The sequence below is a fragment of the Lepidochelys kempii genome, chromosome 1 (genome assembly GCF_965140285.1).
Source record: "Lepidochelys kempii isolate rLepKem1 chromosome 1, rLepKem1.hap1, whole genome shotgun sequence".
NCBI lineage: Eukaryota > Metazoa > Chordata > Testudines > Cheloniidae > Lepidochelys > Lepidochelys kempii.
The window spans coordinates 186139384-186246260 of record NC_136380.1 but is presented as its reverse complement, the minus strand read 5'-3'; the positions used below and the strand labels follow the sequence as shown (position 1 = coordinate 186246260).

The 106877-nt window shown below is 45.4% G+C and overlaps 4 protein-coding genes and 1 non-coding gene across 11 annotated transcripts; 1 reads left to right on the top strand and 4 right to left on the bottom strand.

Moving 5' to 3' along the window:
- The first annotated feature begins 1774 nt into the window (after nt 1-1774).
- Nucleotides 1775-29506, top strand: CD80 (CD80 molecule). 4 transcript variants are annotated; one of them, XM_073304479.1, is made up of 7 exons: nt 1775-1889; nt 2862-2968; nt 16655-16987; nt 19793-20071; nt 22043-22168; nt 24265-24409; nt 26792-26871. In XM_073304479.1, exons 2-6 carry the CDS (start codon nt 2872-2874, stop codon nt 24390-24392), a joined length of 963 nt encoding a protein of 320 aa, XP_073160580.1. In that variant the 5' UTR covers nt 1775-1889; nt 2862-2871; the 3' UTR covers nt 24393-24409; nt 26792-26871. The 4 variants fall into 4 exon arrangements, with proteins under 4 accessions (XP_073160580.1, XP_073160559.1, XP_073160570.1 ...); XM_073304458.1 differs by having other exon boundaries at nt 16640-16987; XM_073304469.1 differs by having other exon boundaries at nt 2859-2968; nt 16640-16987.
- Nucleotides 29507-34648: 5142 nt separating this feature from the next.
- On the bottom strand, nt 34649-54810 carry TIMMDC1 (translocase of inner mitochondrial membrane domain containing 1). 2 transcript variants are annotated; one of them, XM_073304513.2, is made up of 7 exons: nt 53485-54810; nt 47411-47576; nt 45360-45448; nt 43484-43618; nt 41610-41688; nt 40599-40709; nt 34649-35410 (listed from the first exon to the last, which is right to left on the bottom strand). In XM_073304513.2, exons 2-7 carry the CDS (start codon nt 47497-47499, stop codon nt 35266-35268), a joined length of 648 nt encoding a protein of 215 aa, XP_073160614.1. In that variant the 5' UTR covers nt 47500-47576; nt 53485-54810; the 3' UTR covers nt 34649-35265. The 2 variants fall into 2 exon arrangements, with proteins under 2 accessions (XP_073160614.1, XP_073160603.1); XM_073304502.1 differs by lacking the exon at nt 53485-54810 and adding an exon at nt 49833-50038 and having other exon boundaries at nt 43484-43551.
- POGLUT1 (protein O-glucosyltransferase 1) lies at nt 52767-72250 on the bottom strand. Of its 3 annotated transcripts, none has more exons than XM_073304438.1 (11): nt 71997-72250; nt 69158-69248; nt 68274-68417; nt 65890-66025; nt 63728-63849; nt 61244-61303; nt 59462-59561; nt 57307-57365; nt 56422-56589; nt 55616-55672; nt 52767-54994 (listed from the first exon to the last, which is right to left on the bottom strand). In XM_073304438.1, exons 1-11 carry the CDS (start codon nt 72073-72075, stop codon nt 54838-54840), a joined length of 1173 nt encoding a protein of 390 aa, XP_073160539.1. In that variant the 5' UTR covers nt 72076-72250; the 3' UTR covers nt 52767-54837. The 3 variants fall into 3 exon arrangements, 2 of the variants coding, with proteins under 2 accessions (XP_073160539.1, XP_078704098.1); XM_078847972.1 differs by having other exon boundaries at nt 52767-53614; XR_013634413.1 differs by having other exon boundaries at nt 54979-54994; nt 56409-56589.
- A 3419-nt stretch (nt 72251-75669) lies between these two features.
- Nucleotides 75670-77880, bottom strand: LOC140905422 (uncharacterized). The gene is made up of 2 exons (XM_073328751.2): nt 76962-77880; nt 75670-76374 (listed from the first exon to the last, which is right to left on the bottom strand). The coding sequence occupies exons 1-2, from the start codon at nt 77542-77544 to the stop codon at nt 75833-75835; spliced, it is 1125 nt and encodes a 374-aa protein (XP_073184852.2). The 5' UTR covers nt 77545-77880; the 3' UTR covers nt 75670-75832.
- Nucleotides 77881-81436: 3556 nt separating this feature from the next.
- Nucleotides 81437-81530, bottom strand: TRNAI-UAU (transfer RNA isoleucine (anticodon UAU)). Its single transcript has 2 exons — nt 81493-81530; nt 81437-81472 (listed from the first exon to the last, which is right to left on the bottom strand). It is a non-coding gene; the product is annotated as a tRNA-Ile (tRNA).
- Nucleotides 81531-106877: the final 25347 nt, after the last annotated feature.

Genomic DNA, 106877 nt, shown 5'->3' with positions numbered 1-106877 from the left:
ATGAATGAATTTCTGTTCTTTAAATCTACTGTAACTAGTAGTCTCTATATTTATGTACCATGCTGATGATCCATAGATCCATAGAATGTAAATTTACAGGGAGAAAAAAGAAAAGGAAATTAATCGATGAAACACATGTGCTAGAAATCCACCAACAGCCAGATAAATAGTCCTAATTAATTCTTAGTTTGTGGTTGGTTGCTCTGATGCCAAGCTCCTCCATACCATTTCAGCTACTTGAATCCTTAACAGAATAGTTGTATGTTGTGCCCAGTCAATGTCTGACTTCCTTATAGAGCTAGCATGTGGCCAGCTTTGAACTATCAAAATAGAACTTTGATTTGTTCACAGTACAGTGGGTCCAGTTCACCGCATCTTACTCCAGTTCTATGGTGCTGTAAGCCCACTGACATCAAAGTATTACACAGAGTTAAAACTGGAGCAACACAGTGGTGAATCAGGCCTGATGTTCATACTTAATTCATTTGTGTTATAACTATTGTTATTGCGGGTTAATGGATAGGGCATTATTTCCACTGGGATGTAAAGATACAGGCCACTTAACAAAACAAATAAGAAGGGAAGATCCGTGCCTTGCAGAAGATCTGATCCTGTGAGGCGCTGAGCATCTCTGCGTGGTGCCCTGAGCTGTCACTGGAGCCAACGGCTGTTGTCTAGAGCTAGGTGAAAAAATAATGTTGTGGTTTGCTGACAATTCTGGAAAATGAAAAAACAAAATCAGAGTCCAGTCAAAACAAAAACAATATTTTTCAAAAATTTTGGCACATTGAAAAGTAAAAAAATAATCATTTGGGGTTGAGTGTTTCATTCTGACCAGATCAGAATGTTTTGTTTCAATTTTGACCATTACATTTTTTTAATAAATGGAAAGGAAATTTTGAAATGAAAACTCATTTTCAACCAAAAAAATTAAAACATTTTATTAAAAAAAAAAAGTCAAAACAAAACTTTTTTCTGACTTTGCCCCCGCCCCACCCCCGGCTGAAACAATTTGGCAAAATCAACAGGCATTTGCTAAACAGTTCGATGTCACTGAATTTGGGCTTTTTTGCTGAAAAAAGGTTCATACAAAAATCTGCCCAGCCCTAGAGTTGTGTGCTCAGGCCCTCTCAGAAGGTGCTCAGCACTTCGCAGGATGGGTCTCTAAAATAGGCAAAATGAAGGGGCAGTGTTTCAGGCACAGGAGGCACAGACAGCTCATTGACGGGAGACCAGTGTACCAAGCATTCATGGCATGGCGTTGGGAGAGGCAGTGAGAGAATGTTCCAAAAGCAGGAGGAAGCAAAATGTCTGCTGCAAAGCGGAGGGGCAGATAAAAAGGAAGGGAACAGTAGAGTGGGAGGTCTGGGTGGTGCCAGTGGTGGGAGACGGAAGAGGGGTTGGTATTGGAGGTGGTGGGATGAGATTAAGCAGGGCCACTGATTACAAGGCAGCGTGAGCATTAACAATGTTTTGGTCCAATTGTAGACTATTATGAAATGATGTTTCCTCTCCTTTGTGGCTGCAGAGAAACGGCCCCATGTGGCTGTATCGGGCTGCCGCTCTGTTGGAATCCTCAACGCAGCCTGTCGAGTTGGTCCCTGGGCCTCTGTAACAACCGTTTCCAAGCAGCGTGGGGACGTCAGAATGGGGCGGGATGGAGCACACAGGGTCAGAAAGGTTTTGATTCTTAATCAGTGCAAAAGGGGAAGTTGTGGGGGTGGCAACCCTTTTTGCTCATATAAAGTTAAGCTCCACACACTCTGCTCTTTTGTTGTGCACGGGTGACTGAGAATGAGGTGCTTTGAGCTCTCTTACACAGAGGACGTGGCCAGCTAAGGACTACCCATACCCCACGGCAAGAGGGAGAAGGAGCCCCTGGAATACAAGTGAGTGCTCTCGGTTTTTGTCTTGCTGCGGGTGACTCTGGGGGCCTCTATTGGAGTGGTTTGGCCCTTTGCTTTCCTCTGCTAGCAGTTCACTACTGTCTGGCTGAATGGCATGTTTCTGGTAATGTTGGGCTCTGTGGGGTGCTGACAAGCAAGAATGTGTCATCTTTAAATTGGTCAGAAATCTGCCGGGCTGGAAAGCAAACCTCTGAATACCTTGAGCGGATGATTTTAAAAAGGAGGCTCTTATGAGTTGAGGCAGAATGGGAGGACGCAGGCTTTGAGGACACTGACTCCCTCTTGCTGGGGCCATGCCTCTTTAATAAACAGCTTTCTCCTGAGCTGTAAATCCAGCAGCTCTCCAGCACTGAATTCACTTCCCAAATGCTGAAAGGCCAAAGCAGCTGGGTGCAGTTTGAGGAAGTCCTGAGGCTATTCTAGGCTCCTGGCCAACTCCAGAATAATAGGGGGAGGCACAAAGGTCGTGTAAAGCCAGCCTCCTGATTTTACACCAACCAGAGCCTTGGTGCACTGAGAATGGGGCTCAGTGTGTTTTGTGTATAGAGCAGAGGATTTAGGAATTGGGGCTCCTGGGCTGTATTGCCAAATCTGCCACTGGTGAGTGGCAAGGACCTTGGGAAAGTCACCTAACCGCACCTTCAGAATAACCCCCATAGCACCCAGAACTAACCCTTGAAAAGGCCATTAGACTTTCCCAAGCAAAGCAGATCACCCAGTCCACAATGAAACTCATGGAGGGTGAACAGCACGCTGACACTCAGGCTTAATTAACCAATGTTTGTAAAGTGCTATGGGATCCTGCTGGATGATCAACACTATAGACGTGCTACATGGTGTATCACTCGTCCAAAGAGTTAAGATTTCTGGTCAATGCAAGGGTTCAGTTACTAACTCATCAATTCCTTCTTGTTTCACTCCTTTTCTTTTCTCTGCCTTTTTTTATCCGAGGAGTTCTGAGAAAATGGTGTGTGCGGCTGGGGCTGAACTGATGTGGTCTGGACTGGCGCTAAAGAATTGGTTCTGGCAGGGCCTCTTTGTGCTTCACTTCACTAGTCTAGGTAAGTGGACAAGTTCATTTCCATTTTTGTATCTCAGGAGCTTTGTCTCCCTCGTTCCCCACACTAGGCCGGTGAGGAGCATTGGGGCAGAAACTTGGGGGGCTGGAGCTGCTGCTGCTGCATGTTGTGGGGACAGAGAGAAGACTGCAGCTTCCAAGGTAGTGCCTTTCACTCTTTCTAAAATTTAGTAGAAATATCAGGGTGCTGGGGAGAGCCCTGATGGCCTGTGGGGGTTAATACTCTACGCAAGAACTGGATTTCTGATCCTGGTCCCACTCCTCTGAACAGACCCAACCATAAGCGTGTGTGACCTATGTGCCTATGTTGGGCCCTGCACTCCCCACACCCATGAGGTGCTGTCTAGAAGGGCATCCTCAATTCCATAGCCGCGGCCCCATCGGAGCAGTGCCTGCAGGCCACAGCAGAGAGAGAATTCCCAAGACACCCTTGTCCGCTCTCTGTTTGGAAAGTGGCAGTTCTCCTCCATCTTGGCTTCCTAGGCCAAGTGGGTCACTAAAGACTGCTGAGTCTCAATAGTGTGAGGGGTGAGGGTTCCCCACGGGCAGGGTGAGCACCAGAGGCAGGCAGGAAGGGATGTGGGAAAGTGCCTGGTCTGAGTCTGGGGGGGTCCATGCAAGTGCTACTTTTCATAGGGCCACACAAAGCTAAGAGCCAGCTGTGCTGCCAAGGATAGGCAGGGTGTTAATGGGTGGGTGTTCTCTCATTGCTCAGCGGTACCCTTTCCAGTCACTGAAGCCCTGCCCTGTCCAGTCTTCCCTTGACTGGAAGGATAGGGGCTGATTCAGAGCTTCTGGGACAGAAGTGCTTCTAAGCTCCCAGGAGATGCAGAAATGGAAAGAGATCATTTCTCCTCTGGGAAATGTACAATAAACTGGTCATTGCAAAATCACACAATCAACAATTCCCCTAATGCAGGCTTAGATTACTGGTCTTGGGACTGAGTCATATATCCTGTCCCCTCGCCCTCTCCAAGAGTCTGCTGCTAGGCCCATTGAATTCAATAGGCTTTTGAGATCAGTCCTCACAGCTGTGTGAAATGTTAACACCGGAACCGCAAAGCACATACAGTTCTCCTGAGCTTGGATCCCTTACAGATTTGAAGCATTAGGCTTAATGACAGTTTCCGTGTAGTTCATGACACTTTAGAGCAAACTGTGCTGAACTGTGGCTTTGCATAAAAGTTGTTCAAAATTCTGAGTTTTTCATGGTAGTATTATGAAATGGGGGAAAACTTTGTCATTTCCACAGAGTTTCACTTTAAGATTGAGTTTGTTCAAACCTGAAACTCAAAGCAAAACTTGGGGAATTTCACATGGAATTAAACATGCAGTCCCCTGTAAAGCAAACCACCACGTTTTCAAGGGCTCTTTTCTCTCTCCCAATCTCCTAACCACACATATAAATATGTGTCATAAACATAATACATGTATTTGTGAGTAATGCATCCATCCACACTCATGCTGTAATGCTATGCCGCACTAAACCATCGTGTGTATGTGTATAAGTGTGTGTGTGTACGAGAAGGCCACATTACTGATGAGTAATGTGACATTTTTCCCCAAAATTATACTAAGCCCAGGATAGACAATACGCAGGCCTTCACCACTGACAGTTTTAAGGTCTAATCAATAGAAACAGGAGCTTTATCCCGTTAGAAAGCCAGGAACTGTCCTTTCCAAAGGAACAGTCCTTCTGTTTCTAATCCTGGTAGACTGCAAGATGCTTGATTTGAACACTATGGCATTAACAAGCAGAGAAAAGCTTTGGAGATTTCTAAAATGTACTGGTTATAATTTTTTCTCCACTCTGAGCCGGGGGACTCAGATAGTATCAAGGCATCTTGAAGTGCCTCAAGTTGGGTACCCAAAATCAGTGACTATTTTTGAGCCTTAAATGCTTTTGCAAAATAGAAGCTTTGATACATACCCTACTTTGTGATGTATGGATTAAGGGCTAAATGACAGCAGGTAGATACCATGGTGATGGGCACTCTAGAAGAACCTACGGTAGTCATTATTTTACTATGACATGGAACAAAATTGTTCTAAGCCTGTGATATAAAATTCAGGACCCTTTTAGAGGTTAACTAAAGCTGCACCATGTTTAGGAAACAGAACATTGTATAATAAAATCTAAACCAGCATCACCCCCTGAATACATATGTTTATTGCCCCTTGAGGCGAATAAAATGACCTTCAGTGGGCAATAATTCCTGAAGCTATTTTCTTCAACCTGTGGCACAATATTTACTGTATCAACTATAGCCCTTAGCTTGTGTGTGTGTGTGTATCATATATATACACACACACACACAAGAGCTATAGTGGATACAGTGTGTATATATAGATGCACACACACAGACAGTCACTGTTAGTGATTGCTATAGATAGTGTAACCTCAGGGCTTTCGTTCTAACTCTATCTTTCCAAATGCTCATAACTTTCTGAACATTTCTCCTTTGTGGCTGGTGTTTTTCATGCGTGGGTCCCCGTTCTCAGGTTCCAATACGCTGCACTCAGCACAGGACCTGGGATAGGGCAGGGAAGGGTTGCAAAGGTGGCTTCAAGCCATCTTTGTGCTTCCCCAATTCCCCAGGGCTTCCTGAGATCACTTCAAGTCCTAGCGTAACTTAGAGTAGCCTTAGAGCTATTCTAAGTTATGCTGGCTCGTAACAGCCCCTTAGGGTGGGTCTACACTGCAGCTGGGCTCTAGCCACCCAAGCCTCCACTGGTGCAGCAACATCCACACTGCTATTTTTAGCACACTAACTAGAGCCAAGGTAGCCTGAGTCTGTCAGTTCAGGCTGGGAGGCTCGCTCTGTGCTGCAGTGTGGACGTACCCTTAGAAACTCTTATACTGGCCAACGGTTGCTGGATCTCAGTGTGCTCCTGGCCTACCCCCGGTGTTGGTGAAGACCAGAAGGAGGTGACGTAGAGCCAATGGAGCCATCCTTAGCCATCCATTCTCATTTGCTGGGAGAAGCTCCTACTACCCCTTTAATACGGTTATGCAGCCTCTTTGCCTGCCCGGAGTGGTGCCAAGGGTCAGGATCTGGTTCCTGGGCTCTGGCCAGCGGTGAATTTTTTTGGAAAGTTTTGAGGAAAATCCCTGCAACATTTTTGAGTTATTGGAAGGTGGGGAAATACACTTCCTTCAGCAATGAAAGAAAATGTTTCCTCACCAACAACTCAAAAGAGCTGGGAATCCCCTCTCTAATGCATGTGACAATAGCCAGCTCAGGGAGGAGATGGTTTCTATTGGGCGTGGTGGGAGAGACTAAAAATCAAAAAGGGTAGCATGCTCAATGGGCATCGGCAAAGTTTTCATCAGCTACTAATGACTCTCTGTCCATTTGTGGCCAGTTTCTGTGCAATTCCCATTAGGACTAGGGGCTGTACCGGGGCCAGACTGCAATGAGGAAATTGCAAATGTTTCACTGACGCAGCCACAGCCCAAGCGGTCAAGCCATGCAAATTCAGTTTCTGCCTTTTTGCTACTGCTGCCCCTGTCTCTTTTGCCTTTTTGGATGAGCTGCTGCCTCCTCAGAACCCAAAGATGCAGAAACAATTTATTCAGCCAAAAATATCGGCAGCAAAAGTTAGAATTGACTCCTTCCAACCTTCCACCCCAAGCTGCCCAGAAATATAAAGAGCGAGCTAGAAAGTCTAGTCGGGATCATAGTTTATGGATGCTTTCTTTCCTTTCCCCTCTCTTTGTTCTATTTTCTTTACATAAAAGTAAAAACCCCCAAAGAAATGTACTACATTTAAACTTTGTATTAAGTTGCATATTCAAATGTTCACATCAGGCGCTGTCAGAGTTACTCTGAAGACCTTAGCTCACCTACATTTATCCAGTTAGACTCTTCTATATAAATCCAAACAAATCCAGTGTGCACATGTGTGAGTTCATATTACTCTGAGGCCATTAACTTTTGCTGACTCCTCAGCATTTACATTTGTTGTTTCAGAGTAACAGCCGTGTTAGTCTGTATTCGCAAAAAGAAAAGGAGTACTTGTGGCACGTTAGAGACTAACCAATTTATTTGAGCATAAGCTTTCATGAGCTACAGCTCACTTCATCGGATGCATACTGTGGAAAGTGTAGAAGATCTTTTTATATACACACAAAGCATGAAAAAATACCTCCTCCCACCCCACTCTCCTGCTGGTAATAGCTTATCTAAAGTGATCACTCTCCTTACAATGTGTATGATAATCAAGTTGGGCCATTTCCAGCACAAATCCAGGTTTTACCCCCCCACACACACACACACACAAACCCACTCTCCTGCTGGTAATAGCTTATCTAAAGTGACCACTCTCCTTACAATGTGTATGATAATCACATAATAACAAACATTTGTTGTGTTATTGTTGTATTGAATTTATGTAGAGGTGTTTTGCATTTAATGACGTGAGGTCTTTGTCTGAGCTGTGCGTTCAGTAGATGTATTTTTACATGTGCTGTGCCTTTAGCCAGGTGAGCGACATTGGTAAATGCCCTCAGGAAGGCTGAAGGCTCTAAAATTCAGCGTTGTGCGAAAGAGGCCAGTTGCTGTTTTTAAATGGATCAGAGCTCAAATCTAGTTGTAACAACTCGATTCCCTCCAAGGAACATCACTGGTAGATTCAGAAGGTCATTCGAGAATATGCAAATGGTTCCAAATGCGGAACTGCCACGGACTGTGCTTCTGCTTTTCTCTCTTACCTTTTCAAATATCACTTCAGTTCATTGGTCCCAGGGGACTCCCTGACTGAAAATGAAAGTGCTGACTGACTGCTGGCTGGGCAGTGACTAATGATGACGTCTTCCTACATACAGGACACAGTACATTTCACTTTCCTCTGATTCTGCAGTATAACAACATTGGATAATAAAAATTAAAGGTGGGAAAGATAATCTAGTCAAACCCTGCCACTGCAACTTGCAAACTTGTTCTATGTAGAGCATGTGACCGCCTGTCTACCTTTGACTGTTCTAAGACGTGTTCATCACTTCCTTTGGGAAACTATTTCAGTCTAAAGAGATCTTGCTGTTAGAAAGTGCTTGCAATTCAACATAGATGGTCCTCTCATGGACTCATACTTTTAGCTTTTTTCCCCTTGGGACTGCCCTCTACAATTTCTCTCCATCCTTGGTCTTTATACCTTTCAGATAGTTATAGTCAAATAGTTGTAGAATGCAATTTTATTCTCCTTTAATGATCACTTAGCCGGTTAGATTAAATACATATATATATATAAAATATTTCCTCAACCTCACATTTTGGATTATTGCCAAGATTCCCACCTCAGTGCGCTAGTGGATACATGCCCATTAGAGCAGAGGGCTTGGAGTAAGGACTCTGGGTTTCTATTCCCTGCCCTATCACTAACTTGTGCATTTTCAGGGAAGTCACTTAAACCAAAAGTGTTCACTAATTTGGGGTACCCAATCTGAGGCATGTAGGGCTTGATTTTCACAGGTGTTGGGCACTTACAGCATCTATTCACATAAGGTGTGGGATGGGTATCTGAAAACTTGAGGCACCCAAAATTAGTAGACACTTGAAAATTTGGGCCTTAACCTTTGTGCCTCAGTTTTTCTTGTTATAAAAAGAAAAGGAGTACTTGTGGCACCTTAGAGACTAACCAATTTATTTGAGCATAAGCTTACGTGAGCTACAGCTCACTTCATCAGATGCATACTGTGAAAAATACAGAAGATGTTTTTATACACACAAACCATGAAAAAATGGGTGTTTATCACTACAAAATGTTTTCTCTCCTCCCACCCCACTCTCCTGCTGGTAATAGCTTAATAGCTGGTAAGCTATTACCAGCAGGAGAGTGGGGTGAGGGGAGAGAAAACCTTTTGTAGTGATAAACACCCATTTTTTCATGGTTTGTGTGTATAAAAAGATCTTCTGTACTTTCCACAGTATGCATCCGATGAAGTGAGCTGTAGCTCACGAAAGCTTATGCTCAAATAAATTGGTTAGTCTCTAAGGTGCCACAAGTACGCCTTTTCTTTTTGCGAATACAGACTAACACGGCTGTTGCTCTGAAATCTCTCGTTATAAAGTGGGGATAATACTCAGGCGGGGGTTTTGTGACGGACGTGCTTTGAGAACTGCCTCAGTAGGAAGGTGCTACAGAACGGCAAAGTATTCTACTAGAAAGTACTATTCAGGACTGGGTTCCAACCAGGGACAGATGAATCTTGAAAAAACTTAACAAATTCATCCCAATCTCTGTGCTCTACACATCCCCCTAGAATGGTCTTGCACAACTTCTACTTCTGGTCATGCCCCAAACCAGCAAGCGCAAGAATGCTGAGGAAATGTCGGGGTGGGGGGGGGAGGGAGTTGTTTTAAAGGAACCATCATTTTTCTAACCTCAGAGAAGATCCAGGTTTGGATTTGAATTCTGAGTGAATGTTCAACTCAGTCCTTTCTTATCCTAACTTGGTTTGTCTGCTCCTAGTGCTGGAAGAGGGTTTCAGTGGGTCTTTCACTCCCTCTCCCCTCTCTTCCCACAACAAAAACCGCTCCCCTTCCATCCTATACCCCAGCTCTGCTGATATGCATTAAAGAAAACCACCCTCCCCCCTGCCCAGCACGCATATTCCATTTGTCTCAGAATAACCCGAGTGGGAGGGGCACAATAAAAGTCAAGGCAAATAGACCTTTAAAAAAGTCATTCATCCAGTCTGAATGTCTTCACTTGGATCCAAGCAGCTAAGAAAGCGGAATCCATCAGGGTTTTGTCCCTCACAGCTCCTTGTTTGGATGTAACATATTGGCTAGTGGCAATACAGTCTTGCTACCATGAGTTGTGATCTTTCTTATCTTGTAAACTAGGTAGAGTTGGGACTTGAAGTACCCCAGTGGGTGGCTTGCACAGGGAAGTGGAGTTCAGAGGGCAGTGTTCATGTGCCCCCATTATGGTGACGCTGATGTGGGGCATGTCACTGTGTTGCTAGAGATGGTGCCAAGGTGACACCCTCTTGACTACATGGTTATTAAAGCTTCCCTGGCATGTCTTAGGAGTTACTAATTAAAGATCAAGGCACTTCTAATGCTGAATTGTTTTTCTTATCAGCAAAGTTATTGTCACATCAGTGACTCAGTAAAAATGCCCCCGTCTTACTCAGTGTATCTGCTCCCTGGCTGCAAGTCTTTGGGCTGTGGTCTGCTCACTGTAGTGACACAAACAAGTTTAGGCAAAGTGGGGATGACTGTAGTCCAATTCTTGCTGAGTAAGAATTACAACAATGGACAGCATGCTGATTAGCACCCCATGTGCTCTGCTTTGAACTGCCTGTGACAGGCTTGGGTTAAATTGGGTGGGAGGGAAGTCGTGGTGCTGGACATGCTTTGATCTTCAGTAACATAGTAAACAATGTTGTTATTGAGGTTGATATTACCATCATTAGGCTTCAGAGCTAACTTGCCACTGAGATGAATAGGGGTAACACACTTCCCAGATCTACGAGTTCATGCTGTTTTGCAGGCTCAGCATCAGTGCATCGCTTTCACATGGTTCATGTTTTCCAGGCTTTCTTCATAATCATAAGGGCTAGAGACCTCTTTTAAACCAAAAAAAATAAAATAAAAATAAAAATGTTAAAATGGTGTTAAGATTGAAAGTATGTATCAGTACCTTAAGGATAAAAGAAATTGTAGAGAAGTTGTAATTGTCTTCAAACCAAGCCTTTTAAATCCAGGAAATTGAGGGTTAAGGTTATGCTTAAAAGAAATACAAACATAAGGCAATAACGCACAGTTTGCGGCTTCTAACCCACCTTAACTTTGCCTTATAGAGATGACATGACACAGCTATGTGATTACGTTAAAGGCATTAAGGAGATGGTAAAGTATTTTAGGGACAAAAAGAATCCTAACAATGATATAGTCCTTTACTAGATGGAAGTGGTAGAATTGTCAATGACAATTCAGAAAAGGCAGAAATGTTCAATGAAAAAGCTAGACAATGTAGTGATGTGGTGGTGGTGTTGATGATGAAATATTTTCCATTCCACTAGTATCTCTGGAGATGTTAGACAGCAGCTACTAAAGTTAGACATTTTAAAATCAGCAGGTCCAAATACTTTCATTCGAGAGTTTTAAAAGAGTTGCAGAGGAGCAGTCTAGACCGTTATTGCTGATTGTCAATAAGTCTTGGAACAGTGGTGAACTTCTAGAGGATTTAAAGAAAGCTAATTAGTGCCACTATTTAAAAAGAATAAATGGGATGGTCTGGGTAATCACAGGCCTGTCAGCCTGACATCAGTCCTGGGAAAAATAGTGGAATGTCTGATATGGGACGTGATTAGTAAAGAATTAAAGTAGGGTAATATAATTAATGCCAATCAACGTAGTTTTTGGAAAATAGATCTTGTCAAACTAAATGGATAATTTTTTTAATGAGCCTAGAAGTTTGGTTGATAAAGGTAATAGTGTTGATGTACTATACTTACAGTTCTTGTAAGGTATTTGTCTTGGTACTACGTGGCATTAAGAAACTAGAACCAAATAAAATCAACATTGGAATGCTTTAAATGGATTAAAACTGACTAACCAATTGATCTAAAAATGTAAATGTACTTAGGGAATCATTATCAATGGATGAGTTTTTAGTGGGGTTCCAGAGGCATCTGTTCTTGTCCCTGTACTATTTAACATTTTTATCAATGACCTGGAAGAAAGCATAAAACATCAGTGATAAAATTTGCAGATGACACAAGGATTGTGGGAGTGGTAAATAATGAAGAAGACAGGTTACTGATACAGATTGGTCTGGGTCACTTGGTAAACTGGGTACAAGTAAACTATGTGTTTTAATACGGTCAAGTGTACAGTTATACCTCTAGGAACAAAGAATGTAGGCCATACTTACAGGCTGGGGCCCCCTATTCTGGGAAGCAGTGACTCTGAAAAGGACTTGGGGGTCATGGTGGATAATCAGCTGAACATGAGCTACCAGTGCAATGCTGTGGCCAAAAGGGCTAATGAAATCCTTAGAATTCCAGGGGAATACTGAGAAGGAGTAGAGAGGTTATTTTACCTCTGTATTGGGAATTGGTGAGACTGCTACTCGAATACCGCATCCAGTTCTGGTGCCCACAATTCAGGAAGGATGTTGATGATCAATTGGAGAAGGTTCGAAGATGAGCCCCGAGGATGATTAGATTGGAAAACATGTCCTACAGTGATATTCAGTTACCTCAATCTGTTTATCTTAACAAAGAGACAGTTAAGGTGACTTGATCATAGTCTACAAACATCTGTGTCCAGTATGGAAATTTGATAATAAAGGACACTTCTAGTAGACAAAAGTTATAACAAGATTCAGTGGCTGGAAGTAGACAAATTCAGACTAGAAACAAAGCGTGCTCTTTTTTTTTTTTTTTTTTTTTGTAACTGTGAGAGTAATTAACCATTGGAACAATTTACCAAGGGTCAAGGTGGATTCTCCACCATCAGCAATTTTTAAATCAAGATTGTATATTTTTCTAAAGATGTGCTTTCATTCAAACAGGAATTAAATCAGGGAAGTTCTGTGGCCTGTGGTATACAAGAGGTCAGACTAGATGATCATGGTCCCTTCTGGCCTTAGAATCCATTAATTTGCATGTACGGTCCCAGTCTAGAGGAAATTCAGTTTTAAAAACAAATTCGATTTCTTTCATACCTTTCCCTCCTCCTCATAGAATCAGTACAGAGTAGAATTAAGGTTGCTTTGGGCACAGTTGACACACACTGAAAACCTATAAGGAAATGGGACTGAATACAACTCCTGGTGACATAAAAACCTATCTATTTTTTAAAGAGCTGCTCTATTTCCATCTTCCTTCTCCGCACTACATCTGTGGTGCTTCTGGAAGAAGAGCTTCTGGCCCACCAAGGAGTACCTGGTCACTAAGAGCTGGATTTACAGCTGCTTTGCATTGTCAGAGCGTGCAGCACAAAGCTGCTGAAGCATATTGGTGAACCGGACCCTTAATTTGCAATTGACTTATTGGTGTGCAGGGCTCTCTTACTGATTCCAGCACTTGGGAAGGGGTTCAGGGAGAACCCATTGTTGAGTCCAGTATCTCTGTGCTCCTGCCTCATTTTCCCAGTACAGTGCTGCCTCTGTGCACAGTAGAACCGAAATAGAAGTGCCATAGGAATCCTGTCAAATACTCATGCCCAAGCTAATGTGCAGCCACCTACTATACAGCTACATAATCTTTAAAGCGTACTACCAGTTGGGCCAAATCTACCGAAGACTGCTCTCAGCACATGTGCCCTGTCTTCCTCATACCACTGAGGCATTACAACCAATAGAATTGTTGCATGCAAATTAGCTTCAGAGGAAGGGTGATGATTTGTTGAGTTACCTCCGATGTCACACCAGCCCCACTTATGAGTTACCTGAGCTGTTGACAGGAGCCTGTCCATAGCAAATATACTCATAACAATTAGAGACAACAGTAATTCATCTTAAATACAACCACATTGCCTGAGATATAGCCTATGCCCAATATGAACTATATGGAAATTTTAAAATATCTGTTATCCCATTGCTAAGATCATTTGGGACAGGAAAATAATGAAGCAGGTGCAAATTTATTTAAAGACCTACTTAATTAATTTTAATTGATAACCTAATTATTGAATTTATTTGTAAATTCTTGGAAAAATCACTTTATGGATATATGTATTGTATATTTTGATAGCTGATGTTGACAGTTTGTGTTTTAATGGTTATAAAGCTTTAATTTTTTGAACCTCAGTATCTTCTGTCATTAAATAATTTCCTGACCCCGCAACTGTTAAAAAAAAAAAAGATAAAAAATAAAAAATAAATGCTTAAAACCCATAATTTTGCACAATGGAGAAACTTTAAATTGAAAAAAATTAAAATACTTAAAAATAACCATTGATATTATCCACTGAAATTATGTATATAAATTCTGCCAACCTTACTGCTAACGCTTCCTTATTGCCTTGTTATGCTCAGAGCACCTCTCCTGATCAGCACTCTACTCCTTCTGCCTGACCCATGCAGAGATCTAATCATAGCACTGTCTCTGATCAAGTAGGTAGTAAAGTGGGAATCACCAAGCAAATGGAGTTGGAGTTCCTGTGTCCTTTGTAGGAAGCAACTAAGGAAATCCCTGCATCTTGCTCTCTTCTGTGGGAGGAGTGAGAGAACTGAAATTCCTTCCTCTATCCCTGACTCCTTCATCCGTGGGGTCACAATGAAATATCCATTCTGGGAACAGAGAGCAAGGACCAAGAGGATTTCATAGGCGGGTTGGGAAGAGGGGGGAATTTTTGTCTAGATGATTCATTAAAATGTTTTTTCCATAGTGGATGCCTTCTACAGAGTATGGTTATGGGGAACATTAGGTACGTAAATCTGGACTGGCTTCAGTTTTCATGTTTGCTTTGCAATTCACCTTTAAAGTAAACTCATATGAACTGGGGACTTTTGTGGAGCTGCATGACTCTCCCTGGACTGTGGTTGCTTCAGGCTTAAAGTGTTCGGGTTGCAGTTTCATGGGTGCAGTGCCTTTTAAGGGCAGGTGTGACATCAGCAGGAGTTTCCAGCCTCTGCATATGTACTGCCGAGGAGGTTTTTGTTCTCCTTTTGGTTGCAGAGGAGACTCTTGGTGGCAAAGTGTGGAGAACCTCATGCAACTCATGATGCGATGTCTCATTGACATTTACAGCTACGCCCACTCTTCTCTATAATAAAAAAAAGCAAAAAACCCAGCTCCATTGGGTGGTGATATCAGGCCAAAATCCCAAAGTTTCAGTTGCTGTTATCGGAAGTCTAGCAATGATAGTAACTGAGCTGGAAGGAGACACAAGCAGGAAGAAGACAGACACACTCAAAGAGGAGGAGCAGCAAGACATGCAGCTTAAGGTGGGCTGCGTTACACAGAGTAGCACACCTGATTGATAAAAAAGAGCTCTCCTTGGGATCTGTCACTAGCGAGGGGGCAATGAAGTGCCTGAGTCAAAGAAGAGCTCCCCAATTAAATGGAAAACACAATTTTGTATTTGCTGGACCTGGCATTTTTCTAAATGTTTCCTACTGATTTGCCATAAGGCAGGTGGGTGGAGCAGGGGCATGTGCTCTGGCAATGGATTCCCTGTGTATTTCATGCTGGAATCATGAAATCTCATGCTTTCGATTTGGTTTGGTGTCTGAATTGTGAACTCTGGTTAATTGCAGGCACGCCTCCTGCAAATCAGGGAGCACCGGGGCAGGCTAAGATTTTTTTCCTTCTCTAGCACCTTCCAGGGAGGATCTCAGAGAGCTTTACAAGCAATGAGTTAAGCCTTAGGAGACCCTTTAGGGTTGGTAAGTATCGTTATCCCCACTTTGGGAAACTTGGCCACAGAGAGGTTAAGTGACTGGCCCAAAGCTACTCAGCAACTTATGGCAGAGGTCCCAATAGAACTGCCCACATTTTGCTTGAACCACAAGATCATTCTTTCTCTCCAGACACTGCTCTGTCACCACTCTGGGCCAATCAATCCTCAGCTAGCCTCTGCTCTGCTATCACGGGTCCTCTCCAGCCTTCCAGCTTGCCATCACCTCTGATGTCCTACCTCCACTGTGTGGCCAGATGGAGTGGGGGGAAGCTACTGTAGTGCTGCATTGCAGGACTAAGCATGGGAGCAGAGTGCAAAGGGGATACTGCAAAGCAGGGGAACCACTGCAGGACAGGGCTGGGTTGATCTTTTCTTTTTTTCCCCTTCATAAGTGTGCTGGCCTATTGTCACAAGGATGCTCATGAGCACCAAGCTGTGACATTGGTTTGTTAGCATAGGGGATGCTCATGAGCAGCGAGCTGCTAGTTTGGGTTTAGTGAGGCTCCTCATAAGCACCAGGGTATGTATCCAGATTTACTGTGGGGATGCTCATGAACTGTAGGCTATGTGTCTTGGTTTGTTCTTGTAGAGATGCTTGTGAATGTCGGACTATGATGCTGGCTTGTTGTTGTAGGGTTGCTCATGAGTGCTGGTGTGTTGGCTTGGTTCTCCCTCCCTTCCCTTTACAAGAAAGATGCATTGCTGTATTTGCTTGGGGTTGGGGAAACACACAGGAAAACGACAGGGATTTTGCAAACAAACAGCTCTAGGAAGAGAGAGAAGAGATGTTTTGGTCCCTAACAGCTTTGACAACATACATCACCCCTTTAATGACAATAGTGATGATTACTTACTCTGAGTTTTGAAAGTTGTGACCTATTCTGCTTTCCATGCAGATGCTGCTGCTCTATTCATTTTTGCTAATCCACAGGTTTAGCAACCATTTTTTATTACTTAGATCTAGGGTGACCAGATATCAACTGTGAAAAAATGGGACGGGGTGGGGGGTAATAGGCATCTATATAAGAAAAAGGCCCAAAAAACGGGACTGTCCCTTTAAAAACGGGACATCTGGTCACCCTACTTAAATCCATACGTGAGACTGGAGCATCACAAGAACACATCACCGAGACAGGTCCCTTCCAGGAGAATATTTCAGTGTAAACTGGACAATGGAAAGCTCGGGCACGTCAGTGGGAGTAGACTGAGTTGTGATCAAGGGTGATGGAGTTGTAGGCAGAATGGGCATTACGGGTATATGACTGTCTCATGACATATGTTGTTATTTCCAGTTTGTTTCCCTGCAGTCTTTGCACAGGAAATGATGCTCAAAGCCAAAGTGGGAGACAGCGTCCTCCTGCCCTGCTGCTATAAACTACCCAGCCTATACGCCCTGTTTAAATATCGTGTTTACTGGCAAACAAAAAATTCGGAAGTAGCGATTGCTTACTCAAAAGGTGTGCAGCTCAAGACCGATGCAAAGTATGAGAACCGGACCACGATGGACCTACAGAACCTCACAATGTCGATCTTCCCAGTGAAACTATCAGACAACGACATATATAAATGCATAGTTCAAGAGCTAGAGGATGGAGCTTACAAGCGCGCATGTGACGTGACTGTGGTTTTGGCAGTTGTAGGTAAGTGGTGTGACCCAAATCATCAGAAGCCTTTAATTAATACACAAAGACCCAGGGGTTAAGATGGATGACTAGATGCATCATTGACTATGGCAACAGAACAGATAGGCCATAGCATCCTTGAGGAAGCGTAAGCATGGCTAGACTCAGCATTAGGATTCTATTTCCAATAGGATTACCTGCCATCCCCCTTCTTTAGCTCTGTCCTCCTACATGGCAGTCCACACTCAGGGCCAGATTTACACTTTACACACCCCTAGGCACAACATCTTCAGCGCCCCCCCACTTACTGACTCCCCACTGCCCAGCGCCCCCTGCACACACCCCCTCCACAACTGCCCAGTGCCCCACATAACCTCCCCCCACTACCCAGCGCCCCAACACACACAGACTTCCCACACCCGCCATGACCTAGCACTCCTCACCTCCTCACCGCCCAGAGCCCCCCCATAAGTCCCCCTACAGATCCACTCTCCTGTGCCCTGGCCACACTCACCGGTCCCGCTGGGAGGTGACTACGTCCACCGGGCTGAGCCGGCAGCACAACCAGGGCCAGTCAGGGATTGCTCTGGCCCCTCAGGAGAGCCGTGATCAGCCAGGCTGGAGCAGAAGTGGGGCCTGCCCACTTGCCCAGCAGGGCCCTCTGCATTGCATTGCTGAAGCCCCCCCGCCGCCAGGACTGGAGTGGCAAACTGAATTTTTTTTGGCACACAACTGGGCCATCCGCAGATGTGTGCTAATTGGGCTGTATGCAGCCCGCGGGCCGCAGGTTGAGAATCACTGGTGAACGTTTTAATTTTTAACTCATTTTTAACTTTTAGGTACTCCTAGAACGCCGATGTCCCTAGGCATGTGCCTACTGTGCCTAATTGGAAATCTGTTCCTGCCCACACTACTTCAAGCATTGAAAGCGGGTCTCCCCGCCCTCCCTGCCTTCCCTTGCCTGCTAGTAGTCTCTTTGGCATGGAGTTTATTCTGGGAGCCGCTCCAGAAAGTGCCATCACTGGTCTGTGCTTTGAGCTATTTGGCCCCTTGCTGCTTTCTAGGGTGAGGCACAGAGAAGTTGGGTCTCTCTCGTAGGGCAGGAGGAAGCGTTCCCTGCAAGGGAAGGTATGGTATGGTGGGAACACTGCTTTCTGGCCAGGCCCCACCTCTCAGCAGCCATAGACCCTTCCTGGTTTTGCCCCATCACTCTTGGAGAGCCCCACAACATTCTAGGGGACTGGCCAGTGCTGTAGGGATGAGACACTTCCATGCCCTAAGGGTTAAATAAGCCTGAGCTCAGATCTGTGCTTAAATGGCACCTGGTTGAAAGGGGTTCCAGACCCAGCCAATAAAAGTTGTACTATTCAAGCTGTCATTGAGGAGTGCACATGTCAGCCCCACATGGGGGGAAACCCCCTCTGGTTGGCTACTTTGCCACCTGCTGGGGTGTAAGCAGCCAATCAGAGCTAATGCAGGGACCGGCAAAGCTCTTCCTCTGCCCTGCCTTCCCCCACTCCCCAGGAGCCTATTCTTCCAGGAGAGGAGTGGTGAGCAGGAAGAGCCCAGCAGCTCAGGATGGCCCTGCTCCTTCTCCCCACCCCTCCTGTGAGCAATGGGGACAGGCTGGTGCCTGTGGTCTCTCCTTTGCCAGCAACACCAGCATGGGAAGGGGGACAGGGGATGCCACTGCAGCCACTCTTGGCCTGGGAAGTGACAAGGGGAGTGAAGAACCCCAGGAGCTGCAGGAAGAGCAGACATGAAGCTGGGAAAGGGCAGAATTGATGAGGAGCCAGGGGGGTAGAACAGATGTGGGAGCAGAATTAATGGGGCGGGTAGGGGAGACAGGCAGATGTTGATGATGTCACTTTCATTTCTATAGAAAATGATCTTTCCTCCCATGCACACTTTTTCAGACCAATGTAAGCACTGCCCCCAATAAATGGTTTAGTGGAGGAACAGGAGTGCTGTTGCTCAAAACGAATCTGAACCTTTCGTGGAAATTAGAAGAAATTCTATTCGCATCATCATTTTCCATTTGCACGGCTGCCTCTGTGGTAGCTGGTTTCAACTGAGAATAGAGACATTGATTTCTTTTTGACCCATATGACAGCAGAAAGTCCCAGAGATCTCGCAGGGAAGCCTCTATCTAGGTCCATGAATAAGCACTGGAATCTTCCACACCTTGAATGTGCATCTCTCCTGAGGTTTTCCCATCACTAGACCTCAGCCTGCCTTGCAGCAGCATGTATATAACACCCCCTGGTGTGCAGGGAACCCTGAAGGAACTGTCTCCCTATCAGCGAGTGAGAACTGAGGTGAAAAAAGAGACTTGTCCAGTTTCTTGCCTCCTATATTTCCAGAACACTCCACTCCCCCTCTTGTGGGGTGCATCTCCTGTGGAGAGGAATATTCCTAGTGTTGACAAATTACTAGGACAACAGTGACTGAAAGTTGTTACCATGTGATGACTGTTCAATGCTCCTGTGTGAAATGAGCTAGTGGTTTCAGTCCAGTTTCTGGTTTAGCATTTTTGGTTAAGAAGGACACCTTACAAATGACCGTATGTCTAGAGAGACCGCACGCCACCACTGAATGTGGCAGCTGCTGAAACAGTGCACTGCAATACTGGAAAATAGTTTAGGACAGGAAGTGAAGGTGAATACCAGAATTCCCTATCCACCTGTAACTTTAGAAGGAATTTGGCGGCATTAGAATGCAAAGTGCTGTGGGCTCTTTAATGACAAGGCGTCAGGAAGCCTGCAATTTTGTGCTTCATCTGACAAAATGGTAATTAAATCTCTCTCACTACCTTTGCTCCAGCTGACTTCAGCAAGCCGGTCATATCAGCGGATGTACCCAAAGATGCTTGTGGCTCAACTGAGGTGATGGTGAACTGTTCTTCTCATGGGGGCTTTCCAAAGCCCAGAGTCTCCGGGATCCTCAATAATATGTCTGTGGATTGGCAAACCAAGCCAGCTGCCTCAGAAAACAGTCTCTATAATGTCACCGCCAAATTGCAGCTCAATCTGACTGAAGACATTGTCCTCACATGTACCATTGAGTATGATGACTTCAAAGTGTCCTCTAACTACTCTCTGAGTAAGTTTCTGCCAATTGTACGCAGTGTGTAATGAACTTGTGGAACTCGCTGAGGTACATAGCTCAGAAAGAAGGGTGCATTTACTCATGTCAGAATCGTGTCCACAGTTACACTAACATAAAACTTGCAAGCCCTCTCATTCCTGGCTCAAGGTCTGTTACTGGCTGCAATAATCAGGAAGAAATTCCATCTTCCCACACTCAGTAGTATTCCTAACATATGTATGTAGTAATGTACCATGATTGTATACAGTGCAGTGCAAAATAGAGGATCATACAATAAATAGGCCTGTGCCTGGAAAGGGGCAAGTGATAACAGACAGGGAGGGTGATGAAAGGCAGTACACGGAATGTGAGGTAGTCGTTACAGTCTAAATGCTTCACAGTGCAAAGGAGCTTGCAAGAAGATGCTTAAAGCCAGAGATTTAAAATAACATTTTTTATTAAAAACAACATTTAAAACATGTTTCTATGCCCAATGTTCTGACTGTATGGATCCAGGCATTTCCAAGGGAAGCTAAGGAGAGATGCTGCTGCCCTTACCCATGGTAAATAGTGCCTTATTCATCATAGTCCTGCTGAACTCAATGGGACCTCTGAAGGTACCATTCAGCTTGAGCAAGGAGCTCAGAACCTGGCCCTCAGAGAATATTGCTAATAGCTGGACATAATGTCTAAATTCCCAGGAGGAAACAAGTATGAAGAAAAGGGCTCAACAGTATACTGCGTGGAATAGAAGAGAAGGAAGAAAAATCCCAGCAAACTAATCATAAAAAAACAATAGCCTGAGGTGATGACTGATTCTTTGAAGGCAGGGAGGGGAAACAACAGTGACAACAACAAAAAACACCTTTTGATTTTTAAAGTCGGTGGCCACTTTCACTTCAGTTTGTTGGGAACAGTCCTTAAAGCAACAAATGCTTGGGAGTCCCAGCTCCGGGCTAGCAGGGCTCACACGTGCAGCTGACAAGATTATGGGGAAAATAAAGCCAATGTCCAGGAAACTGAATGCTGCTAAATTTAGCCCAATCTTAGAATCATAGTCATTAGCAAGAGAAAAGCCCTATGAGATGAAGCATACATTTAGGCCATCTTCCTGCCAATGCAGGAGAGCTCCTTACTATAGAAGTGGTAATATGTGTCTAGTCTTTTAAATGTTCTAAGTGACAGGTGTTCCACCATCTGATGAGAATGGCAAGAGCATCTGAATCCATTGAAATAAAATTCCAGGCCTTCACTCTTTTTGCCCCCTACTCAGAGAACGATAGCTCAAATATGCCTTTTGCATTCATAGGTCTCTTTTATGTATCAGCCTGGAGGTATACATACTGCCCTGGCTTAGGTGTAAATGTACCTGAAACAAGAGAACCTGAGTAGTGCCTCTATGACTGGAAGTTTAATGCAGACTGTTCCTTAAAGGAAAAGAGTTTTGTTACTTCCCCACATAAACACCCATGGCCAACAGAGGCTTCTCAGGGCAGGCAGTGTCTGCTCTGTTAATCAGATAGGTTATGATCCTTAGTTCCTACTGTGTATTACCTCTGAGTGCACCTTTTTATGTCAAATTTGCCTATCTGCTTTTAGATATTCCCAGCCTTGCAGAACTCATGTAAAACACAGTTCATCCATGCCCAGTTCTGGAAGAAAATCCAGCACTTAAAACTACACAGATGTCATAAAAACCTTAAACCCAGAAAAATACTCTTGGGGAATGGGAGGCTTCCTCACAGCTTGAGTTCTAGCTTTGTCACTTTTGTGTACCAGGGAGCATACCCTGCCTGGAACTCCATATAGTTCAGCGACTATAAGGAGTGGCTGGATAATGTATTGCAAATAAGCATGTTACTGGCAAAAATAGCATTACTTGGCATTAGAATTTGGACAGAACAGGATTCTCAGACCCACTCTTGTGTGAAAGTGGCACTATGGTGAAGGGCCCTTCAGTTATATTTATCAATCCTTTCTTCTCAGAAAAACTAAAGGAATGTTCTTCTCCAAGACTTCTGCCCCAGGGGGCCATTATTGCCTCGAGTTTGGTTCTCATCTGCATCTTCCTTGTGGCCATTGCCTTGCTTTTAAAATATTTCTGGTGTCATGGTAAGTACAGTTCCTTTAATGAGAGTCACATTCATGGGCTGTTTTCTGTTGCCTCATAGAAAACTTGATAAAATGTACTATTTGGAAACGTTTCTGTTGATAGACTGGGGAAGGAAATGCAGAATATCCAATGCTCTGTTTGTATTAATTGTAACTGTCAATGTCACGGAGTATAGATTCATTACAGGGCTTTCCTAAAGGTTGGCAGCTATGTAGGTCCAGGGTTTTGGTTTGTTCCATTATAGGCAGGGAGCAACTGAGCCATTTGGGTCAGCATCAGAAACTGTGCAAAGTTGAATGATGTTTAGATCTAGGCCAATTTGGTTCAGACCTGTCTTTATGTACTGAAGCATATAAAGGAGCCCTTTGCCAGGGCTGTCACTGCTGTATAATCATCAAAAATATAGTGGAGTTTTTACCATTTAAAAAGACTTTGCCACCTATCCTCAAGCCCTCCACTACCAAGCTCCTATTTGCACCATCCCCTTGCTTCCCCCAGAATAACTTGGGGCCAGACTTACACAGCTATTTGGGCACCTGAAGATGCAGAGAGGCACCTAGTGGAATTTACAAAAGCAGAGTAGGCATCTCACTCCCACTGAAAGTCAACAGGAGTTAAGCACCTAACTCCCTTGGGCACTTTTGAAAATCCACCCAGAAACCTCTCTTCATCTCTAGGAATCTAAATACCTTCGTAAATCAGGCCCAAGAAAAATACATGAGCCTTACAGTGTGTCCTAAGGGTCACACAATCTAGGCTTTGGTCACAGGGGAAGTGAGCTTCAGAGTCCAGAATCATCCCTGCAGTGAAGATGCACTCTCAGTAGCCACTATCCTATTTATCATAGAATGTCAGGGTTGGAAGGGACCTCAGGAGGTCATCCAGTCCAACCCCCTGCTCAAAGCAGGCCCAATCCCCAATTTTTGCCCCAGATTCCTAAATGGCCCCCTCAAGGATTGAACTCACAACCCTGGGTTTAGCAGGCCAATGCTCAAACCACTGAGTTATCCCTCCCTCCTAAAGCAAGCACTGTTGGCCTGCATGTTTGAGCTGATCATAGTTGCAGTGCTGCCCCTCACTGGGAGAGGTTATTTCTAGTGTAGCTGGGACCCAAACCGCTGAAGGGCATTTATTTTCCTTGGGTGCACCACTGCTTCTGCAGCTAATTTCCAACGTGCTGTCTACAAGTGAGGAGTTGGGGTTTTGGTTTCTATCCGCTCACCCTACAAAATCAGCCTAGGCTCTGAGAGTCAAGCAACACTGTTTCCTCCTAATGCACCATCAGAGGCAGATTAAGCTTTTCTGGGGCCCTGGGCCACAGCAAGAGGGGGGTCCCTCCCTACCTCTTCCGCCTGCAGCCTTGCCCCTTCCGCCTGTGACCCCACCCACAGCCCCACCCCTTTCTGCCCCTTCCCCAGGGGTGGGGCCCAAGGGCCCACCCGTGTTCCACCCAGGGTACCCCCCATTTTGTCCCCCCACTGCAGCCCTGCAACTCCTTTTGCTCCTTTCTCTCCCCTGCTCCCCACAGCCCCAAGACCGGAGAAGCTCTGTCCCCGTGCCATGGCCCTGGGGCACAGCAGGAAGTGAGAGCTCCTACAGTCCCAGGCCACCAGGGGTGGGGTGGAGGGAGGGTTTTGCCCGGGGACAGGGGTGGGGGCCGCTGCGGGGGAGGGAGGGCTGGCTTTGGAACAGGGTCAGGGGCTGTTGGGGGGGCTTTCCACATCCTGTGGCTTCAGTGGCAGAATTTTTCCAGTGCCCCCCAGTCGGTGGGGTCCGCTGGGCACAGGCCCCATGTCCTGAAGTCCTAGTTCTGCACCAGCGGGATTTGGTGTATATCTGCGACACCACCCAAAAGGCCCAAACCAGCCAATGAGAATATGGTTATAGACAATCGCTCGAACATGCTGAAGGGAACAATCCTGCCAAGTGAGTGATGGCACTAGAACGAAGAGCTCGTCTCCATCTGGTTTCCTTGATTATACTCTGATATTCCACTTGAAGGGATCAAAATGTGGCTGAAGGAAGCATTTGGATCCAGTACTGTTGAGTGCACTGGAATTCTGAGCACTTAAGAGGGTTTGTCTTCTTTCCATAGGCTGCGAACAACTGCGGTGCTCTCACTCCCCTGTCCCCCAAGATCCAGTAGTGGGAACTGAAATAAAAGAGGGTGTAAGAGTTGTCATTCACTCCCCTGAAGTAACGTTGGAAGCAGAATCTTTCTGATTAGACCGTATTTGCAGGTAACTTTCTCCCCCGTTTGTTGAGGGCAAAATAGATGCTCCTATGCTATGCAGTGGGTAACGTTAGCACACAAATTGTTCTGTTGTTTTCTGGGGTCAAGGCTGTAGGGCTTTGTGGCCACTCACATTTGGACAGATGACATGATCTTCTGGAGTGAAGGTGTCTCCCAGCTGGATAACTGCAGAGATTTTGTTTATATTTAAAGTGAACGTAGTAATGGTGAAAGATGCCAGTGGTCTTCAGTTTCTTCAAGTCTCTTGATCCTTTTCGCAATATAATGGGTACTGCATTAGTGTAAGTTCCCTTCCTGCCACCCCTCCAATTTGCCCCAGCTCCAGAGTTCACACCAGCAGGGGAGAAAGAGGAGCTCTTGATAAATCGAGCTCTTGGTTGCTCTGCGGAGACTGCAGACCAGGAGGCTGGTTATTGCCTTAGAGGTGGGTTTGTTCATTTCACAAACAAGCCAACAAACAACTCTCAAGGCCAATGTCTTTCAGTCGCTACTAAATTGAATCCGATTTGACCTGTTCACCAGCTATCAACCTCTTACCAGTCTGATGTGCTATCCTGGCCCCCTGGCAACTATTTCTGGTGAACTGCACATAGACCATGTGCCTCTCCTGCTACATATAATGGCCACAGTGGCCAGAGGTGTTGAGAGTGGGCACAACTGTGAGTGAACAACTCAATTTTTCATAATCGGCTCCTAAGGTCTATCTACGCAGCTGCCAGCAGTGAGCTTCCCAGCCCAGGTCAACAGACTCAGGCTCAGGGGGCTCACACAACCACGCTGGAACTAGCTGTGCGGACTGCCCACCCTCCCACCCCAGACTTCAGACCCCGAGCTGCAACATCTACCTGGCTATTTTTAGCATGGTAGCGTGAACCCTGCAAGCCTGAGTCTGTTGACCTAAATGCTCATCCATCTCTGAGGCACTTCCCTCCAAACCCTCCTCTTCAGTAGCTTGAGGAGAGTTTTCTCCCTCTCAGGATTCCCAATGTGAGCAGTGAGGTGGGCGACAGGGTGTGAGGTATCCAATAGCTTCATTGGAGCCCCAGAAGGAGGAGATGGCTTGAAAATGCTGTTTATTTTTGATAGATCAAGTGAAAGATGTTGGGGAGGTTTCTGGGGAATGGTCAACATGGAAATGGGGGTGTTAGAAAATGGAAGCACAAGTGGGTCACTGTCCTATAATTACAGAGTGAGGAAAAACTCTGGTTACACCTCTACAATGACTTTGGGCACGGGGGAGCCCCTCTCCTTACTCCTGATACCTGACTTGATTTACAGCTGACTCTTCCTCTTGAGGACCCAGATTGACAAATAAGAATCAAAGCAAAGGAAAAAATAAATGCTATTGAGTAAGGCTCAGAATTACAGATCTTTGAGATGCTGTTTCCAAATGCCTGGGGGTTGGGGATGGAATTGGAACTGCTCAACTGTGTCTTAAACCCTGTTCTCCTAACAAAGGTTTTCCTATAGGTGAGGGGAAGGAACGGGGGGAGAGTGGATCTGAGCAATAAGAGCTAATAATTATTAATAAATAATTATTTTGGGGGAAATGTCCTGGGTTCTCTCTCTGCTGTCCCAGTGGCCAGTGTGTGCAGCATGGTGACAGGTGTGAAGTCCTAGGGCGTCACGCTTGTTTGTTTTTCTGTTCTGAGAATGGATCGGCTCACAACTTGACAGGCTGTGAGAATGAAGGAAGGGGAAATCATCATAGTTAGTGTTTCTCATTTCCAAACCCAGCCACCCACTCTCACTGTCCTATGGGGAAGGCCCCATCTGGAACAGATACTAAATCTTGGTTAGCAAGTAGTCCGAGGGGGTTTATCAGCACAGATTCTATGGTAGGAGTTTCCCTACTGAATAAATTCATTCCACTGCATTCCTCTTTCTCAAAATCCTCCTGGCTATTCTGTAAATATTTGGTTGTTCCCAGTCCTGATGCTTGAAATAGCTGCTGTCTAGTGGGCAGACCTGTAGATCAGGTGTCAGAACTACTGAGATCTGTTGCTGATCTTGGGACAGTCTCTTACACTAAAATGCAGAGTTTATCTAAGTACCAACCACAGCCCGTTGTAAGTCAGATAGGCTGGTTTGCTGCTGATTCATTCTTACTGCCCAAAGTAAACCCTATCCCCAGACAACCTGCAGGCTTTCACAAGGACCAAAGACTGGCCCAGATTCCAACCCAAAGTGTGGCGCCCTAGTGGTGTGTGGCTTGCTGTGCCTGCCCTCACCCAGGCAAAGCACCCCGTCTGCTACTGCTTTTTAGATTAGATGCCGTCATGAAGTCTGCAGATGGTTCTGTTATCTCTGACAGTCATTTTCATGGATGTTTTAGGAGTAAAAAAATCTAACCTTTGTGTCCCCTCAGATCTTGTACCCCGTGTGCCCTGCACTGCAGTCCCCATTGTCCTCTGTGGCCAAGGCTTCTTCCATAGACTGTTTGGCTCTTCCAGAAGAGGATGACGGAGCAGGCAGGAAATCTGCTCAAGAGGACTGGGAAAATGGTGTTTTGTGAATAAACACCACCACCACAGAAGCGTTCGGACAGTAACGCACCAGAGCCCTGTGTCTGCAATGCCACCTCAAAGGAAGCTCCATTTTCCTGATTAGCTGCAAGAAGAAATATTGCCAGCATCCTGATGCTCCAGGACACCACCTGCCTCCTCAGAGTTTGGGATGTTTGGCTTTGACACTGCCACTAAGGCGAGGGTGGCCTGTGGTGCTTTACCAGGTAGCCCATCTTTAGTAAGGAGGGGCTGGCCCTTGGGAGATGACAGGTCCCAATGTACAATCTTGAGCCAAGCACAGACTGCACCTCTTTGTTAGAGCTGAGGGCAGCTGTAATCTGTTCCATTCTATGCATGGTCCTTGGGCTTGGACATGTTGCCAGTAGAGTTCTTGGAGTAGAGTTTGGATTAAGAATGTATTGAGGACCTGACAATCACAGATGTCTCCTGTCTTGGGCCCCTTCTCCAGTAAGGATGCAAGGTTCAGCCACTCCTTAAGGAAGAACTGAACAGAGACAGGGAAATACGTCTTATGCTTATTTCACCAGCCATAACATTTAGTGTAGTCTGGAGTGACATTAATATACTGACACCCTGCCCATTTGCTAACTAACGTGCGTACAGCTATCTGCCTCATTTGCAGCGCAATGCTAGTACTCGTGACCTGTTGTCCCAAAAACCTCTCCAGCTAGTGAATCAAAGATACAGCTCTGCTAGTTCACCCCAAAGAGGAAGCTGATGTGCCAAAAGCTCATCTGCACATTCCAGCCAACTAACAGCATGCAGACACACCCAACTGGTACTTTTTATATGTATTTCCCCTGGTCAACACTCATATGTGGTCAGATTGCTCAGCAGCTAACTTACATGAATGTAACATGAAATAGAAAATTTCTGTCTAGTACCAAAAACACAGGTCTGCTCCTCTTAAGGGTGTGTGGGGATGTGTGAATACAACACCCTTGTTACCACTGCTTCTCCACAAGGCTTGAGGTGGGCTGAGTCTTTAGTTTCTTGCAGGAAACTTGGTAGTATGGGACTACCCTGGCCAAGGATGCTGCTGTTCAGTCTATGGCTGCTGTTCTCAGAGTCTGTCCCCTGTATCCATTCAGAAGCTGAAGCATGGAAGAGCCCGACTTGGGCTCTAGCATTGGATAGGACCTATCCAGATCTCGCCTGAATGGTTTTATTGCCTACTGTGTAGGAAAGAGCGATTTCTCATTTTGAGGGGAAAACCAAAACCCAACAGGCTGCTTGCACAATGGGATTTACTAACATAACTCCGCCCCAGTTTGCTTATCATATTCTATTCTACCCCTTCTGCTTTGTCTTTAAAGCTAACTGGTTATAGGCTCTGTGAGTTACAGCTTCATTCAGCCTGTTCTGCAGCCATTGTTCGGGGGGGGAACCAGTAACCGCATGGCAGTAGTGCAGAGTGGATACTAACTGTGGAGACTGGTTGCGCATCACAGAGTTCTCATTGGTCACTTTTTTGACGTTGCTGCAACCAATGAGTGCACAGCTGGGAGGCAGCACTGGGACACCCTAATCCTACACTCCTCTTTCTGGTAAATAGGTGTGTATGAGAGAAATTACTGGCGGGAAACCAAGCCAATAAAGGCAGCTTAAGGAAGCTCAAGCTCTGGGTGAGACACCTGTGCAAGTTAGGATGGTGGTGGGAATGGTGTCACATTTTTCTTTTCTTCCCATTCCTACTACCCACCAACCAGTCTGTACTCTTGCTACTGACAGCTTTAACTACTGCATTCTCCTACTGGGCCACGGTCTACTATGCCACTCTGTACTTACTTGCCCACTCTCAGCTTTGTGCCTTCTTTCATGCTGCTCTGTAACTTCCCCCTCTCCTCCTAGAAATGCATCTGTACCACAATGGCTTTCCTGTTTAAAATAAAAACAAAACCAAAAAGCACCAGGCGTACTCCCAACCCTCTTCCTCCAGCTGTTCCATACTTAATATGCGATCCTAACTGAAGCCTGTAAGCTCTCTGGGGCAGGGTTTTTCTGTTGAGCATATGCTTTTGTAAATCACCAGATACCCTTCGACATTGTAAATAATTCCTTCTAGCTGAGCTAAGGGATTTCACACTGACAGAAATACAGGAAATGTAGGGTTTGATTTTTCCCACACCATAAAACATGTTTTATGTTTTCTACTGTCTCACAGTGTTTTCAGTGAAATGCACATGGTTTCCATGAGACCTTTCAGCTTATTTAATGTCTGAACCAATGTAACAGGTGAACTGCTTTCAGTTTAACATCTTCATTTTGGCTAAGATATTCTATGGGGTTTTTTTCCCCCTTAATTGTATTAAAAGGTAAACTCTGCATTTGGTTTCCTTTTCTTAATAATAAACATATCCACTCTATGTGCTGAGAAATTACAGGAGCTCATTAGCTTCTACACTGGCTAAAAGCTATATAGTCACAGAGTAAGCAGCAGGATGTAGATCTACAATGGGGAATCAGGGTCAATCGTGCACCACCTAACATTTAAAGAACAGGAGTACTTGTGGCACCTTAGAGTCTAACAAATTTATTAGCGCTTAAGCTTTCGTGGGCTACAGCCCACTTCATCAGATGCATAGAATGGAACATATAGTAAGATAGATATATACACACACACACACACAGCTACGTTGGAAGTTACCATACAAACTGTGAGAGGCTAATTAGTTAAGATGAGCTATTATCAGTAGGAGAAAAAAACTTCTGTACTGATAATCAAGATGGCCCATTTAGACAGTTGACAAGAAGGTGTGAGGATACTTAACTGGGGAAATAGATTCAATATGTTTAATGACCCAGCCACTCCCAGTCTCTATTCAAACCCAAGTTAATGGTATCTAGTTCGCATATTAATTCAAGCTCAGCAGTTTCTCGCTGGAGTCTGTTTTTGAAGCTTTTCTGTTGCAAAATTGCCACCCTTAAATCTTTTACTGGAGTGGCCAGAGAGGTTGAAGTGTTCTCCTACCAGTTTTTGAATGTTATGATTCCTGATGTCAGATTTGTGTCCATTTATTCTTTTGCGTAGAGACTGTCTGGTTTGGCCAATGTACATGGCAGAGAGGCATTGCTGGGACATGATGGCATATATCACATTGGTAGATGTGCAGGTGAACGAGCCCCTGATGGCGTGGCTAATGTGATTAGGTCCTATGATGGTGGCACTTGAATCAATATGTGAACAGAGTTGGCATCCGGCTTTGTTGCAAGGATAGGTTCCTAAGTTAGCGTTTTTGTTGTGTGGTGTGTGGTTGTTGGTGAGTATTTGCTTCAGGTTGGGGGGCTGTCTGTAAGCGAGGACTGGTCTGTCTCCCAAGATCTGTGAGAGTGAGGGATCATTTTTCAGGATAGGTTGTAAATCTTTGATGATGCACTGGAGAGGTTTTAGTTGGGGGCTGAAGGTGACAGCTAGTGGCGTTCTGTTATTTTTTTTGTTGAGCCTGTCCTGTAGTAGGTGACTTCTGGGTACTCTTCTGGCTCTGTCAATCTGTTTTTTCACTTCAGCAGGTGGGTATTGTAGTTTTAAGAATGCTTGATAGAGATCTTGTAGGTGTTTGTCTCTGTCTGAGGGATTGGAGCAAATGCAGTTGTATCTTAGAGCTTGACTGTAGACGATGGATCATGTGGTGTGTCCTGGATGGAAGCTGGAAGCATGTAGGTAAATATAGCGGTCAGTAGGTTTCCAGTATAGGGTGGTGTTTATGTGACCATCGCTTATTAGCACCGTAGTGTCCAGGAAATGGCCCACTTATGTGGACTGGTCTAGGCTGAGGTTGATGGATGGAAATTGTTGAAATCATGGTGGAATTCCTCAAGGGCTTCTTTTCCATGGGTCCAGATGCTGAAGATGTCATCAATGTAGCGCAAGTAGAGTAGGGGTGTTGGGGGATGAGAGCTAAGGAAGCGTTGTTCTAAGTCAGCCATAAAAATGTTGGCATACTGTGGAGCCACCCGGGTACCCCTAGCAGTGCCACTGACTTGAAGGTATATATGGTCCCCAAATGTGAAATAGTTATGGGTGAGGACAAAGTCACAAAGTTCAGCCGCCAGGTTTGCCATGACATTATTGGGGATATTGTTCCTGATAGCTTGTAGTCCATCTTTGTGTGGAATGTTGGTGTGAGGGCTTCTACATCCATAGTGGCCAGGAGGGTGTTTTCTGGAAGATCACTGATGGATTGTAGTTTCCTCAGGAAGTCAGTGGTGTCTCGAAGATAGCTGGGATTCCTGGTTGTGTAGGACCTGAGGAGAGAGTCCACATAGCCAGACAATCCTGCTGTCAGGGTGCCAATGCCTGAGATGATGGGGCGTCCAGGATTTCCAGGTTTATGGCTCTTGGGAAGCAGATAGAATACCCCTGGTCGGGGTTCTAGGCATGTGTCTGCACAGATCTGTTCCTGTGCTTTTTCAGGGAGTTTCTTGAGCAGATGATATAGTTTCTTTTGGTAATCCTCAGTGGGATCAGAGGATATACATATTGAATCTATTTCCTTAAGTTAAGTATCCTCACACCTTCTTGTCAACTATCTAAATGGGCCATCTTGATTATCACAAGTTTTTTTCTCCTGCTGATAATAGCTCATCTTAACTAATTAGCCTCTCACAGTTTGTATGGTAACTTCCAACTTATCTGTATGTATATATCTCATACTTATGTTCCATTCTATGCACCTGATGAAGTGGGCGGTAGCCCATGAAAGCTTATGCTCAAATAAATGTGTTAGTCTCTAAGGTGCCACCAGTACTCCTGTTCTTTTTGCGGATACAGACTAACACGGCTGTTACTCTGAAATCTAACATTTAGGTGCCTTGCTGCCTAGTAAAATCCACAGCCCTGTGTTAGGTGCCCAGGCTCCCTATACATGCATGGGGAAAGTTAAACACCTAAGAATGGGCTCCACAAAATCCAGCCTGCTGAGCAGATGAAGCTATTTATGCTAGTAAATAAGAAGTAATTGCAAGAGGTGAGGCCTGAGCCACCTGGGTGAGAGGGAGGTGCTGCTGCCTTACACCTGGGATTCACAGCTGTGAACAGTGTCCCAAACCTAGAGTTAGGCAATTATACCAGGTTAAACCTTTCCTGCAAAACATGGTTGTGGTGGCGCCATTACGCCTGCCCTCCTCCCCCTGTTATTCCCACTAGCCCGGTGGTTAGAGCTAGTGTGAGGAGCTTGCCAGGGCTTAGGCACCAAGCCATGTGGAGGCATCAGGATGTTACTGGCAGAAACATTGGTGCCCATGAAATTTAGGCACCAAGTGAAGTGGCAGCTGAGTGAGCTTTCTGAGGCTCTAACAGTTGGACTTGGTTTAAAGTGGCAGCTAGTTGCTGTAGTCTTCCGTGGTGCTAGCCCAGGGGTGACCAACCTGAGCCTGAGAAGGAGCCAGAATTTACCAATGTACATTGCCAAAGAACCACAGTAATAGTCAGCAGCCCCACCCCCAGCAGCCCTGCTGATCAGCAACTCTCCCTCCCTCCCCCTGCCTGCCATGTTCAGCTGTTTCACAGTGTACAAGAGGCTCTGAGATGGAGGGGGGAGGAGCAAGGGAGCTGCAGGCTCAGGAAGGGGTGGGGATTTGGGGGTAAGAGTGGAGTGGGGGCAGGGCCTGGGGCTGAGTCAGCACCTACGCAAGGAGCCCCATATTAACTTCTGAAGAGCCACATGCGGCTCTGGAGCCACAGGTTGGCCACCCCCGCTCTAGCCAGTTGGCTGCCACAGTACAAAGTATGTGCAAGGTTGGCGAGTTAGCCCAATGCAATCCTCAACCAAAGGGACCTGAGGTGGAAAGGGGGCCTGCACCTTAAAGTCCAGTCCTGCAAGGTGTGTGCAGTGCTAATGCCAGTGAGAGCCCAGGGTACTTGGCACGTGCCAGGTCAGCACCAACTGTCACCGGGCAAGAGCCAGCGTGCATGTGTTAACCCCCATTTTGTCAGTATTCCAGGCAGTAAAGGAGCAGGTGGGTCATGCTGGTACGCACAGACTCCATCAGCAGTAACTGATGCCTCTTTGCACAGTCTCAGCAGCAGCCTGAAGGGCTTGTTCCTAATCCCCCTTCAACTCCGAGCCCATGAACCCTCCACTATAGCATTGACACAGCACAGGTATGCTCAGCACACACACCTCCACCATGAACTTATCTCATAGCTAAAGGCTTGCAGTCTTTGTGCAACATGCCACTTCTTACCACTAGTAAAAATGCTTTTTTAAAAGACACAGTTCAGAACCAACGCCTCATTCCCCATTCTGAGCTGTGACTGAAGCAGTGGCTGGGATTATACAAAATAAGGAAGTACACAGAAATACAGACTGGGCAGGAAATGCATCAAGGAGAGTGTTTCAATTCTGACTTTTGAAAGAGCAAGTGAATCAACTTCTAATACTAAAGCACAGCATTTGACCCTCACTGAGTGAAAAAGCTCTATGAAACTAGCTTTGCTCTGATGTTTTTTCTAGCATGCATTCCACTGTGCACACGTTAATCATCGCTCCCAGAACAGCCATTAAAAGAGGCAGAGAGAGCAATGAGCCATATCAGCATATAGCTCATAACTGAAGTTGTGAAAGTGTGGGGTGCTTACGAGGAATAGGGAAGCAAGAAAGTATGTGAGCATGAAAGAATTAGGCAGTCAAGGCTGAAAAGCAATGCAGCATAACTAGAGTGGCAAAAACATGTGTTTGTTGAGGGTCGTGGCAGCATTGTTGATGACATGTACATAGGTGTGGAGGAAAGGTGAGACCAACAATGAAGCAGAGCCATGGCTGTACACATTCCTCCCCTTGAAGGAGCAAGACAAGCCCACCCCAAAAATGCATTTTTTTTCCTTCTATGGAAAAACTAGAGAATAGCTGATAGAGAATATGCTCATTTCTGAAAACCAGTGCCTTATTTAAACAAGTTGTGTGAGGAACTGCGTTTGGGTGGGTGGGACATGCTCTGCTGACTGAGCTGTGCAGATGTTAACAGCAACCTGGAAGTGGAGGAATAACACATTTAGGCAGAATTTAATTACATGGACCTGGCTGAACCCTGAGGAGGGAAGCTACATACCTAGTCCCTGATCCTGTTATGGCTTGTCAACAGGTTCCTGTCTTTAACTTGTTGGAACTTTCTTCCATTACACGGAGCAGGGACGTGCAGCTACGACCTCACAGTTACAGGGATTAACTACTAGCATTTCTAAAAACTGGCTTCAGCCGAGCATGAAGTGGTGAAGGGACACAGAGCCATTTCAACCACAGGCTGTTATAATTCAAAGCCAGCCCTAAATTTTCATGACAAAGCTGTTTGCTCTTGCTATGAGAACTGCAGTTGTCAGTCTCAAGAGCCTGAATGGGGCTACGAGACTTAACTCACCTCATCCCTGGCAGTAGTCTTGCTGGTGAGCTCAATTACAATACTGTATGACCAGAGTAAGAAGAGCTTCTAGCAGACAAAACAGTCTAGACACCGTGAGTGGTTATGTCTGTTAAATAGCATTTCCAATAGTTTTCCTCCAAGAGGATCCTGTGATTTGTAACTTAACACAATCACATTTTTTTGTTAAAATGTGTCCGTAATGCTAAGCTCTCCTGCCAACGCGCAGTCATCCTTGTTGTAGCCCCCTTCCCCGTCAAGGGAGGGCACCCTGCTTTAGAGGAACCCCAGGTATGTCCATGTCAGGCACTTTCTTTGTGATCTTGACACTATCGCAAGCCTCATTTGTAAAACTGAGAACCATTTATTTCCGCAAAAACGCCTAAAGCCTGAGTAGGCCACAGTCACCAAACTCTTCCAACCCGGAGCACCGTTCCTACCGGAGCACCGTTGAGGTACGCTGAAGAAATAGAGTGGAGGGAACTAGCATTGGCATTGCCCGTGCTGCACCTGGGCAGTGGATAGGCAGGACTGCAGCAATGTCAGTGCAGCCAGTTTCACCAAAACTGAATTGTTTTCAAATAAGGACAAAAATATTATTACAGGCTTCTTTGGGAGATTGGCAGCTCCTAGACTCAGCTATCATGCCACTCACTACAGTGGCATAAGGATATGCACTCTTGCAGCACTAATGAACCCCCCTTTCTCTGTGTATATTGCATTAAGATGTGGCCCTGGGGCATTCAAGTGTGAAGCAGCCACTAAGAGTACTGTTGCTGCCCTCACACAAAACACAGCTCACCGGTCATTACTCCAGTTGAAGATCTCAAACCCTCCCTCTGTCATGATGCATATCCACAACAACATTGTCCTCAAACTGCTGCTGCCAAAAACAATGGATACAGAAACAGATTCATGCCAGTCTTCCAAGATGCCTTGACTGAAGTCAGAGCTCAGACTAGTTCCTATCTTCCGATGGCAGAGGGTTCTTGGGAAGATTTAACAACTCTTGGATCTTCTCGATGTCTCTCTCCATGGTTCCTTCCTGAGTATTACTGACAATTTCTTCCAAGTCAGCCTCAGTAACATTAAGCCTAGCTTTCCTAAAAGGGGAGAGGGAAGATAAAGTAATTTCAGTTTCTGTATTCTAAGTGTATTATTTGCAGCCCTGGAGTCTAGTTATCTCCTCCTGCTCATTGGTAAAACAAACACCAGCAACCTGAAAGCCCAAATCTTTAGGCTCTGTCTAGTTTGTCACTATTTGTAAGTTTTTATGAGTCATACAAACAGTGTCATTGACAAGAACCAGGCTTATCCCTTTGAACACACTTGTTTCCCAAGCTGCCAGTCAAATGAATGCTCAAACTGAAAATGAACAAAGAATGGTTACTTACCTTACAGTAACCATCATTCTTTGAGATGTTCCACACACGTGGATCCCACTGATGGTGTCCATTGGGCCCCAGCACTGGAGCGTGGAATATTTTCCCTACCAGGGTCACACATGCGCCATGCATGGCCTCAATCCCCCATCCTCCCCAAAGCAGACAAAGGGCAGAGTGACCTCAACTACCACCAACTTCCTTTGCAGCCCAGAATCCTTATTTATAAGCTTCTGAGCTGCAGGAACAGGTCATGGGGTCCAGATGTGCAGAACATCTCAACGAACCATAGTTTCTTAAAAGGTAAATAACCATCTTTCTTCGTTGCGTTACTGCACATGTTGATCCCGCTTGTGGTGATCAGCTGGCAGTCATCTTTCTAGATGGTGAGCTCTAGGAGTTATCTGAAAAGAGATTGCAAAACTGCTCCTCCAAAGTTGGCATCAGATCTTGAAGCAATGAGTAATGAATAATGTTTTGTAAGTGTATGAGCTGAAGACAGAGTAGGAGCTCTACATATGTCCAGTGTGGGAACCTGACTTGGGCATGCTATTGATGCAACTTGTGGTTGTGTGAAGTGAGTTCTGATTTTGATAGAGGGCTCCTCTTATTAATATCATAAACAGTTCTAATACAATCCTATACACATTTTGAAAGTCTTTGTGATAAAATAGCCATCCCTTTTGGTTTGTTACCATAAGCAATAACAAGTCTTGAAGTTTTATGAAAAGAGTTAGTTCTTTCTATGTAAAGTAACAGCAATAGTCTCACGTCTAAATGAAGTAATTTAGATCTAGCAGGTGAAGAGTGAGGTTTTGGACAAATGGTAAGTGAATGAATTGATAGATATGAAAATCTGATAGTACTTTTGGAATAAAAGATGGACATGGTCTCAATTACGCTATCCATGTGAAAAACTGTGTATGGAGGATTTATCGTTGGGGCTTGTAATCTGCTTGTTCTACAAACTGATGTTTTAGTGATAGACTCCAGCAGCTCAATCTACTTATTTTAACAACGAAAATGTTAAGAGGTGACTTGATTACAGGCTATAAGTACCTATATGGCAATCAAATATTTAATGATGGGCTCTTCAATCTAGCAGAGAAAGATATAACATTATCCAATCGCTGGAAGTTGAAGCTAGACAAATTCAGACTAGAAATAAGGTGTACATTTTTAATGGTTAGAGTAATTAAAAATTGGAACAATTTACCAAGGGTTGCGATGGATTGTCCATCTCTGATCGTTTTTACATCAAGATTGAATATTTTTCTAAAAGCTCTAGGAATTATTTTGGGGCAGCCTGGGCTATACAGGCGGTCCGATCAGATGATCACAATGTCCCATCTGGCTTTAGAATCTATGAATTTATTAACTGTATCAAAATTTCAGACACAATTTAGAAGTGCAAATGGAATTCCCACACATACATTTCCATCTATCATCCTCCATTACATCAAGGATAAAATCTGATCTGGAATCAGCACCTTCAGTGACATATTGTGGATTGCTGATCTGTAAACGGACTTAATCCATGCTTCAAATGGTCTGAAATGTAATCTGGCAAATGGGGTTACAAATGACCATGAAGCCATATAGCCTAGACATTTGAGGCACATTCTTATTGTTGTTCGAGGGTAAGGCTGGAAGTGGATAATCAGATTTATTATCTGAAATCTGTCCAATGAGAGGAATGCTCTTGTTGTTATTGAGTCTAAGAGAACTCTGTAGACTGGGACACAATCAGAGTTGACTTTTTCAAGTTGATCCTCAAACTCAGAGATGAAAATAAATGAATCCGTTTCTTTTCTGCCACTATGACCAGTACTTATGACATCCCCCTACAAGCCAGTCATCTATGTAAGGGTAAATGTGCAATCCTTGTTTGCACAGATGGGCTGCTATTATTGAGAGGCACTTTGTAAACACCCTTATGGCTGCTGAAATTCTGAAAGAGAGTACTCTGAATTAGTAATGACTCTTTGGACCCATAAAGGTATAGGGCAGTAATATTCAATTGCATTTTCTGGTGGACTGGATAATCCAATGTCCAAAACTTGGCAGGCCAAAAGGTGCCACTACTTCACCTGGACAGCAGGGATTGGCAACCTATGGCATCTGTGCCAAAGATGGCACACTGGCTGATTCTGAATGGCATGCAGGCTGCTAGTCCAAACAGGGGCACATTCTGGGATGCACATTAGTTTATCTTCCCCACTGTTTACTATTATGCCATGTACAGGTGAAGTCTGTTTAGCCAAATTTGAACTCACCAAAAATCCTGAATGTCCAAATGAGCAATGCGTCTGACAAGCTCATTTTGGGTAATCCTTGCAGATTAGTCCAAGATCCTTGACCATCGCATCAAATCTGATGTCTCTGTGCCTGACCCACTGATTAATTATAGAAGATGATAGTGGAACTGACTCTTTTTTCTGATATCTGAATCTCTTTCTGAATGGTTTGGAAGGCCTCAGGTACTGAGAATATGGCGACAACGACTAGGTGTTTCTGTATCTAAAGAATGATGAGTGGTGGTGAAACTGTTGTTTTTTAAACACTTGAGTATATAAACACAATGAACTGAGCATGGAACTCAAATCTTTTAATGTATACAGAGACTCATCAATCTTAGTACTAAATAGAGTCTTGCCCTCAAATGGTAAATCTTCAACTGTTGCTTGTACCTCTCTTGGTAAACCTGAAGATAACCAAGAGGAATGCCCCATCACAATACCTGTAGTCAACAAACATCAAATCAGCAGCATGTAATGCATCTTGAAGAGAGGTTTTAGCAAGCAGTTGACCCTTTTCATAAATAGCCTTGAATTAGTATCTAAACTCTGTCCTTAAAATCTGGCCATCTAGCCCATTACAGGTAACCATATTTGGATAGCATGGCTTGACAATTTGCTATCCTGACCTGTACGGAGGCTGAAGAGTAGACTTTCTTCCCAAAGAGATCCAGTCTCTTTCTCCTCAGGAGTAATCTTTCCTGATTGTTAAATCCCTTACTGGCAGCAGCAATAACCAATGTGATTGAGTTGGATGAATATAAGCATACCCAAAACCCTTGGATGGTACCTAGTATCTAAGACCAGTGCATTCTGAAGTAGCTGAAATTGAAGCAGGGGTAGCATAAAGGTCTTTTGCCACATCCAGTATCTTTTCAGGGGATAGGGAGACAGGGCTCAGTGGCAAGAAACTAATTTACAGTCAGAGCCACTCAGCCCTCAAGACAGGAGGATCCCCAACTGCTCCAGTAGATAATTTCTCAGTTCCTTTTGTCTTCTTAACTGTTCCTGTATTAGGTGTTGTATCTCTGGTGACAGGAGCACTGGAGGGATGAGTTATGCAAGAAGCCGCCTCTGTACCAGATCCGTGATTGAGTCCAACATGGTTCTCATGGACTTTTCCATAAGAAAAAGCTTCTATCTGCCTTGCCTCTCCTGTGTTTGTTTCTTGAAGAACTTGCAAACTGCACACTTAGCGAGGGTATGTTCCTCGCAGTGAAAGGGTCTGTTGTGGGTGTCAGTCAGAGGAATAATCCCTCACAGGAGGGCATAGCTTGAAACGAGGAGATCTGGGCTCTGCCATAAACTACGGTGTTTGCTCTCTTTTTTTCCCCCTCTCCTAATCTAAGCTAAATGAAACAGTAACGAGAACACTAACTACTAACTATAAACAAATTAACTATCTGCTTAATTACAAAGTAACAGGAGCACTACAGAGGGACACTATATTGTTCTGACTCACTACCTGAGGCAGTTGGAAAGAGCTGAGTGGCAGTTGAGGTCACTCTGCCCTTTACGCCCTCTGGAATGCAGAGGGGAGGGCAGCGCGGGCATGCGAGACTCCTGCGGGACACTGCAAGGGACAACATTCCAAACTCCTGTGCTGAGGCACAATGGGACACCGTAAGTGGGTTTTGCATGTGCAGTGATTCTGAGAAGAAAGGACAATTTAGGAAATAGAGTGAGACAGACGGTTTTCCAGCTACTCGAGGAATGGAGTGGTGAAAGCACATCGGCTTCAAGCATTTAAAATGGATCAGGACAAAGCAGTGGAAAATGTATTATAGGGAACAATCCTGCACAAGTTACTGGAGGCAGATGGAATAGAAGACCTAATAAGCTCTCTTCCATCTTTAGGGGTATTTTTTAATATAATAAATATATACACTGTTCAGTTTTCAAGAGTTTTAGGGGAGGCCTTCCTTCCCAAAGACTTCTGGCATCCCTTTTCCAATAAAGAGAAATGTAAAGCTACATGAGAATAATTTTGACCCTGTTTGACTCCCCTCGACCCCAGCCGGCAAATTGTAATAAAAGACTCAGTAAAGTCCAAACATTCTTTAAAATACATTAAAATCTGCTGTTTACTTTTCCAGCCACATGAGATAGGCGGAGGGATAGCTCAGTGGTTTGAGCACTGGCCTGCTAAACCCAGGGTTGTGAGTTCAATCCTTGAGGGGGCCATTTGAGATCTGGGACAAAAATTGGGGATTGGCCCTGCTTTGAGCAGGGGGTTGGACTAGATGACCTTCTGAGGTCCCTTCCAACCCTGATATTCTATGATCTATGTTGGTAGAGTTTTGAGGGGAGGCAAGCTACAAATTCAAACTACTGTATTACAAAATAAGCAAATTGCAGCATTGACTGGAATGACTTCCACTGGACGATAAATGGTGCAATCTGAGGCTCGGAAGACCAGATCAGTGGTTCTTAGACTGATCCCTAAAACAACCTGAGAATCAAACAGTGAGGAACTGGGGCTGGAAGCAGAAATGGACCATCCAATGATCTCTTTTACAAATTGGTTTGCCAAATGAAAAAGTTGAAACTACAGCCATCTCTGATCAATGATACAGATTCACTAATTTAGATAGTGCAACACTGTTTCTTACCACTCTGCTAACTTCTGTTCATGCAGCAATCTTCTCTCACGTGTTCTTTTCTCCTGTATGGTCTCACCAGCGAGCTTCTGCACTGCCAACAACAGCCCTCCTGCAGGGATGCTGAGATGTGGAGGAGAAAGTTACAGATAAGCCACTAGAAGACACAAATAGTGATAAATTACTGGCAATAAGGAAGGAGTATGTGGGAAGGAGGGCAACCACGTGGTCAGTGATGCATAACCTCCTTCAATATTCAGACCTGCCTTTTCACTAAGCTGGGACAACCACTGCATGAAGCTCAACACCTCACACAGCTATTAAGAAAACACAATACCCCTGCTACAACTGTCTGATGTGCTTTGTAAGCACTCATTAAGCCTCTTATCAGACAAGGTAGGTCAGTAATATTAAAATTTTACAGCTGGGAAAACAGGCACAGAGAAGCTAAGTGATTTGCACAAGGGCATACAGGAAGTCAGTGGTGAAGCTGGGAAGGAAATCCAGGTGTCCTTGCTCCTAGTCTCCTGCTCTCACCAGTATACAACACAGCTCCTCAAGAGAATGCTTCATCCTCTTTACTTTTGACTAATTGTTCTGAGAAGCCAACTGAATAGCTGGTTAGTGCATACATTAAACATGGGGAGAAGAGGCAGGAGAAGAGAGGATCATAACCCTATTGTTACTTTTCTGTTTTAATGCTAATCAGCATCTTCAATGGCCATATAAGGAGCAGGCACTGATCAACCCTAAGGAGAGAGGGAAATCTCCATGTATCCAGCCATCACTGGAAGAAAAAATGAAGTGCAAAGTACAGAAAAATTGGATGGGGACTTTTGGAGACAGAAATCATCATGGTCCACAAAGGGATGCAGAAAATCCAGCAGGGTGCTGAGGGTATGGGAAGTCTGCTGTAGCCCCTCCTCAGATCAAGGCTTGACTTGGGAGGTCATCATCCAACATACATTAGCTAAAGACTGTAATTCTGACCCTGGTCATTGATTTGGTATGTGTGCAGCTTACCCGAATGCTGCTCCAAAGACACTGCCAGCTGCCATTCTGCTCAGGCCCAAATGCACTCTGAACAGGCCCCCTGTAAAGGCTAAAACACAAGCCACAGACATGAGCCTCTAAGGCAGAGGTGGGCAAACTATGGCCCACGGGACCGTCTTGCCCAGCCCCTGAGCTCCTGGCTGGGGAGGCTAGCCCCCGGCCCCTCCCCCGCATCCTCAGCACGCTGCCAGCGCTCTGGCCCATCGCTCCAGCCCATTGCTCCTGCCGGGCAGCGTGGATGGCTCTGACTAGGTGGTGGGGCTGCGAGCTCCTGCCGCTCTGAGCAGCATGTTAAGTGGGCGAGGAGCGGGGGGATTGGATAATGGGCAGGAGGTTCCAGGGGTCAGTCAGGAACGGGGGGGGTTGGATAGGCATGGGAGTCCCAGGGGGCGGGGGTGTAGATAGGGGTTGGGGCAGTCAGGGGACAGGGAGCAAGGGGGGTTGGATAGGGGGCGGAGGTTCTGGGGGGGGAGGGTCAGGGGACGGGGAGGGTTGGATAGGCATGGGAGTCCTGGGGCGGGTCTGTCTGGGGGCAGGGGTGTGGATAGGGGTCAGGGCAGTCAGGGGACAGGGAGCAAGGGGGGTTGGATAGTAGATGGGGTTCTAGGGGGGCAGTCAGGGGATAAGGAGTGGGGGGGTTGGATGGGTTGGGGATTCTGAGGGGGGAAGAAGTGGGAGGGGGCAGATAGAGGGCGGGGGGACAGGCCATTTGGGGAGGCACAGCCTTCCCTACCCTGCCCTCCATAGAGTTTCACAACCCCGATGTGGCCCTTGGGCCAAAAACTTTGCCTACCCCTGCTCTAAGGAGTCCTAGCACCACACACAGACTGAGGGAACTGCTCTGTCACTTCCACCTCCGACCCCCTGAATGACAAAAGCCAGTCTCAAGAGAGCAGAAACCAAATACTGAGCCAGCAGTGGCTCAGCCAATCTCTGAGAGGCCTGAACATGTGTGACAGTCTGTACTCTATTACATACAATGCTCTATGTTCACCACTTTTAGGACAATGTCACAATATGGAGTCACGTGACTCAGTAAAGCTGCTTCACTCCCAACAGTCACATTTTGGCCCCAGTTGCCATATTTCCAATTCAGATTGGAAGGGAAGATGGGAGTGGCAACCTAATAGGTCTTTTTTTTAATCTGTATCTTCTCTGACACGAAACACAGCACAAAATTTCTTCCAAAAGATTCCCAAAGAGCTGTAAGGACTAAATGTTTGGGGAGCACTACCAGCCCACCCACTACTGAAATGGAGCTACCTCTGACGGAGCAAAGCAGTTGTTCAGCAACAACCAGTAATACTACCTAACAGTTTAAAACAGGAAGTGAGGGAAAATATATCCAATTGGAACCGCACTATATGCCTGTATAAAAATAACGGAGAAAAGACCCTGTTTTGTATCTAGAGCAAACTCAAAAATGATCTTTCCCATGGACACATTTGTAAGCACCAGCATTAAGCGGTTATGAAGAGAAGGAAGAAATATGCATACCCCCTCATTGATGGATTCCTAATGCTCATTTCTCATTTTTTGAGAATGAGATGGTATACGCTGTTCTGCTGCACTTATACCACCCAAGTACCTTTCACTCAAAAAGGCCAACAAACTTTCAAACATTAAGGAAGCCTTGCAACTCTCTGGTGTGTTAGGAAAGTTTTATTACCCCTGTATTAGGAATGGGAAACAGGCACAGATGGCTAAATAATTAACCAAGGTCATAAAGAGAGTCAGTGGCAGCAGAGGAAAGACAAGCCAGGAGTCCTGACTCCCACTGACTCAAATCAAAGATAGTATCTCCTCATTCAAATAGAGCAGAATATAAAATAAAGTAGTCTCACCTCCTGCGGCAGCAAAGTGACTGAAGGCGGTTTTATTGCGGTACACGGACAGACCAGTGCTCACTGTGCTGCAAGCGTGGGGCACAGAGAGAGTCAGAAGGCAGACATGAACAAAGAGCACACTTGACAATACAGCTGTATGGAACCCAAATCAGAGAAGATTTCACTAAAGAATGGGGAGCTAAGCAGTCAGCCCACACCATCCTCCCTACAGCCCATCTGTCTGGGACACACACAGCAGCCACTAATGCGTTGACTTCGATCATCTTATCTCATGCTGCAGTGCAGCAGGATGTGGAGGAGCAAGAACTCCAAGGTTTTTTATGTAATTTTTTTAAAGCAACATTTCCAAGCATAAATTAAAACCCTATGAAGTCTGCAAGCAGGTTAGACCCAAAAGTGAACCTACCAATCATGACAGCATACCATGAACATTTTGTGGGAGCCACAAGTGTGGCTGGTCAACTCCTAAAGCACAGCCTATGTCTCAAACTATTGAGTGAGGATAAATCCATCAACTGTGGGTTATTGAGTTATTCTTGTTTGTTTGGGTTTTTTTTTGGGGGGGTGGGGAGGTTAGGGAATTACTGGTCAAGCTTATGATTAGTGGGAAGGAGGAATGCAGCAGAAATTCTGTATTTGGCTTTTAGGAAGGCATTTCATTATCTCAAAAACTTACTCCCAAAATGACTATAAAATGGTTTGCACATAGACACTGCCATTCATGTAGGTTGAATACTGGCTATAGAATAAAAATCCAAGAGGGCAATGAAAAAGAGCAATGTCTCAAGCTGTGAGGAAGATGTCTGGAGACAGCTGTGGGGAAACCATGAGGACGTGTGCTAGGTCCAGTATTTAAAGTTCCAGAAGAAGGCGTAAACAGCACACCAATTAAATCTGAAAAGGGTACTGAACTGTGAGGAACTGCAAACACCAGTGAGGTGGGTCCTTCAATCTTTCCTGATGAAACTGTTCCACTTTGCATAAAATAATTAAATACTCACTGGACTGAAGAATGACTCTATAGGCCACTGGTTAGGGCACTCACCTGGGATGGGGGAGAGTCAAGTTCCTGCTCCGATGAATATTTCAGTATTTCATGCTAAATGGAACAGCTTCATCAGAAACAAGGTTCAAATCCCCCCTCTGCCTGCGAGGAGCAGGAACTTACTGCAGATCTCCCACCTCCTAGGTGAGTGACCTAAGCATGAGGCTTCAGGGCTAAAAGGGATGACAACACCACCAACACCACCACCTCCTCCATTTTTGAGAGAAAGCATTGACCTGGCTGAAGCACCTAAATCCAGGAAACTGGATTTCCTGTGAATTTAGGATTTAGCTGTGAACCCCGAGTGGAGAAAGACCTCTTCCTCCAGTCCAAAGTCAGGTGCTTCAGCCCCTGAGAGGGGTGGGACTTAGGCCACACCTCTCTCCTCAGCATTTCCTATTGGCTAGCTTAGGCAACAATCCATTCAGCTTGTTGGCTTTTGTAGATATCTTTTTTAGGCACCTAACTCTCCCCATGCACTGGGCAAAGAGCTTGGGGGCCTAACTTGCAGTTGTGCATTCCACTAGGGGGCAGAACATCTAAATTTAGGCACTGCAATCCTGAGCCCACGTCTCCTTTGTGGATTTAGCCCCAAAAGAGAAACCAACCACTCTGTTTTTATCTTCCACGCTCAGTGAAAAGTCAAAAGAAAACTAAGAGTATTAATGGTGAAAAATAAATTACATTTGTTTTAAAAAGCTTTTTTAAAATATGCTTTTTAACCTGACAAAGACCTTTTAATACTTATAGCTGTTATTTTCACCTAAACAAATCTCTGCAGGTTCTTATCCTGATGTTTCCCCATAAACACAGGTATGAAAAACTTACTTGAATATTGCCACAAAAGTAGCAATTCTCCAGCTCCAGCGCCAGCCGTAACGGATGAATCCCCTGACTGCAGCACGATGTGCAGATTGCTATGGGGAGAATGAGAGATGGTTACAGGTCTTAAACTCACTGTCATTTCACTGCCCACCTGCGGTACTTTCAGACGATGATACTTGAGACGCTGGCTAGTCCATTAAGATTACCCATCTTGATAGTACTCAAACTGATGGAATTGATATATTGGCTCCATCTTAAGGGGAAACAGCCCCCATTTATCTCAGCCATTCAACAGGAAAACTGAGAATGAATGTAAATGTGTAATTCCAATTGGTATTTCCAATCCTAGAGCTGAAGGCAGCCATCTTTCAGAAAAGTAATGTCTTTTATGACACTGGCAGTGCAGAAACCTATTGGGACAGAAACTTTAAACTATTTACCCATAGTTAAAATCAGTTAGAAACTAGTCTTTAAATAACTGAATGATAACCATTTGGCTTAAACATTAAGAAGGACCCTCAAGCACTGTAGTTTAGGCCTAACATTTAAGCTTTGAAAATAAATAAGGTTTTACAAGATGTAATATTAATAGAAATCTCATGAAATTTTAAAACATTTCAATTAAGATTGCTTAAATCCAACACCTTCTTTTGAGTGCTTCCAACCCAAATGCTGTAGCACTGGTGCAAACATATAACAGCCTGAAACAGACTAGAAACAGAGAGAGAAACTGGCTGCTCTAGTTTTTTTGTGGAAGCTCATCAAAACGCCAAAACTAAATAAATACTATAAATGATTAAAAGTATTTTTAAAGTCATTTCTATTTTAATATCCAAGTTACTAACATAGGTAAGATTTTAAAAAAGAGTCCTTTTAAAGACATGATCCAGTGAAATAGAAAATATTCTTTTTTGCAGCTGGATGTAATAACAGAATAAAATTACAATTATTCAAGTTTTAAATAAAACAAAAAATGCTGACAAGCAAAGAAGCAGCTACCAATCTGACAGCCTCATGATGCAGATTAGAAGAGAACATGGTTGCCATTAAAACACACTGGAAATTAGAGACTCAACATTTTTGAAAGCCATTTTTTGAAATAATAGAATTTGCCTAATTTAATAGCTTAAATATAACTTTGAGTACATAAGTATGCAGAATGTGAGCATAACTCAACACTTAATTGTGGTACATAATTACCACAGATGGTTACACAAATTATATATTTATGAATATAAATCAAAGAGTTTGGTAGTTTTCGAATGCAATCACAGTAACTGTGCATGAAAATTACGTAGGTAATTACACTCACATTTTGCGCACTTACCTGTAATAAAAATATCTTGCCCTTTAAATTTGACTGCCAATGGGAACTGAATTCTCTGTTGTACACTAGACCTCCAAATGAGAAGTACCGTACAATGCTATAACTCTACAATGGCAGCAGCCAGTAAGTGACACAGCAGCCCAATTTGTTAAATTTGCAACCACAAGTAGTGCCAATCTAAAAATTCTTATTTAAGTACGGATGTTTTTCTTTCAAGTTTTAACATTTTGGTCTAGCACAACAGGTCAATCTGTCTCCTAAAATAGTTGGCCTGATTAACAGCCAGCATCTACAGCAGGGATGGGCAAACTACGGCCCACGGGCCAGATCTAACCCCTCAGGGCTTTGGATCCGGCCCACGGGATTGCCACTCCCGTGGTGCCGCTGGGCTAAGGCAGGCTCCCTGCCTACCCTGCCTCCGTGCCACTCCCGGAAGCGGCTGGCACCACGTCCTTGCGGCCCAGAGGAGTGGGGTGGGCAGAGGGCTCCGTGCGCTGCCCTCGCCTGCAGGCACTGACCCTGCAGCTCCCATGTTTAAAGTAAGTCTCAACCAGCCCCACCTTAAAGTTCATTAACCTTAGGTGTGAGTTCTGCACATAAGCCTCTCCTGACCCAACCATTGGCCAGATATGGGAGATGCAGTTCATTACAGGCTCTTTGCTGCAGAAAACAGGCTCTACAAAAAAGGAGCAGTTTTGGTGCCAATATGCATGATTTTGGTCCATACCACAGCATCCAGACGGTTCTGAAAAATCTCCGCTTGGCTCCGCTCAATATATTGTGTCTTCGCATGGTAAAAAGCTGGCAAACCTCCATACGCCCAGCCAATGACAGCCCCTGAAAACGTAGCTTTGATAATGTTGAGAGTTTCTTCTGGGTACTGCTGTAGTTCACTAGCACAAAGAAACAATGTTACTGGGAGATTTAGCATTTGGGAGCACTGCTATCCTAACAAGAGTCATTCCTGCTAAAACGTATCATTTGTAGCATTATTTCAGACACTACTCTTCAAATTATTGCATTTAGAGATTAAACTCATAATCTGCCATCAATATTAAGCAAACAGGTAACATTATATTTTTTTAAATCCTTCTTGGACAGGACCGGACAGCTAAAGTGAATGGGACACTGAGTCTTTCACCTTTTGTTCACAGGTTCTGATGTAGTCAAGATCAGTAGTGTCCAAAAATGGCTGTTTGGAGGTCTATGTGAAATGAATTGGTGGGTCTCAGGGTATTTAAAAAACCCACACCCCTAACAAACGTCTCTCAAGGGAAGTCTCAGCAAAAAGGCCAAGGACTGAGTGAAACCCAGAGACTGTGCTTTCTCACACCTAGAAGTGACCTCTCCTAGGCAGGGTTTAGACATTTTGGCAGGACTGAGTGGAATGAATTTATATTTGTCATTTTTCAGTTGGGGGAGCAAAAAAATAAATAAATCTGACATTTAAAAAAAATTACTCCCCAATATTCTTGCATGCTCAACCAAACAATAACCAAAGAAACTTTGCTTAAACTTAAGAAAGCCCCAAACCCAAATCTTTGGGCTGAGACCAAGACTGGATAGATTTATCCTAAATGAAAATGTGTTACATTATGTGAATCTGAAAACATGGTATCACCTTTACAACCATTTTGCAGCCTTCTCTCTGGTGGCCACCTATATGAATTCTTCCATAATACATTAATTCATTAAATTTTGGGAAATGTTTTGAGATAGCTGAGTGAAATGTATTATAAACTACAATTATATTATAATCACAAACGAAGGTCTCAGTTCTGTAAACTGCTCCATGTGGGCAAATCCGTGCACTTGCCTAGAACTCCACTGAAACGAACAAGACTTGGGGTAGGGTCTTGCCTGCACAGACCTATTTGCAGGACAAACAAAATGGCAATACAGAATATCACAAAGGTAGTAGTTGCCAGCTATCATGATTTTATTGTGAGTCTTGTGATATTGGGTGTTATTCTTAAAGCCCCAGTTCCTGGAGTCAGGTGATCACAGGAGAATCTCAGTTTTTGTTTTTAAAAGGTATGTTTCTAACCCTCCAGGTTGTGGAGACAAGGTCAAAAACATGACTCAAATGCTCCCCAAGAGCTCAGAATCCAGAGCAAATTAAATGGTGTTTAAATCAATCTCATGATTTTCCAGTGCTTGCGGTTGGCATAGCAGTATAGGCCATGCTCACCCGAGAGGAACATGATCAGTACTCGCAGGTTGCTAATGTTGTTTCCCGGCCTGATGGAAACAGTGCTATTTTCCCTTATAACTGTGTTACGTTATGTACTAGGTGTGAATTTCTGTGTGTGCAGGTCAGCCTAGGTGTACATCCACTTGGCTGTGAATGATTCACCAATGGGTGTTGCACCAGGAAAAGGTGTGAATGGAGGTGTGAATGGCTGTGCAGGATAAGTGCTGGAATGAGGAGGCCACATAACCACAGAAGCATGTGATGGATAGATAGATAATCACAGCAGAATGCATGTGTGTGGGGGGTGGGGGGGAATAAAGAGAGAGAACAGACAGATGAATAGAATGGATAATCTAACGGGACTGTGTGTGTGTCAAGGGGGGGAATGGACAGACAAGACAATCACAGCAGAGTGTGTGTGTGTAGGATGGATAGATGGGAGGGGCGCATGTATGAATACACAGATGTGTGTGTGGTGGGGGACGGATGGAATAAATGGAAAACCATAGCTGAGGGGGGGCATGTATGGATGGATGGATAGATAGATGGATGTGTGTGGGAGATGGATGGATAGGAGGGAATGGGTGGACGAATGGACAGATAAGCGCAGCAGTGTGCGCATGCGTGTGGGAGGGATGGACAGACAGACACAGACAATCACAGCAAGGTGTGTGGGGGGGTGTCTGTGTTAGAGGGACACAGATAACCACAGTGGGGGGAGAGGGGACAGGACAACCACAGCAGTGTGTGGGTGCAAAGAGACAAGAGGAGGGGACAGATAACCACCGCAGAGCGTGTGCATGTGTCGGGCGGGGGGAACACACACACACACACACACACACACACACAAGCACAGCAATGTGGGGGTGGGGGGGGAGGAAGGGGCGCACACGCACGGGGAGGAGGGCGGGCTGCCCTGGCCGTGTCCTTGCAGGCCCAGCCCGGCGTTACTCACTCGCGGTGCCAGAGCTCCCGCAGCCGCTCCCAGCCCGTGCCCGGGGGCTGCGCGGTGCCCAAGAGCTGGGGCGCCGAGCCCAGCGCCCGGCCGCTCTCGGGGGCTGCCATGCCCGGCTGCTGCCGCGGGAACCGCGGGCGGGCTCCAGCCTCCGGTGCCGGACGCCTGGCTTCCCCCGCCTCACCCGGCGGCAAGAGCGGCCCCGGCTCGGCCTCGCCCCGCCCCGCCCCCTGCCGCCCAGGAGGGGCAGCGCAAGCAGCGGCCCTCAGCGGCCCCGCCGGGGACAGCCCGGCCCCGCACCTCACCGGCCCAGGGGCCGGGCGGCACCGCTGCGGCCCCCCGCGCCGCCCTGTCTGCCCGCTCATGGGGCGGGAGCCGGGCCCTGCCGCCAAGGCGCCGCACCAGAGCCCCCCTAGGGGCTTTCCAAAGTCACGGACCACGCCCTAGACAGTAGCGGGGCAATCTACTCCTGGGCAATGATTTGATGAATTTTAATTTTTGTTGGTTTTCAGACGATCCCAAAACAGATTTCTACTGATCTGTTCATGATTGAAAAGTACTGAACACGTTATGCCGCTGTATGTCCACCTAGAGGCTAATGGTGAACTGCTCACTTCTGCAGTTTATGGTGTCTGAGTGCTCATCTAACTTGTACAGTCTTGTTTCAGCTTTTTGATTGCCTGACTTGTGAATTTTATAGGGGAGGAAGAAAAACAAAAATATTTCATGGAAAGACAGTAGGGTGACTATATAGCAAGTGTGAAAAATCCGGACGGGGTGGGGGCTAATAGGCACTTATGTAAGGAAAATCCCCAAACCTTGGGATTGTCCCTATAAAATCAGGACATCTGGTCACCCTAAAACACATGTACAAGTTTTCCTAGGACTTACACTTTCTGCCAACATTCATGTACAGATATTTGTGGAAAACTAATAAAAAGGGTCACCAAGAAGATTGTTCAAATAAAAGCTACAACTTTGCTCCAAACATTTGTGAAGAAATTTTGGCAATACTGGCCCACTTCTATTACATATGTAGCACCACTGAAATACAAGCACCTCCAAAGTGGAACATGGCAACCAGCACCCAGTACAACAGCCCAGAAATGGGATATTCCAACCCTCACTTAATGAAAAATTACTAGGGAATCTTTAACGTCCACACAAAGTACAAAAAGGATCTTGGTTTGTAAGATTTAATTGACCTCCCTTCCCCAATAAAGGGCAAGGAGCTTCATTTATCTACTTCCAAAAGAGATAGGACAGGTTTAGCCCTATTGTGATTTGAATGTATGGTTGGAGGAAGTTGTGTTTCACTCCTATTGCTTAGTGCCTCTGCTTATGGTCCCTTACATTAGTTTTCTGTATGGTTCAGTAGGATAAAAAGATATTTAAAAAAATACAAGAAATGAAACCAAAGCTATATTCCTTTTTGAAAATGCAAAAAGTATAGTCCAGGGAAACCTTAACCATACTGTACCCAGAAGTGAAGAAATACAAGAGGGAGTAGTACTTCCCCTCATACCTCACGATCTACAATCCTGAGCTGGTCCTTGTGTACTTTAGAGTTCATACTTTTTTTCGTCTTTTTAAATTCTGACTGGAAAATTAGTGCTGATGCTCTAGAGACAGAAGTCTTGCTGCTTATACCCATTCAAAATGCAACTGGAAAAGAGAATTTGCCTGGCTCATTGCTTTGACTACATCATCCTTTTCTGTCCCTCCATTGACTCACCCTTCTCCAGCTCATGGAGCACAAACTACATACCTTCACTTTCAGAGCCCTTCCCAGCCTATCCTCACCCTACCTATGATATACGCTGTTGAGTTGGCTCCTGCCTCTGCATTGCTAATGATGCCAGCCTTCATCACCCACTTGTTGGTTTTAAAAAAAATGCACCTTCATGTTCTCTCCCATGCTGTCCCTCAAGCTTGGGAGGAGCTCCCCTTAAACACCTGTAAAGATAACTCCTTGTTCTCCTTCAAATCCCTCCTTAAAGCTCCCCTTTGCCATGATGCCCACAACCAACTTGACAAGTTAGCCAGCTGGTGTGCTGAGACCTCTGCTTATCATACTTACCAGTATTGGCTCACTGTTTCCTTGGGCTCCCCCATCTGTCTTATTCACCGGTTGTCTCTTGTCTTAGATTGTAAGCTCTCTCAGGCAGACACTGTCTTTTTATTGCATTTGTACACTGCCTATCACAATAAGATCCTGGTCCTTAACTAGGGCTCCTAAACTACAGCTGCATTACAAATGATATACTCACAGAATAGGGCAGTTTTAACACACTGCCCCAAGAATGTGTTACAAATGTTACTCTGGAGGGAGAAACCACCCCTAGGGTGGAGATGGGACTCCAGTCTCCTGCCAACGCAATCTTTGGCTTTTCTACTGAGATGGGCAGCAAGGGGGCCAATTAGTCACACCTGGTTTAGTGATATGTCTGCCTGCCTACAAGGAAATGAACTCAGTTCCCTAAATTATTTCACATGGGCCACTGAACAGCTATCGGATGGTAACAATTCTTACCAAATCTCTACCAATTTTGGACAAGATTTGAACTAGTGACGTAAGGTACATCCACACTTATGGTGATGTGTAGAGTACAGACACTGTACGCCCAGCTAACATGGGTATAAATAGCAGTGCAGACGGTGAGACATGGCTTACGTGAGCAGAGTGCCCTCCATGCCTGAACTCCCAGGGTATATACACTACACGGTTCTCTACACACCCAAACAGTGCCTTCCATGTTCACACTATTTTTACCAGTGTAATGCCCTGCTGCCTTCCTGCTCTCTGAGCCTTTCCAGTCACGGGTAGCTACACACCACAATGACAAAAGGTGGACACAGCCTGACTTTCACTGTAGCATTCAGCAACCCGTGTAGTGCGTGTACTCTACATGCTCCCTTAAGTATAGATATAGCTTTAGATGTGAAAGGCTCCACTTATCAATCCCATTCCCATGAGCTATGCAATTCCTCTAAATAGTCTCCCTAAAGAGAACAAATGGTAAGGAATGTATTATTGCTACATCCTGTTGGGTAGAACAGCTGTTGACTGTCCAGTTCCTTTATTATGAGAGAATCATTCTTTTGATTGAGAAATAATTCAGCCAGTAAAAAGGGTTGTTGATTTTTTGTTTTTAATCCAAAAGCACTTCATTAAAAACAAAAAGGGTTTAAAGATACAGTAGATAAATCTGTTGTATCATTTCAGATAATTCCATCACCTCATTAAAACCTGTCATTCAAGCTTTTATTAAAAAGTCTTCCAATATTACACAGTTCTGACTCCAAGTTATTCATTTTCTAATTTAACTCTTTTACATGCTGGGTCGGGTCAGCCCAGCCAGTGGTCCTGTAATTGGTGCTCTGCACTAGAAATTGATGTTTGCCTGTCATGTCTAGTCCTCCTTGCTCTGTACTGGGGCCTGATGTTGGGGTGTGTTTGTGTGTGAGAACTCTGCAGCACCCCAATCTGCCAGAAGTCAGAAAAATCAGGTCATGGCTTTTTCTATTCCTCTGATTCAGTTGACAAAGGAGGAGTAGGGGGTAAGTAGTTGCCTCCATCTCCCCTCTGTTCCCTCTCCCCACCCCACCAGTTATCTACGTAGAACATGGCCAGCCGAGTTGCAGTACTTACATAAGATGCAAAAACCTCAAAAGAGTGAGACTCCAAGCAGATGCTTACGCTGTTGTGCTTTCAGACAGTCTTAGCACTTTACTTCATTCTGCAGTGAGCCCACCACACAACTAAGGAGCCATGTTGAAAGCTGCAAAAAGAAGTGTTCCAGTGACATCCGACCTTTCATATTCAAAGCCAATGTGCTGAAAATCAGGCAAGCTGGTACTGTTAACACAGCCACATGGTCTAGAAGACAGAGTCTCAACTCACAGAGACGGACAGTTCACAGCTTACATGGAGAAGATACCCAATTTTTAAAACGTAAGGTAAAAGCATCCAAAAGAATGCACAGACTAAAACCTACATCCAGCTATCCTTGGTCAAAAGACAGGTGGTTATGCAAGGCCTTGAGATTATTTAGAGCAAATGCAAGGGACAGGAGGCATGCCCCTTTGGGTTGCACAGGCAGAGAACACTGTACATTATGATTGCACCTCTCATCTCAGGATCACAGAGCACTTTAAAAACATTCATTCATCATCAAAACCCCTCTGTGAAGTAGGTAGCTTTGCTGTCCAAAGGTATTTTTTAGTGTCCAACATGGTGTTAACATCTGAGTGCTTTACAGACTTAAAAAAAACAACAACCCTAAGCTACCCATAAAGGTAACCTAAAACCCCAACCACGGCTGCTGACAGGAAACACCTATACCCAAACTGCCATCACACAATCACAATAACATTGCCAATTTGCCCCCAGTAGGAGTATACCTACATGGAGGGAGGCAAAGAGGATTTAAATAGGTCACGTAGTGGGCTTTGGATCATGCCCCAGGCCCTGACGACTCCCAATTACCACAATGGACTTTGGATCAGGCTCATAGTGAGTTAGAGATTGGGGTGGTAACAGAACCCAGGAGTCTTGATTGACAGTTCCCTGCTCTAAGCACTAGACTCAACTGCCTCATTGATTATATATGTTCTCCAAAAGTTTTGGGTCTAGCTAGTGTGATTCAGTCTCATTGCTCAGGAACTGTTTTAAAGTAACAATAATGCTGCTTGCTGTAGCTTTACAGCAGTGGTTTCCAACCTTTTTTCATTCGCAGATCCCTTTGAAAATTTCAAATGGAGGCATGGACCCCCTTGGAAATGTATTGTCTGTACATATAGTTGAATTCTGTTCAGTCAGTTTTCAGTCTAAGTCTTTCACGGACCCTTTAGACATAGTCCGCAGACCCCGGTTGAGAACCACTGCTTTAGAGTATGAGATAATAAATCTAAGGGACAAAGAGTAACAGAAGATACACCAGTCTTTCAATTTTCAGTGACCACCAGTCCCAAGCCTTGAACTGGAAAGAGAACCACACTGGTTTTAAAGTTCTGTTTTCAAGTGTTTGGAGACCATCTCATCATAGTTTTTCCTCCTCTTAACTTTGTAAGTCAGGGCTTTAGAGTATTCAGTCAGCAAAGTCTCCCAGTAACAAGAGACATCCTTCATCTGCAAGTGGTCCATGATGAACTGGTGCCCCCTGGAGGCAAACAAAAATAAAGTGACAGCCCAAAGTCAAACTTTGTTCTTGTAAAATGAAAATCCTTGGATTTAGCTTTTTTATATCAATTTTCCCAGATTTTTTTTTAAATGGGGAAATATGAGAATTTGGATGTACAGTGAAATATACTGTTTATTATTAATGTTAATGTGACACCTTTCATTACCACTAGCAGCTCTGATAACTAATTATTCACAAGACAGGTACAGCCTAGGGAGTGGCACTGCAAGCTTCCCCTACATTGCCCCACCAATCAGCCCTGTTTGACATTTACTCCCAGTGGTGGTGGCAGCATTTCTGTGAAATGGACATTTGTTCACTGGGGCTAACTTATTTCGTACCATGAACAAAAGTTAGTACCTCTTTGAGGGACTACTGACATGGATCAGATTTGAACAAGAGGCCTAAAGGTGAAGAGTTCTGTTGTCCTGGTATAAGTACCCTGAGCTCGCCACTCTCCCTGCTTTAACTGCTGAAGATAGATACATTGTGCGCTGTTATCACCAGGCTGTCCTTGACAGGTCTCTCTTTTGAATGTTGTACGGTACAAAGAGTATTGGAGGACAGGTGTTTGACAGTCAGAAAGAATACACAATTTACCTCTCTGAAATTTCTTGTGCTACATCATCATTTTCCTTCACAAACTGCAACAGCTCCCTAAAAGGAAAAAGAAAAATTGCAACTAAGTATTGGCTCAGTGCAGAATACCACACACCCAGCTAGTGTGTTGTGGTAGAACTAGATTTGGGGATTCTAAAGCCAAACGTGATTGGTGCTGCTACTTTCATACCAGTCTTGGGGGGGAAGTCCTGAATTCTGGCAGCTGACGAATATTTGGAACCATTAACGACTAAGATGACTGCTCTCCTTTTTACTTTGTAAGTCAGAAATGCTGAGGGTTTGTCTCAATTTTCACTTCTAACCTTTTGGTTCAAGGTGTGCTGAACATCGGACACACCAGATCTGGCCCAGATCTCAGAATAGATATTACTACTAAAAAGGTAAGGCATAATCAAAAATACCTTCAATAATCAAACTTACATTAGAATAATGTCAACATTTATTGTGTCTCTCTAATGAGCCTAATATATTCTCCCTCTACATGTCTATGGCTCTAAACTATTTCCTGTATGACTAATATGCACTGAGAATTTTGTTTCTTTTACAAAGAAAGGAGAATGACATGTATACATCCCCCTCTCTCTACAGGATCAGCAAATGTCACATGATGTTCTTTCTACCTTTGGTGCACTGAATACGAGACAGAGCGTTGGTATTTGTCAGTATAACCCAAGCCTGATCATACATTGCGTAGCATGGGTAGCATACAGCCTACTGCATGAAATAATCTGTATAACACACTTGGGATCATTGAGTCATTCCAAAAAATCACCTGTAGTTCCTACCTGACATCAGAGAGGTCTGGTTTGACTGGGATGTAATGTACCCAAGGCTTCAGCTGTGGGTAGAAGAACTCCAGCCACTCTTCCCCTACATGAAAGACTAATGAGCCACACAAGAAGAGGTGTTTGAAGCGGAAACTGGCTGCTACCCCCCGGAAATTAAACAGGTATCTGTAAAAAGAGAAGCAAAGACATTTGATTTTGTATTGGTATTCCCCATCCACTAACTCAGGATTTTTTTAAATCACTTTTTTGAAACTTTGACTGCTTTTTAAAATCTGAAATGCTAAGTGCCCTCACCTCAAATGAAAAATGTGTGTGGAGAGACTAGGCTCTGGCTAACAAGTCTGCATATTCTGTCCCCCCTGCCTCTGATGTAAGAACTAGTGAGAAAGTGAGAACAGAGACACTTCACCTGCCAAGGTCAGATTTCAGGTTCCTTATTTCCCTGTTTACATTTTATAGCATCACTGAGTCCCATACCAGACCAAGAGCTGCATTTCTTATGCCATGGTAGTTAGCGATATAAACAACTGTAGAGAACCCTGAACTCAAGGTTTGGTAGGGAAGTAAAAAGGACACGCTTAATTTTAAACATTTTGGTTTAAGGGAGGCTTTTGTAGTTAGTTTCCACAGAGCCCTTCAGTTCTCTTTACATTCCAGACTTGGTAGTCTCCTGACACTGGCATTTAAAGAGGCCAAACTAAGCTCTCCCAAACCTTCAACTGACTCCATGTAGGTGCAGAGATCTGACTGCCTCCATGGATTCAGTTCCAGGATTGGGGCCTTAAAAAGAAAATAATGCATTAAAACAAACAAGCCTAGCAACACTAACAATCAGACAAGATTTCAGCAGCTCCTGAACATATTTACTGAACAAAACCTCACTTGTATTTGCAGTGATCGACCAGAGGAATTTCCTTCGCAGGTGGTTTCCCGAGAGTGTCCTTCAAGAAAAAGACACTTAAAAAAATTAATTCAATACAGTTTATTTTCTGATCACATTTTGTATGAGGCTTCTTTTTCAACAAACCATAAATAAGGCTGAAGTTTCAAAAGTCTCCCTGCTCATGGGAAAACCCACCCAATCTGGCTTCTAACTGCATTAGCATCTTTGGGGGACTCTCTCGTCTTTACCTAAGATATAGTCTCTGTACGTTAAAAAACATTCTAAGAACAAGTCTCTTACTTAATGACTATAAAGAGGGTTAGGCTTTAGCAATTCATCTTCCTCATCTCTGTGTGCACTGGAACTTTTAACTTAGTAGCGCTGGGGGAAAGTGTTGTTGGTTAATGCAAGGAACTGTCAAAAAACCTGCAACTTGTCCACAGAAGAGTTAACAGTCGGCCGCAGTGAGAGCTTCCCCCATCACAGAGGAAGGGTTGCAACCTCCTGAGCAGATGCAGATAGCACAAAGCTATGTTGGTCACTGACACCCAGACCCTCATCCTCAGCAGACTGGCAGCAGACACAAACCCTCCATCATGGAGGCCAAAATAATCTTTGCTACTGTCTCTGGTTGCTTCTCCCACAGGTCTAAAACCTCAGTGAACAACAATGGCTTAAACTGTCCCCTAAAGAGCCTGCTCTGCTACCACAATCTGAATCTAAGTGACTGTCTTTGCAAACTGACAAGAATTTTCCTCACTGATAATGAAATACCTCAGTCCAGCTTCCTAGAAGCTGCAGGGGCAAAATGCCCTTAGCGGGTCAGATTTTTCTTCTCAGAACCACAGAAGGTTGTTATGGGCAACAGTTCCTCCACAGCCCTCATGTGTGGAGTCCCACGAGGCTCTATCCCCCCTCCCCCCCCAACTATTGTTCAGCACATATATGAAGCCTTTGGGGGAGCAGGTCAGGCAACCCGGGCTGAAGTGCCAGCCATTTCCAGATGACAGCACCCAACTCTATATCAAACGTGAGCAGCACAGTCTCCCAGATTTCTCAATGCCTAGCCAAAAGCAGCACCTGGAAAAAGGACAGTTGGCTAAAGCCAAACCCGGGGAAGAATGAGCTAATGCTAGTAGAAGAGGGAAGCACTTCAAAGAACTTGCTTCCCCCATTATTGAGGGCATCTGCCCTCAATTTGTTCAGTCAGTCTCTAGCTTTGGGGTTCATTTGGACAGGTTAAGGCTACTAGATGCTCAAATAACCACAAGGGCAAAAGATAAAAAGAAGAGTGTGCGCTAGTCCATGAAACACAGACTGGGCTACAGCAATCCATGAATTCATAACCTCCTGGCTTGGTTATTGCAACTCTAGGACTGAAGCCACCCACCCTGAGAAAGCTCTAACTGGGATAAAACACCAGTAGCATCACAGGTCACCCTGACCACATCCCTCCAGTGCTCCACTCTCTATATTCAGTACGGAGTGCATGCAGAATTCACTTCAAGGTCCTTTCCCTGCTATTTAAAGCCCTCTGTTGGATTGACCATTACTACCTGTGAGAGCCTCTCTCCCTCTTTGACTCTGAGCTCCCACAACAACTTCGATCCACCACAACAATGAAACTATCGACCACCAGGGGAAGGTTCATAAATGCTGGAAACAGAACTTCATAGGACTTGTGTTACGCTATGGGAGTCACACCTGAAAGAGATAGGAATGACCCTGGCTCTCACAGCATTCAGCTCTACATGGAAAACTCATCTCTGTGATGCCACTTTCCCTTAAGAACCTCTTTTCTCTCTCTCTCACTCACACACACACAAAAAGAAACTCCTCGAGTTACTTATCCTGGGGGGAGGGAGGGGAAGGAGGGGCTTGCTACTTATTTTTAAATACTTGTGAGCTCCTCAGAGACTGCAGTGATGGGGCCATGCAAGTGCCGGTACCTACATTAGATAGATACAGTTATCAGATGGCAATAATTTGAATGCCTGACTTAGAAATGGCTTAACTAGTGACACAGCCTCCCCCACCCCCACCAGTATTATCACCAGTCTCGTAAGAAGCAACATTTACATAAAACACTTGAAATTGCCCTTTTTAAACTATTGCTTCCTAAGCTGCTTATGCGGTTGGCTCGTTAGTGGTTACTTTTTCAGATTTCCAGGCCTGGTTTTTAGTGTACTCAGCATCGACGAGTTCTGGGTTCTCTCGAGACAGAACAATGAGGGGATCCCTCTCAGGACTTGTTCTGCAACAGAAACAACATTCAAATCAGTCAATGCCATTCTGCAGGTCTCCTAAGCTGCATGTCTGCATGACAGCCAACAAACAATGGGATTCAAGACAGAAATACCTCCTGGTCTCTAACAGACTGGTTCTTGTGTGGCCTGAAGGCAATATTGCTAAATGCTGCTCACAATATCTGTAGGAGGACATAATGGGGGAAAGGGGTTCATGCAATGGAATAACTAAGTGATATTCCCGTATCCCATTTAGTTTTAAGTGGTATATTCTTCAGACATTATTCAGAACAAACCACCAAAAGAGCTATATTCTCTTCGCGCCTGATCCTGAGAGGTGCTGATTACTCTCAATTTATATCTAAATCATGAAGTTAAGAGATGATTAGCATCTTTTAGGATTAGGCCCTTTGTTAGGAGAAAAATTTACATGGGTGTGACCTGAATGAAATCTTCAGTCTCTTTGTCTCCTGAATACACTATTGATAGTCGCACATTTTAAAAGTCTGTTTCCTTAAATGCACAACCTATAAATAGGAAAAAATAGTCTTCTTCCTTACTCCCCCGCATCCAGGTATCATTGCTGTAAGGATACCTGATGATTCCCTGAAGTGCACTGCTGCAGAGAATTACAAAATAAAGCATACAGATGCCCAAAAAGGAGCTATGAGGATACCAGACAAACCTCCCAATGCATATCAAAGTAGCTGAAGTTCCCATTGCAAGGGAAGCGAAATACAGAACAAAGAGTCCCTATTTAAATCATTTATTAAGAACTAAAACAGCTGAACTCTTCATAGCACACCCATCACCGCTATTGTTATATGTATGTCTTATTACACTAAATTAGTTGCAAATGACAGCTAATGCTTAGCACATGAGCTGAGAGGATATTGTACAAGGGGGTGCACCCTATTTGCTTTTTAGAAACATATTTTGGTTACATTTTTTGGTTAGTACTTAGAGAGAGAAAATTTCCCAAGTCCAGACAGCTGACACCGTAAGGCACTGCAGCTGGGAGCAAGCCTCCCAGCCCAGGTCGACGGATGCAGGCTAGCGGGGTTTGTGCCAGCACACTAATAAGTAGCTGTGTGGATGCTGCGGCAATGGTTGAGGCTCACACTCGCCACCTGAGCTTATATCCAGGGAGTAGAGTGGGTCTGAGCTTGGGTGGCTAGCCCAAGCCTCCACTAGTGCCACAATGTCCACCACTGCTATTTTTTAGCATGCTAGGGCAAGTCGCTTCCAGCTGCAGTGCTGACCTACCCCTAAATGCACCCCCATGCAGCTCCACTACTGCTCCTCAAGCCAAACTTATTGTGCTTTGTTGCTGACTGAAACAGAAACTAGTGATTGGACCAAACTCTGTCAGGTACTTTTCTTCATGAAGTGGACAGAAATAGCCAAGGCTACGTGGTGGGGTGAGGGTGGAACAAAGCATTAGTGCTGCACAGCAAATGTTTCCCTTTGGCATGGTCTTTGCAATATCGCCTACACTTAGCACAGGAAATGTCACGGCACTGCACATACTGCTTTTTAAATGGCAACTGCTGTGTCAAGTAGTACTTAAAGATCCCCAGAAATAAAAAACTAGTGCATATTTTCCTCAGCCTTATTTTGTACTTCATTAAACTGGCACCTGTTAGCAGCCTATATTGCCAGAATACCTGGAGTTGGAAAATACACTCACCTGGATCCTCGAAAATATCCTTTGGAGATTTTTTTCTTCCACGGCCATTTTTCTGCAGATCTAAAAACATTTTTTACTATGTGGTAATAAATAATTTAACACAAGCAGGAAAAAGTGTCATCAGTTTCTGCAGTATAGTCACATTTCATTATTCTTGAGGTTTGATGGGAACCAATTCTTTCATTAGAGCAGAAAAACATCTCAGCTAAGTCCAACAAAATAGGCCTTTACCACAGATGGTAGCTCTCTAGCCAAGATGTTATAGGGACACTGTCAAGATATCAATCTATACACACAAAAACAAACTCTTTCCTGTGTTATCAGTAACACTGTGAATTATTGAAACTTAAATCATTTTAAAACTCCAGTTCACATTTCACTACTTATGCTGCTGCTTTTCTTTTTTTGCATTTCACTGAGCACAGATCATGCATATCAAATGGGCAGTTTCCAGGCATTGTCACTTTCTACTTCTCTTGTACATGCAAAACACTGTTAAGTGCCTAACTTTGCAGGCTAATGTTTGCACAAACAACTTTCACTTTAAATTTAAACAAATAATTGAACCATTAGAAAAACAAAATAAAAAGAAAGTTTAAATATCATGTGTCTCTCAAGTGTACATTCACACATCCACCAAAACACGTGCATGTCAGAATTGTTATCCCACAGGATTAGTTTTTGTAACCCTTGTCCTTTCTTCCCCAATCCTTTCCCCACTGTTTGTTGCTCTCACTTGTGTCTTGTCTAAAACATAGGTCCCACTCCTGCAATCAGCTCTGTGCAGGTAGACCTTTGCACGTGCATGGAGGCCCAGTGAAGTCACTGGAGCTCCATATGGGTCGGAGGATCTGTGTGCATGGATCGGATTGTACATTTTTTAAGGTGGAGAGTTATTTTTAAGAAATCTTACCATTAGGTGCCTGGTGTAGTTCTGTGCTCGAGAAAGAATGATTTTTTTTTTTTAATGCTCCTCCACAATTTTTTTTAAACCTGTATTTTGGGCCTCAATTATTGCCTTAGGAATTCAAGCAGGAAAACATTTAACTTTGGGGTCTGTTGCTAGCAGATCTTTGCTTCAAAATGCTTTGCTTCCCATAGCATTCCTATATTTGCTCACTTTCCCCTATATTTGCTTCACCTACACTACAAAATTAAATTGATCAAGGTTATGTCTACATACAGCCACTGCAGCAATTGAATCACTTTTGCAGATCCACATTGCGCTCCTTGTGTCAGTGGTACGTGTCCTCACCAGGAGTGCTTACACCAATTTAACTGCCAGTGTGGGGCATTGTGGGATAGCTTCTGAAAGGCAGCAACAGTTGATGTAAGCAACACAGTGTCTACACTGAGTCAACCTGACTACATCGACCTAAGCATTACACATCTTGCAGAGGTGCAGTTAAGTCGGTGTAGTGGACGAGTTACATCGGTGGGACTGACATTTTAGTATGGATGCTTACAGAGTTAAGTCGATGTAAGCTGCCTTACGTTGACCTAACTCTGTAGTGTAGACCAGACCTAACAGCTGCTCTCTGAGGGAGACCAACCCTTAGACTGACAAAAGAATATTATGGCCACATGAAAAATACTCTCTCACAAACTTCTCCTGTCTTACTAGTCAGTGACTCTGGTCCCCTACGGTATGTCTACACTACAATCACACACCCACGGCTGGCCCATGCCAGCTGATTCAGGCCCCTGGGGCTGGCGCTGTGGGGCTGTTTAACTGCGGTGTACACATTCTGGCTCAGGCTGCAGCCCGAGTGCTGGGAAGCTCACAGGGATGTCTACATTGCAATTAAACTGCAAGCCTGGATGTCTACACTACAATTAAACAGCCCTACAACCCGAGTCCCACAAGCCCGAGTCAGCTAGCACAGGCCAGCCATGGGTTTTTAATTGCAGTTCAGACATACCCTTAGGTCAGTGGTTCTCAACTAGGGGTACACGTACCCCTGGGGGTATACAGAGGTCTTTCGGGGGTACATCAACTCATCTAGATATTTTCCTAGTTTTACAACAGGCTACATAAAAAGCATTAGCAAAGTCAGTGCAAACTAAAATTTCATACAGATGATTTGTTTATACTGCTCTATATATTGTACACTGAAATGTAAGTACAATATTTATATTTAATTGATTTATTTTATAATTATATTGTAAAAATGAGAAATTAAACAATTTGCAAGCAAACCATTTTTAAGTGAGGAGAAGCTTGGGGGTACTCAAGACAAATCAGACTTCTGAAGAGGTACAGTAATCTGGAAAGGTTGAGAGCTACTGCCTTAGAGAAGTCCTGTCTCTTCTCCTGTGTAAAAACAGCCCTCTGAGCACAAGGTGATTTGGCTTCAGGAAAATAGACCTAAGAGGCTTAGAAGTTATTGTCACCATGTTGCATCAATGCTAGGAGGTTCTCTTGCGTAGTTATGCTGAGCTGTTTCTTTTCTATGTAAAAAACTCCTCTCTCCTGAAACATACCTTCGGAGGTCCTCTCTCATTAAGTCCCAGCGCCCAAGACCTGTGGGGTAAATTGGCCAAACAGCTGGTCCCCCTTCCCAAAACGTCCAGGCAGGATACATGATATCATGGTACTCGGAAGTCTTAAAAACAAGAAAATCAGCAGGTACACATGTGGCCATGCATTTAACCAAGTTTCACGCTCACTGTTAAGAAGAGGAGCAGCTGAGTTTTGTTTAAGAAAACAAAATAAACACACAAAGGTATTTAGCCAGTACACATGACAAGGATGATTCCTTGTGACTAGCCTGAACATAAGCTTCCTGCCCAGCTGGTGTTAAACAAGCCATTCTTGTGACTTGTCTGAACTTCTTCTGGTTTCCAACAATCTGTAACATTTTACTTTGGGGAAATGTTTCAGTCAAATGCCCTCACAGATGCGGAGCATGGATTGCAGGTTTATCCAGGGGAGCAGAACCAAGCTTAGATTCTGTTTCTCAGTGTATTGCCCTCACCTACCGCCCATCCTACTGGCAACGTAGCAATGCTGTCCTTGTAGTACTGGGAGGCCACATGCCCAACAAATAAAGAGGCTGGTTTTGTGTGTGTATATGTATGTGAAGGGGAAAGAGGTGCTATGTGATTTGCTGAACAATCAAACCCGGTATCCTGCCTCTGGCCATGTCTAATACCCGATGCTACAGAGGAAGGGGAAGAAAAACCCATAATGCACCAGATTAGTTGTGCAATGCTCTACATGGAGAAAAAATATTCTTTCTGACTACTAGCATGATCAGTGAATACCCTGAAGCATGGCTTTGATTACCTTTTTAAAAAGATATGTATTATGTATAGCTACAAATGTTATTATTGTTCATAAAATAGGCAGGACTGTTATGATCATTTCCTGCAACACTTTGCCATCTAGGCTGCTCATGGCTTCTCTTTAATTCACTTCAGACTTCCTAGGGATCATCCTACGCATAGACACCAATTCCGTGGGTGCTCCGGGGCTAGAGCACCCAGGGAGAAAAATTGGTGGGTGCTCTGCACCCATTGGCAGCTCCCTGCCCCGCCCCCTCACCCCAACTCACCTCTGACTCCTCTCCTGAGCGCACCGCCACGTCCTGCTTCTCCTCCCTCCCACCACTTGCGCCGCATAACAGCTGTTTCGCGCAGCAAGCGCTGGGAGGGAGGGGGGAGGAGGAGGAAAACGGCGCACTCGGGGAAGAGGCGGGGCCAGGGATTTGGGGAGGAGTCCAATAGGGACAGGGAAGGGGCGGAGTCGGGATGGGGCCAGGGCACAAGCACCCACTGGCGCCAAGGAAAGTTGGTGCCTGTGCCTACAAGTCACCATAAGGACATAATCCCTTAAGTGATACCACTTAACTTCACTGGTCAAATGGCCCTTATCAGAATTGAGCATCCAACAGCCTATCAGCACTTCCCCAATGGCTCTGTAGACGCATTTGTACTGCACCCCCAACTGGTATCTGAGCAGCTGGTTCCATTGGCCACATTCCGCTTGAAATAAAGAAGGAACTTCAATAAACTCCCATAATTTTTCACAGCTGTGATGTAATCCTGAGGCTACAGTTCACTGGTGTCACTCTTTAGCTATGAGAAAAAGCTACCATTACTTTTCTGGACCACTAACCAAGAGGATTATAATATGCAAATTAACTCAAAGCAACTGAGTTTTTAGTGAGGCCACAAGCCCGCTCCCTTAACAGTGATCTTAAAATCAAACTATAACTTTATCAAAGATCTAAAGAGAATAATGAACCACAGGGATAATGGCACTAAATCCAGTGGTGGTATGCATCACCCCACTGTTGGACAGATGAGACACTGATCTAGAGTATGAGCTTGTTTGGGAGTCATTCCCTTCAACAAATTTCTAATTCTTTGCACTGGAGAGCTAGAAGGAGAAAGTCTATAAATATGAAGAGCCAACAACTCTGGGTTTTGTATCTGAAAGAAAAGGGTAATTTTGACTCAGAGCCCTTGTGCATTGGAAAAAGAAAATACATTGTGGTAGAACCCTCAACTCCCTTAAAAATTCTTGTGTCCCATTAGGAAAGGAATGTGTAGCTTCTTACTCTTGTGGCTCCAATGAACTAGAGCATGAAATGCAGGTCACAGTGTCCCCCACTACCACAAAGATGCCTGCAGTCTCTCACCTTGCTGAAAGAGAATACTGGAATGACTGGCTTCATCCACTTGGGGACCTGGGGGTAATCTCGCACATTGATCACCATCTCCATGTCTGGGAGGCGGCCGATGATCTCCAGAATGAAATGTTCAACCCCATTACATCTGCAGAGAATTGACAAACAACCAAAAGCCATGAGCAAAAGGCTTAGTGTCACCAGGCCTTCGCTTCCCCCACCAGTTATTGTTCTGAAAGGGCAGAGCTGAAGAAGAAAAGAAAAGAAAAGCTAAAAGGGAGAACAAAGCTGGAGGACACAAATGCTGAAGTATGAGATGGCCAGGTTTGGGGCTAGTTAGAAACAAAGACAGTGCCAAAAAATTGCAGCTGAGTTGTGGACAAGCCATGGAAAATTGCAGAAAAGTAAAATTATTTTTCTGCAATTTTCCACTGTCAGCCACCTGGGGCTGAGAGCAGGGACTCCTGCTGTCAGCCTCACATACAGTGTAGCTCCGACTGTCAAAACTGTGGTGGAAGCCTACTACTGTAGAATTTGCAATTTCCGCAATATCGCAGGTTAAGTAGGGCCTTAATAATAAACATTTACATAGTATCTTTCATCCAAAATCCCCAGAACCACTCAACAAAGCATACAATCTGTAGGCAATAGACACAGCAATCACTCCACCCACCATTGAAATTCAGGGAGGCAACATAATAACGGTTTCAGAGCGCACACTACTACTCAGCTACTTAGGACAGGAAATCAAGACTACCGCATCCAAATGAAACTGCCTGGGGAATCTAGAGAGGCAGAATGTAATTATAATCACGCAAGGTAAACACTCCTACTCTGGCAGAAAAAACTGCCCGGGGATTGTTTATGATAAGTGGTCAAAATCTTAGTTTTATGACTCATTTGAAAGAGTACATTTCAAGCAAGACATCAGGCTGGAGCTGGCTCTATGGTGACTCAAAAGTGGCATGGCACCAACCAAATCATCATTAATACCACTTACTGAAGAGCCTGGGTGTTTACTAGAATCTCCCATCCACGGACTGACCTAACCCAACCATAGGAAATGTAATGGGATAGCCCTTATTTAGCATTTGCATCCATCACAGAAGAGTTATTCACCTATTGAGTGACTGAGGAAGCCACAAACATAATGCAACAGATCAGAAGAGAAAAAGATAACTCTGTTAAAGTGGTTTCTCCCCAAGTGGAAAGATTCGGTCAGTAGGCTGTGCACTAGCAGAAGACGCTGCAGTTCAATTCCTCTGTCAAATCCTTTACTCTCAAGCACATAAGCAGGGAAGGACCCCTCATCTGTTGCTTTCTAGGTTGGCAAGGGCCAAGAGCAAGCATTTCAGGTCACTTTGTAGCAGGGTGAAGTGATTTAAATTAAGACAATGTATTTAACTGATTTAAATCATATGCATTTTATTTTTTAAAACAAACTTTCTTTCAATCACGTTGAGATTCTGTAAAACTAATTTGAAAATTTGTGCAATGGCAACTTTATATTAATATGTACAATGAACTAGATAATAAATGCTGGGTTTTAAAAAAATGTTGTTGCTGCTAGGAGATTTTAATATTGTACAAAATTGCTACACAGAAAGAAAACCACAGAATATAGAAAATGGAGGCTCTTCGCCTGCAAAAACTTGGGCACAGAACTTTAGAAACTTTAGTCACACAAATAGTCCCACTGACTTCCATTACTCACATGCTTGAAGTTAAGCACATGCATAGAAGTTTGCAGTCTCAGAAGCTAAAACTATTCCTATTAAAAACTTTTCTCTTGGACAATTTTTAAAAAAAAACATGATTTAAAACAAAAAATACATTTATGAATTTTTTTAACCAAGATTTTCACCCATCCTGCTTTGCTGTGAACCCTCCTGGTTAATTGAGAGCAGCACTGATGGACCATGAAGGCATCTGCATCCAACTCTTTCCACTAAAGGAACGCCACTATGATAGAGGGTACAAGTGCAGGGGAAATGGATGAGAATCTTTCCTCTGGATCCTCTCACTCCATTGAACAAAAGAACACTAAATTATCCTCCCACACTATAAAGGTAGCTTGGGTACAGTCACTAGCCCTCTCTGACCCTCAACCCAACCTTGATCCAGGCAACAATGAAAAATATCCCCTTCAGCCAACCTTGCTCCCCACAAAAATTTAAGCCAGCCTTCTCTGGGACTCTAACCTCTTCTAACCCCTGGTCCAACTAATTGCAGTGGGGAGATTTCAGTCCAGTGCCGGCTTCATCAAGATCTCCCCTCACACAGTGGGATGCAGTCCTGTCAAACACTCTTCCACTCAGTAAGTGGTCACATGGCTGGTTCTGAAGTAATTTTTTATTTCCCTGTGGAATGGATGAGATTTTCTGCCTTGCTCTCACCTAGCAGGGAACATGCAGTCATGCTCACGATATAACTTGTTCTTGATGATCTGATAGTGTGTCCCAAGCTTCCGGCTAACCACATCTGACAGCAGCTCCTTGGAGATTCCTCCCTGAAAGGGAGCCAAGTCCTGCTCCCTAATGCTGAGAAAGAAGAGACACCACCTTTCATTAGACACATTAGGGAAGATATTACATTCCCAGTTCTCATGTTTCCTAACTTTACTCTAATGGCTTTCTTGTCTTCCAAGTACTCCACAGTGTAGGCTGCACATTTTGACTCTTCCTGCTCTTCCCACCGCTGTCTTCATTTAAATACGTGGTGCTGTTTTGAGGTTTCAGATAAACATGGGCAGAGACTAAATCCCTTTTCCACAAGATTGTTAAAGCACAGGAAGCCAGTGATGCAATCCTGCTCTGGAGGGGCCATCTGCCGGAGGGCAAACGGAGAGTTTAGAGTAGACTACGGTCCAGTTAGTCACCTGCTTTACTGCTGATGCTGCCAGCAAGGAGAACAATTAAGAGGGTAGCTTTTGTGTGTGGACATCCCTCCTCTAGGAAACAGCATGAACCACCAACTAATTCTTTGGAAAAAGAAAAGAAGTACTTGTGGCACCTTAGAGACTAACAAATTTAAATGTGCCACAAGTACTCCTTTTCTTTTTGCGGATACAGACTAACATGGCTGCTACTCTGAAACCTAATTTTTTGGGAAGGACATCAATAGTGTTTCCTTTAAAACTAGTTTTCCCTCCTTGGTTGAAGGTCTGATAGCTTAGCTCTCAGCCATTTCACAGCTACACCCCACCTATCCATGCATGGCAAGAGTATTTTCCCTCTAGTGCCAGAGGGCCCCCCAAGCAACCAGGAAAGCATGCCCTCACCTTTGGTAGCAGCTGCAATTCTCCCTTATACATGGTCTGTAGCCTTCCATTGCTCTGTCAGTCTGGTCGATGAAATGTTTCCATTTTGCACCTGGAAGGAAGAAAGAAAGAAGAAAAAGACTTAATATAATACATCCATTATATTATCACAGCAGCTACCAGGAGACGAATGGGCCTTCCAGTCCATGAAAGCCAGCTGGTCTGATGACAGCAATGGTGTGTGTCAAACACCACAGCCCACTTCTGTACTACTCTTATCCATGTGTCTAACACATTATATGGTGGTGCTGCCTGTAGGTGTGAGAGGAAGTTGAAGGTCCATGTTTATTCAATCCGTGACTTCTCCATTGAAACTGTCAGCAAGGGGGTGCCAGAGATGACAGTGGTTCTTTTAATGTGGATTCCTCAATCCAGACTGAAAGAACAGACTCAATTAACATAAGTCACTGAACAGGCATTAGGTAGCAATGACTCTGGTCACTGCTAGAGAGAGCTGGATTTGAACCTGTGGCTTAAAGGAAAGAATTTTTACTTGCACATGCTACCTAGTTATAACATGATCTAATGGCTAGAAATTGAAGATAGACAAATTCAGACTAGAAATAAGACATCAATTTTTAAGGGTGAGAGAAAATAACCACTGGAACGATTTACCAGGGGTCATGGTGGATTCTCCATCACTGACAATTTTTAAATCAGGATTGGACGTTGTTCTAAAAGATCTGCTCTAGGAATTATTTTGGGGAAGTTCTATAGCCTGTGCTGTATAGGAGGTCAGACTAGAAGATCACAATGGTCCCTTCTGGCCTTGGAATCTATGAATCAGCTCTCCTTTGATTTTTACCCTCTTCTGAGAGGGGGCAGAGAGAAAGCTCAGTAACGTCTGCCCCTTACTCTTCTAGGTACCAGAGACCAAATCTTGGATTCTTGTCAAGGCGTTGTCCTTACTCAACCAATCATCTAGATAAAGGGACATGTGCGATGTAGGTGCTGTACGTTACTAGTACTACTTCTAAGCAACTGGTAAACATGCACAGAGCCATCTCAAGAAGCAGCACTCTGCACTAGCTAGGCTACTCTCCTTCTATAACTGTAAAATACCTCTGCCACAAGGTGGACTAGCCTTTTAAGGGGAGTGAGGCTCATCCCGACCTGTGCCTAGTTTTCCACCTCCCAGGTGATGGGTATGGATTTGGCTGGTGGTTGCGCCATGGGGTCAGGCATCACAGGATGGTAGCCTGGAGTGAGGCTTCATATAAGAGGGAACCTGCTTTCTCAGGAATGAGACATCAGGAGTCAGGGTAGGTCTTTCCAGAGATGCCTAAAGTGGGTTGACTGGCAGACATACCCTGTTTAGAGAAGTCTGGGGAGCTAAGGCCTGATATAAGGGTAAAGAGTAGACACAGACCTACAAGGAGGCTCCTGTGGGGAGATCCAGAGTAAACCCAGGGTCAGAGAAGAAGCTCTTTACACCAGCTGGTTGAAGCTACTTGCAATAAAGGACAGCAGCAAAACTCTTAAGAGGGAAATAGGAGTCCAGGAGAGGCATCATGAAGTGGTGAGCCTGGAAAAGTCTCTGGCTTTGAGTTAAACTACTTTATACTAATAAATCAGACCCCAGAGTGGAGAGTAGCTTCATTTGGATATAGTAGCATTCACTTCCTGTCCTTAACGCTCCCTTAGTGTTATTGCATGCTGCTGAACAACTGCCATATTCCACCTCAGATGAGCAGTGGGTGAAGTGATTGATTTCTATATAGTTTGCAAAAGTATTCTGAGAGACTTCAGGTGCTGTGCAGAGGCTCTAAACAGAATACTTTTCTGTATTATAGAAAGACCCAGAGACAGATTCCTGATGGGTGCCATACATAACACAGTAAAGGACCCTGTCCCAAAGGCCAGTTACATTCTAATTAAGTAACACAGGTAACCAGTCCCCTCTTTCCACCAGCAAAAGAACTGCTTCTAGAAACCCTGGTTTGAATTCTTCCTTTGTGACAAGTTGGTTTAGAGCAACAAGATTGTGATTTTACATGATCAGGAAGTACTTAACAGGATCTCTGAAAAAGCCCAGGCAGGTATGAGAGGTGCAAGAAAACTAGGGACGCGGAGCCTGACTAATAGTGAGTGTACAGAAACAAGGCTGTCTTTGGGGTACCCCTTCCACTGCCTCATGGGCGCCTCTGTTCTAAAACGTATCTTGAGACTAGCTAAGTGGCACCCTGGGGACACGGCCGCCTCTCGCAGCCCTCTGCCTGCCGGTGCTGTGCACACCGCATACACCAACCTACCCTCACCCAACCACACCCCCATCTCAGGGCAGGCAAGACCTGTCCCACGGGGGCTAATCTGTACAGCCCGAGCCAGGGACACGCGCTACAAGCAGCCGGAGTTTGCAGCACGTTTCCTACCCCCCCAGGAGTAAGTTCCCCGTGCTAGGGGCAGGCGCGGGGCGCTGAGCAGGGTGGGTGGGTTCACGGCGGGCTGCGAGGAGACGGAGGGGGGCTGGCACAGTGACCAGCCACAGCCTGATCCAAACGGAAGGGGCAGCCTCAAAGGCGGCACCTAGGCGGGACCCGCCGGCAGGAAGGGACGCGGGCAGAGACGCCGGGGCCCGGAGCGGCGAAGGAGCAGCCCGAGCCCTGGGCAGGCGGCGAGCACTGGGGACGCAGGGGAGGCACGGCCCGGGAGGGGACCAGAAAGCGGGAGGCGGCAGCGGGCACAGCAGGGCGCGTCCCGGGGCTCTGGGGGCGGGAGACACATGCCGGGGGAGGGGGGGGGGGATTGGTGCTGCTGGGAGGGACGCGACACCCGTCCCGCTCCGCTCGCAGCCTCTCACCTGCGGCGCTGCTGCCCGGGCTGAGGGCGAACTGGGACACGGCAGCCGCCCGCAGCGCCCACGCCACCAGCGGCCCCATTGTGCAGCCCGGCGGGCAGTCGCCGCCCGCTCACTGCGCCTGCGCGCCCCCAGCCCGCCCCTTCACGTTCCATCGGGCCGCCGGCGTATTCAGGGATGGGGGGGGAAAAAAAAAAAAAAGAGGCCGCGGGAGCGGAGGGCGAAAAGCGCCCCGCACAAAGATGGCCGCCGCCGCAGCGGGGAAGGTGGGGGCGCGCCCCGCATAAACATGGCCGCGCTTGTCAAGCCCACAGAGGGTCCCATCGCGGCTGCGCATCCGGGACGCACGCGCTTTGCCTCCTGGGAGTTGTAGTGCCGGACATTTGCCCATGAACTCTCAGCGGGATTTGGGTGCCGCTCTCAGCCCTGGGCAGGGGGCGCACCCAGACCTCAGCCCCTCCCTGCCCAGGGGTGACTGCGCTGTGGTCGCAGCCCTGGAGCCCCTCACCAACTCTGCTGGGTTGGGTATAGGGAGCATGTGAACGCCACCTGTGGGGTGGGTGGGAATTGCCCTGCCCCAGGGGTACGGTTTGCATAGTGGGGGTGCTGAGAGCCATCGAACCAAACTGTAAACCCTGTGCATGATGGGAACCACTTCAAGCCAGGGGCTGTGGCAGCTCCCCTAGTTCCAGCACCTATGCCCTATCCCCCCAGGTGACCAGATATCCCGATTTTATAGGGACAGTCCCGATATTTGGGACTTTATCTTATATAGGTGCCTATTACCCCCCACCCCCTGTCCCAATTTTTCACACTTGCTGTCTGGTCACTCTACCCCCCCAAAGGTCACTGCACAGGGGAAGCAAAGGGGGCGAGAGCCCGGGCTGAGGGATTCATTTGCTTGAAGCTAGATCACAGCAGTGCCTGGACAGTCTGCTGGAAGTCTGTGTCCATTTCTGGTGTCAGCCAAGAAGGAAATTGATAAATTGAAAAGAGTTCAGAGAAGAGCTTCAAGAATGAGTAAAGGATTAGCAAACATGTCTTATCGTGAGAGACTCCAGAAGCTCAATCAATTTACCTTAACAAAGAGAAGGCAAAGAAGTGACTTGATCAGTCTATAAGTACCTACATGAGGAATGCAAACTTGATAATGGGCTCTTCAATCTAGCAAACAGAGGTATAACAAAATCCAGTGGCTAGAAGCTGAAGCTGACAAATTCAGACTTGAAGTAAGGCACACATTTATAACAGTGAGGGTAATTAATTATTGGGAAAACTTAACAAGAGTCGTGGTGGATTCTCCAACACAGGCTGTTTTTAAAATCAAGATTCGATCTTTTTCTAGGTCAAACAGGAATAAAGTCAGGGATGTTCTCCAGCTTGTGTTATGCAGGAGTTCAGACTAGATGATCACAGTGATTCCTTCTGGTCTTGGGGCTTCTCTTCATGTACAGTGCTGCAGTGGCACAGCTACAGGGCTTTACTGACGATGCTACTATGCTAACAGGAACGCTTCTCCCCTTGGGGTATGTCTACACTACGAAATTAGGTCGAATTTATAGAAGTCGGGTTTTTTGAAATCGGTTTTATATATTCGAGTGTGTGTGTCCCCACAGAAAATGCTCTAAGTGCATTAAGTGCATTAACTCGGCGGAGCGCTTCCACAGTACCGAGGCAAGCGTCGACTTCCGGAGCGTTGCACTGTGGGTAGCTATCCCACAGTTCCCGCAGTCTCCGCTGCCCATTGGAATTCTGGGTTGATATCCCAATGCCTGATGGGGCTAAAACATTGTCGCGGGTGGTTCTGGGTACATATCGTCAGGACCCCGTTCCCACCCTCCCTCCCCCCGTGAAAGCAAGGGCAGACAATCATTTCGCGCCTTTTTTGTCTGCTGCCAGCCAAAGATGTAAAGGATAGATGGAGTGGGTCAGAACAAGAAATAGACCAGATTTGTTTTGTACTCATTTTCCTCCTCCCCTGTCTAGATCACACTGCAGTCAGTCACAGAGAAGGCGCAGCGAGGTTAATCTAGCCATGTATCAATCAGAGGCCAGGCTAACCTCCTTGTTCCAATAACAACGATAACTTTGGTGCACCATTTCTTATTGGAACCCTCCGTGCAGTCCTGCCTGAAATACTCCTTGATGTACAGGCACACCCTTTGTTGATTTTAGCTCCCTGAAGCCAACCCTGTAAGCCGTGTCGTCAGTCGCCCCTCCCTCCGTCAGCAACGGCAGACAATCGTTCCGCGCCTTTTTTCTGTGCGGACGCCATACCAAGGCAAGCATGGAGGCCGCTGAGCTCATTTTGGCAATTAGGAGCACATCAACCACCACACGCATTATCCAGCAGTATATGCAGCACCAGAACATGGCAACGCGATACCGGGCGAGGAGGCGACGTCAGCGCGGTCCCGTGAGTGATCAGGACATGGACACAGATTTCTCTGAAAGCATGGGCCCTGCCAATGCATGCATCATGGTGCTAATGGGGCAGGTTCATGCTGTGGAACGCCGATTCTGGGCTCGGGAAACAAGCACAGACTGGTGGGACCGCATAGTGTTGCAGGTCTGGGACGATTCCCAGTGGCTGCGAAACTTTCGCATGCGTAAGGGCACTTTCATGGAACTTTGTGACTTGCTTTCCCCTGCCCTGAAGCGCATGAATACCAGGATGAGAGCAGCCCTCACAGTTGAGAAGCGAGTGGCGATAGCCCTGTGGAAGCTTGCAACGCCAGACAGCTACCGGTCAGTTGGGAATCAATTTGGAGTGGGCAAATCTACTGTGGGGGCTGCTGTGATGCAAGTAGCTCACGCAATCAAAGATCTGCTGATATCAAGGGTAGTGACCCTGGGAAATGTGCAGGTCATAGTGGATGGCTTTGCTGCAATGGGATTCCCTAACTGTGGTGGGGCTATAGACGGAACCCATATCCCTATCTTGGCACCAGAGCACCAAGCCGGCGAGTACATAAACCGCAAGGGGTACTTTTCGATAGTGCTGCAAGCTCTGGTGGATCACAAGGGACGTTTCACCAACATCAACGTGGGATGGCCGGGAAAGGTGCATGACGCTCGCATCTTCAGGAACTCTGGTCTGTTTCAAAAGCTGCAGGAAAGGACTTTCTTCCCAGACCAGAAAATAACTGTTGGGGATGTTGAAATGCCTATATGTATCCTTGGGGACCCAGCCTACCCCTTAATGCCATGGCTCATGAAGCCGTACACAGGCAGCCTGGACAGTAGTCAGGAGCTGTTCAACTACAGGCTGAGCAAGTGCAGAATGGTGGTAGAATGTGCATTTGGACGTTTAAAGGCGCGCTGGCGCAGTTTACTCACTCGCTTAGACCTCAGCGAAACCAATATTCCCACTGTTATTACTGCTTGCTGTGTGCTCCACAATATCTGTGAGAGTAAGGGGGAGACATTTATGGCGGGGTGGGAGGTTGAGGCAAATCGCCTAGCTGCTGGTTACACACAGCCAGACACCAGGGCGGTTAGAAGAGCACAGGAGGGCGCGGTACGCATCAGAGAAGCTTTGAAAACCAGTTTCATGACTGGCCAGGCTACAGTGTGAAAGTTCTGTTTGTTTCTCCTTGATGAAACCCCCCGCCCCTTGGTTCACTCTACTTCCCTGTAAGCTAACCACCCTCCCCTCCTCCCCTTAATCACCGCTTGCAGAGGCAATAAAGTCATTGCTGCTTCACAGTCATGCATTCGTTATTCATTCATCACACAAATAGGGAGATGACTACCAAGGTATCCCAGGAGGGGTGGTGGAGGAGGGAAGGAAAATGCCACACAGCACTTTAAGCACAGCACTTCAAAAGTTTACAACTTTAAAATTTATTGAATGACAGCCTTCTTTTTTTTGGGCAATCCTCTGTTGTGGAGTGGCTGGTTGGCCGGAGGCCCCCCCACCGCGTTCTTGGGCGTCTGGGTGTGGAGGCTATGGAACTTGGGGAGGAGGGCGGTTGGTTACAGAGGGGCAGCAGTGGCAGTCTGTGCTCCAGCTGCCTTTGCTGCAGCTCAACCATACACTGGAGCATTCTGGTTTGGTCCTGCAGCAGCCTCAGCATTGAATCCTGCCTCCTCTCATCACGCTGCCGCCACATTTGAGCTTCAGCCCTGTCTTCAGCCCGCCACTTACTCTCTTCAGCCCGCCACTTACTCTCTTCAGCCCTCCACCTCTCCTCCCGGTCTTTTTGTGCTTTCCTGCACTCTGACATTATTTGCCTCCACGCATTCGTCTGTGCTCTGTCAGTGTGGGAGGACAGCATGAGCTCGGAGAACATTTCATCGCGAGTGCGTTTTTTTTTCTTTCTAAGCTTCACTAGCCTCTGGGAAGGAGAAGATCCTGTGATCATTGAAACACATGCAGCTGGTGGAGAAAAAAAAAGGGACAGCGGTATTTAAAAAGACACATTTTATAAAACAGTCGCTACACTCTTTCAGGGTAAACCTTGCTGTTAACATTACATACATAGCACATGTGCTTTCGTTACAAGGTCGCATTTTGCCTCCTCCCACCGCGTGACTACCCCCTCAACCTTCCCCCCTCCCTGTGGCTAACAGCGGGGAACATTTCTGTTCAGCCACAGGCAAACAGCCCAGCAGGAATGGGCTATACTGAGTGTCCCTGAAGAAAAGCACCCTATTTCAACCAGGTGACCATGAATTATATCTCACTCTCCTGAGGATAACACAGAGAGAGAAAGAACGGATTTTGGTTGAATGCCTGCAAACATACACTGCAATGCTTTGTTCTACAGTGATTCCCGAGTATGTGTTACTGGCCTGGAGTGATAAAGTGTCCTACCATGAAGGACGAAATAAGGCTGCCCTCCCCAGAAACCTTTTGCAAAGGCTTTAGGACTACATCTAGGAGAACCGCAAATGCCAGGGCAAAGTAATCCTTTCACATGCTTGCTTTTAAACCATGTATAGCATTTTAAAAGGTACACTCACCAGAGGTCCCTTCTCCACCTGCTGGGTCCAGGAGGCAGCCTTGGGTGGGTTCGGGGGGTACTGGCTCCAGGTCTAGGGTGAGAAACAGTTCCTGGCTGTCGGGAAAACCGGTTTCTCCGCTTGCTTGCTGTGAGCTATCTACAACCTCCTCCTCATCATCATCTTCTTCGTCCCCAAAACCTGCTTCCATATTGCCTCCATCTCCATTGAAGGAGTCAAAAAACACGGCTGGGGTAGTGGTGGCTGAACCCCCTAAAATGGCATGCAGCTCATCATAGAAGCGGCATGTTTGGGGCTCTGACCCAGAGCGGCTGTTCGCCTCTCTGGTTTTCTGGTAGGCTTGCCTCAGCTCCTTCAGTTTCACGCGGCACTGCTTCGGGTCCCTGTTATGGCCTCTGTCCTTCATGCCCTGGGAGATTTTGACAAAGGTTTTGGCATTTCGAAAACTGGAATGGAGTTCTGATAGCACGGATTCCTCTCCCCAAACAGCGATCAGATCCCGTACCTCCCGTTCGGTCCATGCTGGAGCTCTTTTGCGATTCTGGGACTCCATCATGGTCACCTGTGCTGATGAGCTCTGCATGGTCACCTGCAGCTTGCCACGCTGGCCAAACAGGAAATGAGATTCAAAAGTTCGCGGTTCTTTTCCTGTCTACCTGGCCAGTGCATCTGAGTTGAGAGTGCTGTCCAGAGCGGTCAGAATGGAGCACTCTGGGATAGCTCCCGGAGGCCAATACCATCGAATTGTGTCCACAGTACCCCAAATTCGAGCTGGGAACGTCGATTTAAGCGCTAATCCACTTGTCAGGGGTGGAGTAAGGAAATCGATTTTAAGAGCCCTTTAAGTCGAAATAAAGGGCTTCACTGTGTGGACGGGTGCAGGTTTAAATCGATTTAACGTTGCTAAATTCAACCTAAAGTCCTAGTGTAGACCAGGGCTTGATGTAGTTAATCCACCTACCTGAGAGGCAGTAGCTATGGCCACAGGAGAAGCTTTCCCATCAACACAGTGTTGTTTATATTCAGGGTTAGGTCAGTATAACTATGTCACACAGGTTCTATGGATTTTTCACACCCTGAGCAACATACTTATAGCAATAAAAGTCTGTTGTGCAGAGCTGGCTTTATAATCTACGTATTCGTGAACTTGCTACCTATTTTTAAAAGTGCCAACCAATTTGAGAAGGCTGCATTACTGTTTTGAAAGCCACTTTTTTATTGGAAACCATTAGAGATAAAAATATTTCGAGAATGATGCCTTGTCCACAGTGTCTAGCACTGGCCTATGTAACTATGTTATCTGAAACCATTTTGAAGTATTCTGTTAATTATGGTGCAACTTGAATACAAAAGGAAAGCAATGCATCTTCCTCGAAGGATGTTACAATCTAGATAAAAACTTTCAGAAAATAGTCAATTTCTGAGAGTAACACTGGCCACTCCCTCTCCTTTTTTTCCTCCCCCAACCATCCCTCATGTGTGCTTCTGACCCTGTATGTAAAAAAATATGGGAAACTCGAGATAGATAAGGCAGTCTCAGAGCAGCTAGGGACTGCCTTATTTTTTGAGATTCGGGAGAATGGGATTGCTGGGAAATGTAGTAATGTTGTAGTCCTAGCCTAGGGCAAAACAAGCTAGGAAGTCAGGGAAATATATGAATCCTGTCCTCTCCTAAGAGCATGTCTACGTTACAGGTGCTGCTGTGGTGCAGCATCATAGTATAAATGCTTCCTACAGTGATAGAAGGGTTTTTCTATCTGTGTAGTTAATCCACTTCTCTGAGCTGCAGAAACTATGTTGACAGAAGAATTCTGCCATCAATCTAGCTGTGTTTATACTGCGGGTTAAATAAGCTTAACTACGGTGCTCAGGGGTATGAATTTTTCACACTTCTGAGCACTGTAGCTATGTTGCCCTAACTTTTAAGAGCAAACAAATACAGAAACATGGAAGGAGGTAAGTTGTACTGAGGGACTTGCCTGAAAATTATAGGTAAGTACAACAAGGTTTTTCATTGTTTTTCCTTTTGCTTTGTAATTTTTTTCCTTAAATGCAGGTATCTCTGACACTGGTCTCATCTGATTTCTAAGAAGCTACAGACGAGCTGAGAGAGAAGGCAGCAAGGAAGCATCAGGAGTGCCCTGAACAAGTACTTAGTGTGTGGTCCTCAAAAAGCATAGAGAGAGAGATTTTGGGTCAGTTGCTGGCTAACGGAAGTATGGGACTGTCAGGTTTGGGTCTGTGAGCAAGAAAACGGTCTCCTGTTGTTTAGCTCCTCCCATGTTCAGGGAAACAGAACATTCTACATTCTCTCTACATGAACAAGATTGCATTAAAGGTTCTTGAACCCATCATAGATTTCTCCTCCTAACTGGAACAACCTGCAGGGCCCCAAACTGTGACTAGCCGCTTAGGTCAAAGGTGATAACAATAACTACAGTGAGAAACTGGAAAATCTAAGGCATTCCTCATATGCTGATCCCAGACTCTTCTTGGCATATGAGCCTCTCCCCAGAAATCCATTAGATCAGGAAAATAATCAACTTCTCTCAAATGTTGTCAAGATCAATCTTCTTGCTTTCTGCTTAAACAGAATCAATTTTTCAGCTCCTCTTCTAAGGTGTTATTGTTGTCTCTGATCACCTACTTGTGGCATCCATGTTCTGTGTCAATGTGCTCATTGTGGTTGCCTCTCATAGGTTGCGTGCCAACCTGTCACACAGCCAGTAGGACCGTAGTAAATGGCTCTGCAGCAGAAGGTTGTCATTTGCAGTGCTCTTTTTTAGGCAGACAGCAGAAGCTGTAGCCAGCAGAGATAGTCAATAGCCACTAAGTCTTTATAGGGCGCAACTCATTTGAGGTAAATCTACCTTCATGGGGAAGTTTAAGACGAAACTCCTGTGAAGCTACAGATACAGACTTCCCCCGACCCTCCAGCTTTATGTAATGAAAGTGCCTTAGGCCATTGGTGTTTGCTTTTGGAATATGCAGCTTTTCTTAAGCTTGGAGCCTTTCCAAAGTGACTTGGCTGTGAGCTTAATTGGAAACCCTTAATTCTCATTTCAAATACAGTACCAACCTTGCCTCACCTTCCCTCCTCTCCCCAATTTCCCTCTGAGCCTGGAGCTTTGTGAAAGGAACATCTGGCTGTGATCCTCAATGCCTTGTTTCGAACATCATTCGTCCCTCAATTTTTCTGCCAGGAGAAGTACCAGCAGAAACCCATTTCATTTTGTTCCATCTGCTTGGAGCAGAAAAGCTGTTGGCTGTAAACCTGCAGTGTTCAATGTCCTTGCCCAGATAGTCATTATGGAACAGTAATGGGTGCTTGGGGAAGAATTCTGAGACCTCAGGGCCCAATAGAGGAAAAAACTATAGGTAGTGCCCTGCTGCCAAATCCAGATCTTCAGTCTCTTCCAAATTCTGGGATCCTGGATTCACTCCTCATTCCTGGCATCTGTTGTGCAACGAAGATTCCCTCTCTCTTTGTCCCTTAACATGGCAGGCTATATTGAATAGCAAGTCCTAGGTATGCTGTTTGGTTCCTCAAAGAATGGACAAGCTTTTTCTTCAGCCCTTGATCTTCATTCATTGTCATGGCCTTTTGGTGTTATCCAGTACTGCCACCCCCAAAGTTCAAAACTCATGATTCAAATGCCCCCCAAAATGAGATTTTTTTTAAAAGAAAACCATTGTGATTCTTGGTTAGCTTTCAGACTCTTGTATGTATGTGGGGGGTGGGGGTGGAGAAGGGTGACACCTACTGTTGTCATCTCTCAGTATACAGTAAGTAAAGTGACTTATTTTGGGGGGTGGGAAGGAGGCCACTGCAGGAGCTCTGGATAGAAGATGCAATTGAGATAAAATTATAAACTTGCCTCAGATACTGCCCAATAGTGTAGAGGGCTTCAAACCCCAAATTTCCAATTATTTCTCTGCACTCTCAGCCCCAGATCTGCCCCTTGGTTTCTGTGCATCTTGTCTCCTCCTGTAGCTATGGAAGCTCTTAACCTCCCCGCCTCACCTGAGGTGGCATGCGGGGCATCTTCAGAAATTCTTCACCCCTCACTCCTAGGCCTGGAGTTGTCTAGCTAGAGAAGAGCTGCCTGCCTCCCTTTTTTTCCTTTTTTCCACAAGGGAGGAGGAAGCGAGCTTCCCTGAGCTGCTGGGTTATCTCAACTTCCTCCCCTCTTGGGACAATGGTATTGGCTGCTCCTTCCCCTACCCAGAAACTTCTGTGGGTCTTGGGGAGAGAGCTCTGCCTGCCAAAGGCAGCAGCTATCATAGAATCACAGAATATCAGGGTTGGAAGGGACCTCAGGAGGTCATCTAGTCCAACCCCCTGCTCAAAGCAGGACCAATTCCCCAATTTTTGCCCCAGATCCCAAATGGCCCCCTCAAGGATTGAACTCACAACCCTGGGTTTAGCAGGCCAATGCTCAAACCACTGAGCTATCCCTCCCCCAAAGAATATGTGCTCCAGGTGAGGCTCGAACTCACAACCTCGACATTGCTCTGCTCTGTACTGCTGTATAAGTACCGCGCGCTAACTGATTGCGCCACTGGAGCTGTGCTTCTCCAGGAGCCAGGGAAGTAAGGAAGGCAGCCAATAGGAGGCCCTTTGTCAAGGTTCCTCCCCCACTCTGAACTCTAGGGTACAGATGTGGGGACCTGCATGAAAAACCTCCTAAGCTTATCTTTACCAGCTTAGGTCAAAACTTCCCCAAGGTAACAAATATTACCCCCGTTATCCTTGGAATGGCCGCTACCACCACCAAACTAATACTGGTTACTGGGGAAGAGCTGTTTGGACGCGTCCTTCCCCCCAAAATACTTCCCAAAACCTTGCACCCCACTTCCTGGACAAGGTTTGGTAAAAAGCCTCACCAATTTGCATAGGTGACCACAGACCCAAACCCTTGGATCTGAGAACAATGAAAAAGCATTCAGTGTTTTACAAGAAGACTTTTAATAAAAAATAGAAGTAAATAGAAATAAAGAAATCCCCCCTGTAAAATCAGGATGGTATATATCTTACAGGGTAATTAGATTCAAAAACATAGAGAACCCCTCTAGGCAAAACCTTAAGTTACAAAAAAGATACACAGACAGAAATAGTTATTCTATTCAGCACAATTCTTTTCTCAGCCATTTAAAGAAATCATAATCTAACACATACCTAGCTAGATTACTTACTAAAAGTTCTAAGACTCCATTCCTGTTCTGTCCCCGGCCAAGACGACTACAGACAGACACACAAACCCTTTGTTTCTCTCCCTCCTCCCAGCTTTTGAAAGTATCTTGTCTCCTCATTGGTCATTTTGGTCAGGTGCCAGCGAGGTTACCTTTAGCTTCTTAACCCTTTACAGGTGAGAGGAGCTTTCCCCTGGCCAGGAGGGATTTCAAAGGGGTTTACCCTTCCCTTTATATTTATGACACGCCCCCCAAATCTCAGCTAGGGTGAAACACTGGCTGGGATTTCTTCCTGGAGCTCTAGGAAAACAGAGTTAATAAGACACATGCATCTCTAAATATACTACCAAGTACATAAAGACTAACAATATTTTCCACATCTCAAGGACGATTTTAACCAGTTGATTCTGGGAAACTTTCACGGGAGAGTGCATCAGCCACTTTGTTAGAAGCTCCTGAGATGTGTTGGATGTCGAAATCAAAATCTTGGAGAGCTAAACTCCACCGAAGAAGTTTTCTGTTAGTTTCTTTGACGGTGTGAAGCCACTTTAGTGCAGCATGGTCGGTTTGCAGGTGGAAACGCCGTCCCCAAACATATGGGCGTAGCTTTTCCAGAGCGTAGACAATGGCATAACATTCTTTTTCAGTGACTGACCAGTTGCTTTCCCTCTCAGACAGTTTTTTGCTGAGAAACACTACAGGGTGGAATTCTTGATCAGGTCCTTTCTGCATTAAAACTGCTCCCACACCACGCTCGGATGCATCTGTGGTTACTAGGAACGGTTTGTCAAAGTCTGGGGCCCTTAGTACAGGGTCAGACATGAGTGTCGCTTTAAGCTTGTTAAAGGCCTTCTGACACTTTCCGGTCCACTGAACAGCATTTGGCTGTTTCTTTTTGGTTAGGTCTGTCAGTGGGGCAGCGATTTGGCTGTAGTGCGGTACAAATCGTCTGTAATAACCGGCCAAGCCTAAGAAGGATTGAACCTGTTTCTTTGACTTTGGGACAGGCCACTTTTGGATAGCATCCACTTTGGCCTGTAGGGGGCTGATAGTTCCTTGACCCACCTGGTGTCCAAGGTAAGTCACTCGGTTTAGGCCTATTTGACACTTCTTAGCCTTAACAGTTAGTCCTGCCTCCCTTATGCGCTCAAGGACTTTTTGTAGATGTTCCAGGTGGTCTGCCCAGGAATCCGAAAATATGGCCACATCGTCAAGGTAGGCGACTGCATATTCTCCTAATCCCGCTAGGAGACCATCTACAAGTCTTTGGAAAGTGGCGGGTGCATTTCGCAGCCCGAAAGGGAGTACATTAAATTCATACAGCCCGAGATGTGTGATGAAGGCTGACCTTTCCTTGGCAGATTCATCTAGCGGTACCTGCCAGTACCCCTTGGTTAAGTCCAAGGTAGAGATGAACTGGGCCCTTCCCAGTTTCTCTAATAGTTCATCTGTGCGTGGCATGGGATAGTTGTCTGGGCGAGTTACAGCATTTAGCTTACGGTAGTCCACGCAAAAACGTATTTCCCCATCTGGTTTGGGAACTAGAACCACTGGAGATGCCCATGCACTTTCAGAGGGGCGGATTACACCCATCTGTAACATATCCTGGATCTCCCGTTCTATAGCAGTTTTAGCTTGAGGAGACACCCGGTAAGGGTGGACCCTAATTGGGTGAGCATTACCTGTGTCAATGGAGTGGTATGCCCGTTCAGTCAGTCCTGGGGTGGCTGAGAACGTTGGCGCGTAGCTAGTGCACAGCTCCTGGATCTGCTGTCGCTGCATACGCCCAAGGGTCATGGAGAGGTTCACCTCTTCCACACCACCAGCACATTTCCCTTCGTAATAGACACCTTCAGGCCACTCAGCGTCGTCTCCTCCCTGGGCTGTAAACTGACAAACCTTTAATTCTCTGGAATAAAAGGGCTTTAGAGAATTAATATGATACACCTTAGGCTTTCGGTTGGAGGTGGGGAATGCTATGAGATAATTAACAGCTCCCAGGCGCTCCTGGACCACGAATGGCCCTTCCCACGATGCTTCCATTTTATGGGCCTGGAGCGCCTTTAAGACCATGACCTGGTCTCCTACTTTGAAGGAACGCTCTCTGGCATGTTTATCATACCAGGCTTTTTGCTCTTTTTGAGCATCCTGTAAGTTTTCTCTAGCAAGGGCTAAAGAGGTTCGGAGGGTGTTTTGTAGGTTGGTTACAAAGTCCAGAATGTTAGTTCCTGGAGAAGGTGTAAATCCCTCCCATTGCTGCTTCACCAACTGCAATGGCCCCTTAACCTCACGGCCATATACAAGTTCAAATGGGGAAAACCCTAAACTGGGATGTGGTACAGCTCTGTAGGCAAAGAGCAACTGCTGCAATACTAGGTCCCAATCATTGGAGTGCTCATTTACGAATTTACGTATCATGGCCCCCAAAGTTCCATTAAACTTCTCCACCATGCCATTTGTTTGATGATGGTAAGGAGTGGCAACCAAGTGATTTACCCCATGAGCTTCCCAAAGGTTTTTCATAGTTCCTGCCAGGAAATTAGTCCCTGCATCTGTGAGGATGTCGGAGGGCCAACCTACCCTGGCAAAAATGTCTGCTAGTGCCTGGCACACACTTTTAGCCCTGGTGTTGCTTAGAGCTACTGCTTCCGGCCATCGGGTGGCAAAATCCATGAAAGTCAGTATGTACTGCTTTCCTCTGGGTGTCTTTTTCGGAAAAGGACCCAGAATATCCACAGCTACTCGCTGAAATGGAACTTCAATGATGGGGAGTGGCTGGAGAGGAGCTTTGACCTGGTCTTGGGGTTTTCCCACTCTTTGGCACACCTCACAAGACTGGACATAGGTAGAAACATCCTTGCCCATTCCCTCCCAGTGGAATGACCCCCCCAAACGGTCTTTGGTCCTGTTCACCCCAGCATGGCCACTAGGGTGATCATGGGCTAAGCTCAAGAGCTTGGCCCGGTATTTAGTTGGAACTACCAACTGTCTCTGAGGATGCCAGTCTTCCTGGTGTCCCCCAGAAAGAGTTTCCTTGTATAAAAGTCCTCTTTCTACAACAAACCTGGATCTATTAGAAGAGCTGAGAGGTGGTGGGTTGCTCCGTGCCGCCGTCCAAGCTCTCTGGAGGCTTTCATCTGCTTCCTGTTCGGTCTGGAACTGTTCCCTTGATGCTGGAGACATCAGTTCCTCATGGGATTGTGGACCTAGGCTTGGTCCCTCTGGAAGCGATATAGGGGATGGAGCTGTTTCTGTTGACTGTGAACCGCTCTCCGCTGGTGCACTATGTTGGGATTCAGGCTCCGGCAGAGCCTCTTGTGTAGGGTTATCGGCTGCTGCCAGTTCAGGTTCGGTGGGGCCCTCTGGTGTTGAGGTTGCAAGTACTGGATTCAGTGCTGACACGGGGTCTGGTGTTGGTTGTTTGGCTGGTTCCGGTTCTGGGACTGGTTCCGTCTGGGTCTCTGGGACTGGATCCACTACTGCTGTTGCAGACATTGGCCTGGGGTCCAGGTCCATCACCTCTGACTGGGTCCTGATAGAAGTTTCCGGAACAGAGCTAGGCCTCACGGCTTGTTTAGCCTGGTTGCGGGTGACCATTCCCACCCTCTTGGCCTGCTTCACATGATTGGCCAAGTCTTCCCCCAACAGCATGGGGATGGGATAATCATCATAGACTGCAAAAGTCCACATTCCTGACCAGCCCTTGTACTGGACAGGCAACTTGGCTGTAGGCAAATTGAAAGAGTTGGACTTGAAGGGTTGAATCGTCACTTGGATCTCTGGGTTGATTAAATTGGGGTCCACTAAGGAAGCATGGATAGCTGACACTTGTGCTCCGGTGTCCCTCCACGCGGTGACCTTCTTCCCACCCACACTCACAGTTTCCCTCCGCTCCAAGGGTATCTGGGAGGTATCTGGGCCTGTGGACCTCTGGTGTGATTCCGGTGCAATGAACTGTAATCTGTTGGGGTTCTTGGGGCAGTTGGCCTTTACATGCCCCAGCTCGTTACATTTAAAACATCGTCCAGCTGACGGGTCACCGGGGCGAGGAGGGTTGCTGGAGAACGGGGTGGTGGGACGATAAGGGGTCTGGAGGGTTCTTTGGGAGGTAGGTGGGGCTTTGGGCGGCCCCCGGTAATAGGGTGTGGTCTGGGGTGGTCCCTTCTGGTCTCCGCTCCAACTGCGACCAGTTTTCTTCTTCTCTGCCACCTCCACCCATCTGGCTCCAATCTCTCCTGCCTCAATTACAGTTTTGGGTTTCCCATCTAGGATGTATCTTTCTATTTCCTCAGGAACACCCTCTAAGAATTGTTCCATTTGCATTAGGAAGGGCAAATTTACTGGAGATTCAACACTTGCTCCTGATATCCAGGCATCCCAATGTTTTACAATGTGGTAGGCATGTCGGGTAAATGACATGTCTGGTTTCCACCTTAGGGCTCTGAACCTCCGACGAGACTGCTCGGGTGTTATCCCCATTCTGACTCTCGCCTTGGATTTAAACAGTTCATACTTGTTCATGTGTTCTTTAGGCATTTCAGCTGCCACCTCAGCTAAGGGTCCACTGAGCTGCGGCCTCAGCTCTACCATGTATTGGTCAGTAGAGATGTTGTACCCAAGGCAGGCCCTTTCGAAGTTTTCTAAGAAGGCCTCAGTATCATCACCTGCCTTGTAGGTGGGGAACTTTCTGGGATGGGAAGTGGTACCTGGAGAAGGATTGCTAGGGTTTGTTGGTATATTCTGCTGGGCCTTTATCCTCTCCATCTCCTCCACATGCTTCCTCTCTTTTTCCCTCTCCTCCTCCACATGCTTCCTCTCTTTTTCCTTCTCCTCCTCCACATGCTTCCTCTCTTTTTCCCTCTCCTCCTCCACATGCTTCCTTGCCTCCATTTCCCTCTTGTGGGCAGCCTCTTGGTGTTGTTCTGCCTCCCTTTCTTGTTCCTTCTTCAGCTGCATGAGTTCTATCTGTCTTTCATGTTCCCTTTGTTTTTCCTCAGCCTGAAATTTGGCTAATTCCAGCTGTAGTCGAGCTGAGGATTTGGCCATTCTAACCTCTCTGTTTTTAACTAACTTTACACCCGAGGTTTAGAAATAAACAAACAAAACTTGGCTGTAAAATTTTGCTGTGCTGGAATAGAATACCTATTCTCTGATAGTGATTGTCAGCCTACAGAAAAAGACAATTCCCTTGTCTCTGCTCTGGGCCCAAATTAAAGCAAAAAACCTCCAACTACTTGGAAACCTGCTTACCCAGCCCAAAGAAGAAAAAAATTTCTTTTCAAACCTGTGCTCCTTGTAAAACAAACACAAAAAAAAATCAAAATCCTAAAAAAAAAACCCTGCCACTTTTGTCTCCAGGCAAATGGGTAGAGCACACACCCCCTATTTACTTTTAGGAAGAAAAGAAAAAAAAAAAAAAAAAACCTCTGGGTTGGAAGACTGTGAATTTCCCTGCAGGAGTTAAGTACCCTGCCTCCAGGCAAAGAAAATCTGCAATTCACAAGATAATCCCCTTTTGTCTCTGCTTGGCCACAAAGCAGAGAGAAACCAAGCTGCTTTCAGTTTCAAAGCTGCCTTCTGGACTTCCTAAAAATTCCTTTTTAAAATCTGTATTTCTAGTTCAAAAAATCTCAACTGGATCTCAAAATGATTTCAGGTTAATCCCACCACTGTGCCACCATGTCAAGGTTCCTCCCCCACTCTGAACTCTAGGGTACAGATGTGGGGACCTGCATGAAAAACCTCCTAAGCTTATCTTTACCAGCTTAGGTCAAAACTTCCCCAAGGTAACAAATATTACCCCCGTTATCCTTGGAATGGCCGCTACCACCACCAAACTAATACTGGTTACTGGGGAAGAGCTGTTTGGACGCGTCCTTCCCCCCAAAATACTTCCCAAAACCTTGCACCCCACTTCCTGGACAAGGTTTGGTAAAAAGCCTCACCAATTTGCATAGGTGACCACAGACCCAAACCCTTGGATCTGAGAACAATGAAAAAGCATTCAGTGTTTTACAAGAAGACTTTTAATAAAAAATAGAAGTAAATAGAAATAAAGAAATCCCCCCTGTAAAATCAGGATGGTATATATCTTACAGGGTAATTAGATTCAAAAACATAGAGAACCCCTCTAGGCAAAACCTTAAGTTACAAAAAAGATACACAGACAGAAATAGTTATTCTATTCAGCACAATTCTTTTCTCAGCCATTTAAAGAAATCATAATCTAACACATACCTAGCTAGATTACTTACTAAAAGTTCTAAGACTCCATTCCTGTTCTGTCCCCGGCCAAGACGACTACAGACAGACACACAAACCCTTTGTTTCTCTCCCTCCTCCCAGCTTTTGAAAGTATCTTGTCTCCTCATTGGTCATTTTGGTCAGGTGCCAGCGAGGTTACCTTTAGCTTCTTAACCCTTTACAGGTGAGAGGAGCTTTCCCCTGGCCAGGAGGGATTTCAAAGGGGTTTACCCTTCCCTTTATATTTATGACACCCTTCCATCTCGGTAGAGCTGAAAAATCAACATGAGCAAAGAACATCTTTCTCTTTCTCTCTCTCTCTCACCGAGACGGCCTGCAGCAATGGCCAAAATCCTGGCAACAAACTGTGAGAGTTGATAACACCTGTTGCACCTAACCTTTGAGGACATTAACAAGTGACCTTCATCTGTTACTGGCACTGTTTGTTGGCCTGAATGATGCCCTGTTTGGAACGTCCAGTTGTGCACTGGGTTTTCCTGAATTACCAGCATTTGTCTATAACTGGTTCTTCTTGTAACTCCAGATGGCTGCCAGTGCCTGATTATCTGTCTCTGTCCAGCTGACAGCGCGTTCCTAGGAAATCTTCTGAGACATCCTTGATGAGAAAGGAGTTGTTAGCAGGACAATGCTGAAGAAGAAGCTGATACCATTTAAAAGAGCAGGCAAATGAGGTCTCTGATGCATGCAGTGCTATTACCACTTGTAAGCATCTTCTGGCAAACTTGATCTTTGGTTAACAGACCAGTGGTCCAGTTGGACTATTAACATACAGAGGTAAAGGTTTATCATCACAAATATCTGTGCCATGGTAAGGATTCTAAACCAGGTGTCATCCCATTAACTAGTTAGACTAGGCAAGATGTTATCATACAATCACCCATGTGGTAAGTTATTTGATATGTTTTATCAGCTTGATATATGGCATATCTATACGGTCTGATTTGTCTTTACAGTCACTTCTATTTCAGCGTTTTAAAAATGTTTTTGTATGTTTTATCTGTATAATGTATAGGATGTGATGGGATCCCTGGGGTACAACCTGGAACTGGGGTACCATTATGCCCCCTTATCTCTCAAGCCTTGGCTGTCTTTCACAAGGGTTTTCTAGTGACAACAGCAAACCCCTTCAGGCGCTGTTATCACTCAGTACAATAGGATGTGGAGCCCGACACCCAGCTAAATTGCATGAATGCTCCCTGAGACACTCACAAATCACACAGAGAAAAGCACCAGCAAATCTCCCAAGCCCCCAGGCTTGCACCCCAGGACTGTATTGTCTTGCCCTGGTCAGAAGCCTGATCAGTGTAAGTTCATTACCGAGTCTGTCCCTCCCTCAGCGTGGTGAGCACACACACTGGCCTTTGTAAACTGAGTTGAGATTTCCCAAGCACTTGAACCAAACCACACACTGTTTTAGGTAAAACACATAAGACAGATTTATTAACTACAGAAGGAAATATTTGAAGTCATTATAAGTCATAGGCACAAGAGGTCAGACATAGTTACCAAAGAAAATAAAATATAAGAGGAAGCTTGCAGTCTAAATCCTGAACCTTATTAGACTAAGGGTATGTCTACACTACGAAATTAGGTTGAATTTATAGAAGTCGGTTTTTTAGAAATCGGTTTTATATATTCGAGTGTGTGTGTCCCTACAGAAAATGCTCTAACTGCATTAAGTGCATTAACTCGGCAGAGCGCTTCCACAGTACCGAGGCTAGAGTCGACTTCTGGAGTGTTGCACTGTGGGTAGCTATCCCACAGTTCCCGCAGTCTCCGCTGCCCATTGGAATTCTGGGTTGAGATCCCAATGTCTGATGGGGCTAAAACGTTGTCGCGGGTGGTTCTGGGTACATATCGTCAGGCCCCCGTTCCCTCCCTCCCTCCGTGAAAGCAAGGGCAGACAATCGTTTCGCGCCTTTTTTCCTGAGTTACCTGTGCAGATGCCATACCACAGCAAGCATGGAGCCCGCTCAGGTAACCGTCACCGTATGTCTCCTGGGTACTGGCAAATGCGGTACTGCATTGCTACACCGTAGCAGCCACCCCTTACCTTGTGGCAGCAGACGGTACAATACGACTGGTAGCCGTCATCGTCATGTCCGAGGTGCTCCTGGCCACGTCGGCCAGAAGCGCCTGGGCAGGCAGGGACAAATTTGGAGTGACTTGACCAGGTCATTCTCTTTAGTCCTGCAGTCAGTCCTATTGAACCATCTTGTGGTGAGCAGGCAGGCGATACGGATTGCTAGCAGTCCTATTGCATCATCTTCTGCCGGGCAGCCATGAGATGTGGATGGCATGCAGTCCTTCTGCACCGTCTGCTGCCAGCCAAAGATGTAAAAGATAGATGGAGTGGATCAAAACAAGAAATAGACCAGATTTGTTTTGTACTCATTTGCTTCCCCCCCCTCCCGTCTAGGGGACTCATTCCTCTAGGTCACACTGCAGTCACTCACAGGGAAGGTGCAGCGAGTTAAATCTAGCCATGTACCAATCAGAGGCCAGACTAACCTCCTTGTTGCAATAAGAACAATAACTTAGGTGCACCATTTCTTATTGGAACCCTCCGTGAAGTCCTGCCTGAAATACTCCTCCATGTAAAACCACCCCCTTTGTTGATTTTAGCTCCCTGAAGCCAACCCTGTAAGCCGTGTCGTCAGTCGCCCCTCCCTCCGTCAGAGCAACGGCAGACAATCGTTCCGTGCCTTTTTTCTGAGCGGACGCCATACCAAGGCAAGCATGGAGGCTGCTCAGCTCACTTTGGCAATTAGGAGCACATTAAACACCACATGCATTATCCAGCAGTATATGCAGCACCAGAACCTGGCAGAGCGATACCGGGCGAGTAGGCGATGTCAGTGCGGTCGCGTGAGTGATCAGGACATGGACACAGATTTCTCTGAAAGCATGGGCCCTGCCAATGCAGGCATCATGGTGCTAAAGGGGCAGGTTCATGCTGTGGAACGCCAATTCTGGGCTCGGGAAACAAGCACAAACTGGTGGGACCGCATAGTGTTGCAGGTCTGGGACGATTCCCAGTAGCTGCGAAACTTTCACATGCGTAAGGGCACTTTCATAGAACTTTGTGACTTGCTTTCCCCTGCCCTGAAGTGCATGAATACCAAGATGAGAGCAGCCCTCACAGCTGAGAAGTGAGTGGCAATAGCCCTGTGGAAGCTTGCAACGCCAGACAGCTACCGGTCAGTTGGGAATCAATTTGGAGTGGGCAAATCTACTGTGGGGGCTGCTGTGATGCAAGTAGCCCACGCAATGAAAGATCTGCTGATATCAAGGGTAGTGACCCTGGGAAATGTGCAGGTCATAGTGGATGGCTTTGCTGCAATGGGATTCCCTAACTGTGGTGGGGCCATAGACGGAACCCATATCCCTATCTTGGCACTGGAGCACGAAGCTGGCGAGTACATAAACTGCAAGGGGTACTTTTCACTAGTGCTGCAAGCTCTGGTGGATCACAAGGGACGTTTCACCAACATCAATGTGGGATGGCCGGGAAAGGTACATGACGCTCGCATCTTCAGGAACTCTGGTCTATTTCAAAAGCTGCAGGAAGGGACTTTACTCCCAGACCAGAAAATAACTGTTGGGGATGTTGAAATGCCTATAGTTATCCTTGGGGACCCAACCTACCCCTTAATGCCATGGCTCATGAAGCCGTACACAGGCAGCCTGGACAGTAGTCAGGAGCTGTTCAACTACAGGCTGAGCAAGTGCAGAATGGTGGTAGAATGTGCATTTGGACGTTTAAAGGCACACTGGCGCAGTTTACTGACTCGCTTAGAACTCAGCAAAACCAATATTCCCACTGTTATTACTGCTTGCTGTGTGCTCCATAATATCTGTGAGAGTAAGGGGGAAACGTTTATGGCGGGGTGGGAGGTTGAGGCAAATCGCCTGGCTGCTGGTTACGCGCAGCCAGACACCAGGGCGGTTAGAAGAGCACAGGAGGGCGCAGTGCGCATCAGAGAAGCTTTGAAAACCAGTTTCATGGCTGGCCAGGCTACGGTGTGAAAGTTCTGTTTGTTTCTCCTTGATGAAACCCCCCGCCCCTTGGTTCACTCTACTTCCCTGTAAGCTAACCACCCTCCTCTCCTCCCTTCGATCACCGCTTGCAGAGGCAATAAAGTCATTGTTGCTTCACATTCATGCATTCTTTATTCATTCATCACACAAATAGGGGGATGACTACCAAGGTAGCCCAGGAGGGGTGGTGGAGGAGGGAAGGAAAATGCCACACAGAACTTTAAGCACAGCACTTTAAAAGTTCACAACTTTAAAATTTATTGAATGCCAGCCTTCATTTTTTGGGGCAATCCTCTGTGGTGGAGTGGCTGGTTGGCCGGTGGCCCCCCCACCGCATTCTTGGGCGTCTGGGTGTGGAGGCTATGGAACTTGGAGAGGAGGGCGGTTGGTTACACAGAGGCCGTAGTGGCAGTCTGTGCTCCAGCTGCCTTTGCTGCAGCTCAACCATACACTGGCGCATACTGGTTTGATCCTCCAGCAGCCTCAGCATTGAATCCTGCCTCCTCTCATCACGCTGCCGCCACATTTGAGCTTCAGCCCTGTCTTCAGCCCGCCTCTTATTCTCTTCAGCCCACCACCTCTCCTCCTGGTCATTTTGTGCTTTCCTGCACTCTGACGTTATTTGCCTCCACAGATTCGTTTGCGCTCTGTCAGTGTGGGAGGACAGCATGAGCTCAGAGAACATTTCATCACGAGTGCATTTTTTTTTCTTTCTAATCTTCACTAGCCTCTGGGAAGGAAAAGATCCTGTGATCATTGAAACACATGCAGCTGGTGGAGAAAAAAAAAGGGACAGCGGTATTTAAAAAGACACATTTTATAAAACAGTGGCTACAGTCTTTCAGGGTAAACCTTGCTGTTAACATTACATACATAGCACATGTGCTTTCGTTACAAGGTCGCATTTTGCCTCCCCCCACCGCGTGGCTACCCCCTCAACCCTCCCCCCTCCTCGTGGCTAACAGCGGGGAACATTTCTGTTCAGCCGCAGGCAAACAGCCCAGCAGGAACGGGCTCCTCTGAGTGTCCCCTGAAGAAAAGAACCCTATTTCAACCAGGTGACCATGAATGATATCTCACTCTCCTGAGGATAACACAGAGATAAAGAACGGATGTTGTTTGAACACCAGCAAACATAAACTGTAATGCTTTGTTGTACAATGATTCCCGAGTATGTGTTACTGGCCTGGAGTGGTAAAGTGTCCTACCATGAAGAACGCAATAAGGCTGCCCTCCCTAGAAACCTTTTGCAAAGGCTTTGGGAGTACATCCAGGAGAGCCGCGAATGCCAGAGCAAATTAATCCTTTCACATGCTTGCTTTTAAACCATGTATAGTATTTTAAAAGGTACACTCACCAGAGGTCCCTTCTCCGCCTGCCGGGTCCAGGAGGCAGCCTTGGGTGGGTTTGGGGGGTACTGGCTCCAGGTCCAGGGTGAGAAACAGTTCCTGGCTGTCGGGAAAACCGGTTTCTCTGCTTGCTTGCTGTGAGCTATCTACAACCTCCTCCTCATCATCATCATCTTCTTCGTCCCCAAAACCTGCTTCCGTGTTGCCTCCATCTCCATTGAAGGAGTCAAACAACACGGCTGGAGTAGTGGTGGCTGAACCCCCTAAAATGGCATGCAGCTCTTCATAGAAGCGGCATGTTTGGGGCTCTGACCCGGAGTGGCCGTTTGCCCTCTGGTGTTCTGGTAGGCTTGCCTCAGCTCCTTAAGTTTCATGCGGCGCTGCTTCGGGTCCTTGTTATGGCCTCTGTCCTTCATGCCCTGGGAGATTTTGACAAAGGTTTTGGCATTTCGAAAACTGGAACGGAGTTCTGATAGCACGGATTCCTTTCCCCATACAGCGATCAGATCCCGTACCTCCCATTCGGTCCATGCTGGAGCTCTTTTGCAATTCTGGGACTCCATCATGGTCACCTCTGCTGATGAGCTCTGCATGGTCACCTGCAGCTTGCCACGCTGGCCAAACAGGAAATGAGATTCAAAAGTTCACAGTTCTTTTCCTGTCTACCTGGCCAGTGCATCTTAGTTGAGAGTGCTGTCCAGAGTGGTCACAATGGAGCACTCTGGGATAGCTCCCGGAGGCCAATACCATCGAATTGTGTCCACAGTACCCCAAATTCGACCTGGCAAGGCCGATTTAAGCGCTAATCCACTTGTCAGGGGTGGAGTAAGGAAATAGATTTTAAGAGCCCTTTAAGTCGAAATAAAGGGCTTCATTGTGTGGACGGGAACAGGTTTACATCAATTTAACGCTGCTAAATTCGACCTAAAGTCCTAGTGTAGACCAGGGCTAACAGTATTTGGATTAAGCAGTTTTTCTCACCCCACTGGCTGTTACAGGTAGGTTACTATCCTTAATATACAGGCTTCCCCTTTAAGCCTGGGACCAGACTCCTCAGTCCAAGTCATTGTCTTCCCCAGCATTCTTGTTGCTTCCAGCAAAGGTGCGGGAGGAGAAAGGTAAAAGCATGAAGCCACCATCCCCTATTTTATATCTTTAGTCCATGTGCCTAAAAAACACTAGCCCAGACACATCCTGGTGGGCTTTGCTGAGTCACATTTACTGAGCAATCCCCTATCATGTGCTGCTTGAGCAGCTCTCTTACAGCATTGTAAATCCCTTGTTTACAACTCCCATGCTGATTAATGATCATTTAACACCCTCTTTGGAGTGAATCACCTCCTTTGTTGTCACTGGAGAACTGGCAGTGGACGCCCCTCAAATATACAAAATATTTCAGTAACAACCATACAACAAAATCTCAAAATATGTATGTCAAGGCTGATTCCCCACTCTGGCACTTCAAGTGCAGAAGGTGGGGGCCCGCAAGGATTTTAAAAATTAATACTGGCTGGTATTAAACTCCCAAGGTAACAGCTTCTCTCTGACCTTGGTTGGGTAGATGCTGCCACCACTCAAGTGCAGTCCCCCTCCCCATTTTGAGAATCCAGGAAGAAACACTTGGGAATTCCTTCCTGTGGGGTACCATCAAGCCCTTTCACCCCCCTTCCTGGGAAGAGCTGAGGGGAAAAAAAGGAAATCAGCTGTTGCCACCAGCTAATTAAACAACATGTGCACAAATCTCTTAGGACACAAAAACCCAATCCTGTTCTTAAAAAACGTAAATTTTATTAAAACCAGAAAGAAAGAAAATACATCTGGAACTTAGTCTTTTGCCAGATTTAAAAAACGTCACTTACAAAATTTAAACATCAAGAATAACCTTCTTGAGGTCCATCTTAAAGGCTATAAGCAAAACAAAAAGCATTTGGGGTTAGCACAGAGGAGTCCACAAGCCTTACAGAAAATAAAAGAAATAAACCTAATCACATCTTTATAGACATTTCCTAATCTACTTACATATTTGGGTAGTTGTAGGTATAATCTGATGATTTCCATACCTGGCAAAAAGCTTTCTACAGCATAGTCATAGCCTGACTTTGCTCTGTTCCCTCTCTCCAGAAAACAACCACAAAACACAAAGGGAAAGCTTTTTTTCCCAATTTTAAAAAGTTCTAGCCCTCCCATTGGCTCTTTTGGCTCAGATGCCCACTCCTTTCCTTTTAGCTATGGGCTTGGTAACTCTTTACAGGTAAAGCAAGTAGAGAACAAACACCAAAAGGGATTCCATAGCCAACTGGCTGGCTGGGTGTCCACAAAAGGGAGCTATCCCCGCTTTCATTTATCAAAATGTATATCGTTAGTGTGTATGAAATTAACAGAACAATGCGTTCCAGCAGATCATGACCTTTCATATGATATCTTACATGGCATGCTTTGTATGAAGTATATCATAATTATGTGACGGGTAAATATGGGGGTTCCAGGGTGCAGCTTTGAGGTACAGAATGCCACATGGGTACCTTTTCAAATTTCTGGAAAAGGACAAGAAGCTTATAACGCTGGGTTGTTCTAGAGATCTCTTAATTTCCCTGTAGTTTCTAAACTTTATTATAATTTGAAACTTCACTGACCCAACCTTGGAGCACCAATGGGTTTGGGGAGTTCTATAATCTTTGTCACGGTTCCTCCCCCACTCTGAACTCTAGGGTACAGATGTGGGGACCTGCATGAAAAACCTCCTAAGCTTATCTTTACCAGCTTAGGTCAAAACTTCCCCAAGGTACAAAATATTACACCTTGGACTGGCCGCTACCACCACCAAACTAATACTGGTTACTGGGGAAGAGCTGTTTGGACGCGTCCTTCCCCCCAAAATACTTCCCAAAACCTTGCACCCCACTTCCTGGACAAGGTTTGGTAAAAAGCCTCACCAATTTGCCTAGGTGACTACAGACCCAGACCCTTGGATCTTAAGAACAATGAACAATCCTCCCAACACTTGCACCCCCCCTTTCCTGGGAAATGTTGGATAAAAAGCCTCACCAATTTGCATAGGTGACCACAGACCCAAACCCTTGGATCTGAGAACAATGAAAAAGCATTCAGTGTTTTACAAGAAGACTTTTAATAAAAAAATAGAAGTAAATAGAAATAAAGAAATCCCCCCTGTAAAATCAGGATGATAGATATCTTACAGGGTAATTAGATTCAAAAACATAGAGAACCCCTCTAGGCAAAACCTTAAGTTACAAAAAAGATACACAGACAGAAATAGTTATTCTATTCAGCACAATTCTTTTCTCAGCCATTTAAAGAAATCATAATCTAACACATACCTAGCTAGATTACTTACTAAAAGTTCTAAGACTCCATTCCTGTTCTGTCCCTGGCCAAGACGACCACAGACAGACACAGACCCTTTGTTTCTCTCCCTCCTCCCAGCTTTTGAAAGTATCTTGTCTCCTCATTGGTCATTTTGGTCAGGTGCCAGCGAGGTTACCTTTAGCTTCTTAACCCTTTACAGGTGAGAGGAGCTTTCCCCTGGCCAGGAGGGATTTCAAAGGGGTTTACCCTTCCCTTTATATTTATGACAATCTTGTATTGCAAATCTTCAGACCAGAGATCACCTGTGGCTCACTTCTCAATTGTAACCAGGGAGTCAGCCCTGCAGCACAATTCTAACTGGTACAAGTGAAGTGTGAACTTGTTCACTTTCTGTTATGGAGATGATGATCCTAATTATGGCCTCATATTGGTATGAACAACTGCACAGCCAATATCTCTTTCCCTATGTGCCATCTGCATTTATTTGGTTTTCTTTCACTCTTTCAGATGTAAGACCACAATGTATCAGTGGGACATTTTGTACATGGTATTAATTGTTTATGTTGAAACACCTGCCTCGATTCAGTCCTCTTCAAGGGAGGTGCCCTAATATCTCTGATAGGATGGCAGACTCTTGGCCTCTGCTCAGACATGCAGGCCTCTTCTGCTGAGACTTCCTGATACCTGGGGATTAAACCCTGCATAGAGGTGCAGAGGTATTTTTTTGTTGAGTCAGTCTGGAGTTCCAAGCAGGTGTATCCATCTAGCTCCATTCTAGACATGTAAGAGGGGTTGAGGTTTCACTCTAAGCAGAGAGAACTTGAGACTGAGGTCCCTCAGGGAAACTATGGGAACATCTGAATGTGGGGCAAAAGCTCAACACAACATTTATGGGGGGTTTTTAAGTTAAGTTTGGGCCATGCCCTGTGTGTATATAGCCTCTATTCAGAACAAGGGGCAACTCCAACTGTTCAGTCAGACTTCTACTATGGGAAGTGCTGCTTTTGCTGTGTAGCATGTGTGCTAATAAAATTATCAGTTTCTTAAAAACTGTACATACTTTCTCATTAGCAGAAATCTGTTCTGAAGTTTGAGACACAGAAGATAGTACAACAAAAGTTGTGTTATCTGGCACTTTACCACCCAGAAAGTTCTATAGACTGGCATTTCTGATCTTCATTGAAAGTCTGGTTTATTGTCCGGTTGGTGCGGGGCCGGCAGGCTCCCTACCTGGCTCTGTGTGGCTCTCTGGAAGTGGTAACATGTCCCTGCTGCTCCTAGGCGGAGGAACAGCCATGAGGGGTTCGGAGTACGACCTGTTCCTAAGCAGAGGCATGGCAGGCATCTCCACCCACAGGCGCTGCCCCCGCAGCTCCCATTGGCCAGGAACCAGCCAATGGGAGCTGCAGAGCCAGCATATGGGGCGGGGCAGCACACAGAGCTGCCTAGACACGCCTCTGCCTAGGAGTAGCAGGGACATGTCGCCGCTCGTGGGGAGCTGCCTGAGGTGAGTACCAGCCAGATCCAGCACCCTGCACCTCCCCCTCAACCCAACCCCCTGTCCCGAGCTCCGTCCTGCACCCAAACTCCCTCCCCGAGCCTGCGCCCTGCACCTCCTCATGCGCCCAGCGTGAGTCCCATCTCACACCCAAACTCCCTCCCTCTTAGTTAACTGGAATTTTTTACTTATCGGCACCTCCCATTCCCACAACATGCCAGATACCAAAGCTTTTACTGTACAAAGAAAAGTTTCAGACTTGTTCCTGAAATCTGTGTACATATTCTCGGACTCGACTCTCTCCCACTGCATGTCAGTTGCGATGCTCCAGTGCTAGGCTTCAGTCTGAAGAAATGTCATCTTGCATAGCACACTTAGCATGCTTATGGAAGTAGGAAGTAACACAACTAAATGGGCTGTTTGTTATAACCTAAACATCTCTATTAGCCAACTCTGCCAGTAAAATGGAAGCACTATAATCCTTAATATAAATCATTCTTTATGTGGCAGAGCGCTGACTTCATTCAGAGACTAATCTGAGATGTCAAGTTACAGAAACACATAATTTACTTTATTTGAAGTGCTCACTTTCCTTATGACCAAGCTGACAACATACACAGACACATAGTACAATTTTCCAGCCAGCTTACAGTATCAGTCTCTGAAATAAACATGCCAGTTCAGTGTTGCATTTTCCAATTTTTCAGGATGAAACCATTATCATTTAAAACTTAAAACTACAATACCCACCTGGTGAAGTGAAGAAACAGATTGACAGAGGCAGAAGGGTACCCAGAAGTCACCTACTACAAGACAGGCCCAACAAAGAAAGTAACAGAACGCCATTACCCTACAGCCCCCAACTAAAACCTCTCCAGCACATCATAAAGGATCTACAACCTATCCTGAAGGATGATCCCTCACTCTCACAGACCTTGGGAGACAGGCTAGTCCTCGCTTACAGACAGCCCCCCAACCTGAAGCAAATACTCACCAGCAACTGCACACGACACAACAAAACACCAACCCTGGAACCAAACCCTGCAACAAACAACGGTGTCAACTCTGTCCACATATCTATTCAAGGGACACCATCATAGGACCTAACCACATCAGCCACCCCATCAGGGGCTCATTCACCTGCACATCTACCAATGTGATATATGCCATTGTAGGGAGCCAGGATGGCTTCCCTCCGAACCAGAGGGTAAAGAGCCACCCTCTCAGCCTGAGTGGGCGGGGCCAGACCAAGCTTCCGCCAATCCCCGGAAGGGGAGGGGTGGGACAGGAAGTACAAAGGGCGGGGCCCTTTGTCCAGTGAAGAGAGTACCAGGGAGGGAGACAGACACAGGCTGTTCCCTCGCGATCCTGCTGCCGACCCAGGGCAGGCCCTGGGCCAGGAGGAACCTGACCGGGAGGAAGGCCTGTGGCGACCAGGACTGCCAGCCGCCGAGTACCCGGAGGACCTGGAGGGGCCCGGCTGTAACCAGGGCCAGCGTGAGCCCGGCACAGAGGGGGAGCTGGAGCTGCCAGCAGCGGAAAACCCGGACGAGCTGGAGGGACCGGAGAGACCTGCTTGAGAGACCGGGTAGGAAGTAGCCCAGGGGCAGAACTGCACCGTGGGGTGGGTGTGTTTGGTCAGCGGGGCGTGGATGGTTCCCTGCTGACCCAGCAGCAGGACCCTCTCCTCCCGCCACTGTCAGGGCCCTGGGCTGGAACGCAGTGGAGGTGGGTGGGGCTGCGTTCCCCTACCCCGGCCAACCTGCCTTGGGTAGCAGAATCCCGAACGCCGCAGACTCTGGCCGGCGCTCCCTGGCCTGAGGGGCGCGCCGCAGACTCGGGCCGGCACACCTTCTCCGCTAATTCCCCAGCGCCCGAAAGGTGTGACTAAGGCCTGCCAGTGGGACGGTAGCTCTCCAGTGCCCCCTAGGGGCTCAGTGGACCAATTGAAACTTGTCACAGCCATATACATGGCATGTATCACATCGGTAGATATGCAGGTGAACATGTACATTAGCCAAACTGGACAGTCTCTACACAAAAGAATAAATGGACACAAATCTGACATCAGGAATTATAACATTCAATAACCAGTAGGAGAACACTTCAGTCTCCCTGGTGACTCAATAACAGACCTAAAAGTCGTAATTCTTCAACAAAAAATCTTCAAAAACTGACTCCAATGTGAAACTGCAGAACTGGAATTAATTTGCAAACTAGACACCGTCAAATTAGGCCTGAATAAAGGCTGGGAGAGTTGGATCATTACAAAACCTAATTTCCCCCGTACTAATTTCCCCCCTACTGTTACTCACACCTTCTTGTCAACTGTTTGAAACGGGCCACTCTCATTACCACTACAAAAGTGATTTTTTTTTCTCCCTGGGTATCCTATTGTTAATTGAATTGTCTCGTTAGCACTGACCTCCCACTTGGTAAGACAACTTCCATCTTTTCATGTGCTGTGTATGTATACCTGCTACTGTATATTCCACTCCATGCATCTAATGAAGTGGGTTCTAGCCGCCGAAAGTTTATGCCCAAATAATTTATTAGTTTCTAAAGTGCCACAAGGACTCCTCGTTGTTTTTGCTGATCCAGACTAACATGGCTACCACTCTGAAACCATTATCATTTAGTTGTTCAGTACTAGAACTCTCCTTACTTTCTCAAGTCATGGAACCCTTTAAACCAAGAGAAACAGCTAAAATGTGGGGAATGCCTGGACATTGATAGCCAGGTAGGAAGCTTTAAATTTGGACTAAGTGCTGAATTTTAGTCACAAATAAGGCATTCTAATACTGTGTGGAATCCATGGTGAAAGTGTCAACATGGAAACAGAATCCAGAGAACACACTCCTCCAGGAGTCACTGTATTGATTCCTGAGACGTATTTGTTATCTCACTTGAGTAAATCTCAAGACTTAGCTATTTTACTTGGCATACACTCCTGACCTAGGTGGGAGCACTAGGTGGGAGCACAGAGTCTGCATATGCATGACATGGAAGCAGCATAGCTCAGTGAATAGTACACTGCACTGCACTCCTGGAGATATGTGTTCTATTTCCAGCCCTCTCACTAGCCTGTTGTGTGATCTTGGGAGAGTTGCTTCACCTCTGTTAACTTCTACCCTTAGTCTTATCTATTCAGAATGAAACTCATCAGGGCAGGGCCTGTTTCTGTGTGCAGAATGGGGCCCAATCTCAGTTGGGCCCTCTATGTGGTACTGTAATACAAATGACTTTTTAGAGCTCCATTAATACTAGCAGGTTGACTTCTATCACCTCCAGCAACAATTTTGCCCAAAGCGTCTGCTGCTGGATCCTGTACGTAAATAATTACCTCAGCTCCTTAGTTCACTATCCCATAGACTAACAAATGTCTCTGAAAGCTGCTCTCCTCTGAATTCTCGAGCTTCCTTACTCCAGTTGAGAGATTTTAAACAGGCTTCCTGTCAAAAGAAAAATGACAGGGAAACTATTTAGTCCACCAATTTTATTTTGCCCACAGATTCACGGGACTGTCTTTCATCTGCTTCGTTTAATAAAACACTTTAGTCCCCAAAAGGACTGTTAGTACGTTGACGATGAAGAATAGATTGATTGCCTCATCAACAGGAAATACTCAACACGTGGCTTTGCTTACCCTGTGGCTTCATTTCCCACTTTCACAGCACCAGTGCCAATGTGGTGCCAGCTCCAGCTACTTTGATATGATACAAAGGGTCTGGGCAGTGTGGGGCAGATGCCCCAGCACAATTCCTCTCTGTTGGAATGAGGAATTCTCTGCTGGAGCCTGCTCCTACCACAGCCATCTCAGCACTGGGTTTGGGGCAGAGCACAACTCCACTCAACCAGTCTTCAACTGATATGTGCTCACCTAAAGAGGAAGAATGGTTCAGTGCTCTAGGGCACTAGCCTTGGCTAACAGGGAGCTGGGTTTAATTCTTTTCTCTGCCATAGACTCCCTGTATGACCTTGGGCAAGACCCCTTAGCCTTTGTGTATTGTTTCTCCATCTGAGAAATGAGGATAATAGCACTGCCTTACCTCACAGGGGTGTTGTAAAAATTGTGAGATGCTCAGGTACTATGGAAATGGAAACCCTGTGAGTACCACGGATAGATAGCCTTGTGTTAGAGCTGAGGGTGGGGAAGCCATCCTGTTTTGTGCAGATCTCATTGTCCCAGATTTTCTCCTGACCATCTTCAAGTAACTAAGCAGGTTTACCAACGTTAAAATGTCATCCTTCTTATTTTTCAAAAACTTCAAAGCAGCACTTACTTTCCCTAAGTCCTACCAAATAAACTGCTTTTCCGGAAGCATCCTATTTGAAAAACTCGTCACAACTCTGATTGTTAGGCTGAAATGCCACAAAAGGGTTGGGGCTCCATTTAGCTCTGCTAAAAAATTCTTAGTTTCTGAGCATGCTTGATGGACTTTTCAATTGCTGTACTTTTGATTTCTCCTTTCCTCAAACTAATGGTTAATTACACCTCAAAGACTGTCCAAGCTGTATTACAAGTTTCAAACATCAGTCACCTTCACTGAAGCACTGTTCAAAAAATGGGGGTAAACTTTTTACCATAGAAAGTGTCTGTCTTTTATTCTTCCATAGCTCTGAAGTGCCTGAAAAAGATTCTGCTCAAATCAAACATAAAAACAAGTTGCACCTTCAACCAGGTAAAATTTCAGCCACAAGGATGAATGTTACAGAAAGTTATAAAAACAGGGGGATATAATAGAAGCTGTTTTACAACCTTAATGATAGCAAGTACCACCTAACCCATGGCTATCTGGGAAAACTACTGTATATATAGAGTCACAAGATTCTGTTATATTGAAAGTGCAAAAAATAAAAAGATTTGTTATTTAAAACTGCAAGAGATACACTATCTCACCAAAAGGTTCTTATTACGGAGATGACAAACAAGATGTTTGTGACTTCATGGCACTTCCCATTAGATTTATCCAATCAGAAGTTACAACAGTATTATGTTCCAACTTTTTCTTGTATGTCAGAGTTGAAAAGCTGGTCAGCTTTCCTGTTTTTAACTAGCTTGTATGTGGTACAATTTCCTTTTTTAATGAAGCCTCAGGACTCCTAATTTCTAATTTAGGGATGGAATACAATGAGTTATGCTGTGACTTTCAGTCACTGGAGAGCTCTTCTAATGTGTACTCACACCTACTGTTTGTCTTAGGAACACACTGGTTCCTTAACAATGCCCATCGCAACTAATTTGCAACTACAAAGTGTAAACATTGACTTCTAAAGTTTTTTAATAGAGCCCCATGCAACTTAATTATCCATTATTGGCACTTGTTTTCTAAAGGTGATTAATCTGAGGAAATTAAACTTTGCAAGAGCAAGGTCTCTGGTGGCAACAAGATGGACAATTTCTTATTTCAAAGTAGAATGAAAGGGACTCCCATGGGTCATGTAGCTCATCCCTCCTTTCCTTTCCATTAAAACATCTCTTATTAAACGTCTTCTAGAATGTTCTCTCTAGTTCAGTTCAAACTTAAACTTCAAGTTTACCTTAGTAATGGATGAACCATCTCAGAAACCCTGAACTGGATCAGAACTTCTTCAGAGTTTGAAAAAGTTCCCACACTCCTTCTCTCCAGTGGATCGCTCACTTTCACTGAAATCCATCTGGTGGCTTAGCAAGTCTTCTGATCTTTGAGCTAGCCGGTGTCCTCAGGTTCTTGAGTCCCAAGATTTCCATGTGGTTTGAGGGTAATGCAACCTGGATTCTGAGACTAATTTACCCTGGCCCAAATGAAAGTACTTGAGCTCAATAAATCCCTATCACAACTCCATTGACTTCAATGGGGTCACAACAAGGATGAATTTGGTAGAGCTAGATTCTCCTCTAAATATTTACACCCACTTTGCACAGATGTAAATGACTACTTGTGACACATGGCTAGAAAGGGTTAAGCAGCTTGTAGGTTAATTGCCCCAGATTCAACCTTTAGGGATATATTGGTAGATAATATTTGTGTTTTTGTGTGTTTGTTAGAGGTTAATGTAATGTCTATGCTGTACTCTGTTAATTCAGAGATCAAAAGGATATCTTAACATTTAAATGAACTGTAAAATAGTGACAGGTTTCAGAGTAGCAGCCGTGTTAGTCTGTATTCGCAAAAAGAAAAGGAGTACTTGTGGCACCCTAGAGACTAACAAATTTATTTGAGCATAAGCTTTCTTGAGCTACAGCTCACTTTATCGGATGCATTCATCCGATGAAGTGAGCTGTAGCTCATGAAAGCTTATGCTCAAATAAATTTGTTAGTCTCTAGGGTGCCACAAGTACTCCTTTTCTTTTTGTAAAATAGTGATATCACTGTATTTGTCCCTCTTTGAAATGTATAGCAAATCACCCGCGGATGGTGGAAAACAGGCAATTGCCTTATGTTAATTCCTGTAGCTAATAACTAGTTGATGTTTAGGAAATAGGTCTACTTCAAAGTCTCTATGATTGCCTATTGTTTGCCTATGGACACTGAGCTGTCAAGAGAAGGCCTGGAACTGTATAAAAACCCTCAGGTCCTGATCCCTTTTTATCTCAGATCTGCTTGATGCTTCATGCAGAGGAAGCTTAGGCTGTAAGACTGAGCTCTCCAGTCCTATCTGGATCACCCTGAATATCGACATTGGACTATAACCTATGGACTAACCAATGCTCTCTCTCTCTTTTCCTTTTAAATATATTTTAATTTGGTTAATAAGAATTGGCTGTAAGCATGTATTTGAATAAGATCTGAAACAGTCATTAACCTGGGAGGCAATGTGTCTGGGATTGGTAGAAATTTCTTGTATCATGAATATGATTTTCCGTAATTCCTCATCATATTTGACTCGGGTGTCTGGCTGGAGACCTAAGGCTGTGTTGCTTTAAGGGAACTGTGTTGTTTTCTTCTGGGTAACCAGTAAAGTATTATTGGAATATCCACCAGCTTTGGGGATTGTCTGCCCCATTCTTTGCAATTCACCCTAACTGAGTAACTACAGTGTGGCTCCCTGGGACCCCGGTCACACTACTACAAGGACTCTCATATACCAAGGACCTGATCAGATCACAGCAGAGAGCAGAACATGTGGGAAAGGGTGGTGGTCCTCAATGAAATACTGAAAGGGAGAAAGTATGTGCAGGTGAGTGGTGGGGGGTGTCACGGAAGTGTTTTGATATTTGGAAGAGTAAGCAGTGAGGTAACCAGGAAAGGGAAGGACTGGGAAAGAGAAGGGCAAGGTGAATAACGTGAAGTGAAAAAGGGAGAGCATAAGAATGGCCATACTGGGTCAGACCAAAGGTCCCTCTAGCTCAGTATCCTGTCTTCCGACAGTGGCCAATGCCAGTTGCCCCAGAGGGAATGAACAGAACAGGTGAAGATCAAGTGATCCATCGATGCCCTGTTGCCCATTCCCAGCTTTTGACAAACAGAGGCTAGGGACACCATCCCTGCCCATCCTGGCTAATAGCCATTGATGGACATATCCTCCATACATTTAACTCGTTCTTTTTTGGATCCTGTTGTAGTCTTGGCCTTCACAACATCCTCTGGCAAAGAGTTCCACAAGTTGACTGTGTTGTGTGAAGACACAAAAAAGTTGGTGTTTGTTCAAACCTAAGGCGGGAAGCTCAGCATCACTCATCTGTATTGAAGACAATATACCCTTATTGTTTTTTATTGGTAAAGTTTTGCACAATAGTTTATCACAGGTGTGCATTCCCTGTGGATATCAAAAGCCACATATCCAGAGCCTTCATCCTAACTCATAAATGTCAGGATGGGGAGTAGAGCTAGAATATTGGAGGCAACCTATTGCTCCTTTGGGGCCTAATCCAAAACTCTTTGAAGCAAATGGGGGTGTTTCCATTGACTTTAATGAACAGTGTATCAGGCCCTTAGCTGGCAGCATAATGTACGCATGCTGATAAAACGTCTACTGCACCCCCACATGCCATACAAAACTGACACAGGTACTCCTATAGTTTATAAAGGGGTTATACATGATAGAAATGTTAATAAATGATATGAGGAGTAGGAGTTAGAGATTATTATTAACACATCCATAAAAAGTGTTTGATAATCAACCTGTCTAGAGTCCACCTGGCTGCTTATAACCATCTATAACAGTTACCATGATCCATGTAACATGATCATAACACCTATTAAGCACTTATTAATGCTTCAGAAATATATCCTTAATGTACAGTGTGATCAAAAACTCTTA

Coding starts and splice junctions, on each gene's coding strand:
- POGLUT1 (XM_073304438.1), bottom strand. CDS start 72,075: ATGGGGCCGCTGGTGGCGTGGGCGCTGCGGGCGGCTGCCGTGTCCCAG. Junction 69,249..71,996: donor CCCGGGCAGCAGCGCCGCAG/GTGAGAGGCTGC, acceptor TCTTCCTTCCAG/GTGCAAAATGGAAACATTTC. Junction 56,590..57,306: donor GTCGATCACTGCAAATACAA/GTGAGGTTTTGT, acceptor CTCTTTTTACAG/ATACCTGTTTAATTTCCGGG.
- CD80 (XM_073304458.1), top strand. CDS start 2,872: ATGGTGTGTGCGGCTGGGGCTGAACTGATGTGGTCTGGACTGGCGCTA. Junction 16,988..19,792: donor TGTGGTTTTGGCAGTTGTAG/GTAAGTGGTGTG, acceptor CCTTTGCTCCAG/CTGACTTCAGCAAGCCGGTC. Junction 20,072..22,042: donor GTCCTCTAACTACTCTCTGA/GTAAGTTTCTGC, acceptor CTTTCTTCTCAG/AAAAACTAAAGGAATGTTCT.
- LOC140905422 (XM_073328751.2), bottom strand. CDS start 77,544: ATGCAGAGCTCATCAGCACAGGTGACCATGATGGAGTCCCAGAATCGC. Junction 76,375..76,961: donor AGGTGGAGAAGGGACCTCTG/GTGAGTGTACCT, acceptor TTTCTCCACCAG/CTGCATGTGTTTCAATGATC.
- TIMMDC1 (XM_073304502.1), bottom strand. CDS start 49,942: ATGGCAGCCCCCGAGAGCGGCCGGGCGCTGGGCTCGGCGCCCCAGCTC. Junction 41,689..43,483: donor TCACTTTGCTGCCGCAGGAG/GTGAGACTACTT, acceptor CTTGTGTTTTAG/CCTTTACAGGGGGCCTGTTC. Junction 40,710..41,609: donor GTCTTTGGAGCAGCATTCGG/GTAAGCTGCACA, acceptor TCCACATCTCAG/CATCCCTGCAGGAGGGCTGT.